The 121356-nt window shown below is 42.7% G+C and overlaps 5 protein-coding genes across 8 annotated transcripts in view; 2 read left to right on the top strand and 3 right to left on the bottom strand.

Annotated features, from left to right (window-relative positions):
* The first annotated feature begins 22958 nt into the window (after positions 1 to 22958).
* Positions 22959 to 53985, top strand: agtr1a (angiotensin II receptor, type 1a). Its single transcript, XM_037546432.1, has 2 exons — positions 22959 to 23025; positions 52681 to 53985. The coding sequence occupies exon 2, from the start codon at positions 52702 to 52704 to the stop codon at positions 53773 to 53775; it is 1074 nt and encodes a 357-aa protein (XP_037402329.1). The 5' UTR covers positions 22959 to 23025; positions 52681 to 52701; the 3' UTR covers positions 53776 to 53985.
* Positions 53986 to 56054: 2069 nt separating this feature from the next.
* gyg1a (glycogenin 1a) lies at positions 56055 to 67118 on the top strand. The gene is made up of 7 exons (XM_017687386.2): positions 56055 to 56209; positions 57322 to 57457; positions 57710 to 57884; positions 57994 to 58156; positions 60731 to 60857; positions 64378 to 64594; positions 66821 to 67118. Exons 1-7 carry the CDS (start codon positions 56203 to 56205, stop codon positions 67010 to 67012), a joined length of 1017 nt encoding a protein of 338 aa, XP_017542875.1. The 5' UTR covers positions 56055 to 56202; the 3' UTR covers positions 67013 to 67118.
* A 2288-nt stretch (positions 67119 to 69406) lies between these two features.
* hltf (helicase-like transcription factor) lies at positions 69407 to 94114 on the bottom strand. 4 transcript variants are annotated; one of them, XM_037546430.1, is made up of 25 exons: positions 94023 to 94114; positions 93459 to 93663; positions 92109 to 92275; positions 90634 to 90767; positions 90455 to 90540; positions 88349 to 88420; positions 87675 to 87866; positions 85625 to 85699; positions 85418 to 85469; positions 84311 to 84368; positions 84060 to 84142; positions 83936 to 83983; positions 83495 to 83599; positions 83041 to 83108; positions 81773 to 81916; positions 81262 to 81400; positions 80773 to 80908; positions 80511 to 80690; positions 76221 to 76339; positions 75397 to 75575; positions 75020 to 75142; positions 74056 to 74168; positions 73712 to 73892; positions 70319 to 70399; positions 69407 to 69864 (listed from the first exon to the last, which is right to left on the bottom strand). In XM_037546430.1, exons 2-25 carry the CDS (start codon positions 93654 to 93656, stop codon positions 69718 to 69720), a joined length of 2880 nt encoding a protein of 959 aa, XP_037402327.1. In that variant the 5' UTR covers positions 93657 to 93663; positions 94023 to 94114; the 3' UTR covers positions 69407 to 69717. The 4 variants fall into 4 exon arrangements, with proteins under 4 accessions (XP_037402327.1, XP_037402325.1, XP_037402326.1 ...); XM_037546428.1 differs by having other exon boundaries at positions 85406 to 85469; XM_037546429.1 differs by having other exon boundaries at positions 85406 to 85469; positions 93459 to 93680; positions 94023 to 94072.
* A 9945-nt stretch (positions 94115 to 104059) lies between these two features.
* Positions 104060 to 109335, bottom strand: slc35g2a (solute carrier family 35 member G2a). The gene is made up of 3 exons (XM_017687380.2): positions 109077 to 109335; positions 107734 to 107959; positions 104060 to 105356 (listed from the first exon to the last, which is right to left on the bottom strand). The coding sequence occupies exons 2-3, from the start codon at positions 107934 to 107936 to the stop codon at positions 104300 to 104302; spliced, it is 1260 nt and encodes a 419-aa protein (XP_017542869.1). The 5' UTR covers positions 107937 to 107959; positions 109077 to 109335; the 3' UTR covers positions 104060 to 104299.
* Positions 109336 to 120192: 10857 nt separating this feature from the next.
* LOC119265780 (extensin-1-like) overlaps positions 120193 to 121356 on the bottom strand; it is a 15209-nt gene continuing 14045 nt past the window's right edge. Inside the window, exon 2 of the mRNA XM_037546769.1 lies at positions 120193 to 121089. Coding sequence (XP_037402666.1) covers positions 120193 to 121089 — 897 coding nt within the window. The remainder of the gene's footprint in view (positions 121090 to 121356) is intronic.

The raw sequence follows: 121356 nt of genomic DNA on the forward strand, positions 1-121356 counted from the left end.
CAATCACACATAATTACAGTCAGATACACAATCCCATAATGTTACAGTCAGATACACAGTCACACAGTTACAGTCAGATGCAAAATCACACACAGTTATAGTCAGAAACACAATCACACACAGTCAGATACACAATCACAGTTACAGTCAGATACACAATAACATACAGTTACAGTCAGATGGACAATCACACACAGTTACAGCCACATACACAATCATATTCAGTTACAGTCAAATACACAATCACACAGTTATAGTCAGATACATAATCACACACAGTTATAGTCAGATACACAATCACACACATTTAAAGTCACATACACAATCACACACAGTTACAGTCACATACCCAGTCACATACAGTTACAGTAAGATACACAATCACACACGGTTACAGTCACATACCCAATCACATACAGTTACAGTCAAATACACAATCACACAGTTATAGTCAGATACATAATCACACACAGTTATATTCAGATACACCATCACACACATTTAAAGTCACATACACAATCACATACACTTACAGTCAGATACACAATCACACACAGTTACAGTCAGATATAAAATCACATACAGTTACAGTCAGATACACAATCCCATAATGTTAGTCAGATACACAATCACACAGTTCCAGTCAGATACACAATCACACACGGTTACAGTCAGATACACAATCCCATAATGTTACAGTCAGATACACAACACACATGGTAACAATCAGATACACAATCACACACTGTTACAGTCACATACAGAATCACACACAGTTACAGTCAGATACACAATCACACAGTTACAGTCACATACACAATCACATACACTTACAGTGAGATACAGAGTCACGCACAGTGAGAGTCAGATACACAATTAAATACAGTTACAGTCAGATACACAATCCCATAATGTTAGTCAGATACACAATCACACACAATTACAATCAGATACATAGTCACACATAGTTACAGTCAGATACACAGTCCCATGAAGTTACAGTCAGATACACAATCACACATGGTTACAATCAGATACACAATCACATACAGTTAGTCAGATACACAATCACACACACTTAGTCAGATACACAATCACACACAGTTACAGTCAGATACACAATCACACATGGTTACAATCAGATACACAATCACATACAGTTAGTCAGATACACAATCACACACAGTCAGATACACAATCACACACAGTTACAGTCAGATACACAATCACACACAGTTACAGTCAAATACACAACCACACAATTATAGTCAGATACATAATCACATACAGGTACAGTAAGATACACAATCACACAGAGTTGCAGTCACATACACAATCACATACACTTACAGTGAGATACACAATCACACAGTTACAGTCAGATACACAATCACATACAGTTACAGTCAGATACACAATCCCATAATGTTAGTCAGATACACAATCACACAGTTACAGTCAGATACACAATCACACACAGTTCCAGTCAGATACACAATCACACATGGTTACAATCAGATACACACACACACAGTTACAGTCAGATACACAATCACACACAATTACAGTCAGATACACAATCACACACGGTTACAGTCAGATACACAATCCCATAATGTTACAGTCAGATACACAACCACATGGTTACAGTCAGATACACAATCACACGGTTACAGTCAGATACACAATCCCTTAATGTTACAGTCAGATACACAATCCCATACAGTTACAGTCAGATACACAATCCCATAATGTTAGTCAGATACACAATCACACAGTTACAGTCAGATACACAATCACACACAGTTCCAGTCAGATACACAATCACACATGGTTACAATCAGATACACACACACACAATTACAGTCAGATACACAATCACACATGGTTACAGTCAGATACACAATCCCATAATGTTACAGTCAGATACACAACCACACGGTTACAGTCAGATACACAATCACACGGTTACAGTCAGATACACAATCCCATAATGTTACAGTCAGATACACAATCACACAGTTACAGTCAGATACACAATCCCACACAGTTACAGTCAGATACACAATCCCATGAAGTTACAGTCAGATACACAATCACGCATGGTTGCAATCAGATACACAATCACACACAGTTACAGTCACATACACAATCACACACAGTTACAGTCACATACACAATCTCACACACAGTTACAGTCATATACACAATCACATACACTTACAGTGAGATACACAGTCACGCACAGTGAGAGTCAGATACACAATCACATACAGATACAGTCAGATACACAATCCCATAATGTTAGTCAGAAACACAATCACAAAGTTACAGTCAGATACACAATCACACACAGTTAGTCAGATACACAATCACACACAATTACAGTCAGATACACAAACCCATAAAGTTACAATCAGATACACAATCCCATAAAGTTACAGTCAGATACACAATCCCATAATTTTACAGTCAGATACACAATCACACACAGTTACAGTCAGATACACAATCCCATGAAGTTACAGTCAGATACACAATCACACACGGTTACAATCAGATACACAATTACACACAGTTACAGCCAGATACACAATCACACACGGTTACAGTCAGATACACAATCATACACAGTTCCAGTCAGATATGCAATCACACACAGTTACAGTGACAAAGTCAGATACATTTAAAGTCAGAAACAGTCATACAGTTTAATACACATGCAGTTACAGTTATAGTTGGAAACACAGATACTGTTATATACTAATACAGTTACAATCAGATACACTTTATTTCACTTACAGCTACAATCAGACACTTACAGTCAGATACTGTCAGAGTCTGAATAAGATCTAATCTGTTGTGATTGATTATCTGTAATATTGTGAGTTGTTATTCTGTATTGGGATCAATGCTGCATAGAAGCTGTTGTAAAGCTGTATAAACACTGAATAAACAACAGTTACATGTGTAATCAGCAGTATTGCTACACTATGCACTACATGTTTGATGCTTATTAAGTTAATATTTCTTTATTTGTTTGTTTATTTCTTTATTTGTTTATGTAATGATGTGTTTTTTTTTAGAAATGTAAGACGCAGGTCATAATGCATGAGTTTATCAGTTCATTGGAATATTATCTTTGCTTTTTGATTTGAAACTTGGTCAGTGGTCAGTGTTTATGACTCATTCCTGTGTTTCTAATCCAGATTGAATTTAAATCTTTTTCTTTTCAAATCATTAACATGAAGCCGGATTATTCCAGATTACAGTGAGAATCTGTTACTGTATAAAATGAGCCATAAACTGTAAAAAGTATTTTCTATGTTTTAATCGCTGTTGCTGATTGGAGGGACTAAACGATTTATTTATTCATTCATTCACTCAATCATTTATTTATTTATTTATTTATTTATTTATTTATTTATTCATTCAACTTCCCAGAGCTTCAGATTTTCATTCAGCTATAAGATGTGTGTGTTTGTTTGTGCTGTCCTGCTGTGGTGAGGTAAAGTGAGCTGAAGGTCTGCAGGAGATGTTTTCCTGGATTACGTCACAGCGCAGCTCATCCGTCTTACTGTAAATGTAATAAAGATTTATTTTAAATGAAATGATCAGTTACATTCCACACACTGAGATAATAAACACTTCAGTTTTAAAGTCTTTGTTTTGTCTTTAATCTTCATCGGAGATGTCTGAGTTGACTGTCAGAGTGAACGCAGTGAAATGCTTTAGTACCAGCAGAAATGCTCTCAGTAAAAGTACAGAAGTAATTGCATTGAATGCACTAAAGTGCTGACAGTACAGAGTTCAGTGTCTGTAAATGCAGACGTGAAAAACTCGACAATAAACCTACGAATATTACTACAATATTTACACCAATATTTTTTTCTGTTGCTGAAGATCTGCAGGAGCTGCTTTAATGGCACTTAAAAGGTGTAAACATCTTTTTTTTCATTACTTAGCCAGATCGCTGAAATTTTGACCATTTTAAAAATAGCTTAAATTTGAATTAGCAGTTTTCAAATATTTAAAACAAACATGTTTAAGACATGCAGTGCATATACAGTGTGAAACATGGAGAATAAATTTTCACTTAGTGCTTCTTCAATCAACATATTTATAGGTCTGATGAAATGTTCTGTATGTAAATTTGCAAGAAATCACTTCTGTGCTGTATTACTTTTGCTGTTGTAATTACTGTCGTGATTATAGCTCATTACTGTGAGTGTACAGCAGAATAACATCACTGTATTGTTGGGTTCATCTTTACTAATATGGTTCACTAAATTGCTGTGAAAGTGCTGCAGCCAGTCGCACAAAACGTACTGTCATTTTACTGTGAACTTCTGTACAGTGCACAAAATACCACAGATGTCTGTGCACTGAAATCCAGCATAAACAGGAGAAAACAACGCCAAGAGAGCTGTATACACAGAATTATACTAAAAACATTGAACATGTGGCTGATAAATAAGAATCTGTGCAGGTTCAGTGTGAATATTATGTAATATGAGTGAAGCTAAATTAGTGCTGTAGTGTGAGCAGAGAGACTGAGCACTTTAAAATATGGTTATAGAATTATACACTAATACGAATAAATGAATGTGCAGATCAGCTGCAGGGGAATGGGTGGAGCTAAACTGCTGTAGCTGAATGGGTGGAGCTAAACTGCTGTAGCTGATTGAAGGAGCTAAACTGCTGTAGCTGAATGGTGGAGCTAACCTGCTGTAGCTGAATGGTGGGGCTAAACTGCTGTAGCTGATTGGTGGAGCTAAACTGCTGTAGCTGAATGGTGGGGCTAAACTGCTGTAGCTGAATGGTAGGGCTAAACTGCTGTAGCTGAATGGTGGGGCTAAACTGCTGTAGCTGAATGGTGGGGTTAAACTACTGTAGCTGAATGGTGGGGCTAAAATGCTGTAGCTGAATGGTGGAGCTAAACTGCTGTAGCTGAATGGTGGGGCTAAACTGCTGTAGCTGATTGGTGGAGCTAAACTGCTGTAGCTGAATGGTGGGGCTAAACTGCTGTAGCTGAATGGTGGGGCTAAACTGCTGTAGTTAAATGGTGGGGCTAAACTGCTGTAGCTGAACGGTGGGGCTAAACTACTGTAGCTGAATGGTGGGGCTAAACTGCTGTAGCTGAATGGTGGAGCTAAACTGCTGTAGCTGAATAGTGGGGCTAAACTGCTGTAGCTGATTGGTGGAGCTAAACTGCTGTAGCTGAATGGGTGGAGCTAAACTGCTGTAGCTGAATGGTGGGGCTAAACTGCTGTAGCTGATTGGTGGAGCTAAACTGCTGTAGCTGGAATGGTGGGGCTAAACTGCTGTAGCTAAATCGTGGGGCTAAACTGCTGTGGCTGAATGGTGGAGCTAATGGTGAGTGACTTAAAGCCTGTCCGTTGCGGATTCGCTCCAGTCGCGAGTAGTAGCCCCTACACACGTCCCCCCAGAATCCGCGAAAACGGACATGTCCAACCGGCGAGGGGGCCGAACCAGACGTCCGGAACGGCTCGTCACACCCGGAGCCGGGGAAGGAGAAAAGGCCGGCCACTCCATGGGGCGTGCCGGGACAGTGCCTGAGGGACCTCCACGCTTCGCGGGCCGCCCAGTCTCCACAGTGCTGCCAGGAGCCAGGTGGGCCGGCTTCAGGCGGTCTACCGAAACGCTCACAGGGACGCCGCCAACCTCAACCTTGAAGTACTTATCCCCAGGAGTCAACACTCGGAAAGGACCATCGTAGACTGGACGGAGGGGGCTCCGGTGTGCGTCGTGCCGGATGAACACAAACTCCGCTGCTCGCAAAGAAGGAGGAAAGCGTGACTCCGGCAGGCCATGTTGGGAGGCCAAAAGCACTGGAGAACTCACGAAGGGCCTGTCGCTGGTGGCTGGCGGACCACGGGGCAGTAGAACTTGGGAGGAAATCCCCGGGAACCCGTAGCACCTGGCCATAAACAAGTTCAGCTGAAGAGGCTTGGAGGTCGTCCTTGGGGGCCCAACGGAGGCCCAGCATGACCCAGGGAAGCCTACCGGCCCAACCGTCATCCTGGAGACTGGCCCGGAGTGCGGCCTTCATAGAGCGGTGGAAACGCTCACACAGCCCGTTTGCCTGGGGATGGTAGGCAGTAGTACGGTGAAGATGCACCCCGAGACCCGCAGCCATGCTGGTCCAGAGGGCTGAAGTGAACTGAGGGCCGCGATCCGAGGAAATGTCTGATGGAACGCCAAACCGCGAGACCCACGTGTCAATGAATGCTCTGGCCACCTCCGAGGACGTCGTGGAAGAAAGCGGCACGGCTTCTGGCCACCTCGTGGTCCTGTCGACTATCGTGAGGAGGTGGGTGAAACCCCGGGACGGTGGCAGCGGACCCACCAGATCCACATGTACGTGGTCGAAATGCCGCTCAGGCACAGGGAACAACGCCAGAGGGGCCTTAACATGCTGATGCACTTTGGCGCGTTGACAGTCCACACAAGCAGTACTCCAGTTGCGAATGTCCTTTTTAAGGCCGTGCCAGACGAATTTGTCTGCCACCAGCCTTTGCGTTGCCCTCCTGCCAGGGTGAGAGAGGCCGTGTATGGTGTCAAAAACCGGTCTGCGCCAGCAGGTGGGAACAATAGGCCTGGGGTGGCCCATGGACACGTCACAGAGGAGCGTCACACCAGTATCACTGAAGGGAACATCCACCAACCGCAAGCCAGTGACCGCAGACCTGTAGGCTTGGACCTCTGGGTCCGACACCTGGTCCGCCGCCATTCGGGAGTAGTCGATGCCGAGGTGTACAGCGTCAACTGCCGCGCGGGAGAGACAGTCGGCCACAGGGTTGTCTTTTCCTGCAACATGCTGAACGTCCGTGGTGAACTCCGAGATGAAGGCCAGCTGACGTTGCTGACGGGAAGACCACGGTTCGGAGGACTTCGCCATGGCAAATGCCAAGGGTTTGTGATCCACGAATGCAACAAATGGACGGCCCTCCAAGAGAAAGCGAAAGTGAAAGTACAGGGCGAGCAGCTCACGGTCAAATGTGCTGTATTTACGCTCAGCGGGGCGGAGCAGGCTACTAAAGAACGCCAGGGGTTGCCAAGCACCATCGACCCACTGTTCATGCACCACGCCACCTGCATAGTCAGATGCATCCGTGGTGATAGCAATGGGTGCATCAGGTGAGGGGTGCGCCAACATAGTCGCACCTGCCAGCGCAGGTTTGGCCGCATTGAAAGCCCGGAGCCGCTCGTTAGTCCAGTCTACTGCGTGTTTGGCCGCTTTGCCTTTGAGGGCTTGAGACTGGCCGCGCTTGGGATGAAACGGTGATAGAAGTTCACCATGCCTAGAAACTCCTACAGAGCTCTAACTGTCAGAGGGCGGGCGAAACACTGAATAGCTTCCACTTTAGTAGGGAGTGGAACGGCGCCGGCACTGGTGACGCGGTGACCAAGGAAATTGATGACCTGAAGCCCGTACTGGCACTTCGACGGGTTGATGATCAAACCGTGCTGATTGAGGCGCTCAAATAGGAGCCTGAGGTGGTGCAGGTGTTCCGACCTGGAGGTGCTGGCAACTAGAATGTCATCCAGTTAAACAAAGAGGAACGGGAGGTCACGCAGGACACTGTCCATGAGGCGCTGGAACGTCTGGGTGGCATTCTTGAGGCCAAATGGCATGTGGAGGAACTCAAACAGGCCAAATGGAGTGATCACCGCCATCTTCGGGATGTCAGCGGGATGCACAGGGACTTGATGGTAGCCACGAACTAGGTCCACCTTGGAAAAGATGACTTTCCCAGCCAGACAGGCAGAAAAATCCTGCACATGAGGAATGGGATAGCGATCCGGAGTGGTGGCATCATTGAGTCGGCGGTAATCACCACATGGGCGCCAGCCTCCGCCCGGCTTCCGGACAATGTGCAGTGGAGAAGCCCAGGGGCTGTTGGACCTTCGCATGATGCCTAGGCGTTCCAATGTGTCAAACTCAGCCTTTGCGACCGTGAGCTTGGCGGGATCCAGGCGCCTAGCGCGAGTGTGGCCCGGCGGACCCGAAGTGGCGATGTGATGTTCGACTCCATGCTTGCTGCCATCTGAGGAGAACGTGGGGTCCGTCAGGCCTGGAAACTCCGCGAGGAGGCGCGAGAAGTCGTCTGAGACAAAAAACGCACCCCTCAGCTTGGAGGAGCCGAAACAGCTGAGTGAGCATGGTAAGGAGCTGAATGTCTCCGGGTTGACAAGGCACACAGGAAATCGGCACCTAGAAGGGGGGTGGAAACCTTTGCCAGCACAAAAGGCCACGTAAATCGCTGCCCGCCAAAGCACAGTGGAATTGACCTCAGCCCATACGTGGGGATGGAGTTACCATTGGCAGCCTCGAGGGCGGGGCCAGCGCGGCCTGACTTCATGTCCAACCCGGAGGCAGGCAGAACGCTCAACTGAGCGCCTGTGTCGCAAAGGAAACAGCGCCCTGACACTGTGTCAGTGAGGAAGAGCAGGCTGCTGGAATGGTCGATGCCTGTAGCTGCTAGCAGGCGTCGGCCCTTGCGTTTCCCGGCTTCCCAAAACTGCAGGGAGGACGACATTTTTTAGCCTTGGCCCCAAAACGTGCATGATAGAAGCAGAAGGCTGGAGGGGGTTGAGGCATGGCTGCACATACCGGGGCGTCAGAGGGGGATGAAGACGCGTATGCCCGCGTGGCCGCAAGACCCTGCTTGGCGGAGAGGATCTTGTCGGCCTCTCTAGCCAAAGCACGAAAGTCTTTAAGTTGAGCCTGCTAAAGCCGCACGAACATCGCCAGGCAGCTGCTGCAAGAAAAGTTCTCTGAATAGAAAACATGGCAGGTGGTCGCCCAGCAGAGACAACATGTGGTCCATGAGTTCGGACGGTTTTGAGTCGCCTAAACCGGGTAGCGAGAGAAGCCTGCGTGCACGCTCTGACTCAGACAACTCAAATGTCTGAAGGAGAAGTGACTTTAACGCTGCATACTTATCGCCTTCGGGGAGAGCCTGGAGGAAACTCAGTACTCTGGAGGCAGTGCTGCTGGTCAGGGAAGCGACGACGTAATAGAACTTCGTCTCGTCCTCCGTGATTCTCCGGATGGCGAACTGAGCCTCAGCTTGCGCGAACCAAATGGCGGCATGCTGCTCCCAAAACTCCGGCAGCTTAAGAGCCACTGCGTGTGTTGTCATGTCGGAAGAGCTTCGGAGACATCCGAAGAGGCGTCGGAGTCACCACTGAAGCGGGTCGTGAAGTAAGGAGGCTCAAGTTAGTGGAGAATCCCGCGGAGGGAAAACTTTAATGCTTCAAGAAAAACGAAACTTAACTCGCTTCCAAAACAACAACTGAAGTACTACCAACTAGTGCCCCCCCCCTCGAGTCTCTTAAAGGGCTAGACCCCGTTGAGTGACTTAAAGCCTGTCCGTTGCGGATTCGCTCCAGTCGCGAGTAGTAGCCCCTACAGCTGAATGGTGGGGCTAAACTGCTGTAGTTGAATGGTGGAGCTAAACTGCTGTAGCTGAATGGTGGAGCTAAACTGCTGTAGCTGAATGGTGGAGCTAAACTGCTGTAGCTGAATGGATGGAGCTAAAAGGCCCTAATTTAGATCATAATGTGACAGAAAAGTAAAATACATGTTTCTGCTCTAATTAAACACTGAATTAAGTTCTTTGACTATAAAATAAAGTGCAGATAAAAACAGGTTGTGTTGTTCAGGTGAAGATGCTTGGTGTGTGATATGGATCTGAGAGCAGGAGTTTTCCACAGAGAAGCTGAGGCTGGTCGAGGTCCCTCAGGCTGCCCGTGTGCTGTGTATGTAAACAGCCTTTACTCGTCCATTAGTGACTCTGATTGGGTTATTGTTCTCTCTTATTCAGTGCAGGTGCTCTTTCCTCCACAGTGACTGATGCGTCTACGTGATAAAACAGACTTCAGTGAATCGGAGCCATCTGCCTCTCTGCCTTCATGCTTTAGAAGTCTAAAGCATCAGAGCCCCCTCCGCCACCTAGAACACTCCTGATTTGAGTGAGCGCTGCTACAGAACTGGCCTTTGAAGAGGCTGTGAAGTAAATGTGTGTTTCAGGTTTTTATAACACACACATGACACTGTTTCAGCACCTCTGCTGATTTTAAAATTCATCTCCCGTCATTAAAGCTCTTAACGAGTCAGAACCCCTGCAGCGCTGACCAGAGCAGGGCCTGTTTGCGTCTGGGTTCCTCTCAGTGGTTCTTCCTCTGAGGGTGTTGTTCTACATTTCTCCATTTGAGTCTGGATTCCTGTAAAGCTTATTTGTGATGATGTCTGTTAAAAAAAGGAAATATAATTCAATCTAAATGGAAAGGATTCATTTTAAACTGCCTGATGGACACGGTTCCATATCAGGATCTTTAAGTTCAGTTTATTGACTGTTTACAGAATGAAGCACCTAAAGATCAGCAGCTGTCTGTTAATGAACACTGCAAGTTCAGAATTTATTCATGTTAATATTCATCAGACTTGTGCTGTTACTAGATCAACATGATTTCGTTTAGCATTACAGTTATTATTCTTATTTATTTATTTACAGTGGTGGGTGATGAATAATGATATAGTGATGAATGATGATGCCGTGATAAATGATGAAATAGTGATGAATGGTCTAGTTATCATGTAATAAAATAGGATGAGATCAGGAGGAGGAGCTCCACAGAAATCCAAGGCTTCCTTTTCTGATGTGTAGAATTTGTGCAAATAAATATCCGGCCTCTACAAAGACCCCTAGTCAGCCCACTCTGACAGTCTGGGTTCTCTAGAAGACATTCCTCCATTTGTGACATCTGTTTTTTGGTCCTCAAGGACGGTTGTGTTGTGCTATGGTTTTTGTTCTAGGCAGTTATGGACCATCTTGCCAGGACCTCAAGACTATTCACTCAAGTTCTCCCACTGGCTGCCTTTTTCACTCCATATCCAGTTTAAGGTTGCCGCCCTGTTCTGCTGCCCATGCTCTCAGATCTCTTGGTGGTCCCCACCTTTTGGGGGCAGATCTTTTAGTCCCCACCAGGCCAGACGATATTGCACTGACTGCATCTTCTCCTAACCACATTGACCATCAGTAAACAATGTTACTCAGGATTACAGGGGGACCTTTCTCTTCCCCACCATTAGGTGGCCTCAGAGAGTTCACTCACACTATTTGTCTGTTTTTTCCAGGCCTGAGCGATAGCGTGATGTAATCAGACATCAGCAACGACTGACTGGTAATGACATAATCGCAGTTATGGGAAAAAGAACTGATACAGAACTAGAGACACAGTTCACTGAATAATGAGAAATAAAATGAGCAAGTAATGTTTAATTTACTGTAACAGTGAAAACAGTGCATTTTTATGGGGCATTAATAATCCTTTAATCTACAGTAGAGTGAATTTCTTCCGCGGCTTTCTCAGAGTGTGACACACCGTCTGAGGAAAGCAGGACTCATCCCTAAAGTTTAAGTGTCCTGATGGTTCCGATGAATGCAAATATAATCCAGAATACAATATAGTGCCACCACTATAACATCTAAACACACCTTTTTTAAATGTGTAAAGCATGTGGACTCGTCTTTGGAACTCATGCATGCTCTGCAGTGTAGAGTTTCTCCACAAAGAGGCGCTGTTAGCATACAAGCTTTTCTGTTTGTCATTTTAAGGGGTGAAACAGCCGTGAACCCAAACCAGCAGGAGCTTGCAAATGAGCTCCAAGTCCTTGCGGCAGGTGATGACCTCTGCTATGGTCTCTGGGTTGGTGGGCCTGGGAGTGCTAGGAATTTCCCAGGAAGTCTTTGTTTCCATATATGTTTATGGGATTGGGATAGTGTAGTGGTTAACACCTCTGCCTTCTACACTGTAGACTGGGGTTCAATCCCCACCTGGGCAAACACCCTACACTATACCAATAAGAGTCCTTGGGCAAGACTCCTAACACCGCCTTGGCCTACTGTCACTATTGGCCCTGCAGTTACCCCTCCTGCCCACAAGAGGTCACTCTCGCCCCAGTTCTAGCACTCACTCATCTGTAATTAGCTCAGTATTTAAGCACGCTGCTCTGAACTCACCTCGCGACGTCTTGTCTTCCCATAGTCATTTCGAAGCGTTTGTCCTTTCTCTGTATTTTTTGTGTATGACCTTGCTTTGTTTGAACCTGACCACAATTTAGGATTTCCCTTTGTTTGTATGCCTCTGGATGATCTTTCTTCTGTGTACCCCGACTACGATTATTGGATTCCCCTCTGTTTGTATGTTTTTGGATTTGTTTAACCTTATCCTCAATAAACCTGCGATTGGATTCTACCCTGGTCTCGCGTTACATAAGACGTCGCCAAAAATGGATCCAGCAGGTTTGGAACAACGGCTGACTTCCCAGGACCAGAAACTGGACGAGTTGGCACAGCTAGTCCAGGGTTTGTTGCAGCGAATTTCCACACCAGCAGCCCCACATGGCCAGGATTCGGATCAAGCTGCGAGTCCCGAACCACGAGGCCATCCTTCGCACTCCTCTGCATTTATAGCTGTACCTGAACGTTATGACGGCTCTCCGGGTATGTGCAATAGTTTTCTAATGCAATGCACTCTCTATATTACTCACAATCCCTCACAGTTTCGCCTTGAGACAGATAAAGTGCATTTTGTTATCTCGTTGCTCACTGGCAGGGCTAAAGAATGGGCCACTGCTCTATGGACAGTAAATAGTGCGATATTACAGTCCGAGAGCCGGTTTCTTTCTCAGTTTAAGGCTGTGTTCGCCCATTCTACCACCGGAAAAGATGTGGGATCTCAAATATGTGACTTAAAACAAGGCACCCGCTCTGCGGCTGACTATGCTCTGGACTTCCGCACGCTCGCGGCGGGCAGTGGCTGGAGTGAACCTGAGCTAAAGACCATGTTCATGAGAGGGTTAAGAGAGGATGTTCAGGCTGAACTGGTATTTCGTGGTCCTGAGCTGACTCTTAATCAGGCTATTGAGGCAGCCATATCTCTCGATTCATTACTCCGCGGAAGAAGGAGGCTTTTGAGGGAGTCCCTTCCTCCTGTTTTTTCGGGAGAATCTTCTCCACGTGAAGCTGAGCCTATGCAATTGGGGAAGACACGGTTAACTCCGGAGGAGAAACAATGCAGGTGCAGAGAGGGCCTGTGTCTGTACTGTGGTCAAGCTGGTCACTTATGCTCATCATGCCCGACTCGTCCTGGTCAAACCAGGGCGGCAGAGGTAAGCGTGTCATTCACTGATATGTTGCTGAATCACATGTCTATAGATGTTACGTGCATACTGGCCGCTGAGACATTTTCTGTATCAGCCCTTGTAGATTCGGGAGCAGCTGGGAATTTCATGGACATTGCTTTGGCGGAACAACTCAAAATCCCCCTCCAACCCATGAACAACCAGCTGAGGATAAAAGCTCTGGATGGTCGTCCCCTGGGCACAGGGATAGTTACCAAACAAACACCTGACATCGACCTCCAGGTTGGACTCTTTCATCGAGAAAAAATATCCTTTTTTCTCATTGACTCTCCCGATCACCCCATTATCTTGGGATATACTTGGTTGGCTAAACATGACCCTGTCATCTCATGGAAACATGGGGAGATTCTCAAATGGAGTAATTATTGCCAGGACCATTGTCTCGACCTGCCATGTCGTGCTAAGACTATTGAAAGCCCAGAGGAACCGGATTTTTCGGTCATCCCGGACTGTTATCACGACATTATGGAGGTATTTAGCAAGGAACGCGCCACCCAACTCCCCCCACACCGTCCCGGCGACTGTTCCATTGAACTGTTACCTAATACTACTCCCCCCCGGGGTCGAGTGTATCCATTGTCAGAACCAGAATCTCAAGCACTTGAGACATATATAGATGAAGCTCTCGCGATGGGCCACATCAGACCCTCCACGTCTCCATTTGCTGCTGGGTTCTTTTTTGTCCAGAAGAAGGACGGTGGTCTCCGTCCTTGTGTGGATTATAGGGGTCTCAAATCTATTTCTGTTAAGAACCCATATCCGTTGCCCTTAGTCCCCTCAGCCCTGGAGAAGTTGAGAGACGCTCAATGGTTCACTAAATTGGACCTCAGGAGCGCCTACAACCTCATACGTATAAAGGAGGGAGACGAATGGAAAACGCCATTTGTCACCACCAGAGGGCACTACGAGTACCTGGTCATGCCCTTTGGTTTATCCGGATCTCCTTCCGTTTTCCAGGCGTTTGTTAATGATGTCCTAAGGGACATGATAGACAGGTGGGTCATAGTTTTTATGGATGATATCCTAGTATACTCGTCCTCCCTCTCTGAGCACATCAGACATGTGAGGTCCGTGTTACAGAGACTGCTTCGCCACAGATTGTTCGTGAAGGCCGAGAAATGCAAGTTCCATGTACAGGAACTCTCTTTTTTGGGATATGACATTAGACCAGGAGGTGTCAGCATGAGTACTGACAAGGTCAAGGCGGTAGTCAATTGGCCACAGCCGAAAACTGTTAAGGATATGCAACGCTTCCTCGGATTTGCCAATTTCTACCGTCGCTTCATCAGAGGCTTCAGTATGGTAGCTGCTCCTCTCACCGCCTTGCTCAAGGGTCAGAAAAAACACCTGCTGTGGACACCTACTGCTGATCTTGTGTTCAAGGCTTTGAAAGAGAGATTCACCACTGCGCCTATTCTGACGCACCCTAACCCAGATCTGCCTTTTGAAGTAGAGGTGGATGCGTCTGATACTGGGGTAGGGGCTGTGTTATCCCAGAGAACTGGAGTGCCACCCAAACTACACCCGTGTGCGTACTTCTCACGTAAATTGAATTCTGCCGAAAGAAACTATGACGTGGGAAACCGGGAGCTCCTGGCCATGAAGTACGCTTTGGAGGAGTGGAGACATTGGCTGGAGGATGCAAGACATCCTTTCTTGATTTTCACGGATCACCGCAATCTGGAATACATAAGGTCGGCTAAGAGACTCAATGCCCGTCAGGCTCGCTGGTCTTTGTTTTTTAATAGGTTTGATTTTTCTGTCACCTACAGGCCTGGCTCCAAGAACGGAAAGGCAGATGCTCTTTCACGCATGTTTTCCGTCAACGAGGACGCCAACCACTGTGAACCTGAGGCTATACTCCCTCACTCTTGTGTCTTAGCACCTGTCAGTTGGGATCTGGAGGGAGAGCTACAATTGGAATATGCCACAGATCCGGTTCCCGCTGAATGTCCCGAAGGTAAAATGTATGTACCCAAGACCATTCGCACTCGTGTACTGACAATTGTTCATGCTTCCCCTAGCGCTGGACACCCTGGCATGAGACGCACCGTGGAGTTGCTTCAACGCAAGTTTTGGTGGCCTACCTCTGAAGAGGATACTCATCGCTTTGTTAAGGACTTTGAGGAATGTGCCAAGAGCAAGACTCCTCGCTCCCCTCCGTCGGGGTTGTTAGTCCCTTTAGAAATCCCTAGACGCCCATGGTCTCATTTGGGGGTAGACTTCATCACTGACCTACCCCCCTCCAATGGTAACACTACTATACTCGTGATTATAGACCGGTTCTCGAAGTCCTGTCGTTTGCTACCCCTTAAGAAACTACCCACAGCCTGGGAGATGGCTGAAACCTTATTCGAAAAGGTATTCAGGTTTTATGGTCTACCCGAGGATATAGTATCCGACAGGGGCACCCAATTTACTTCACATGTATGGCGGGCCTTCTGTAAAGTCCTGGGCATCAACATCAGCCTCAGTTCAGGATACCATCCCCAATCCAACGGGCAAGTGGAACGTTTGAACCAGGAGATCGGACATTTTCTTCGCTCATACTGCTCACGCAATCAACATGACTGGAGCTCGTTTCTCCCTTGGGCGGAATATGCACAGAACTCCCTGATCAGCTCTGCCACAGGTATCACACCTTTTCAATGCGTCCTAGGATAGCAGCCTCCCTTCCTCCCTTTGGATTCTGAGCCTAGTCAGGTACCAGCAGTGGATGAATGGAAGAACAGGAGCCAACAAACATGGGAGGAGGCTCACGTACGATTACAAAGAGCCGTCCGCCGCATGGAAGTACAGGCTAACCGGAGGAGAGGTCCTACTCCAGCCTTCCAGGTTGGACAGAGGGTTTGGCTGTCAACACGTGATCTGAGACTACGACTTCCTTCTAAGAAGTTAAGTCCACGTTTTATAGGTCCCTTCCGTATTATCAAAAGGGTTTCTCCAGTATCTTATCGTTTGGAGTTGCCTTCACACTATAGGATAGCTCCCACTTTTCATGTTTCCCTTCTCAAACCTGTTTCTGCCTCTGCTACTCAGATTTCTGTGCCGGTGGCTGACCCTCCCCCACCTCTGGACATCGACGGAGCCCCAGCCTACTCAGTGCGTACCTTGCTGGACTCTAAACATTGTAGGGGACGACTGCTCTATCTTGTGGACTGGGAGGGCTACGGGCCGGAGGAGAGGTCATGGGTTCCGGCTGTGGACATTCTGAACCAATCCCTTATCGATGACTTCCACAGGGCTCGCCCTGATCGTCCTACCCCCCGTCCTCGTGGTCGTCCTCGTAGAGCAGTTAGGTCGGCTTTGGCCGACCATCGGTGGGGGGTTCTGTCACTATTGGCCCTGCAGTTACCCCTCCTGCCCACAGGAGGTCACTCTCGCCCCAGTTCTAGCACTCACTCACCTGCATCTCATCTGTAATTAGCTCAGTATTTAAGCACGCTGCTCTGAACTCACCTCGCGACGTCTTGTCTTCTCATAGTCATTTCGAAGCGTTTGTCCTTTCTCTGTATTTTTTGTGTATGACCTTGCTTTGTTTGAACCTGACCACGATTTAGGATTTCCCTTTGTTTGTATGCCTCTGGATGATTTTTCTTCTGTGTACCCCGACTACGATTATTGGATTCCCCTCTGTTTGTATGTTTTTGGATTTGTTTAACCTTATCCTCAATAAACCTGCGATTGGATTCTACCCTGGTCTCGCGTTACACCTACCTATGTAAAATGATCAAATTGTAAGTCGCTCTGGATAAGAGTGTCAGCCAAATGCTGTAAATGTTTAAGGAGTTTTTACTGAACATTTGCCAGAGAATTGATAAAGTTCCCTGACTTACACCATGAGGTCTCTGAAGACTTTTTATCCAACTAAAATAGTTCACACCAGTTTGTTTAGCTGTGACTTCATGTTGGATCTTTATGGAACTATTCAGTGAAAAATCTCGTTACCGTTTCCCAGAAACTCCATCAGACAAGACGCTTAAATTTTAAACATCGCTAACAAAGCACTAGAAGTCAATAGTCACCCAAATCGTTTCTGTAAATACATCCCCAGAACTTCTCTCAACTTACACCCAGGCTTTCATTAATGTGGTTCCAATGTTTAGATGTGGTTTAGATCATATTATGCCTTCACCGTGTAGCTGAACACTGTGGAAACTTTAGACCAGGGGTGACCAATCCTATCCACAGAAGACCGGTGTGACTGGATGTTTTCATTCCTACAAAGCAGGGACTCACACAAACAGTCATTTGAAGACTGACCAATTGATTAAAGAAGCAGATTCAGGTGAAAACCCACAGCCACACCGGCCCTTTACAGATAAGACTGGACACTTTGCTTTAGACAAACAGGTGTTTAGCTGAAATCCGCAGAATATTCCTAAATGTATTACGTGTTGCTTGGTGGGAGTAGCTGCCATAAATATATATTAGTGTGAATATTTACCGTCAGAAAGGCAGTGGCTCAATAAGCGTGTCCTCCTGATAGAAAGCATCCTATAAATTATGATTTTGTTTATATTTAGATTATTACTGTCTTGGTTAGGGACATGCTATATCACCCCTCGGTGTGAGTATGAGTGAAAGTGTCTGTCTGCCCTGTGAAGGACTGGCGACCTGTCCAGGGTGTATCCTGCCTTCCGCCCGATGACTGCTGGGATAGGCTCCAGCACCCCCAGAAGGAGAAGTGGCTAAGAAGATTTAGAAGGATAATGCCTTGGGCTTAAATAGACCAGAATATAATCCTCATAAATGTCTAAGATCTGAATACTTTATTGTTTGTAATTATGGGAGTGCAGTGTGAACTAATTTGGTATGAAAGTTAATACGCAAATCAGTCTTTTAAAAGGGAGGGAATTGCATTGTGTTCTGTACCTGTATATTTGGAAATTATTATTATTATTATCTTTTTTTATATGTTTATATATTACTGTACTTACTCAACACACAGACACACTCAAAACTCTCCACTGTGAGATACTGAGAAACACTAAAATAACAATCACCACAATCAGAACTAATTCAAGGAGGACCTTTAAAAAGACTGAACAACTGAAGTAGTTATTTAACTAAACGCTGTATTTTCTCAGGACAGAGGATCATAGATCCACACTGAGCACTGCTCTCCTCAGGGTCTTCCCATGTGTTCCCACCATCAGAGTCAGCAGGCAGAGGGGCTTATCTCCCTGCGGGGGGAGTGGGGGTCAACTCTGAGGGTCTGCTGAGTTATTCTGAGAAGGACCGAATTAGAGACAGTGAGGTGAGAGCCTGTCCTCCATCCAGCTCTGAGCGATGTGCTCATAACTGATAAAGAACCACAGAGCGCACCATCCTTAATACCCCACACTCCCCCAACGCCGACTCTACCGCGCACCATCCTTAATACCCCACACTCCCCCAACGCCGACTCTACCGCGCACCATCCTTAATACCCCACACTCCCCCAACGCTGACTCTACCGCGCACCATCCTTAATACCCCACACTCCCCCAACGCTGACTCTACCGCGCACTATCCTTAATACCCCACACTCCCCCAACGCTGACTCTACCGTGCACCATCCTTAATACCCCACACTCCCCCAACGCTGACTCTACCGCGCACTATCCTTAATACCCCACACTCCCCCAACGCTGACTCTACCGCGCACCATCCTTAATACCCCACACTCCCCCAACGCTGACTCTACCGCGCACCATCCTTAATACCCCACACTCCCCCAACGCTGACTCTACCACGCACCATCCTTAATACCCCACACTCCCCCAACGCTGACTCTACCGCGCACTATCCTTAATACCCCACACTCCCCCAACACTGACTCTGCCGCGCACTATACTTAATATACCACACTCACCCGACACTGACTCTACTGCACACTAACCATCATTAATATACCACACTCACCCGACACTGACTCAACTGCACACTAACCATCATTAATATACCACACTCACCCGACACTGACTCAACTGCACACTAACCATCATTAATATACCACACTCACCCGACACTGACTCAACTGCACACTAACCATCATTAATATACCACACTCACCCGACACTGACTCTACTGCACATTAACCATCATTAATATACCACACTCACCTGACACTGACTCTACTGACTACAAATTTTAGTGCTGTGCAGAGCTGGCAGAAACCAACCCACTGCAGGTGGGAGCAGGACAAAGCATGCATTAGAGAAATCCTGCAAATGAATAAATAGGCCAAATAAAATAGTATATAAATGATAACAGTAAAACAGTTAAAGTGAATTAAGTCATTCTAAAGAGTTGTAATCAACCGATCACGTGAACAACACACAGATTCTCTTTTAGGCCTGGTTCACACTTGCTGTGTCTGCGTGGTGTGAGCGATGTAGAAAGTCTTGCTTTTCATTTTGGTGGTAAACCTTCACCCAGGCGCAGCCCTGAAGCGCCATGGTGTTTAGAGAATAAACCAGGAACTGATTTTTTCATTCACTGCATGAATCACACAGCGAATTACACTGAAATAACCCATGAAAATCCTTGAGAATTAAACAGAAGACTGTATAAAAACTAAAATCTGATTTTTATGTAATTCTTGACAAAATACCAGTTAAACACTCCGTCCTGCAGACAGATTCCTGGTTGGCCTACAGGCTTGAAACTTTTGCCTAATCAGAAGTCAGAATGCTGTCGAGGATAAACGAACATACATTGTACATTTATAAACGATATTTTTGTTGATCAGAGTGACTGATGTTGCCTTTTATCTGTCTGGAAACAGGAACGTCTGTATAACTTTCTCTCAGATCAAACGCTGTATGTATGAAAGGCCAGTGCGTCCGAGCTGTAGTATGAACCAGGCGTTAGAGAGACGGTGGAGTCTTCAGTCTGACGGCCACAGCTGCCCATCAAAACATCACAACTGACCGCTTTGTGGTTTAATTCCTGCTCTTTGTTTAAATGGTGAATTAATGGCTTTTGGTGAAGTTACTCACAGTGAGCCTGATGACAACGACTGACCTGTTATTTCAGCGGAGAGTATCTGTGAATAAACTGTCAGATATCAGATGTCAGTTCACCTTGGGACAAATCCAATCTTCTGCACAAGCGGGATAAAATCTTTGGGAGGGTGGGAGCGGGACTGAAGATCAGTCCTGTGCAGGCCTCTAGCTTCCTGGATAGTCAGTACAGATCTGAGCTTTCCTGAAGAGAATTCAGCCTCGGGTTAAATGAACTGATGACCCGCTGTGAAGGAACACAGAGGGTCTGTGGGAGAGATCAGGACAGCTGATGTTTTCCAGGATGTATTTGACTTTAACCAGGTTAGTCTGAAGTCTCACTCACACGGTAAACTCTGAGGATAGGTTTTCTGCTCAAAGTCCAGAGGGAGGTGAACAGGAGGAGGATGAAACAAGCAAGATGATCTTCAAGAAGATCAGTTTATATCAGCAGTGTTTCATCTCTCTCAGTCATAATGCATTTTAGAGTGAAGTGAATCGCTTCCAGAGCCACCTGTCTGTCTGACTGTGTGAATGTGATTGGCTGACACTCAGGTCATTCTCCCTCCAAACAGCTCAAATGAATAGGGGAAAAATTAAAACACAGCATTTAGCATGACGTCACACGCATGCTGCTAAAAGTTGCAGCACCCCCATCTCGAAGTGCTTTCCCGCATCCCTGCTGTCCGCGGAGACTCTGGTCAGTTTGGGTTTTGGAAGCTGTGTTGACTCAGCTGGTGCCAATTTTGGACTGTTTTATAAAGTAAAATTCCACACAAATGACAGCTCTGGGATTTGGACCAGTATGTGTAACAAAAGCGGAATCTCCGAGTGACAGATTTGGAAATCACTCTCATTCTCACAGTCCAGTCCGGTCCAGTGCAGTCCAGTCTAAACGGAAACATCTCTCTGGAGAGTTTGCAGGATAAATGAAGAGCTCAGACACGCAGGCAGTATAGTAAAGCCACCCATTAAAAACACATTTAGTCCCTTCTGGAGCTCTGAAAGGCAGAGCTGATGTGATGCTGTTTAACCCTTTAAACCCCAGGAGTATTATTAGCAGTAGTATTAGTATTATTAGTAGTATTATTATTAATATTACATCATAAAGTTTTTTTATTCAGGACCCACTGGTGCCTATTGGTCATTTAAGGGTTAATTCTAACTACACTCACACATCACTGATAGGCTAATATCTCTTAATTCATTCCCACGTGAAAGACTGGCTCTTGTCTTCTCTGAGCCATTTGTGATGTAATAGATTGTTGTAATAACGTCTGATTGCAATCATGAACATTAACATTTCCACCTTAAAGGCTGATTGAATCAACCGCCTGTCTGAGACACAGTAAGCAGGCCACTGAGCCGGCGCTCTGACAAACACATCAAAGCCAGAGAGACGTTAATGCTGCAGTTATGGTGAAGTGTGGCTGTTCATTACTGCTGTAATATCTGTATAGTGTGTAGTGAACAGGAGAATAGTGTACTGTGTTCTTCTCTACAGCGTAAACCTTTGAATGTGCAGTGACTGACACTGGCCTCAGTTTGGATCGATCCGGTTCTGAGTTCTTTAGCCCTGAGACTTCACGTCTCCTGCTGAACCTTCAGCACTTCATCACTACCAGCAATGCTCTGAACAGGTTTTCATTAGAGGAAAACTCTGAGAATGAAGCCAGTTCTGCGATCATTCCAGACCAGAGAGAGCAGAGTTGGAATCACTGATACATTAAAGTGAACACCACAGCAAACCTGACAGACTTTAAAGAGTCTTTTCCTTCTCCTTAACTTCACTAATCACATCATTATACCGGAGCATTTTTACAACCTCTTTAGACTTAGAATTCATAAGAATAATAATATACTAAATAACCGCTGTAGCCTGAATGGGTGGGGCTAAACCACTGTAGCTGAATGGTGGGGCTAAACCGCTGTAGCTAAATGGTGGGGCTAAACCGCTGTAGCTAAATGGGTGGGGCTAAACCGCTGTAGCTAAATGGCTGGGGCTAAACCGCTGTAGCTGAATGGGTGGGGCTAAACCGCTGTAGCTGAATGGTGGGGCTAAACCGCTGTAGCCTGAATAGGTGGGGCTAATCCGCTGTAGCTGAATGGGTGGGGCTAAACCGCTGTAGCTGAATGGGTGGGGCTAAACCGCTGTAGCCTGAATGGGTGGGGCTAAACCGCTGTAGCTGAATGGGTGGGGCTAAACTGCTGTAGCTGAATGGTGGGGCTAAACCACTGTAGCTGAATGGGTGGGGCTAAACCGCTGTAGCTGAATGGGTGGGGCTAAACCGCTGTAGCTGAATGGGTGGGGCTAAACCGCTGTAGCTGAATGGTGGAGCTAAACTGCTGTAGCTGAATGGTGGGGCTAAACTGTATTGTATTTCAGCAGCAGGGATCAAATCTCAGACAGACACTCCACCATCAATATACTATACAGTCACAGTACATTACTGATCTTTACGCATCCAAAATATGTGACATGTTAGATAAAAACACCTGAAGTACATTTTAGTGGCCAGTTTGGGAAAAAAAGGAATGTGATAGTGAACGTTGTGACGCTGGTGTTTGTGAGGGACACTGATGTTTCTGAGGAGAACAAAACATCAGAACATCAGAACATGATCCTCATTAAATGTCACAGTCTGAAAAAAGAGGAGAGGTGACTAAGTGCATGATGGGAAATCCTGTCAGCTCCCCTCAGGCTCTCTCTCCCTCTCTTTATAAGGGAGGTCTGAGTGGTCAGCGGTCACTCTGTGATGGGGACGGCGAGTTAGGAGCAGCTCTGCGGATCATCTGAAGGTAAATCTTCAGCTTTATGTGAGTTTTGCTTCCAGAGGAACGCAAATCAGCCTGATCTCTGACCTGCAGCTGCTCTTTATGATCGACTGACTTTAATCATCAGAGCAGTTTGTGGGTTTTTGGCTGTTTTGCTGTGTTTTCCCGGTTTCAGTACTGCTAACAGATGTGTGGAAAACACTTCACATATCACCGCTGTCCAGGAGCTTTCCAGTATCTCCACAACGGTCCCTTTACAGTAGAAGGAAAAATGTTATTGATGTTTAATGTAAGTCAATGTAACGGCTTTTATTCCAGGTGAGTTTGGAGTGTTTCTATTGGTCTATTCATCATGAAGTTGGTGCACAATGTAAAGGGTGAGTTCAAATCATGTAAAATACAGACGGACAAATGTTTTTTAGGCTCTGATGACGTATTTAATATTCTTCTCATTACTGTAAGTGTGAAGGTTGTCGGGGTCTCTGTTCTCTGATGATGATCTTGTTCATGTCAGTATATTCTCAGCGGTGTTGACCTCCTCCCCAGCTGTGGACGGGACAGTTAACAGTTTTAACGATATACTGTGATATGAACTCCAAATAATAATCAAATCGTTTTAATTTAAGTGATTCTGATAACTATGATCAGCATCTTATTAAAATAAGTCATCTGACCAGTAAACAGTGATTTATTTAGGTATTTAGTGTCCAGTAAATACAACAGTAAACAGTCAGTGCAGTTTAACACTCGTCACACTTGACTCTTCACTGCGTTTTAACCTGCAGTGATTCTTAAAACCGGATCGTGTTTGTAAACTGAGGCCATGGAAGTTTTATATCTCCCCATGATCTGCGGAGCTAGGCGGACATTCTCCGTCATTAATAACTCTCGGGGAGGAGGGAAAAGCAGTTTAGAGGATCAGCAAAAACATCTGCAATCAGGCTAATCAGAGAGCAAAGGTCCTCATCGGCCCCCACTTCCTGAACAGCACAGATAAGCTCAGATAAACCCCTTAAAATAGAGCCTCCATCCCAAATACTGGAATACTGGAGCTGAATACAGGGAGATGAATCTGTGATTACTGATCAATTGTTCAGTCACAGAGCTGATTCAGTTGATGCCAACACTGCAGGACATCTTCTGTGATAAGGTCTCACCATTTTAGCTGAAACCTGGTAACATAAGGAATCGTATATGACAGATTTTCTTAGGCAGTACAGCAACAATGGTTGTTTAGTGAGGGTTGTTTAGTGATAATTGTTTACTGAGGGTTGTTTAGTGATGATTGTTTAGTGAGGATTGTTTAGTGATGATTGTTTAGTGAGGGTTGTTTAGTGATGATTGTTTAGCAAGGGTTGTTTAGTGATGATTGTTTAGTGAGGGTTGTTTAGTGATGATTGTTTAGCAAGGGTTGCTTAGTGAGGGTTGGTTAGTGAGGGTTGTTTAGTGATGATTGTTTAGTGAGGGTTGTTTAGTGAAGGTTGTTTAGTGATGATTGTTTAGTGAGGGTTGTTTAGTGATGATTGTTTAGTGATGATTGTTTAGTGAGGGTTGTTTAGTGATGATTGTTTAGTGAGGATTGTTTAGTGAGGGTTGTTTAGTAATGATTGTTTAGCAAGGGTTGTTTAGTGAGGGCTGTTTAGTGAGGGTTGTTTAGTGAGGGTTGTTTAGTGATGATTGTTTAGTGATGATTGTTTAGTGAGGGTTGTTTAGTGATGATTGTTTAGTGAGGATTGTTTAGTGAGGGTTGTTTAGTGATTGTGTAGTGATGATTGTTTAGTGAGGGTTGTTTAGTGATGATTGTTCAGTGAGGGTTGTTTAGTGATGATTGTTTAGTGATGATTGTTTAGTGAGGGTTGTTTAGTGATGATTGTTTAGTGAGGGTTGTTGAGTGATGATTGTTTAGTGAGGTTTGTTTAGTGAGGGTTGTTTAGTGAGTGTTGTTTAGTGATGATTGTTTAGTGAGGGTTGTTTAGTGAGGGTGGTTTAGTGAGGGTTGTTTAGTGATGATTGTTTACTGAGGGTTGTTTAGTGATGATTGTTTAGTGAGGATTGTTTAGTGATGATTGTTTAGTGAGGGTTGTTTAGTGATGATTGTTTAGCGAGGGTTGTTTAGTGATGATTGATTAGTGAGGGTTGTTTAGTGATGATTGTTTAGCAAGGGTTGTTTAGTGAGGGTTGGTTAGTGAGGGTTGTTTAGTGATGATTGTTTAGTGAGGGTTGTTTAGTGATGATTGTTTAGTGAGGGTTGTTTAGTGAGGGTTGTTTAGTAATGATTGTTTAGCAAGGGTTGTTTAGTGAGGGTTGTTTAGTGAGGGTTGTTTAGTGAGGGTTGTTTAGTGATGATTGTTTAGTGAGGGTTGTTTAGTGATGATTGTTTAGTGAGGATTGTTTAGTGAGGGTTGTTTAGTGATTGTTTAGTGATGATTGTTTAGTGAGGGTTGTTTAGTGATGATTGTTTAGTGATGATTGTTTAGTGAGGGTTGTTTAGTGATGATTGTTTAGTGATGATTGTTTAGTGAGGGTTGTTTAGTGATGATTGTTTAGTGAGGGTTGTTGAGTGATGATTGTTTAGTGAGGTTTGTTTAGTGAGGGTTGTTTAGTGAGTGTTGTTTAGTGATGATTGTTTAGTGAGGGTTGTTTAGTGAGGGTGGTTTAGTGAGGGTTGTTTAGTGATGATTGTTTACTGAGGGTTGTTTAGTGATGATTGTTTAGTGAGGATTGTTTAGTGATGATTGTTTAGTGAGGGTTGTTTAGTGATGATTGTTTAGCGAGGGTTGTTTAGTGATGATTGATTAGTGAGGGTTGTTTAGTGATGATTGTTTAGCAAGGGTTGTTTAGTGAGGGTTGGTTAGTGAGGGTTGTTTAGTGATGATTGTTTAGTGAGGGTTGTTTAGTGATGATTGTTTAGTGAGGGTTGTTTAGTGAGGGTTGTTTAGTGATGATTGTTTAGTGAGGGTTGTTTAGTAATGATTGTTTAGCAAGGGTTGTTTAGTGAGGGCTGTTTAGTGAGGGTTGTTTAGTGAGGGTTGTTTAGTGATGATTGTTTAGTGAGGGTTGTTTAGTGAGGGTTGTTTAGTGAGGATTGTTTAGTGAGGGTTGTTTAGTGATTGTTTAGTGATGATTGTTTAGTGAGGGTTGTTTAGTGATGATTGTTTAGTGATGATTGTTTAGTGAGGGTTGTTTAGTGATGATTGTTTAGTGAGGGTTGTTTAGTGATGATTGTTTAGTGAGGGTTGTTGTGTGATGATTGTTTAGTGAGGTTTCTTTAGTGAGGGTTGTTTAGTGAGTGTTGTTTGGTGATGATTGTTTAGTGAGGGTTGTTTAGTGAGGGTGGTTTAGTGAGGGTTGTTTAGTGATGATTGTTTACTGAGGGTTGTTTAGTGCTGATTGTTTAGTGAGGGTTGTTTAGTGAGGGTTGTTTAGTGATGATTGTTTAGTGAGGGTTGTTTAGTGATGATTGTTTAGCAAGGGTTGTTTAGTGAGGGCTGTTTAGTGAGGGTTGTTTAGTGAGGGTTGTTTAGTGATGATTGTTTAGTGATGATTGTTTAGTGAGGGTTGTTTAGTGAGGGTTGTTTAGTGAGGATTGTTTAGTGAGGGTTGTTTAGTGATTGTTTAGTGATGATTGTTTAGTGAGGGTTGTTTAGTGATGATTGTTTAGTGATGATTGTTTAGTGAGGGTTGTTTAGTGATGATTGTTTAGTGAGGGTTGTTTAGTGATGATTGTTTAGTGATGATTGTATAGTGAGGGTTGTTGAGTGATGATTGTTTAGTGAGGGTTGTTGTGTGATGATTGTTTAGTGAGGTTTGTTTAGTGAGGGTTGTTTAGTGAGTGTTGTTTAGTGATGATTGTTTAGTGAGGGTTGTTTAGTGAGGGTGGTTTAGTGAGGGTTGTTTAGTGATGATTGTTTACTGAGGGTTGTTTAGTGATGATTGTTTAGCAAGGGTTGTATAGTGAGGGTTGTTTAGTGAGGGTTGTTTAGTAATGATTGTTTAGCAAGGGTTGTTTAGTGAGGGCTGTTTAGTGAAGATTGTTTAGTGATGATTGTTTAGTGAGGGTTGTTTAGTGATGATTGTTTAGTGAGGGTTGTTTAGTGAGGGTAGTTTAGTGAGGGTTGTTTAGTGATGATTGTTTACTGAGGGTTGTTTAGTGATGATTGTTTAGTGAGGATTGTTTAGTGATGATTGTTTAGTGAGGGTTGTTTAGTGATGATTGTTTAGCAAGGGTTGTTTAGTGATGATTGTTTAGTGAGGGTTGGTTAGTGAGGGTTGTTTAGTGATGATTGTTTAGTGAGGGTTGTTTAGTGATGATTGTTTAGTGATGATTGTTTAGTGAGGGTTGTTTAGTGATGATTGTTTAGTGAGGATTGTTTAGTGAGGGTTGTTTAGTGATGATTGTTTAGTGAGGGTTGTTTAGTAATGATTGTTTAGCAAGGGTTGTTTAGTGAGGGCTGTTTAGTGAGGGTTGTTTAGTGAGGGTTGTTTAGTGATGATTGTTTAGTGATGATTGTTTAGTGAGGGTTGTTTAGTGATGATTGATAGTGAGGATTGTTTAGTGAGGGTTGTTTAGTGATGATTGTTTAGTGAGGGTTGTTTAGTAATGATTGTTTAGCAAGGGTTGTTTAGTGAGGGCTGTTTAGTGAGGGTTGTTTAGTGAGGGTTGTTTAGTGATGATTGTTTAGTGATGATTGTTTAGTGAGGGTTGTTTAGTGATGATTGTTTAGTGAGGATTGTTTAGTGAGGGTTGTTTAGTGATTGTTTAGTGATGATTGTTTAGTGAGGGTTGTTTAGTGATGATTGTTTAGTGATGATTGTTTAGTGAGGGTTGTTTAGTGATGATTGTTTAGTGAGGGTTGTTTAGTGATGATTGTTTAGTGATGATTGTTTAGTGAGGGTTGTTTAGTGATGATTGTTTAGTGATGATTGTTTAGTGAGGTTTGTTTAGTGAGGGTTGTTTAGTGAGTGTTGTTTAGTGATGATTGTTTAGTGAGGGTTGTTTAGTGAGGGTGGTTTAGTGAGGGTTGTTTAGTGATGATTGTTTACTGAGGGTTGTTTAGTGATGATTGTTTAGTGAGGATTGTTTAGTGATGATTGTTTAGTGAGGGTTGTTAAGTGATGATTGTTTAGCAAGGGTTGTTTAGTGAGGGCTGTTTAGTGATGATTGTTTAGTGAGGATTGTTTAGTGAGGGTTGTTTAGTGATGATTGTTTAGCAAGGGTTGTTTAGTGAGGGTTGTTTAGTGAGGGTTGTTTAGTGATGATTGTTTAGCAAGGGTTGTATAGTGAGGGTTGTTTAGTGAGGGTTGTTTAGTAATGATTGTTTAGCAAGGGTTGTTTAGTGAGGGCTGTTTAGTGAAGATTGTTTAGTGATGATTGTTTAGTGAGGGTTGTTTAGTGATGATTGTTTAGTGAGGGTTGTTTAGTGATGATTGTTTAGTGAGGATTGTTTAGTGATGATTGTTTAGTGATGATTGTTTAGTGAGGGTTGTTTAGTGATGATTGTTTAGCAAGGGTTGTTTAGTGAGGGCTGTTTAGTGAGGGTTGTTTAGTGATGATTGCTTAGTGATGATTGTTTAGTGAGGGTTGTTTAGTGAGGGTTGTTTAGTGATGATTGTTTAGTGATGATTGTATAGTAAGGGTTGTTTAGTGATGATTGTTTAGTGAGGGTTGTTTAGTGATGATTGTTTAGTGAGGGTTGTTTAGTGAGGGTTGTTTAGTGATGATTGTTTAGCAAGGGTTGTTTAGTGAGGGTTGTTTAGTGAGGGTTGTTTAGTAATGATTGTTTAGCAAGGGTTGTTTAGTGAGGGCTGTTTAGTGAAGATTGTTTAGTGATGATTGTTTAGTGAGGGTTGTTTAGTGATGATTGTTTAGTGATGATTGTTTAGTGAGGGTTGTTTAGTGATGATTGTTTAGCAAGGGTTGTTTAGTGAGGGTTGATTAGTGATGATTGTTTAGTAAGGGTTGTTTAGTGATGATTGTTTAGTGATGATTGTTTAGTGCTGATTGTTCAGTGAGGGTTGTTTAGTGATGATTGTTTAGCAAGGGTTGTATAGTGAGGGTTGTTTAGTGAGGGTTGTTTAGTGAGGGTGGTTTAGTGAGGGTTGTTTAGTGATGATTGTTTAGTGAGGGTTGTTTAGTGATGATTGTTTAGTGAGGATTGTTTAGTGATGATTGTTTAGTGAGGGTTGTTTAGTGATGATTGTTTAGCGAGGGTTGTTTAGTGATGATTGTTTAGTGAGGGTTGTTTAGTGATGATTGTTTAGCAAGGGTTGTTTAGTGAGGGTTGGTTAGTGAGGGTTGTTTAGTGAGGGTTGTTTAGTGATGATTGTTTAGTGAGGGTTGTTTAGTGAGGGTTGTTTAGTGATGATTGTTTAGTGAGGGTTGTTTAGTAATGATTGTTTAGCAAGGGTTGTTTAGTGAGGGCTGTTTAGTGAGGGTTGTTTAGTGAGGGTTGTTTAGTGATGATTGTTTAGTGATGATTGTTTAGTGAGGGTTGTTTAGTGATGATTGTTTAGTGAGGATTGTTTAGTGAGGGTTGTTTAGTGATTGTTTAGTTGATGATGTTTAGTGAGGGTTGTTTAGTGATGATTGTTTAGTGATGATTGTTTAGTGAGGGTTGTTTAGTGATGATTGTTTAGTGAGGGTTGTTTAGTGATGATTGTTTAGTGATGATTGTATAGTGAGGGTTGTTGAGTGATGATTGTTAGTGAGGGTTGTTGTGTGATGATTGTTTAGTGAGGTTTGTTTAGTGAGGGTTGTTTAGTGAGTGTTGTTTAGTGATGATTGTTTAGTGAGGGTTGTTTAGTGAGGGTGGTTTAGTGAGGGTTGTTTAGTGATGATTGTTTACTGAGGGTTGTTTAGTGATGATTGTTTAGTGAGGATTGTTTAGTGCTGATTGTTCAGTGAGGGTTGTTTAGTGATGATTGTTTAGCAAGGGTTGTATAGTGAGGGTTGTTTAGTGAGGGTTGTTTAGTAATGATTGTTTAGCAAGGGTTGTTTAGTGAGGGCTGTTTAGTGAAGATTGTTTAGTGATGATTGTTTAGTGAGGGTTGTTTAGTGATGATTGTTTAGAGAGGTTGTTTAGTGAGGGTGGTTTAGTGAGGGTTGTTTAGTGATGATTGTTTACTGAGGGTTGTTAGTGATGATTGTTTAGTGAGGATTGTTTAGTGATGATTGTTTAGCGAGGGTTGTTTAGTGATGATTGTTTAGCAAGGGTTGTTTAGTGATGATTGTTTAGTGAGGGTTGGTTAGTGAGGGTTGTTTAGTGATGATTGTTTAGTGATGATTGTTTAGTGAGGGTTGTTTAGTGATGATTGTTTAGTGAGGATTGTTTAGTGAGGGTTGTTTAGTGATGATTGTTTAGTGAGGGTTGTTTAGTAATGATTGTTTAGCAAGGGTTGTTTTAGTGAGGGCTGTTTAGTGAGGTTGTTTAGTGAGGGTTGTTTAGTGATGATTGTTTAGTGATGATTGTTTAGTGAGGGTTGTTTAGTGATGATTGATAGTGAGGATTGTTTAGTGAGGGTTGTTTAGTGATGATTGTATAGTGAGGGTTGTTTAGTAATGATTGTTTAGCAAGGGTTGTTTAGTGAGGGCTGTTTAGTGAGGGTTGTTTAGTGAGGGTTGTTTAGTGATGATTGTTTAGTGATGATTGTTTAGTGAGGGTTGTTTAGTGATGATTGTTTAGTGAGGATTGTTTAGTGAGGGTTGTTTAGTGATTGTTTAGTGATGATTGTTTAGTGAGGGTTGTTTAGTGATGATTGTTTAGTGAGGGTTGTTTAGTGATGATTGTTTAGTGAGGGTTGTTTAGTGATGATTGTATAGTGATGATTGTTTAGTGAGGTATGTTTAGTGATGATTGTTTAGTGAGGGTTGTTGTGTGATGATTGTTTACTGAGGGTTGTTTAGTGATGATTGTTTAGTGAGGATTGTTTAGTGATGATTGTTTAGTGAGGGTTGTTTAGTGATGATTGTTTAGCGAGGGTTGTTTAGTGATGATTGTTTAGTGAGGGTTGTTTAGTGATGATTGTTTAGCAAGGGTTGTTTAGTGAGGGTTGGTTAGTGAGGGTTGTTTAGTGATGATTGTTTAGTGAGGGTTGTTTAGTGATGATTGTTTAGTGAGGGTTGTTTAGTGAGGGTTGTTTAGTGATGATTGTTTAGTGAGGGTTGTTTAGTAATGATTGTTTAGCAAGGGTTGTTTAGTGAGGGCTGTTTAGTGAGGGTTGTTTAGTGAGGGTTGTTTAGTGATGATTGTTTAGTGATGATTGTTTAGTGAGGGTTGTTTAGTGATGATTGTTTAGTGAGGATTGTTTAGTGAGGGTTGTTTAGTGATTGTTTAGTGATGATTGTTTAGTGAGGGTTGTTTAGTGATGATTGTTTAGTGATGATTGTTTAGTGAGGGTTGTTTAGTGATGATTGTTTAGTGATGATTGTTTAGTGATGATTGTATAGTGAGGGTTGTTGAGTGATGATTGTTTAGTGAGGGTTGTTGTGTGATGATTGTTTAGTGAGGTTTGTTTAGTGAGGGTTGTTTAGTGAGTGTTGTTTAGTGATGATTGTTTAGTGAGGGTTGTTTAGTGAGGGTGGTTTAGTGAGGGTTGTTTAGTGATGATTGTTTACTGAGGGTTGTTTAGTGATGATTGTTTAGTGAGGATTGTTTAGTGCTGATTGTTCAGTGAGGGTTGTTTAGTGATGATTGTTTAGCAAGGGTTGTATAGTGAGGGTTGTTTAGTGAGGGTTGTTTAGTGATGATTGTTTAGCAAGGGTTGTTTAGTGAGGGCTGTTTAGTGAAGATTGTTTAGTGATGATTGTTTAGTGAGGGTTGTTTAGTGATGATTGTTTAGTGAGGGTTGTTTAGTGAGGGTGGTTTAGTGAGGGTTGTTTAGTGATGATTGTTTACTGAGGGTTGTTTAGTGATGATTGTTTAGTGAGGATTGTTTAGTGATGATTGTTTAGCGAGGGTTGTTTAGTGATGATTGTTTAGCAAGGGTTGTTTAGTGATGATTGTTTAGTGAGGGTTGGTTAGTGAGGGTTGTTTAGTGATGATTGTTTAGTGATGATTGTTTAGTGAGGGTTGTTTAGTGATGATTGTTTAGTGAGGATTGTTTAGTGATGATTGTTTAGTGAGGGTTGTTTAGTAATGATTGTTTAGCAAGGGTTGTTTAGTGAGGGCTGTTTAGTGAGGGTTGTTTAGTGAGGGTTGTTTAGTGATGATTGTTTAGTGATGATTGTTTAGTGAGGGTTGTTTAGTGATGATTGATAGTGAGGATTGTTTAGTGAGGGTTGTTTAGTGATGATTGTATAGTGAGGGTTGTTTAGTAATGATTGTTTAGCAAGGGTTGTTTAGTGAGGGCTGTTTAGTGAGGGTTGTTTAGTGAGGGTTGTTTAGTGATGATTGTTTAGTGATGATTGTTTAGTGAGGGTTGTTTAGTGATGATTGTTTAGTGAGGATTGTTTAGTGAGGGTTGTTTAGTGATTGTTTAGTGATGATTGTTTAGTGAGGGTTGTTTAGTGATGATTGTTTAGTGATGATTGTTTAGTGAGGGTTGTTTAGTGATGATTGTTTAGTGAGGGTTGTTTAGTGATGATTGTATAGTGATGATTGTTTAGTGAGGTATGTTTAGTGATGATTGTTTAGTGAGGGTTGTTGTGTGATGATTGTTTAGTGAGGTTTGTTTAGTGAGGGTTGTTTAGTGATGATTGTTTAGTGAGGGTTGTTTAGTGAGGGTGGTTTAGTGAGGGTTGTTTAGTGATGATTGTTTACTGAGGGTTGTTTAGTGATGATTGTTTAGTGAGGATTGTTTAGTGATGATTGTTTAGTGAGGGTTGTTAAGTGATGATTGTTTAGCAAGGGTTGTTTAGTGAGGGCTGTTTAGTGATGATTGTTTAGTGAGGATTGTTTAGTGAGGGTTGTTTAGTGATGATTGTTTAGCAAGGGTTGTTTAGTGAGGGTTGTTTAGTGAGGGTTGTTTAGTGATGATTGTTTAGCAAGGGTTGTATAGTGAGGGTTGTTTAGTGAGGGTTGTTTAGTAATGATTGTTTAGCAAGGGTTGTTTAGTGAGGGCTGTTTAGTGAAGATTGTTTAGTGATGATTGTTTAGTGAGGGTTGTTTAGTGATGATTGTTTAGTGAGGGTTGTTTAGTGAGGGTTGTTTACTGAGGGTTGTTTAGTGATGATTGTTTAGTGAGGATTGTTTAGTGATGATTGTTTAGTGATGATTGTTTAGTGAGGGTTGTTTAGTGATGATTGTTTAGCAAGGGTTGTTTAGTGAGGGCTGTTTAGTGAGGGTTGTTTAGTGATGATTGCTTAGTGATGATTGTTTAGTGAGGGTTGTTTAGTGAGGGTTGTTTAGTGATGATTGTTTAGTGATGATGGTATAGTAAGGGTTGTTTAGTGATGATTGTTTAGTGAGGGTTGTTTAGTGATGATTGTTTAGTGAGGGTTGTTTAGTGATGATTGTTTAGCAAGGGTTGTTTAGTGAGGGTTGTTTAGTGAGGGTTGTTTAGTAATGAATGTTTAGCAAGGGTTGTTTAGTGAGGGCTGTTTAGTGAAGATTGTTTAGTGATGATTGTTTAGTGAGGGTTGTTTAGTGATGATTGTTTAGCAAGGGTTGTTTAGTGAGGGTTGATTAGTGATGATTGTTTAGTAAGGGTTGTTTAGTGATGATTGTTTAGTGATGATTGTTTAGTGAGGGTTGTTTAGTGATGATTGTTTAGTGAAGTTTGTTTAGTGATGATTGTTTAGTGATGATTTTTTAGTGAGGGTTGTTTAATGAAGTTTGTTTAGTGATGATTGTTTAGTGAGGGTTGTTTAGTAATGATTGTTTAGCAAGGGTTGTTTAGTGAGGGTTGTTTAGTGAGGGCTGTTTAGTGAGGGTTGTTTAGTGAGGGTTGTTTAGTGATGATTGTTTAGTGATGATTGTTTAGTGAGGGTTGTTTAGTGATGATTGTTTAGTGAGGATTGTTTAGTGAGGGTTGTTTAGTGATTGTTTAGTGATGATTGTTTAGTGAGGGTTGTTTAGTGATGATTGTTTAGTGATGATTGTTTAGTGAGGGTTGTTTAGTGATGATTGTTTAGTGATGATTGTTTAGTGAGGGTTGTTTAGTGATGATTGTTTAGTGAGGGTTGTTGTGTGATGATTGTTTAGTGAGGTTTGTTTAGTGAGGGTTGTTTAGTGAGTGTTGTTTAGTGATGATTGTTTAGTGAGGGTTGTTTAGTGAGGGTGGTTTAGTGAGGGTTGTTTAGTGATGATTGTTTACTGAGGGTTGTTTAGTGATGATTATTTAGTGAGGATTGTTTAGTGATGATTGTTTAGTGAGGGTTGTTAAGTGATGATTGTTTAGCGAGGGTTGTTTAGTGAGGGTTGTTTAGTGAGGGTTGTTTAGTGATGATTGCTTAGTGATGATTGTATAGTGAGGGCTGTTTAGTGATGATTGTTTACTGAGGATTATTTAGTGAGGGTTGTTTAGTGATGATTGTTTAGTGATGATTGTTTAGTGAGGGTTGATTAGTGATGATTGTTTAGTGATGATTGTTTAGTGAGGGTTGTTTAGTGAGGGTTGTTTAGTGATGATTGTTTAGCAAGGGTTGTTTAGCGAGGGTTGTTTAGTAATGATTGTTTAGCAAGGGTTGTTTAGTGAGGGCTGTTTAGTGAAGATTGTTTAGTGATGATTGTTTAGCAAGGGTTGTTTAGTGAGGGCTGTTTAGTGAGGGTTGTTTAGTGAGGGTTGTTTAGTGATGATTGTTTAGTGAGGATTGTTTAGTGAGGGTTGTTTAGTGAGGGTTGTTTAGTGATGATTGTTTAGCAAGGGTTGTTTAGTGAGGGCTGTTTAGTGAGGGTTGTTTAGTGAGGATTGTTTAGTGCTGATTGTTTAGTGAGGGTTGTTTAGTGATGATTGTTTAGTGATGATTGTTTAGTGAGGGTTGTTTAGTGATGATTGTTTAGTGAGGGTTGTTTAGTGAGGGTTGTTTAGTGATGATTGTTTAGCAAGGGTTGTTTAGTGAGGGTTGTTTAGTGAGGGTTGTTTAGTAATGATTGTTTAGCAAGGGTTGTTTAGTGAGGGCTGTTTAGTGAAGATTGTTTAGTGATGATTGTTTAGTGAGGGTTGTTTAGTGATGATTGTTTAGCAAGGGTTGTTTAGTGAGGGTTGATTAGTGATGATTGTTTAGTAAGGGTTGTTTAGTGATGATTGTTTAGTGATGATTGTTTAGTGAGGGTTGTTTAGTGATGATTGTTTAGTGAAGTTTGTTTAGTGATGATTGTTTAGTGATGATTTTTTAGTGAGGGTTGTTTAATGAAGTTTGTTTAGTGATGATTGTTTAGTGAGGGTTGTTTAGTAATGATTGTTTAGCAAGGGTTGTTTAGTGAGGGTTGTTTAGTGAGGGCTGTTTAGTGAGGGTTGTTTAGTGAGGGTTGTTTAGTGATGATTGTTTAGTGATGATTGTTTAGTGAGGGTTATTTAGTGATGATTGTTTAGTGAGGATTGTTTAGTGAGGGTTGTTTAGTGATTGTTTAGTGATGATTGTTTAGTGAGGGTTGTTTAGTGATGATTGTTTAGTGATGATTGTTTAGTGAGGGTTGTTTAGTGATGATTGTTTAGTGATGATTGTTTAGTGAGGGTTGTTTAGTGATGATTGTTTAGTGAGGGTTGTTGTGTGATGATTGTTTAGTGAGGTTTGTTTAGTGAGGGTTGTTTAGTGAGTGTTGTTTAGTGATGATTGTTTAGTGAGGGTTGTTTAGTGAGGGTGGTTTAGTGAGGGTTGTTTAGTGATGATTGTTTACTGAGGGTTGTTTAGTGATGATTGTTTAGTGAGGATTGTTTAGTGATGATTGTTTAGTGAGGGTTGTTAAGTGATGATTGTTTAGCGAGGGTTGTTTAGTGAGGGTTGTTTAGTGAGGGTTGTTTAGTGATGATTGCTTAGTGATGATTGTATAGTGAGGGCTGTTTAGTGATGATTGTTTACTGAGGATTATTTAGTGAGGGTTGTTTAGTGATGATTGTTTAGTGATGATTGTTTAGTGAGGGTTGATTAGTGATGATTGTTTAGTGATGATTGTTTAGTGAGGGTTGTTTAGTGAGGGTTGTTTAGTGATGATTGTTTAGCAAGGGTTGTTTAGCGAGGGTTGTTTAGTAATGATTGTTTAGCAAGGGTTGTTTAGTGAGGGCTGTTTAGTGAAGATTGTTTAGTGATGATTGTTTAGCAAGGGTTGTTTAGTGAGGGCTGTTTAGTGAGGGTTGTTTAGTGAGGGTTGTTTACTGAGGGTTGTTTAGTGATGATTGTTTAGTGAGGATTGTTTAGTGAGGGTTGTTTAGTGAGGGTTGTTTAGTGATGATTGTTTAGCAAGGGTTGTTTAGTGAGGGCTGTTTAGTGAGGGTTGTTTAGTGAGGGTTGTTTACTGAGGGTTGTTTAGTGATGATTGTTTAGTGAGGATTGTTTAGTGATGATTGTTTAGTGAGGGTTGTTTAGTGATGATTGTTTAGCAAGGGTTGTTTAGTGAGGGCTGTTTAGTGAGGGTTGTTTAGTGAGGGTTGTTTAGTGATGATTGCTTAGTGATGATTGTTTAGTGAGGGTTGTTTAGTGAGGGTTGTTTAGTGATGATTGTTTAGTGATGATTGTTTAGTAAGGGTTGTTTAGTGATGATTGTTTAGTGAGGGTTGTTTAGTGATGATTGTTTAGTGAGGGTTGTTTAGTGAGGGTTGTTTAGTAATGATTGTTTAGCAAGGGTTGTTTAGTGAGGGCTGTTTAGTGAAGATTGTTTAGTGATGATTGTTTAGTAAGGGTTGTTTAGTGATGATTGTTTAGTGAGGGTTGTTTAGTGATGATTGTTTAGTGATGATTGTTTAGTGAGGGTTGTTTAGTGATGATTGTTTAGCAAGGGTTGTTTAGTGAGGATTGTTTAGTGATGATTGTTTAGTAAGGGTTGTTTAGTGATGATTGTTTAGTGAGGGTTGTTTAGTGATGATTGTTTAGTGATGATTGTTTACTGAGGGTTGTTTAGTGATGATTGTTTAGCAAGGGTTGTTTAGTGAGGGTTGTTTACTGAGGGCTGTTTAGTGAAGATTGTTTAGTAAGGGTTCTTTAGTGATGATTGTTTAGTGATGATTGTTTAGTGAGGGTTGTTTAGTGATGATTGTTTAGTGAGGGCTGTTTAGTGATGATTGTTTAGTGATGATTGTTTAGTGATGATTGTTTAGCAAGGGTTGTTTAGTGAAGTTTGTTTAGTGATGATTGTTTAGTGATGATTTTTTAGTGAGGGTTGTTTAGTGAAGTTTGTTTAGTGAGGGTTGTTTAGTGATGATTGTTTAGTGAGGGTTGTTTAGTGAAGTTTGTTTAGTGATGATTGTTTAGTGATGGAGCGGCACGGTGGCGTGGTAGGTAGCGCTGTCGCCTCACAGCGAGGAGGGCCTGGGTTCGATTCCCTGGCCGGGCGACCGGGGTCCTCTCTGTGTGGAGTTTGCATGTTCTCCCCGTGTCTGCGTGGGTTTCCTCCGGGTTCTCCGGTTTCCTCCCACAGTCCAAAGACATGCAGTCAGGCCAATTGGATGTGCTAAATTGCCCCTAGGTGTGAGTGTGTGAGTGACTGTCTGTGTCTGTCTGTCTGCCCTGCGATGGACTGGCGTCCCATCCAGGGTGTATCCTGCCTTCCGCCCGAAGACTGCTGGGATAGGCTCCAGCACCCCCCCGCGACCCTGACGGAGAAGCGGCTTAGAAAATGGATGGATGGATGGATATTTAGTGAAGTTTGTTTAGTGAGGGTTGATTAGTGATGATTGTTTAGTGAGGGTTGTTTAGTGAAGTTTGGTTAGTGAGGATTGTTTAGTGAGGATTGTTTAGTGTTGATTGTTTAGTGAGGGTTGTTTAGTGAAGTTTGTTTAGTGATGATTGTTTAGTGAAGTTTGTTTAGTGAGGGTTGATTAGTGATGATTGTTTAGTGAGGGTTGTTTAGTGAAGTTTGTTTAGTGATGATTGTTTAGTGAGGGTTGTTTAGTGAGGGTTGTTTAGTGATGTTTGTTTAGTGATGATTGTTTAGTGATGATTGTTTAGTGATGATTGTTTAGTGAGGGTTGTTTAGTGATGTTTGTTTAGTGATGATTGTTTAGTGAGGGTTGTTTAGTGATGTTTGTTTAGTGATGATTATTTAGTGATGAAGGTTTAGTGAGGGTTGTTTAGTGAAGTTTGTTTAGTGAGGGTTGTTTAGTGATGATTGTTTAGTGATGATTCTTTAGTGAGGGTTGTTTAGTGATGTTTGTTTAGTGATGATTATTTAGTGATGATTGTTTAGTGAGGGTTGTTTAGTGAAGTTTGTTTAGTGAGGGTTGTTTAGTGATGATTTTTTAGTGATGATTGTTTAGTGAGGGTTGTTTAGTGAAGTTTGTTTAGTGATGATTGTTTAGTGAGGGTTGTTTAGTGATGATTGTTTAGTGAAGTTTGTTTAGTGATGATTGTTTAGTGAAGTTTGTTTAGTGAGGGTTGTTTAGTGATGATTGTTTAGTGAGGGTTGTTTAGTGAAGTTTGTTTAGTGATGATTGTTTAGTGATGATTGTTTAGTGAGGGTTGTTTAGTGAAGTTTGTTTAGTGAGGGTTGTTTAGTGAAGTTTGTTTAGTGAGGGTTGTTTAGTGAAGTTTGTGTAGTGAGGATTGTTTAGTGATGATTGTTTAGTGATGACTGTTTAGTGATGATTGTTTAGTGAGGGTTGTTTGTGATGATTGTTTAGTGAGGGTTGTTTAGTGAGGGTTGTTTGTGATGATTGTTTAGTGAGGGTTGTTTAGTGATGATTGTTTTGTGAGGGTTGTTTAGTGAAGTTTGTTTAGTGAAGTTTGTGTAGTGAGGGTTGTTTAGTGATGATTGTTTAGTGAGGGTTGTTTAGTGATGATTGTTTTGTGAGGGTTGTTTAGTGAAGTTTGTTTAGTGATGATTGTTTAGTGAGGGTTGTTTAGTGAAGTTTGTTTAGCGAGGGTTTAGTGAGGGTTAGTTTAGAGATGATTGTTTAGTGAGGGTTGTTTAGTGAAGTTTGTTTAGTGATGATTTTTTAGTGAAGTTTGTTTAGTGAGGGTTGATTAGTGAAGTTTGTTTAGTGATGATTGTTTAGTGATGATTGTTTAGTGAGGGTTGTTTAGTGATGATTGTTTAGTGATGATTGTTTAGTGATGATTGTTTAGTGAGGGTTGTTTAGTGATGATTGTTTAGTGATGATTGTTTAGTGAGGGTTGTTTAGTGAAGTTTGTTTAGTGATGATTGTTTAGTGATGACTGTTTAGTGAGGGTTGTTTAGTGATGATTGTTTAGTGATGATTGTTTAGTGAAGTTTGTTTAGTGATGATTGTTTAGTGAGGGTTGTTTAGTAATGATTGTTTAGTGAGGGTTGTTTACTGAAGTTTGTTTAGTGAGGGTTGTTTAGTGATGATTGTTTAGTGAGGGTTGTTTAGTGAGGGTTGTTTAGTGATGATTGTTTAGTGAGGGTTGTTTAGTGATGATTGTTTTGTGAGGGTTGTTTAGTGAAGTTTGTTTAGTGAAGTTTGTGTAGTGAGGGTTGTTTAGTGATGATTGTTTAGTGAGGGTTGTTTAGTGATGATTGTTTTGTGAGGGTTGTTTAGTGAAGTTTGTTTAGTGATGATTGTTTAGTGAGGGTTGTTTAGTGAAGTTTGTTTAGCGAGGGTTTAGTGAGGGTTAGTTTAGAGATGATTGTTTAGTGAGGGTTGTTTAGTGAAGTTTGTTTAGTGATGATTTTTTAGTGAAGTTTGTTTAGTGAGGGTTGATTAGTGAAGTTTGTTTAGTGATGATTGTTTAGTGATGATTGTTTAGTGAGGGTTGTTTAGTGATGATTGTTTAGTGATGATTGTTTAGTGATGATTGTTTAGTGAGGGTTGTTTAGTGATGATTGTTTAGTGATGATTGTTTAGTGAGGGTTGTTTAGTGAAGTTTGTTTAGTGATGATTGTTTAGTGATGACTGTTTAGTGAGGGTTGTTTAGTGATGATTGTTTAGTGATGATTGTTTAGTGAAGTTTGTTTAGTGATGATTGTTTAGTGAGGGTTGTTTAGTAATGATTGTTTAGTGAGGGTTGTTTACTGAAGTTTGTTTAGTGAGGGTTGTTTAGTGATGATTGTTTAGTGAGGGTTGTTTAGTGAGGGTTGTTTAGTGATGACTTTAGTGAGGGTTGTTTAGTGATGACTGTTTAGTGATTATTGTTTAGTGAGGGTTGTTTAGTGATGATTGTTTAGTGAGGGCTGTTTAGTGATGATTGTTTAGTGATGATTGTTTAGTGATGATTGTTTAGTGAGGGTTGTTTAGTGATGATTGTTTAGTGATGGTTGTTTAGTGAGGGTTGTTAAGTGAAGTTTGTTTAGTGATGATTGTTTAGTGATGATTGTTTAGTGAGGGTTGTTTAGTGATGATTGTTTAGTGATGATTGTTTAGTGAGGGTTGTTTAGTGAAGTTTGTTTAGTGATGATTGTTTAGTGAGGGTGGTTTAGTGATGATTGTTTAGTGAGGGTTGTTTAGTAATGATTGTTTAGTGAGGGTTGTTTAGTGAGGGTTGTTTAGTGATGACTTTAGTGAGGGTTGTTTAGTGATGACTGTTTAGTGATGATTGTTTAGTGAGGGTTGTTTAGTGATGATTGTTTAGTGTGGGCTGTTTAGTGATGATTGTTTAGCAAGGGTTGTTTAGTGAAGGTTGTTTAGTGATGATTGTTTAGCAAGGGTTGTTTAGTGAGGGTTGTTAAGTGGTGATTGTTTAGTGAGGGTTGTTTAGTGATGATTGTTTAGTGATGATTGTTTATTGAGGGTTGTTTAGTGAAGTTTGTTTAGTGGGGGTTGTTTAGTGAAGTTTGTTTAGTGAGGGTTGTTTAGTGATGATTGTTTAGTGAGGGCTGTTTAGTGATGAATGTTTAGCAAGGGTTGTTTATTGAAGGTTGTTTAGTGATGATTGTTTAGCAAGGGTTGTTTAGTGATGATTGTTTAGTGAGGGTTGTTTAGTGATGACTGTTTAGTGATGATTGTTAAGTGAGGGTTGTTTAGTGATGATTGTTTAGTGAGGGCTGTTTAGTGATGATTGTTTAGCAAGGGTTGTTTAGTGAAGGTGGTTTAGTGATGATTGTTTAGCAAGGGTTGTTTAGTGAGGGTTGTTTAGTGAGGGTTGTTTAGTGATGATTGTTTAGTGAGGGTTGTTTAGTGATGATTGTTTAATGAGGGTTGTTTAGTAATGATTGTTTAGTGATGATTGTTTAGTGAGGGCTGTTTACTGATGATTGTTTAGTGAGGGTTGTTTAGTGAGGGTTGTTTAGTGAAGTTTGTTTAGTGAGGGTTGTTTAGTGAAGTTTGTTTAGTGAGGGTTGTTTAGTGCTGATTGTTTAGTGAGGGTTGTTTAGTGATGATTGTTTAGTGAGGGTTGTCTAGTGAAGTTTGTTTAGTGAGGGTTGTTTAGTGATGATTGTTTAGTGAGGGTTGTTTAGTGATGATTGTTTAGTGAGTGTTGTTTAGTGATTATTGTTTAGCGACGGTTGTTTAGTAATGTTTGTTTAGTGAGGGTTGTTTAGTAATGATTGTTTATTGAGGGTTGTTTAGTGATGATTGTTTAGTGAGGGTTGTTTAGTGATGATTGTTTAGTGAGTGTTGTTTAGTGATTATTGTTTAGCGAGGGTAGTTTAGTGATGATTGTTTAGTGAGGGTTGTTTAGTAATGATTGTTTAGCAAGCGTTGTTTAGTGATCAATCTTTAACGAGGGTTATTTAGTGATGATTGTTTAGCGAGGGTCTAGTGAGGGTTAGTTTGGAGATGATTATTTAGTGAGGGTTGTTTAGTGAAGTTTGTTTAGCGAGGGTTGTGTAGTGATGATTGTTTAGCAATGGTTGTTTAGTGATGATTGTTTAGCGAAGTTTTTTTAGTGAGAGTTGTTTAGTGATTGTTTCACAAGGGTTGTTTAGTGAGAGTTGTTTAGTGAGGGTTCTTTAGCGAGGGTTGTTTAACGAAGTTTTTTTAGTGAGGATTGTTTAGTGATTGTGTAGCAAGGGTTATTTAGTGATGATAGTTTAGTGAGGGTTGTTTAGTGATGATTGTTTAGTGAGGGTTGTTTAATGATTGTTTAGCCAGGGTTATTTAGTGATGATTGTTTAGTGACGGTTGTTTAGTGATGATTGTTTAGTGAGGGTTGTTTATTGATTGTTTAGCCAGGGTTATTTAGTGATGATTGTTTAGTGAGGGTTGTTTAGTGAAGTTTGTTTAGCGAGGGTTTAGTGAGGGTTAGTTTAGAGATGATTGTTTAGTGAGGGTTGTTTAACGAGGGTTGTTTAGTAAGGGTTGTTTACTGAGGGTTGTTTAGTGATTGTTTAGCGAGCGGTGTTTAGTGATGACTGATTAGTGAGGGTTGTTTTGTGATGATTGTGTAGCTAGGGTTGTTTACTGATCATTGTTTAACGAGGGTTGTTTAGTGATGATTGTTTAGCAAGTGTTGTTTAGTAAGGGTTGTTTAGTGAGGGTTGTTTAGTGATTGTTTAGCAAGGGGTGTTTAGTGATGATTTTTTAGTGATGATTGTTTAGTGATGATTGTGTAGTGAGGGTTGTTTAGTGATCATTGTTTAGCGAGGGTTGTTTATTGATTATTGTTTAGCAAGGGTTGTTTAGTGATGATTGTTTAGTGAGGGTTGTGTAGTGATGATTGTTCAGTGAGGGTTGTTTAGTGATTGTTTAGTGAGGGTTGTTTAGTGATGATTGTTTAGTGAGGGCTGGTTAGTGATCTTTCTTTAGTGAGGGTTGTTTAGTGAAGTTTGTTTACTGATGATTGTTTAGTGATGATTGTTTAGTGACGGTTGTTTAGTGATGATTGTTTAGTGATGATTGTTTAGTGAGGGTTGTTTAGTGAAGTTTCTTTAGTGAGGGTGTTTTAGTGATGATTGTTTAGTGATGATTGTTTAGTGAGGGTTGTTTAGTGATGATTGTTTAGTGAGGGTTGTTTAGTGAAGTTTATTTAGTGAGGGTTGTTTAGTGAAGTTTGTTTAGTGAGGGTTGTTTAGTGATGATTGTTTAGTGAGGGTTGTTTAGTGATGATTGTTTTGTGAGGGTTGTTTAGTGAAGTTTGTTTAGTGATGATTGTTTAGTGATGATTGTTTTGTGAGGATTGTTTAGTAATGATTGCTTAGTGATGATTGTTTAGTGAGGGTTGTTTTGTGAGGGTTGTTTAGTGATGATTGTTTAGGGAGGGTTGTTTAGTGATGGTTGTTTTGTGAGGGTTGTTTAGTGATGATTGTTTTGTGAGGGTTGTTTAGTGATGGTTGTTTTGTGAGGGTTGTTTAGTGATGGTTGTTTTGTGAGGGTTGTTTAGTGATGATTGTTTTGTGAGGGTTGTTTAGTGAGGGTTGTTTTGTGAGGGTTGTTTAATGATGGTTGTTTTGTGAGGGTTGTTTAGTGAGGGTTGTTTAGTGAAGTTTGTTTAGTGAGGGTTGTTTAATGAAGTTTGTTTAGTGAGGGTTGTTTAGCAAGGGTTGTTTAGTAAGGGTTGTTTAGTGAGGGTTGTTTAGTGATTGTTTAGCAAGGGGTGTTAGCAAGTGATGATTGTTTAGTGATGATTGTTTAGTGATGATTGTGTAGTGAGGGTTGTTTAGTGATCATTGTTTAGCGAGGGTTGTTTTGTGATCATTGTTTAGCAAGGGTTGTTTAGTGATGATTGTTTAGTGAGGGTTGTTTAGTGAAGTTTGTTTAGTGAGGGTTGTTTAATGAAGTTTGTTTAGTGAGGGTTGTTTAGCAAGGGTTGTTTAGTAAGGGTTGTTTAGTGAGGGTTGTTTAGTGATTGTTTAGCAAGGGGTGTTAGCAAGTGATGATTGTTTAGTGATGATTGTTTAGTGATGATTGTGTAGTGAGGGTTGTTTAGTGATCATTGTTTAGCGAGGGTTGTTTTGTGATCATTGTTTAGCAAGGGTTGTTTAGTGATGATTGTTTAGTGAGGGTTGTGTAGTGATGATTGTTCAGTGAGGGTTGTTTAGTGATTGTTTAGTGAGGGTTGTTTAGTGATGATTGTTTAGTGAGGGCTGGTTAATGATCTTTTTTTAGTGAGGGTTGTTCAGTGAGGGTTGTTTAGTGAAGTTTGTTTACTGATGATTGTTTAGTGATTATTGTTTAGTGAGGGTTGTTTAGTGATGATTGTTTAGTGATGATTGTTTAGTGAGGGTTGTTTAGTGAAGTTTGTTTAGTGAGGGTTGTTTAGTGAAGTTTGTTTAGTGAGGGTTGTTTAGTGATGATTGTTTAGTGATGATTGTTTAGTGAGGGTTGTTTAGTGAATTTTGTTTAGTGAGGGTTGTTTAGTGATGATTGTTTAGTGAGGGTTGTTTAGTGATGATTGTTTAGTGAGGGTTGTTTTAGTGATGATTGTTTTGTGAGGGTTGTTTAGTGAAGTTTGTTTAGTGATGATTGTTTTGTGAGGATTGTTTAGTAATGATTGTTTAGTGATGATTGTTTAGTGAGGGTTGTTTAGTGAGGGTTGTTTAGTGAAGTTTGTTTAGTGAGGGTTGTTTAGTGATGATTGTTTAGTGAGGGTTGTTTAGTAAGGGTTGTTTAGTGAGGGTTGTTTAGTGATTGTTTAGCAAGGGGTATTTAGTGATGATTGTTTAGCAAGGGTTGTTTAGTGATGATTGTTTAGTGAGGGTTGTGTAGTGATGATTGTTCAGTGAGGGTTGTTTAGTGATTGTTTAGTGAGGGTTGTTTAGTGATGATTGTTTAGTGAGGGCTGGTTAGTGATCTTTATTTAGTGAGGGTTGTTCAGTGAGGGTTGTTTAGTGAAGTTTGTTTAGTGATGATTGTTTAGTGATGATTGTTTAGTGATGATTGTTTAGTGAGGGTTGTTTAGTGATGATTGTTTAGTGATGATTGCTTAGTGAGGGTTGTTTAGTGAAGTTTGTTTAGTGAGGGTTGTTTAGTGAAGTTTGTTTAGTGAGGGTTGTTTAGTGATGATTGTTTAGTGACGATTGCTTAGTGAGGGTTGTTTAGTGAATTTTGTTTAGTGATGATTGTTTTGTGAGGATTGTTTTGTAATGATTGTTTAGTGATGATTGTTTAGTGATGGTTGTTTTGTGAGGATTGTTTCGTAATGATTGTTTAGTGATGATTGTTTAGTGAGGGTTGTTTAGTGAGGGTTGTTTTGTGATGATTGTTTTGTGAGGGTTGTTTAGTGAAGTTTGTTTAGTGATGATTGTTTTGTGAGGATTGTTTTGTAATGATTGTTTAGTGATGATTGTTTAGTGATGGTTGTTTTGTGAGGATTGTTTCGTAATGATTGTTTAGTGATGATTGTTTAGTGAGGGTTGTTTAGTGATGATTGTTAAGTAAGGGTTGTTTAGTGATGGTTGTTTTGTGAGGGTTGTTTAGTGATAATTGTTTTGTGAGGATTGTTTAGTAATGATTGTTTAGTGAGGGTTGTTTAGTGATGATTGTTTAGTGAGGGTTGTTTAGTGATGATTGTTTTGTGAGGGTTGTTTAGTGAAGTTTGTTTAGTGAGGGTTGTTTACTGGTGATTGTTTAGTGAGGCCCTGCGATGGACTGGCGACCTGTCCAGGGTGTATCCTGCTTTCCGCCCGAAGACTGCTGGGATAGGCTCCAGCACCCCCCCGCGACCCTGACGGAGAAGCGGCTTAGAAAATGGATGGATGGATGGATGTTTAGTGAGGGTTGTTTAGTAATGATTGTTTAGTGAGGGTTGTTTAATGAAGTTTGTTTAGTGAGGGTTGTTTAGTGATGATTGTTTAGCGAGGGCTGTTCAGTGATGATTGTTTAGTGAGGGTTGTTTAGTGATCATTGTTTAGTGAGGGTTGTTTAGTGATCATTGTTTAGTGAGGGTTGTTTAGTGATCATTGTTTAGCGAGGGCTGTTTAGTGATGATTGTTTAGTGAGGGTTGTTTAGTAATGATTGTTTAGTGAGGGTTTTTTAGTAATGATTGTTTAGTGAGGGTTGTTTAGTAATGATTGTTTAGTGAGGGTTGTTTAATGAAGTTTGTTTAGTGAGGGTTGTTTAATGAAGTTTGTTTAGTGAGGGTTGTTTAGTGATGATTGTTTAGTGAGGGTTGTTTAGTGATGGTTGTTTTGGGAGTGTTGTTTAGTGATGATTGTTTAGTGAGGGTTGTTTAATGAACTTTGTTTAGTGAGGGTTGTTTAGTAATGATTGTTTAGTGAGGGCTGTTTAGTGATGATTGTTTAGTGAGTGTTGTTTAGTGATCATTGTTTAGTGAGGGCTTGTTAGTGATGTTTGTTTAGCAAGGGTTGTTTAGTGAAGTTTGTTTAGTGAGGGTTGTTTATTGAAGTTTGTTTAGTGAGGGTTGTTTAGAGAGGGTTGTTTGGCGAAGTTTATGTGAACCAGTCTCATTCTCCCCGTCTCACGCTCAGTAAACAGAGGCCACTGCTGTCCAGCTCACAGCAAACACTAATTTATGTTTTGGCCTTTTCAAGAGGTCAGAAATGCACCCTGGAGTAAAAGTCTGATGTTTTCACAGTGGAAAACGTTACTAACAGTGTCACATTGCACAACAGTTTGAACATCAACAAGTAATTAGCTGAAAACAGTGAAAGTCTCAGAGTTTCTGCTATTCATCAGTGAGCTGTGTTTTTATTCAGAATTCCTTCAGATTGGAATGTTTTCACAAGATCATGGACAGATTTGTATCCCCAAAACATGAAATGCCTAATCTAATGATGATGAAGGAGAACGAGCGAACACGGCCAGTAAAGAGCTGCACTCAGACTTTAATACAGGATAACGCTGTTCTACACTTCACAGGCCAAGAGCAGTTATTATACTGACTAATTTACTGAGGAAATGATAAAGCAATTTCATAAATACGTCCCCAGCCAGTGACTAACTCAGCAGGTGGGCAGATTCTGTGCCAGTTTCAATCAGTTCAACCAGATCCATTTCATCATGTGAATAATTCCTCCACAGAGAGCTCCAGACAGATTTATAACAGTTTGGCCAGAGCTCTAGATTTGAACTTATCTCCAAATGCACAAGTTGATCAGAGATAAATCAACTTATAATATAAATTCAAACTGGTCAATTTTCTACAGTTAACTGAAATAAGGTTACTTGAGGTTGGGACAAAACCTTGTATCTCCATATTTGTTCTTTTATTTGTTCATTTAACTGATTTTGAAAAAGCCATTCAAGCAAATTTCCTGAATTTCTTGGAAATATATCTTCTTGACTTATTAACTTCAATTCAGGTTTTTTCCTTCTGTGAAGTCCCTGTTTTGGAGATGGATGTTTGTCCCAACAGCAGCCACATGTATGTACAGTACAGAGCTGTGGTCAACATCTCTGGTCCTGGAGATCCATCTTCCTGCAGAGGCTAGTTACAACCCCGATTCCAATGAAGTTGGGACGTTGTGTAAAACATAAATAAAAACAGAATGTTCAAACAGATAAACTTTATTGTGTTTTGCAAATATTGACTGATTTTGAATTTGATTCCTGCAACACATTCCACAGAAGTTGGGACAGGGGCAACAAAACACTGGGAAAGTTGAGGAATACTCAAAAAACAACTGTTTGGAACATTCCACAGGTGAACAGGCTAATTGGAAACAGGTGAGTGCCATGATTGGGTATAAAGGGAGCATCCCTGAAAGGCTCAGTTGTTCACAAGCAAGGATGGGGTGAGGTTCACCACTTTGTGAACAACTGCGTGAGCAAATAGTCCAACAGTTTAAGAACAAAGTTTCTCAACATGTAATTGCAAGGAATTTAGGGATTTCATCATCTACAGTCCATAATATCATCAAAAGATTCAGAGAATCTGGAGAAATCTCTGCAAGTAAGTGGCAAGGCAGAAAACCAAACAGAAAACCAGAAAATGCCCGTGACCTTCGATCCCTCAGACGGCACTGCATTAAAAACCGACATCATTCTTTAATGGATATTACCACATGGGCTCAGGAACACTTCAGAAAACTATTGTCAGTGAACACAGTTCATCGCTCCATCTACAAGTGCAAGTTAGAACTCTGCCATGCAAAGCGAAAGCCACATATCAACAACACCCAGAAACGCCGCCGGCTTCTCTGGGTCTGAGCTCATCAGAGATGGACTGACTGAAAAGTGTCCTGTGGTCTGATGAGTCCACATTTCAAATTGTTTTTGGAAATCATGGATGTCGTGTCCTCCGGGCCAAAGAGGAAAAGGACGGTCCGGATTGTTATCAGCGCAAAGTTCAAAGGCCAGCATCTCTGATGGTATGGGGGTGTGTTAGTGCCCATGGCATGGGTAACTTGCACATCTGTGAAGGCACCATTAATGCTGAAAGGTACATACAGGTTTTGGAGCAACATATGCTGCCATCCAAGCAACGTCTTTTTCAGGGACGTCCTGCTTATTTCAGCAAGACAATGGCAAGCCACATTCTGCACATGTTACAACAGCGTGGCCTCGTAGTAAAAGAGTGTGGGTACTAGACTGGACTTTCAGTCTTCCACTGAAAATGTGTGGCGCATTGTGAAGCTCAAAATACGACAACGGGGACTGTTGAACAAAAGCTCGCTCAGCATATCTGGCCTCGCTGATTGAGAATAATAAATATAATCCTAGAGTTCTGTTTAGTGTGATCACAAAAAATCAGGCAGGTACTGAACCAGAAATCCCAGCAACTCTCACCAGTGAAGTTTTTATGGACTTCTTTAATAATAAAATTAAAAATATTAGACAACAAATTCAACCCACAGTATTAAACCCAACTTGGCTGTCATCTGACTTGGCTGATATAAAACAAAACACAGTTGTAGAAAAGGAAACCTTTTACCCACTCCCACAGCTAGAAGTAGAGAAGATTGTCTCTTCTGCAAATTGCACAACCTGCATACTCGATGCAATTCCCTCAAAATTACTCAAAGAAGTACTGCCAGTTATTATAAACCCTATTTTAAGTATAGTAAACACGTCCCTTAGTCTGGACCATGTACCCAAAGCTTTTTAACTAGCAGTTATCAAACCCCTGATCAAGAAACCAAATCTTGATGTCACCGTTTTGTCAAGTTACAGGCCTATTTCTAATTTACCATTTATATCAAAGATCTTAGAAAAAACTGTGGCCCAACAACTTAGTTCATATCTACATAAGAACCATATATATGAAAAATTTCAATCTGGATTCAGGCCACATCACAGCACTGAGACGGCTCTAGTTAAGATAACTAATGATCATCTTGCCTCTGATCAAGGCTACGTATCCCTGTTAGTGCTATTTGACCTCAGCACAGCTTTTGATACAATAGACCACAATATTCTCCTGGAAAGGTTAGAAAACATGGTTGGAGTCACAGGGACAGCCCTATCATGGTTCAAATCTTACCTAACAGAACGTTATCAGTTCGTTAGTGTAAACAATTTATCTTCCAGTTATTCAAAAGTAAGATTTGGAATTCTCCAGGGCTCTATTTTAGGACCTTTATTATTTATTCTATACATGTTACCGTTAGGCACAGTTATAAGTAACCATGGTATTAACTTTCATTGTTACGCAGACGATATGCAACTGTACATATCAGCCAAGCCTGATGACAAATACAGATTAAAGAAAATAGAGGACTATGTGAAATACTGGGTGTTACGGAACTTCCTCCTACTAAACAGTAACAAAACAGAGGTTCTCCTTCTGGGTCCAAAATTAGCAAGAACAGGCCCGTAGCCAGCATTGTGATGGGGGGGGATCTTTTTCCCCCAAAAGTGGACTTCATTTGGCTCTCTACTCCAATGCCCCCTAAATACACGAGCACACTTCAAACCTTTTAATTTAGACATATTTTATTCATTATAAGTTTGTTGTGAGTCTGTTGTTGCTGTCCTTATTTGTTCGTCTGTTGCTCCCCACTGTTAACATAAATTTGATATAAATGTAAGTGTTACTCAAACTTCCTACATCTGTGATGTGACTTCATTGTCTGTCTCTGTTGCTCACCTCAGTTGTCTGTTGCTTTGTTCCATTGTCTCTGTTGCTGCCCTCCATTGTCTGTCTCTGATGTTGCTGTCTTTTATTGCCTATCTCTCTACTGTTGACATAAATAGATAAGAATTACTTCATGAGGTACACTATCGGTATGGTCATTAAAACTTAAACATGAATTAATAATGATATAAATTGAAGTGTTCCGTCTTATTCAAATCTTCCTACAACTGTGCTGGGACTTCATTGTCTCTCTCTGTTGCTCACCTAGGTCTGTTGTTGCTCTCCATCCTCTGTATCTCTGTTGCTGTCTGTCTCTGCTTTTCTTTATTGTCTGTCTATTTTTCCTCTCCATCTTTTGTATCTCGCCTTCTTTATTTTTTTAATTGGGTCTTGCCTTCACTGTCTGTCTGTTTTTCCTCTCCTTTAGGGTCATTTTACGGGAAATCGGACACTTTGGAACTCAACCGACACAGATATTCATCAAACTTTGTGCATTTTTAGTGGCAATGTAGAACCCCAGAACTGCATGTGCATGAATCTGGCACTAATATAAAGGGAGAAATGGACTAAGAATGTTTTAAGTAAGAGGGTAGGGCACTACACATTCAACCTTGATTATGTCAATTTAAATTACAAACAGATGGTTTTGATGCTGTTTGAAAGCTCTTTTCTGGCTCTACAGAGAACACAAACAACATTGAACTCAACAGTTAGGCCCTTTTTAGTGGCAAGGTAGAACTCCAAAACTGCATTTGCATGAATCTGGCACTAATACTTCAGAGGTTGTTCATGACATTGCAGGCTATGTGTGGAAAAGATACTGACCATTTTAAAATAGTGGTTTTTTTTGTTTTTTTTTTATACTCGGCTAACTGTTGAGTTTCACTGCTACTAGCTGTTGATAGCTCACCCTCCAAATGCTGACCCACTGAATAAATACAGCAAAATAATAAATTTAGAAACATTTCCATATTTAACCCCTTTTATACACCTCTATACTGTATTTTATATTTATATAATTATTTATATGTATTTTATTTACTATGGCCTTAGGAGCAACCCTTCGATCCCCCCTGGCTACGGGCCTGAAGAAGTAAATTACCAGATTTAATCTTAAATCTCGCCAACTTTCCAGCCACACCTGGCTCAGCAGCAAAAAATCTTGGCCTCCTAATTGATTCAGATTTATCATTGACTTATAAAGCCCTACATGGGCTCACTCCTGAGTACTTTCAAGACCTTATTTCTCATTTTGAGCCATCACGACCACTCAGATCACAAAGTGCTGGCTTATTAATAGTCCCCAGAATTCAGAATGTTTCAGCTGAGGGAAGAGCTTTTCTTATAAAGCCCCCAAACTCTGGAATGATCTTCCAGAAAATGTTTGGGACTCAGACACAGTCTCAATCTTTAAAGCTAGGCTGAAAACTCACTTGTTCAGTTTAGCTTTTGGTAGTTAATGTCCCCCCTTAGATAAAGGCAGCAGATCTGGGGGTCCATTGACACAGGGAATTATAGTAAACTGAGACGCTGGTGCTGTTGTCCCGCTGCTCGCACGCGGTCACTCAGGTTTGTGGACGGTGGAGTGGAGGGATGCCAAACTGGTTCTCTCCTTTTAGTTAAGCTGTCATAGTCAGATCTGCCGGAGTCGTTAGCCACACTCTGGAAATTTTCACATTCACTGTTTTACGTACAAACAGACAGAATAAAACTAATGCCCTCTCCCTCCTTTTTTTCCGAGTATACAATCGCCCACATGTCCGGCCAGACACTGAAGGACAACTGACTGTCGAGCCCTCCTGCCACCCACTTCAGTCCAGCTGCCCATGCCCCAGCTACCACCACCTGCCTTCGACTAGCTGCCCACCCCACACTGATGTTCTCATAGACTCCTAGCTATTCCTACTACCAATACTACTGCTATTAATATTAGTAGTGTAATCACTTGTAGGTAGTTTGACCAGAGGAGGATGGGTCCCCCCTGGTGAACCTGGTTCCTCCCAAGGTTTCTTCCTCAGTTCTGAGGGAGTTTTTCCTTGCCACTGTTGCCCCTGGCTTGCCCGCCAGGGTTTTTTTTTTCCATTTTTTACATTCTTAAAACTTTGTCTTTTCTGGAATTCTGTGAAGCTGCTTTGTAACATCTGTTGAAAAAAGCGCTATACAAATAAATTTGATGTGATGTGATTTGATTTGATTTGAGCAACTGAAGTTGTACATCAAGCAAGAATGGGAAGGAATTCCACCTACAAAGCTTCAACAATTAGTGTCCTCAGTTCCCAAACGCTTATTGAGTGTTGTTAAAAGGAAAGGTGATGTAACCACTGTAAACATGCCCCTGTCCCAACTTCTTTGGAACGTGTTGCAGGCATCAAATTCAAAATGAGTGAATATTTGCAAAAAACAGTAAAGTTTATCTGTTTGAACATTTAAATATCTTGTCTTTGTAGTGTATTCAATTGAACATAGGTTGAAAAGGATTTGCAAATCATCGTATTCTGTTTTTATTTGTTTTAGACAACGTCCCAACTTCACTGGAATTGGGGTTGTATACGCCATAATCTGCCTCACCTGCTGCAGCTAATTAATCACTTAATCATTAATTCTTGATTGATTGGATCAAGGGCAGTTCAGTCATGTCCTGTAGGCTCAGGGGATCAAACCAGTGACCTTCTGGTCACAGGGCTGGTTCTCTGACCTCCCGTCTGTTCTTTTTAAGCATGTGGAACAAAAGTGATGATGACTGTGATATTAACCGGTTTCTGTCTCGTTGTAGGGAACTTCATGACCGTGAGAGATGGAGAACCTCACAGACGTTCCTGCTAAAGGCCTCGTTCTGACGTGTAACCTGACCAACCACGACTTCATCTTCAACGTCATCCCGCTCGTCTACAGCTGCAACTTCCTTCTGGGCATTGTGGGTAACAGCATGGTGGTGGCAGTCATCTACTACCACCTGAAGCTGAAGACAGTGGCGAATGTCTTCGTGCTGAATTTAGCGCTGTCAGACCTGACGTTCCTCATCACTCTGCCCATGTGGGCCACCTACACAGCTCTGGGCTACGACTGGCCGTTTGGAGACTTCCTCTGTAAGGCAGTGGCGGGTTTAGCCTTCTTCACACTTTACGCCAGCGTTTTTTTCCTCACGGCTCTTAGCATCGACCGATATTTAGCCATTGTCCACCCTGTGGAGTCCCGGCAGTGCCGGACGGTGGCGTATGCCTGGTGCGTGTGCGCTCTGGTTTGGCTCTTTGCCTTTGCCCTCAGCCTCCCAATGACGTACATCCGCAAAACACACTTCATCAAACACGCCAACGTGACCGTGTGCGGCCTGCTGGACACAGAACACAAGAGCTTATTGGCCGCTCTGAGTTTGATGAAGGCTGTTTTCGGCTTCCTGTTGCCCTTAATCATCATCCTCACGTGTTACTCTCTGATTGGCCGAGCCCTGCTAGAGGCAGGGCAAATCCAGAAGAGTTCCAGGACGCAGGGGGATGAAGTTCTGCGGATGCTGGCAGCCGCCGTCCTCTCGTTTTTCCTCTGCTGGGCTCCTCACCAGGTCTTCAACTTCATGGAGGCCTTGCTAATGCTAAAACAGATCAGCGACTGCGCTGTAGTGGCAGTGATCGACACGGCCATGCCCTTCGCCATCTGCATCGCCTTCTTCAACAGCTGCATGAACCCCATCCTGTACGGCTTTGTGGGGAAGAACTTCCGCAGGAGCCTCCTGAAGCTGCTGAGATGTTCCTCCTCCAGCTCCATTCTGAATCATCCCAACCTCAGCACCAAGATGAGCACCCTGTCCTACAGAGCATCCGAAACAGCGCAGAGTGTGGAGAGGAAGAACACAACGCTGCCGCGAGAAAACTGAGTGTCCACGGGAGCTACTAGGCTAACATAGCTAATATGTAGTTAGCATTTAGTTTAGTTAGCGTTTAGCTAAGTGCTAATTTACATGTAACAGTGTGTTTTAAGCTTTACACCAATCAGGCGTAACATCATGACCTCCTCCTTGTTTCTACACTCATTGTCCATCTTATCAGCTCCACTTACTGTATAGCTGCACTTTGTAGTTCTACAGTTACAGACTGTAGTCCATCTGTTTCTCTGATACTCTGTTACCCTGTTCTTCAGTGGTCAGGACCCCCATGGACCTTCACAGAGCAGGTACTATTTGGGTGTGGGATCGTTCTCAGCACTGCAGTAACACTGACGTGGTGGTGATGTGTTAGTGTGTGTTGTGCTGGTGCAAGTGGATCAGACACAGCAGTGCTGCTGGAGTTTTTAAACACTGTCCACTCACTGTCCACTCTATTAGGTACGGCTACCTTGTCGGTCCACCTTGTAGATGTAAAGTCAGAGACGACAGCTCATCTGCTGCTGCACAGTTTGTGTTGGTCATCCTCTAGTCCTTTATCAGTGGTCACAGGACGCTGCTCACAGGACGCTGTTGGCTGGATATCTTTGGTTGGTGGACTATTCTCAGTCCAGCAGCGACACTGAGGTGTTTAAAAACTCCAGCAGCACTGCTGTGACCGATCCACTCGCACCAGCGCAACACACACTAACACACCGCTACCACGTCAGTGTTACTGCAGTGCTGAGAATGACCCACCACCCGAATAGTACCTGCTCTGTGAGGGTCCAGGGGGGTCCTGACCACTGAAGAACAGAGTATCAGAGAAACAGATGGACTACAGTCTGTAACTGTAGAACTACAAGTGCAGCTATACAGTAAGTGGAACTGATAAGATGGACAATGAGGTGGTCAGAACATTATGCCTGACCGGTGTATTAGTTTCATAACTCCAGAGATAAAACTAAAGAAGCGAACTTCAGACCCAGAGCACTGACTGTATATGGGCTAAAGGGGAAACTGGAGCAGAGACAATATCACACAATGGCTGTTTGTTATGATGAAGAGAGTCTGTTATATTCAGGTTAATGTGTCTGTAATAAATGCCTCCTATAATAATAATGTGTGGGATTAAAAGGTGCCTGATGTTAAAGTCCGTTAAAGAGCCCAAACCCTACGCTTTTATTGTGTAGAGCTCCACTTATAACATCTGTGTGTTTAAGTAAAAAAAAAACGTCGTCATGATTGTTTTCTGCTCTTTGTCTATGCCTGACGGTTAGACGGGCTGTTACTGTCACTGTGCCTTTAACTGAGTGTATGTAAATGAGCTCTGCTCTGACTGGCCACTCCTGTAAAAAGCAGTCTGGGCTGAAGCATAACTTCAGCGTGAATGGGCGGGGCTGAACGTACGTAGGTTGAATGGATGGGGTTAAACCTCTGCAAACTGAATGCTCTGGTTTTTATGATGTCACAAAAACATGTTTAAAAGTTTGTTTGATTCTCACATGAACGGTACGCTTTGAATCTTTAACGTGGCTCGTCACACCTTCCTTTCAGAAAATTTCATTTTTCTGTGATATTGGCCCTTTAAAGGCGTAATGACTGAAATTATGAGGACTGATGTCTGTGGTTTGTGATGGCTGCTATACATAAATAAATATTTATATGTGGCAGAAGTCACTTCTGAGGACTCCATAAACCTCTCTTTGTGATTGGTCGTTAGCCAAGACCGACGTTACAGCACTAAAAAAATGTAGTTAAAAATCTAAAACTTTAATGGTGAAGAATAAATAGCACAACCTTTTTAAATTTTATTTTCTACAATTTTACCACCAGCATTACACATAAAAACACTGAATTATACAGAAAACTCGGTGGAGCGCCCCTTCAACACCAAGCAGCGCTTCTCCGAGCTGCCGCGAGGGGGCTCCAAATCACAGCTCGCCATCTGCAGCATTTAAAGCGTAAACACGAGCGCGGGTCGAATTCATATCTTCAGAATAAAAGCCGCTCCATGTTAGAAAGTCGGTTTAATGCTCAGAATAAAATGAAGCAGAATTCCTTTTTTAATCTGACCTCAAGCTCAGCTGCAATTCAGATTCAAGACCTTACATTTATGCTTCAGAATTGTGTAATAAGCTTTAACATATTTAGTGTAATGATTATAATTATTGTAATTCAGACGGACTGTGATGGACTTGGTGGTGGGGGGATGTTGGGAGGTGGGGGTGTTTGTGACTGTAGGTGTGTCCAGTACAGTCAGAGACCACATGACCTCTAAGAGTCATTGCTGCAGCAGTATAAACAGGCTGTAAGCACGCAGACTCTCTCTCTGCCTGTCTGTCTGTCTGTCTGTCTCTCTCTCTCTCTCTCTCTCTCTCTCTCTCGTCCTGCCCTGCGGTGGTGAAGAGCTGCTGCGGTTGGTGTTGGTGTCTCCGGCTCATGGCAGGTAGGAGAAAGAGAGGAAATGGACAGAATAAAAGGAGGGGAGAGGCTTTAAAAGCTGCAGGCTTAGCTCGGCTAGCAAGTTGGCCTCTGCGTCCCCAGCTTCTCTTTCGAATTCTCCGTTCCACCTTAAATGGCGCAGCAGTTAAATGTAACATTTAAGGTGGAACGGAGAATTCGAAGAGGAAGCCGACTTCGCTCGCAGTGTAACTGTCATTGCGCTCTTCCTGTTTATCAGCCGTTTCGGAATTTTTACTGTTAAAGGGGAATTCCACCGATTTTCCAAAATTCCCCCTTAATCCAGTGTGTGAGGTGTAATCAGAGGTTCAGAGCAATTTGGTATGAAATGGTTCAGACGTCTTTACAGTGGTGGTGATAGGAACCAGGCGTCGCCATGACTACAACACAGATATAGACGTTTTATTTACCATCCAGAACCAACAGAGAACCTACACAAGTCTTCTGAGTTTATAGGGAATGCTGATGATGGAAAATCTGGTTTTCTTTGGGGACTATTTTGCCGCACAGCGCCCTGCATGTCTCCCTCCACCATGAATGGAGTTGAAGTTCTCTAAACTATCATAAAACAGCGCCTCAGTCATCAGGCAGTGAATTCAGAACCATTTCATGTAGGAACTTTCTGTGAGGAGTTTTTAGAGGGAGATGTCTGGTTCCTATCATCACCACTGTGAACAGCTCTGACTCAGTAAGTTTATCTAGAACAGAGAACCGCACTGTTTACATTTTTCCCACTTAGTTATGGAGAGAATTTTGTAAAAATTGTTGGAAAAATCATTTTATTAGGGGTAGGTTTGTTCCATTATGCCCCCCGCCCCCATGCCATAATAGTAGTAATAATAATTATAGTAATAATCATAGTCATAAATTACTGTAGCACCCAGCATTAAGTGGATTATTGCCTTAGTGATCTATAATAATTATAATAATTGTGTATGAGACTGTAGTATTTTTCTCCTCTGAGATTTCTGTAGTGTTCTTATATTAATCTGCAATTATGTACTGTTCTGAGAACTAGTGTTATTAATGTATATCCTTATCGGGGGGTGTGTGTGTGTGTGTGTGTGTGTGTGTGTGTGTGTGTGTGTGTGTACTCAGACCAGGCCTTTGTCACTCTTGCCACCAATGATAACTACGCTAAAGGAGCCATGGTTCTGGCTCGGTCCCTAAGGAACCATGGCACGAGCCACAAACTCGCTGCTCTGATCGGGCCGCATGTTTCAGAACCGTCCAGGTAAGGAGAACAAGCCTGACCATCCCTAATAATCATTAAGCATTATCTTAATAATCAATAATCGGTCATATCTGCTGGTGATATTTTACCTTCTGGAGGTGATGTTCTGTAGCTTCAGATGATCTGAGCTCCAAAACCTGCTGTAGCTCTCCTCCTGTTGGACAGAGGGCGTTCAGCATTCAGCTCTCTGACTCACTGAGTTTTCCTGGTTTGTGAAATGCTGATGTGCTACTGGGCGGTGTTGTGTTGTAGAGCGGTGCTACATAAACTGTACGATGAGGTGCGTCTGGTGGACGTGATGGACAGTGGAGATGAAGCTCACCTGGCTCTGATGAAGCGTCCTGACCTCGGGGTCACTTTCACCAAACTGCACTGCTGGACCCTCACACACTACAGCAAGTGTGTGTTCATGGATGCAGACACACTGGTGAGAACAGCTGCATTACATCTGTGGTTTAGCTCCGCCCATTCAGCCTACAGCGGGTTAAGCCCCACCCATTCAGCTACAGTAGTGTTTGTTGTTTGTTCCTTTTCAGGTTGTGTGTAACGTAGATGATCTGTTTGAGCGTGAGGAGCTGTCGGCGGCTCCTGACCCCGGATGGCCCGACTGCTTTAACTCCGGCGTGTTTGTGTTCCGGCCGTCCGTCGAGACGTACGGAAAACTTCTGACGTTCTGCACAGAGAACGGCAGCTTCGATGGTGAGCAGCTCAGATTCATCATGCCATTCATGATTAGATGAGTCGATTTAAGTTTTACTTCAAATCGGTATACGCTCTAACATTCCCATGATCCACTGAGTCGTTTTGACAGACATTATATTACTGGTCAGTGTTATTTTGCTCCACCCACTGGTGCACAGTGACATCATCAAAAAAACAGATGTTTCAGAGGTGGGGCAAAAGTCAGTACGGTTTGATGGAAGATTATAGCAAAACAAGAATTTACTTCTTGTTACAGTGGTAGTGATAGGAACCAGGTGGCGCCATGACTACAACACAGATATAGACGTTTTATTGGCCATTCAGAACCACCAGAGAACCTACGCGAGTCTTCTGAGTTTATAGGGAATGTTGATGGAAAATAGTGGAAAATCTGGAATAATGAGTTTTCTTTGGGGACTACTTTTCCCGGAGCGCCCTGCATGTCTCCCTCCACCATGAATGGACTTTAAGTTCACTAAACTATCATAAAACAGCATCTCAGTCATCAGGCAGTGAATTCAGGACCATTTCATGTAGGAACTTTCTGTGAGGAGCTTTCAACATCTGGTTCCTATCACCACCACTATGAACAGTTCTGACTCGGCAAGTTTATCTAGAACCGAGCGTTTCACACCAAACCACTCTGAATGACTCTGTTCAAACCTTAACCACTGAATTACACAGAGAATTTTGGGAAGTGGGTGAAGTTCCTCTTTAAAGCTTCTCATTCACTTCAGTGAATTAAGTATCTTAATCTTCTGAGGGCCGTCTGGACGCCTTCGTTTCTCAGACTCGGTGGAGTTAAATACGTCTTGATCCTTATCACTGAACGCTCAGCAGGGGGGTTTGTGTTTTTGTGCCCCTGCTGACTCTCCGGGGTTATTTTAGTGGTGGATGTTGAACAGGATTAGACTGGTCACTCCTCCTTCTCCCACTGGGCTTTTATCTCCTCTCCACTGCATGGATCATGCATGATCAGCCTAAACACTCGGTCTCCTTTAAGAGATAACCGCTGGTTTTTAGGCAGCTGGGTGGCAAAGTCATTTCCTCTGAAGAGGAGCTGAGTTTGTTGGTCTAACACAGGAAGTGCAGAAGGTTGAGCAGAGTTTGGCAAGAATATGGCGAAAGTGAAGTGGCACCACGTGATCTGTGTGTTTAGGTTGTAACTCATTTAGTCACACACTAATGTTTTTCTTGTATTTCATCTCTAGACATTTATTAAACCTGCTGCCAGCGCTTTAGTTCCTGACCAGCGTTTATCGCTGCAGTACCTGTTTGTTTTTGTGGTTTTTATCATAAATCTCATTCTCAGACTCACTCTCTGCATCTCAGAGATCAGAGAGATGGATCCACACCCAGTAAAACGGCTGCTTTTAGACTGAGAACTTCAGCTGCCAGCGAGACGTTTATTAAAAGTTCTTTGATTCTTCACCTCTGAAGACCAGTTTACGGACTCTAGGCTCTGTTGGAGCAGCACTAGGGCATCCCCGGGACTGGGTAGCACCAGGTTCGTGAATGTTTGTTTATACCGAGTTTGGGTGTAAAGTCCTTATTTACACTGGTTACTTTCACACTGTCCTTTTACTAAATTTGGTTGTGCCTCAAATCCGTAAGCTGTGTCTCAAACAGTACCAACTAACACGTGCAACAGCAACATGATCAGAACTGGTCCGTAAACCTGCTGCCATGGAAACGCGGCAGCTGCCCTGACTGAATGTCCGGCCTGTAAGAGGACAATGTGAACAGGTTAAACTGAATGAGTTAATTTAGCCACAGAATGTGCAGCTTTCTAACCGCCGGTTTCTGGCTGAGCGACAGCAGGTCAGTTCAGTGCAGCTGCGGAGTCTTTGAGCTGGAGCAGTGCGTGTCCTGTTAAACCAGACTGACCATTAGAGCTGTGAGGAAAATCACACCGTCCAGCGGTTGGAGTCTAGAGTGGGTCTGGGGGTGGTTATGTGCGGGTCTGTGGGGGGTAAAGTCTGAAAAGTCCCGGCTGCTTCACTCCTGTTATCTTCCTGAGTGTATTGTGATGTATGAGGGACTGAAAAAGTCAGGGTCAGAGGTCAAGGTCTGAGTTACAACACCCTCCTGCTCCTGTGGCTGAGAACCAGCAGACCTGTGGGAACATTTTCTGCTTTGCTGGGCGTCCACGTTTACGCTGCTTTTGACCGTGAGACGGTCCTTGTTGGCCCCCCTTATCTGAGCCTTATTTTTGGAGCAAACAGTCTTTGAATGCAGCGACTCTGAGGTTGTGCTGACACAGCTTGTATGATCTCCTTAGAAAAGCACTGACCAATAGAATTAGGAGCAGGTACACGAGTCTAGAGCCTTCTTCATAAAAAGTGAAGTGACCCCTCAGAATAAGATGTCGCTACTATAAACAGATTTGTTAGCATCAAAAATGGCTTCATTTCAAAGTAGAAAAATACATGCACTGCAAGTGGTGATGCGTTGTGGTTGTGATGTGATGCGTTGTGAGGTAATGTGTTACAATGTGTTGTGGTGTTTGTGATGTGATTTTGTTTGTGATGTGTTGTGAGGTGATGTAATGTGCAGTGATGTGTCGTGCAGGTGGGGATCAGGGGGTCCTGAACAGTTTCTTCAGTGACTGGGCCACAGCAGACATCTCCAAACACCTTCCCTTCATCTATAACCTCAGCAGCATCGCCATCTACACCTACCTCCCTGCCTTCAGACAGTGAGTACACGATCCAGGCCTTTAAAATCAGAAACACAGCTGCTTCTGCTCGTTAAGCTCCTCCTGCTTTAATAATCAGCAATGTTATCTCTTTTATTTCAATCTCGTTTTGTGGCGGCTCACGGAGAGATTCTACATCCTGATCCAATTCATCATCACCGCTTTTCTAAAATCTGATTGGCTGAGTTTGGTTCTCCTGTAAAACACTCAGATACACACTCAACCGTGCCCACGTCACATTAACTCTACTACTGAAATGGAGGAAATCCACTGCGCTGTGATTGGACAGTTGTTCTGCTCACAGTCTGAAAGAGAGCTAACGGGCCAAGGGGGCACCAAGATGGAGCTAACGGGCCGGGGGGGGGCCAAGATGGAGCTAACGGGCCGAGGGGGGGCCAAGATGGAGCTAACAGGCCGAGGGGGGGCCAAGATGGAGCTAACGGGCCAAGGGAGAGCTAACAAGCCAAGGGGGAGCTAAGATGGAGCTAACGGGCCAAGGGAGAGCTAACAAGCCAAGGGGGAGCTAAGATGGAGCTAACGGGCCAGGGGGGTGCTAAGATGGAGCTAACGGGCCAAGGGGGAGCTAAGATGGAGCTAACGGGCCAGGGGGGAGCTAAGATGGAGCTAACGGGCCAAGGGGGAGCTAAGATGGAGCTAACGGGCCAAGGGGGAGCTAAGATGGAGCTAACGGGCCAAGGGGGAGCTAAGATGGAGCTAACGGGCCAAGGGGGAGCTAAGATGGAGCTAACGGGCCAGGGGGGAGATAAGATGGAGCTAACATGAGGCCAAATGGGAGCTAAGATGGAGCTAACATGAGGCCAAGGGGGAGCTAAGATGGAGCTAACATGAGGCCAAGGGGGAGCTAAGATGGAGCTAACATGAGGCCAAGGGGGAGCTAAGATGGAGCTAACATGAGGCCAAGGGGGAGCTAAGATGGAGCTAACATGAGGCCAAGGGGGAGCTAAGATGGAGCTAACATGAGGCCAAGGGGGAGCTATGATGGAGCTAACGGGCCAAGGGGGAGCTAAGATGGAGCTAACGGGCCAGGGGGGTGCTAAGATGGAGCTAACGGGCCAGGGGGGTGCTAAGATGGAGCTAACGGGCCAGGGGGGAGCTAAGATGGAGCTAACGGGCCAGGGGGGAGCTAAGATGGAGCTAACGGGCCAAGGGGGAGCTAAGATGGAGCTAACGGGCCAAGGGGGAGCTAAGATGGAGCTAACGGGCCAAGGGGGAGCTAAGATGGAGCTAACGGGCCAGGGGGGAGATAAGATGGAGCTAACATGAGGCCAAATGGGAGCTAAGATGGAGCTAACATGAGGCCAAAGGGGAGCTAAGATGGAGCTAACATGAGGCCAAGGGGGAGCTAAGATGGAGCTAACATGAGGCCAAGGGGGAGCTAAGATGGAGCTAACATGAGGCCAAGGGGGAGCTAAGATGGAGCTAACATGAGGCCAAGGGGGAGCTAAGATGGAGCTAACATGAGGCCAAGGGGGAGCTATGATGGAGCTAACATGAGGCCAAGGGGGAGCTAAGATGGAGCTAACAGGCTAAGGGGGCTTGTTTTTCTCACTCATTGGTTTGACTGGACAAAAGTCCATATTGTTGCTGTTAAAAGCGTGAAAAGCCTGTGAAGCTTGTTTTGTTTTGTTTTCTTTTTGTTTTCCAACAACAAGATTCACAAGCAAAATGTCACGTATCAAAATGAGTGAAAATGAGTTTTTTTCAATGTGTTTCGGGCATTTTGATAAACTTTTCTTGGAGGTTTTATTTTTATTTGAAACCTTTGGGCGCAGACTAAATTCCGAACGAGGGGCTTCAGTTTGTGTTGAAGTGCAGATAAGAACAAAGTTCAAGAAGCTAAAAGACCAGTTTAACTCGGCCACAGTGCCGGACTGCGCACGGTTTAGCGAACAGGCCTGATGTAACCGCCGAGCAGCATTTAAAGGTGATGAGGTCACAGTCCTGTCTGTCCTGCAGCGGTCGGTAACAGGAGCCGAGTTTGGGGAGGTTGGGTTGGGTGGGGGGGCTCTTGTTCTTGGCTTTGACCCCTCGGCACGCACACACCAGCTCCTTTAAATAGCAGCTTTATTCTGGGGTCCTTATGCAGCCGGACTGTCGTTTGACATGTCTGCACATGATCTGTTTTCCGTAGCGGTGGTCACTCTGTCCTGAGACCCTCTGTGAGGGTCTGGTTGTTTTCACTCTACGCTGAATTTCCGACTTTATGACAGGAGCGCAGAGCCCGGTACGGTTCCAGCAGCACCTGCCAGTGCTGTTATATTCTTACCGATTACAGCACCAGGCTGCTTAGTGAAGACTCTCAGATGGTTTTCCAACATTTTGGACGATGTTGGTAGCTGCTCGGGTCTGGGGGGCTGAATCTGGGGGTCTGCTGTTGGAGTGGCCCTAAAATTATTAAATAAATAGTCCTAGTCGTGAAACCCGACCGGCCTAGCTGAGCTCTAAGCTGATGTAAAGTCCTCGATACTCACTCACCTGTGACCCACACACAGCCTGGATTCTGTATTACTGTGGTGACTCAGTAAAAGTCGCATGGTGTTGATGTACTGATCTCTGACTGTTCGACTGGTGAACTGATGAAGCAGCTCCGTCTTCAAACTGTGTTGGAAATATTATATATAAGAAATGAGCACAGCCGAATGCCACAGCCATGCCGTATTTACTCGAGGGAAGCTCAGTGTTTGTGATGAGCCCCGAGCTTCTGAGTCGATAAGGGCAGCGGCAGCTGCTGGTAGTTGGATTATAAACCGGTTTGTGAATCAGCAGCCACACCTGAGCACTGCAGACTGAAATCAACATGTTTAAACATGATATTCTGACTGGGATAGAACCTCATTAACACCCCTGCTCTTTATTTTAGCAGGGACTCGTAATGAACAGACTCTTCAAAAGTAAACAAACGTAATTACTTCCTGTTGTCGTAAGTCGAACCTGAAGATGGTATAAGAACCCAGTTCTGTTTAAACTGAGGAGCTGAGAACTCATTTTCTTACCTAGACCTAATCAGCTGGCTGACCGGCTTAAAGACAGTCGACGGGCTAAAAGGTGACTGGATAAACTTTAGGGTGCCTGACAGGCATTTATAAATATTGTAAGAATAAAGTGTCACTCAAACATCTTATATAACTAAAATGTCTGTTTGTGCCTTAAATATATAAAACACTGTGAAAGTTGTTGTGGCTTCTTCAGAACAGCTGCAAACAATAACAGTGTCTAAATCCCAGTGGCTGTTTGTGATGATTTGGTGAGCAGAGCTACTTCCAGTGGTGTGAAACACAGAAACCTTCTCTCTATTTTCTGAGCTGCATTATTTTATGACCACAACGTTGATGAAAGGAGTGTAACATACAGCAACGGCGCCTGAAAGCTCTTATGCTCTTTCAGCAATTTGACCATAACATGCTCTTAACTACGTTTCTTGGCAGAATTAATAGTTAATCTGGATTATTATTATTAATATATGATGTATTAAACCTCCCCCCCCGCCCCTGTCCTTCAGGTACGGCCACAACGCGAAGGTGGTCCACTTCCTGGGTAAAGTGAAGCCGTGGGATTACGTGTATGACCCCCGCAGCAGGTCACTGAAGGGTCAGACAGTGGACCCGGACCTGCAGCCCAACTACCTGCTGCAGTGGTGGGAGTTATTCTCCTCTTCTGTGGCTCCGCTGATGAAGGAGGAGTACGGAGACCAGCCCTTCCACTCGGGACTGTCTGAGGTACAGCTGCACCACACACACCCACCGAGCACGGAGAGAAACCATTAGAACCACCGTACCGCTCACTGCGCTGTTCTCCTGATCTGTAAAGGAGCCACAGCAGGTTCTTTGGAGCAGTTGAACCACTTTTGGTTCCTTAAAGAACTTAAATCCTTAAATCTGCTTCTTAGACTGTTCCTCAGGGTCTGTATTTCTGTGCTAAATCAGTGTGGACTGACTGGGAACCCTGAGAACCACTGTTTTAAAGAACCATCCGCTGAAAGGTTCTCTGTGGAACCAGAAGTGGTTCATTGTTCCAAAGAAGAGCATGAGGCAGGAGAACGCTACAGTGTGCAGGTCACACTGTAAATAAGCATGTCTGGAGAAACTGTTTTAAAGTTTAGAGAACCACCATGTGATGCGAGGATTTGTGTAGAACCGCAAGTACAGGGTAAGAACAGTTCTTCTTTTAGAGAAGCTTTATTGTAGTAGTGTGAAACACTGACCAGTGCACGAATAACCAGGGTCCTCATTGGTCACTCTTTGAGCAGTTTTATATGGTGAAATTTAACCTGTGAATTAGTGAGTGCTGAAAGCGGGAGCCGATAGAAAATGAGACTTCAGAGCTGTGGTCTCTTCTGTCTGTCTAAAATATATATGGACAAAAGTATTGGGACACCTCCACATCACACCTACAGGAGCTTTTATGAATCCCATTCCAAATCCATAGGCATTAATATGGAGTTGGTCCCCCTTTGCAGCTCTAACCGCTTCCACTCTACTGAGAAGCTTCTACAGAATGTTGGAGAGAGTCTGTGGAATGTCTGTCCATTTCAGCCAGAAGAGCATCTGTGTCCACTGATGTTGGACGAGAGGGTCTGACTCACACTCTCCATTCTAGTTCATCAAGTGTGTGATGGGTTTGAGGTCAGGGCTCCTTGCAGGCCACTGGAGTTCCTCCACACCAAAATCACCCAGTTCGGCCTTTATGGAGCTGCTTTGGTCACTGGGGCTCAGTCACGTTGGAACAGGAAACGTTCTTCCCCAAACTGTTCCCACAAAGTTGGAAGAGAATTGTCCAAAATGTCTTTGTGCTGAAGGATTAAGGATCCCCTTCACTGGAACTAAAGGTTCTAGATCAATCCCTGAAAAACAGCCCCATATAATCATCCCTCCTCCACCAAACTTTACAGCTGGCACAGTGGAGTCAGGTAGGTAATGTTCTCCTGGTATTCACCAAACCCAGACTCATCCATCAGACTGACAGCTGGAGGAGCTGATTCACTCCACAGAACACGGTTTCACTGCTCCAGAGTCCAGCTTTACACCACTCCAGCCGACACTTGGCATTGTGCATTTTGATGTTAGGCTTGTGTTCAGCTGCTCAGCCATAGAAACCCATTTTCTGAAGGTCCTAATGTGCAGTTCTTGTACTGATGCTGCTTCCGTTACTCGCTACATGTTGGATTCCTGGGAAGATATTTAAAAGCTTCTCAGTTTCTCAGAAAAAACTAATTACAATAAATACAAATAGCACTAATACAGTGAAGTGTTTTATGTATGTGTGTCTTTTTAACAAATTTTCAAGCAGTACTGTGTGGGTATTTGTATGCATGTTATGTTGTGTGCAAAAGTTTGGGCACCCTTGGTCAGGTTCCATATTTTGATTTTCTGTGTGTGAATACATGAACACACCCTCTAGAGATACTAATGCACAATTTAATATTCAAATATTGTTTGAAGTGCCAAAACTGTCTGTGTGCGTACATACACACATTTTTGGAAGAAAACCTGATGCCGATGTGGTGTTAGTGTGTGTTGTGCTGGTATGAGTGGATCAGACACAGCAGTGCTGCTGGAGTTTTTAAACACTGTGTCCAGTCACTGTCCACTCTATTAGACACTCCTACCTTGTCATTCCACCTTGTAGATGTAAAGTCAGAGATGACAGCTCATCTGCTGCTGCACAGTTTGTGTTGGTCATCCTCTAGTCCTTCATCAGTGGTCACAGGACGCTGCCCACAGGACCCTGTTGGCAGGATATTTTTGGTAGGTGGACTATTCTCAGTCCAGCAGCAACACTGAGGTGTTTAAAAACTCCTGCAGGTGTGTGTGTGTGTGTGTGTGTGTGTGTGTGTGTGTGTGTGTGTGTGTGTAATATATTACACACACAGTGAAAGCAAACTGGAAAACTGCTATTTGATTAGAGCTGAGGTTCTGCTCTCCTGTCCTTGTTTCTCTCTGTAGAACGGGTTCCATGGTGGAGCTTCTGAGACGAACAGTGGTCCTTCTCCTCTTCCTCCTCCTCCTCCTCCTCTTCTTCCTCCTCAGATGTCCTCTCAGGAGCGGAAGCAGAGGTGGGAGCAAGGTCAGGCTGATTACATGGGATCGGACGCTTTCTCGAACATCGAGAGGAAACTCGACTCCTTCCTGAAGTGAAGAACTCCAGAATGTGCCACAGTTAGTTTTATACCAGCTTCCATTAAAGCATGAAAACACAGTTCTGCTGTTCTCCGCCCGCATTCGACTGGAGCTGCAGCGTTTACTTTCTGTCTTTCTGGTTTGTTGTTGATGTGGATCGTCTCCCGGTGAACAGATCTGAACCCCAGAATATTTTTATACCTGTTTAGAACCAACTATGCAGCTCCCCCTCAGAACCCTCACTGTGACCCGGCCGTCTGGACAGCTTCACCGCGTTAATTAAGCCTTGTGCTGGATTAAATTCATGGTTTAATCTAGAACCGGGTTTAATGTGTGTGTGGAACAGCAGTCAGGCTACAGCTCCATTCAGCAATGTGTTCAGAAATTTTAGAATTTACTGACTTTACCATAAAGACCAACTGACACACCAGTTTATACACATTAAACAACAGTTAGACCTAAACTTACACTTTAATTATGTGCAGTGGCTGTCAGTATGATCTGATAATACTAAGAGTAGAGGCTTATTAGTTGTTATAATAATAATAATTATTACATACAGGAAAACCTTTTTATCCAGCTTTCTGTCTCACTCCTCCAAAACTCAAACAGCTGTAAACACTGAAAACCCAGATGTCACTGCAGCATTAAAGAGCCCATATCATAGTAAAGTTTAGCTCCACCCATTCAGCCTACTGCAGTTTGGCTCCACCCATTCAGCCTACAGCAGTTTAGCCCCTCCCATTCAGCCTACAGCAGTTTAGCCCCTCCCATTCAGCCTACAGCAGTTTGCCTCCACCCAGTCAGCCTACAGCAGTTTAGCCCCTCCTATTCAGCCTATAGCAGTTTTGTTATTGTTAGGAGTGTTTCAGCCTGGACTGCTTCTTGAATGAAGTTCAATACAGGGCTGCCAATCAGATTGCAGCTTATTTACATGCATCAGTCTTGAAGGCACAGTAACAGTATCTTTCTAAAAGAGAGAGATGTGTAGAAATCTGACTGCTTTTATGTACATAAAACCACAGAGCGGTTATAAGTGGACTAAGAAGGAGAATGTAGTGTATGGGCCCTTTAACTCCACTGAATTATTCGGTCTTGTTTACGCAGCTTTGCTTTGCTTTCCTTTGTAAACTATAACAGCTTTAAAGCAGCGGCTGTCGGCCCTGATCCTCAGCAGAAACAGGGCAGTCGGTCAGAGAACACGGCACCAAACCAAACCTCTCTGTCTTAATGTGATATGGTTGTTAGTCGACGCACTCCGCTCTGCTTTATCAGCTGCCTTATCGCTGGGCTCCGTTTACGGCCTGCAGGTCTGATGTCTTCAATCACATGTGGTTTAAAGAGCCTCCAGTTACTGTTCAACTCCCACCCCAATGCTTATTATAGCAGATCAGCTCCAATCTTTAACCCTGAGGTGCATCTGTACAGCTCAGCATTCCTCTGCATACCTTAAGGCTTTTTGAATGAACCAGTCAGAACAGTGCTCACTTCCACAAATCAGTCTTAAAAACAGCAACTTAAACAGCTGTTTAAGAGTCACACAACAGTGGCCCTTTAAGGATCATGACTGTTTTCTTTCGTTATTTATATCCGATACACAGCGGCTCGTTCAGCTCCTCCCTGTAAAGCTGCCGTCAGCGATCTTGTGAGTGAGGGTCAGGAGAGCATGAGCAGGTAAATGCTGAGCTGTTCAGTGCAGGGTCTGTTAAACTGGACACTGATGATCACTCCCTGTAGATGAGATGAAGGAAAAGAGCAGAAATCACAGATCACTCCCAGTAAAGCGAGTGGGGACCAGTTAGCCTCCTCTCCTCTACGCCGCGCTAATGGACCTGCTGGCTTTCGCGTAGCACAGTTTTAGCACGTTTTTAGGCCTTTAACCGAGTGACGTGTGGATAATGTCTCAGTACTGTAACGATGTGTGTGTCAATCTGCCCTGAACACCTGCAACATCTGTAATAAAAAAAAGCAATACCACATCTGTTCTTCCTACTGTGTAAAAGCTTTACTGAAACACCCGCAGTCTCTCTCACATACAAAAACAGGAACCTGGTAAAGGAGAACGCCACCCACTTCCCAGAATTTCTGGATAACTATGTGGTTAAGATGTAATCAGAACTGTTCATAGTGGTGGTGATAGGAACCATACGTCCCCCTCTAAAAGCTCCTCACAGAAAGTTCCTACATGAAGTGGTTCTGAATTCACTGCCTGAGGACTGAGACGCTGTTTTATGGTAGTTTAGAGAACTTCAACTCCATTCATGGTGGAGGGAGACATGCAGGGCGCTGTGCGGCAAAATAGTCCCCAAAGAAAACTGATTATTCCAGATTTTTTATCATCAACATTCCATATAATCTCAGAAGACTCGTGTAGGTTTTCTGGTGGTTCTGGATGGTAAATAAAATGTCTATATCTGACGCCTGGTTCCCATCACCACCACTGTAAAGACGTCTGAACCGCTTCACACCAAACTGCTCTGAATCTCTCTGATTACACCTCACACACTGAATTATGGGGGAATTTTGGAAAATCAGTGGTGTTTCCCTGTAACACAACACTGATTTATGGTCCACAGTGTGTATGATAGACTGCGTTTGGAATGTGTGATAAACGTCAATAACAAACAGAAAATCAACCAAACATAAACTATCACACATTAAAACAAACAGAAACAGTGAGGTGGTGGTCCGCTCTCAGCACGGACCCTTGATCAGCAGAGCAGTTAGATCTCCATGAGCGAGCGGATCTCCTCTATTCTCGCCCGCTTCCTCTCCTCAGCACTCCTCGCTCCTAAAACCTTCTCCACCAGCTCCTGCTTCTTCTTCTGGATCTTCACAATGTTCTCCTCCACGGAGTCCTTCACCACAAACTGAAATGCAGCAGAACAGAGAACCGCACTAACCTCAACACCCACAGACATAATTACATCACAGTCATATCGGATTAGGTCACAGTCATATCAGACAGATAATTACCGTAAATAAACGATCAGAATCGGACGGATAATTACTGTAAAGATTTCATCATAGTAAAATCAGCATCAGACAGATAATTATCGTAAGTAAATAATCAGAATCGGACAGATACCCTAAATAAACAATTGGAATCAGACAGATAAGTACCGTAAATAAATAAGACGGATCAGCATCAGACAGATAATTACTGTAAATAAATGATCAGTATCAGATAATTACTGATGTAGGGTGTAACGAGACACAATGTCGCCCCCCCCCCCCCGTAGACCAGTCAGAACACACTGGCTGGCATATTAAACGCAGCTGTCGGAGGTGAGAGGGTTCATCTCGCTCTCTGAGGTGTCTCACCTTGGTGATGACGACGTCTCTGCTCTGTCCAAGTCTGTGACAGCGGTCAACACACTGGTCCTCTGCAGCAGGGTTCCACGCCTGCAGATACAAAGAATCAGATACACTGAGAACGTGAGAGTGAGAGAGCAGAAGGTCACAATCTCAAGTAAGGGGGGGTTGTGGGATAAGAGTGAAGCTAATTTAATCATCCTTACTGAGAAATTACGCTCCGAAATAAACAGAACATCAGATAATTAATGTTCATTAACACAGAACAGAATCTTCACACACACTTCAGCGCCTGCACTATATATATACACTACACTGTACTATACAGACAGCACTTCTTACTATACACGCTGTACTATACAGACAGCACTATACTTACTATACACGCTGTACTATACAGACAACACTACTTACTATACACGCTGTACTATACAGACAACACTACTTACTATACACGCTGTACTATACAGACAACACTATACTTACTATACACGCTGTACTATACAGACAGCACTACTTACTATACACGCTGTACTATACAGACAGCACTACTTACTATACACGCTGTACTATACAGACAACACTACTTACTATACACGCTGTACTATACAGACAGCACTACTTACTATACACGCTGTACTATACAGACAGCACTACTTACTATACACGCTGTACTATACAGACAGCACTACTTACTATACACGCTGTACTATACAGACAACACTATACTTACTATACACGCTGTACTATACAGACAACACTACTTACTATACACGCTGTACTATACAGACAACACTATACTTACTATACACGCTGTACTATACAGACAACACTACTTACTATACACGCTGTACTATACAGACAACACTACTTACTATACACGCTGTACTATACAGACAACACTATACTTACTATACACGCTGTACTATACAGACAACACTACTTACTATACACGCTGTACTATACAGACAGCACTACTTACTATACACGCTGTACTATACAGACAACACTATACTTACTATACACGCTGTACTATACAGACAACACTACTTACTATACACGCTGTACTATACAGACAACACTATACTTACTATACACGCTGTACTATACAGACAGCACTACTTACTATACACGCTGTACTATACAGACAACACTACTTACTATACACGCTGTACTATACAGACAGCACTACTTACTATACACGCTGTACTATACAGACAACACTATACTTACTATACACGCTGTACTATACAGACAGCACTACTTACTATACACGCTGTACTATACAGACAACACTACTTACTATACACGCTGTACTATACAGACAGCACTACTTACTATACACGCTGTACTATACAGACAGCACTACTTACTATACACGCTGTACTATACAGACAATGCTATGCTTACTATACACACTGTACTATGCTTACTACACACACTGTACGACACAGACAACACTATACTTACTATACACGCTGTACTATACAGACAACACTATACTTACTATACACGCTGTACTATACAGACAACACTACTTACTATACACGCTGTACTATACAGACAGCACTACTTACTATACACGCTGTACTATACAGACAGCACTACTTACTATACACGCTGTACTATACAGACAACACTATACTTACTATACACGCTGTACTATACAGACAACACTACTTACTATACACGCTGTACTATACAGACAGCACTACTTACTATACACGCTGTACTATACAGACAGCACTACTTACTATACACGCTGTACTATACAGACAACACTATACTTACCATACACGCTGTACTATACAGACAACACTACTTACTATACACGCTGTACTATACAGACAACACTACTTACTATACACGCTGTACTATACAGACAACACTATACTTACTATACACGCTGTACTATACAGACAACACTACTTACTATACACGCTGTACTATACAGACAGCACTACTTACTATACACGCTGTACTATACAGACAACACTATACTTACTATACACGCTGTACTATACAGACAACACTACTTACTATACACGCTGTACTATACAGACAACACTATACTTACTATACACGCTGTACTATACAGACAGCACTACTTACTATACACGCTGTACTATACAGACAACACTACTTACTATACACGCTGTACTATACAGACAGCACTACTTACTATACACGCTGTACTATACAGACAACACTATACTTACTATACACGCTGTACTATACAGACAGCACTACTTACTATACACGCTGTACTATACAGACAACACTACTTACTATACACGCTGTACTATACAGACAGCACTACTTACTATACACGCTGTACTATACAGACAATGCTATGCTTACTATACACACTGTACTATGCTTACTACACACACTGTACGACACAGACAACACTATACTTACTATACACGCTGTACTATACAGACAACACTATACTTACTATACACGCTGTACTATACAGACAACACTACTTACTATACACGCTGTATTATACAGACAGCACTACTTACTATACACACTATACTATACAGACAATGCTATGCTTACTATACACACTGTACTATGCTTACTACACACGCTGTACTATACAGACAACACTATACTTACTATACACGCTGTACTATACAGACAACACTACTTACTATACACACTATACTATACAGACAATGCTATGCTTACTATGCACACTGTACTATGCTTACTACACACACTGTACGACACAGACAACACTATACTTACTATACACGCTGTACTATACAGACAACACTATACTTACTATACACGCTGTACTATAGACAGCACTACTTACTATACACGCTGTACTATACAGACAACACTACTTACTATACACGCTGTACTATACAGACAACACTACTTACTATACACGCTGTATTATACAGACAGCACTACTTACTATACACACTATACTATACAGACAATGCTATGCTTACTATACACACTGTACTATGCTTACTACACACGCTGTACTATACAGACAACACTATACTTACTATACACGCTGTACTATAAAGACAGCACTACTTACTATACACGCTGTACTATACAGACAGCACTATACTTACTATACACGCTGTACTATACAGACAGCACTATACTTACCATATACACTGTACTATACAGATAACACTATGCTTACTATACACACTGTATTACACAGACAACACTACTTACTGTATATACTGTACTATGCTTACTATACACTCTACAGTCATGAATGTGCTGTTATTGTTTGTGTATTGTTTAATTTCTAGTATGCACTTTTAGACTGAATGAATTGTGGATATTAAGCACGCTGAGTGCTGCCACCTGGTGTTGAAGCTGTGAATTACACCCCAATCTAAAATGCTGCTATGGGTCACTCACCGGCTCCATGAGGAAGACTCGGGAGGCGGCAGCCAGGTTAAGTCCCACCCCTCCAGCTTTAAGTGACAGCAGCATTACAGTGGGGCTTCCTGGAGAAGTGTCCTGCAGCTCGCTCACGGCTTTCACTCTGGCTTTCTGACACATAGAGCCGTCCAGCCTGGTGAAGGAGAACCCACAATCCCTGCACAGATCCCCAACAGGTGCGGCTGAACTCTGACGTACTGGCATACATATATGACTCTGATAGTATGTTATTAAACACTAACACACACTGTAATATCTGTACTAGATCAGCAGAGCTCCAGTGGAGGCATTTCACTGTGAGGGCTGTACAGGAGTCCTACCGTAAAGGCACTTCTAAAAGGTTCAGGAACTTGGTGAACTGAGAGACCACCAGGCTCTTGATGGTGGGATCTTCACTGCGGAGTTTTAGCAGGTTTTTCATCAGAGCGTCTACCTGATAAACAAACAGTTTCATTCATTCACACAGCAGGAACACAATAACAATCCTGATAAAGTATCAGTAGTGGAGTATACGAGGAGGGAACGTGCAGAATTGCGCCTCCTGCTGGCTGCATTTGAATTTTTTTTCACAGGGAAACACCTATTCCAAATATATCATGCACTGCTGGTTATATCATAATCATAAGATTAATATCGTACTGCACGTTACGACATAACATTAACAGATAACAATAATGTTAACCGTGATGTTAGCAATGATAATGAAAACATTATCAGTGATAATGTTGCCTGTGAACATGTAAGTAATGTTGTGACTAATAACGGTACTAATGTTATCAGTGATAATGTTATAAATGTTATGTAATTTTATTAGCTATAATCTTATCAGTAATATCATTGATATCAGTGATAATATTGTCATCACTAATGTTATCAGTGAGGATGTTATCATTGATAGTGATGTTATTGATGTTATCAGTGATAATGTCATCACTAATGTTATCAGTGAGGATGTTATCATTGATAGTGATGTTATTAATTATATCAGTGAGAGTGTTATCACTAATGTTATCAGTGAGGATGTTATCATTGATAGTGATGTTATTGATGTTATCAGTGATAATGTCATCACTAATGTTATCAGTGAGAATGTTATCATTGACAGTGATGTTATTAATGATGTTGTCAGTGATAATGTAATCAGTAATAATGTTATCAGTGGTAATGTTCTTGTTATCAGAGATAATGTTTTCATTTATAATGTTATGATGATGCTGTGTTGTCTTTGCTGTCTTTTATGCGTTGTAAAGCTGTTCTGAGTGGTAAGAGTGACTGTGAGGTTACTTTAGAGCCGGAGCGCCACGTTTCCTTTCCTTCTGCGATTCCACTGTCATCCTCTTCTCCAGGAAACTCCACCAGCTCTGTGGACTTAATATCAGCTCGGCACAGAGGACACCTCGCCCCTCCCTAACACACACACCAGACACACACACACAGAATGGTGATCACACTTTATCACGCTTCCTTCCTAACATCCCTCATTAGCTTCTGTAATTAACATACAAACTGAACCCGTTGTTTTTTGGCAGCCTTGTAGCTCTGGTGCTAAACTCCATACACTGGTGTGATGAGCTCTGTCTCAGCAGGCGCATATTTGTAATAATTTTGCTATGCTGTGAATCAGAATGACCAGAGGGACAGGAAAGTGTTTGTGTACTGACCGTTTGGGACTGGATGACCTCACAGATGCAGGGTTTACAGAAGACGTGAGCGCAGTGTGTGATGACGGGCTGCCTCAGAGAATCCAAACACACCGAACACTCCTCATCTGACCCCGAGCTCAGAACCAGCCGGACCTTACTGAGCAGACGCTCGCGTAGTTCATCAGGAGAGACGGTCTCTGCAGGAGAACCAGAACATCAGAACCTCAACATGGAGCCACGTCCACCTTAATGATCAGCTAATGAAGGGGCCTTTAATGCTGCCCAACGTCTCAGCTCTCAGAGCCTCAGTTCTCTCACTGCTGACCACACACGCTGATTCAACACACACAACCAGCCGACAAAGAGCTGACCAGAGTTGAATAGAGTCAACCAGAGCTGAGCACAGCTGACCAGAGCCACCTAGAGCTGACAGGAGACCAGAGCCGACTAGACTTGACCAGAGCCACCTAGAGCTGACAGGAGACCAGAGCTGACTAGAGCTGAACAGAGCACTGACCAGAGCTGACTAGACCTGACCATAGCTGAGTAGACCTGACCAGAGTTGACCAGAGCTGACCAGAGCTAACTAGACCTGACCAGAGCCACCTAGAGCTGACAGGAGACCAGAGCTGACTAGACCTGACTAGAGCTGAACAGAGCTGTGGCCACAGCTGTTTAGACCTGACCAGAGCAGACTAGACCTGACCATAGCTGACCAGAGTTGATTAGAGCTGACCAGAGCTGACCAGAGTTGAATAAAGCTGACCAGAGCCACCTAGATCCGATCAGAGACCAGAGCTGAGCTGAACCGATGTGCTGCAGTGTGTGTGGTGTTTGCTGACCTGTTCCAGCCGGTGCTTGTTTCCCCACCAGGTCACAGTGACAGCAGCTCAGCCTCAGACGCACCAGAATAGCCAGCACGTCAGCGTAGTTCCTCATCACACTGTCCTCCCTCACGTACCTGCAGCAGCACAGCGCAGACTCACTGATAAAGCAGCTGCTCTCCTCTTGTAGTGTATTACGCTCCTTAACTGCAGTGAAGTGCTGGTTAAACCATGTGTGCCCCCTACACCACCACCCGACCTGACCCCACTCCGGGGCGAAGCTTTAAGTATTTGCTGTTGATTAATGCCAGAGCTCTGTAGCCCTCATTATAACACTATTATACACTGTTATTCACCTCCACTGGGACAAACCCTTTTCATCTGATCATAAATAAATACACCTTCTGTTTTACTACATTTGCTGTGATGTGAATACATGGACTGCACCACAGCTCGTGATATATAATGTAATTATGTTATAGCAGATGTCCAAATATATACATATCGCTGTTGTCGGAACAAAACTGAAATTTTACAGGAGAAGAAAAACACTTTCTTTACTTTTAATGCAAGTCAACCAGAATTCCCCCTTCTTCAAGAAATTCAGACAATATAAAGAGGAACAGGACTTTTTATATTATGTCAAAAACTGAAAAATGACGAGGTTTTGTCCCAACAGCAGCAATATATTTTATATATATATATATATATATATATATATATATATACACACACACACATCACATTTATCACACATACCATATATCATATAAATTATATATGTATGTCCTATGAATGACGTATAAAGTACCAATGAGTGTCTATACCAGAGGTCACTAACAAGCAGTCCAGCCCAGACACTGTCCTATGTGGACCTGGACCTGTAACCAATGAAGTATGGAGAATTATTTAATTTTGATGGGGTGGTCCTTTTTTAATCGGCGTAGCTTTTCTAGTCATTATGGTGCCAGTTTAGCGGCTGGAGACTCACAGACCAATGTAAAGGGTGAATCATCTGTCCTTGTAAAAGTAAAGTACAGTTTTCCACAAGGCTCTGTTTTAGGACCTATATTATTCACAATATATATGCTACCATTAGGCACCATTATCAGTAAACACGGTATAAATTTCCACTGCTATGCCGATGACACTTGGTTATATATATCAAGCAAACCGGATGATAAAATTAAACTTAGCAAGATTGAGGACTGTATAAAAGATATAAAAGACATAAAAGACTGGATGTCAAGTAACTTTCTGCTACTTAACTCAGATAAAACAGAGGTTCTGCTTCTTGGTCCAAAAGCAGCTAGAAACAAACTGTCTAACTTAACACTTAAACGTAACAATATCTCAGTTGCATCAAGCTTATCTGTTAAAAATCTTGGTGTCATAATAGACACTGATCTGTCCTTCGACGCACATATAACTAATATTACTAGAACAGCTTTCCTGCATCTTTGGAATATCGCTAAATTAAGAAATGCATTATCCCTACAGGAAGCAGAAAAGCTAGTCCATGCATTTATTACTTCAACGCTAGATTACTGTAATGCCCTGTTGTCGGGATGTCCCAGCAAAAGCCTCAACAAGCTTCAGCTGGTCTAGAACGCTGCAGCCAGAATCTCACAAGATCCAGAAAGTTCGACCATATCAGCCCAGTTTTATCAACACTGCACTGGTTACCAGTTAAATTTCGCATTGATTATAAAATTCTATTACTGACCTATAAAGCTCTAAACGGACTCGCCCCTCAGTACCTGAGTGAGCTTCTCTCCTACTATGAACCATCACGCCTACTTAGATCGCAAGGTGCTGGCTTACTACTGAATTCATAAAGTTACATCAGGGGGGAGCCTCAGTTTTTAAGTCTAGGCTAAAAACTTACTTGTATAGTTAAGCCTTTGGTGACTAGTCTTCCCTGTCAGATCTCAGAGTCTCTGCTGCTCTGTTAACACTGTAATCTGTGGTCAGCCACTCTTTACAGAACTGACTGCGTTTTTTTCTTTCCTTTCTTTGCTGAGCTGAATAGCTGCCCATCTTGTACATCTGATGCTGTTGTCTCTTCTGCCTTGATTGGGTGCCACTGCTCACCAGCCTTCTGGACCAGCTTGACCACCACTGAGCTTCTTGCTTTACAACTCTGTGCAATCCTCACCCTCAGATGCTGCTGCTGCTGCATAATCATAAATTAATCAAGTTAATCACTGCTTTTCTTTTTCCCACTTTGAACTATAATACTTTATGCTAATAATGTTTGCTATCTGGTGTCGACCGTAGGAGGATGGGTCTTGGTTCCTCTCAAAGTTTCTTCCTCTTTTAGGGAGTTTTTCCTTGCCTCCATCGCTGCTGGCTTGCTCATTGGGGCTTGGACCCGGATTTTCTTTTCTTTTCTCTCTGTAATACTGATTGTTCTGGAAAGCTGCTTTGTGACAACATCGGTTGTAAAAAGCACTATATAAATAAATTTTGCTTGCTTGCATGTGCTGTAAATATCACACGTGATGCTACTCAGCTAATCAGATCTGTGCATTACGATGAGCACTGAGAGGAGGGATGAGGCGAGAAACAGCAGTCAGAGAAGAAAGTGAGGGTTATTTCACATGACGTGACCTAAAAAGAGAAAACTGACAGTAAACGTTGTTCACATCTGACTGAACTGGACTTTATTTGATCTGATATTCAGTTGTCGACTGTATAAGATGCTGATATTCCTACTCGGCTACTTCTGTAAACAGTATATGGCACTGAGTCATGATGTAAGACATTATGATGTTCTGGACCTTTGTTTGAGGGAATTTTCTCTAATGGGACCTTATTTGAATTTTAATTAAAGACCTCTGGGCTACACCACAGCCATTTTCCTAACTTTCCTAGAATTCCTGCATAATTTGTGGTTTAGATGTAAACAGAGCAGTTCAGAGCGGTTCTCTGTTCTAGATAAACTTACCAAGTCAGAACTGTTCACAGTGGTGGTGATAGGAACCAGACGCCCCCCTCTAAAAGCTCCTCACAGAAAGTTCCTACAGGAAATGGTTCTGAATTCACTGCCTGATGACTGAGACGCTGTTTTATGATAGTTTAGAGAACTTCAACTCCATTCATGGTGGAGGGCAGAAGTGAACGAAGTACACAAATCATGTACTTGAGTTAAAGTAGAGATACCCAAGGTAAAATATTACTCCAGTAAAAGTAGAAGTTCCTCCCTTTAGACCTCCACTTGAGTAAAAGTACTAAAGTATTTACCTTCAAATGTACTTAAGTATCAATAGTAAAAGTACTAAAAGAGTAATTCTGGCTCTGATGTCCTGTTATCATTTTTATAACAAGACTCGCTTCATGAACTCATTTCAGGTGAAAGTCCTCCAGCGTCTCTCTTGGTAAACCAGTCTTTTAATAGAACGTCATTAATTAGTGACGCTGACGTCTATTAAAATGATCATAAGCACAAAACACTGAAGGTAAACAGTTTCCATCAGGCAGAACCGAGTGGCTCTGAAATCACTTTTACAAACAAGCAAAGTTTCAGTTTAAGATTACTTTGTAACTTAGTTACAATAAAAACTGGCTTTAAACTCAGGATCACAGATGAGCTCCTTTACTATGTTGATCTGTAGGCGTCTGTTCATAAACATAAACCAGCCCAGACTAATTTACTATAAAATGAAATAGTGTTTGTAGAAATTCAGAATATGTGGACATATTTCTATATTGTGCTCTATTTACACAAAGTTAGGTTAGTTCATCATTTATGTTGAACAGACTCTCCCAAAATGTTACGCTGCTGCGCTGACGTTGAACCGTGTGCTGCACTGGGTCGGTATGACCAACAGGTCAAAACCAGCTCTAAACAAAGTGACCGCTGGGCCCTGATTGGTGCTCTGGCTTTGCGCTTCTTTCTTTTTGACATGTTACGTTTTTATACACACAGAAACCAAAAGGAACGACAGATTTCTCAAAATGTAGTGGAGGAAAAAGTCGGATATTAGACTCTGAAATGTGGAGTGAAAGGAAAAAGTCGCCCAGAATGGAGAAACTTCAGTACAGATACTGAAAAAATACGTAAGTACAGAAACTAATTACATTTACTTAGTTACTGTCCACCACTGGTGGAGGGATACATGCCTGGCACAGTGTGGCAAAAGACCCCAAAGTCCCCAAAGAAAACATATTATTCCAGATTTTCCACTATTTCCCATCATCAACATTCCATATAAACTCAGAAGACTCATGTAAGTTCTCTGGTGGTTCTGGATGGTACATATGTGCTGTTGATGTTTATAAGTCTGAGAGATGATGTGTGTCAACCTGCTGATGATGCTCCTCCCCTCTGCCTTCTCCCGCTCGTACTCCTCCCTCTCCTCCAGAGACAGCACCACCTGCTGGACGTACACCTTCTTCTCTGGCAGCTCTAAGAGAGCTCGTCCGTCCACTCTGCTGGTCTTCGTGCGGCGCAGAGTGATGGTCTTCACCAGACCCTGAAGGTTCCTCACGGTCCAAGAACATGGTAATTAATAAAATCAATGGTTATTAAAACCGTTATTAGAACGTCTCTGTGTCAGTGTCTTACTTCAGCCCGTCTCTGTCCCCCATCATCACCGGCCTCTGGATGACCCGCGTCCACCACTCCCGGACATCAAACGGCTTCAGCTTCAGGAAGCAGATCAGCATCCACAGGTCCTTCAGAGAGTTCTGAATGGGGGTTCCTGAGGAGCACAGAGAGAACCCACATCCAGAACCAGCTCTTTTCTCAACGGATTAAAAATGTCTTTATATGTTTTGAAAAGTACAGAGTTTATGAATAAATAAACGCTGTTTCAGTGTGTTTGATCTGGCGTAACATGGCGGTTTGATCTGGCGCAACTCTGCTGTTTGATGCGGCACGACTCCTTGGGTTGATCTGCCATTAAAGAGCCCATTTCACAGCAAACTAACTCAATTAAAAAGCCCGTATCACAGAAAACTAACTTCACTAAAGAGCCTATACTACAGAAACTGGAATAGGAGAAGGTTTACAGTTATACACAGTATATACAGACGAAAGAAGTTTGTATCTCACCGCTCAGGATCCACCTCCGCTCAGCATTCAGCTCCAGGACCGCTTTACTCTGCTGAGCGTTCGGGTTCCTGATCACATGACCTTCGTCCAGCACCACCCGCAGCCACCTCATTCTGTGTAGAGCGCTGCGCTCTGTGTTCTACAACGCAGAGCGGTCAGAGACACAGGGGTTAATAACGAAGTAAACAGAGCTAATGGAGTTAATATAATAAAATGAATACAGCTGATAGAATAAATAAAGCTATCAGTCAATAAGAGTTACAGGATGAATACATCATACACATTTGGAAGAAATATACAGTGTAGAGTGAATAAGAGTTTGCGCACAGACACTCACACAGTTTCTTTGTAAATCAAGTTCACAGAGTGTTTTAGAACATAATCAAAATATGAATCAGTACAAAAAACTATAACAGCACAGAAAATACTAAATCAGAAAATATTAAATCAGATTAAATGACAATATTAAATAATAATGTAAATGAATCATGACGTATAGAGAGGAACTCACAGCATAATCTGAGGACAGAACGCTGTAGGTGGTCAGAACAACGTCTTGTTTAGACAAGAAGCTGACCTCACGGCGCCGGTCTGGACCGTAATACAGATAAACGTTCAGCTTCACGTCCTCACGCACATGCAGCTCAAACTGATCCTGCAGCACAGAACACAGAGCCGGTTACAGAGCCCGTATCACAGAACACTGACCCGGTTACAGAGCCCGTATCACAGAACACTGACCCGGTTACAGAACCTGTATCACAGAGCATCAACCCGGTTACAGAGCCTGTATCACAGAACACAGAGCCGGTTACAGAGCCCGTATCACAGAACACTGACCCGGTTACAGAGCCCGTATCACAGAACATCAACCCGGTTACAGAGCCTGTATCACAGAACACAGAGCCGGTTACAGAGCACGTATCACAGAACACCGACCCGGTTACAAAACACTGACCGTTACAGAGCCCGTATCACAGAACACTGACCTGGTTACAGAGCCCAATTAAAGAGTGTGTATCACAGGACACTGACCCGGCTACAGAGCCCATATCACAGAATACTGACCCGGCTACAGAGCCCATATCACAGAATACTGACCCAGTTACAGAGCCCGTACCACAGAACACTGACTCGGTTACAGAGCCCGTATCACAGAACACTGACCCGGTTACAGAGCCCATATCACAGAACACTGACCCAACTAAAGAGCCTGTATCACAGAACACTGACCCAATTAAAGAGCTGGTTACAGACCCCATAACACAGAACACTGACCCAGTTACAGAGCCCATAACACAGAACACTGACCCAATTTAAGAGCCTGTATCACAGAACAAAGACCCAATTAAAGACCTCATAACACAGAACACTGACCCGGTTACAGAGCCCGTTCCACAGAACACTGACCCGGTTACAGAGCCCGTACCACAGAACACCAACCTGGTTACAGAGCCCGTATCACAGAACACCGACCCGATTACGGAGCCTGTATCACAGAACACTGACCCAATTAAAGAGCTCATATCACAGAACACTGACCCAATTAAAGAGCTCATAACACAGAACACTGTTCCAATTAAAGAGCACTTTTCTGTGATATGGGCTCTTTAATTGGGTGGGTGCTCTGTTGTATACTAACCTGAGTTAAAGAGCAAGTCATTTCGGTAGCCAAATACTTGAGTACCTGTACTAAGTATAAAAGCTGTTAGAGGACATCAGAAAAACTACAGTAAAAATGCACACCATGGGGGCTTGAATGTCTGTGTTCGTACATACCATCCAGTTGCTGAGCACAGACAGAGGGCACACGATCAGCGTCGGTCTGACTAAATGATTATCAGCACCTGCAATAAACAGAACATTACAGTATGAACCATAAGCATAGCGGCTCCCCCTGCAGGCAGGCTTACTCAACCACAGCTGCTAAAAATACCACTGTAGGCTGAAGATGCGGGGCTAAACTGCTGTAGCTGAATGGGCGGGGCTAAACTGCTGTAGCTGAATGGGCGGGGCTAAACTGCTGTAGCTGAATGGGTAGGGCTAAACTGCTGTAGCTGAATGGGTAGGGCTAAACCGCTGTAGCTGAATGGGCGTGGCTAAACTGCTGTGGGCTGAATTAACATACTCAAATGGTCACCTTCACTACCCACACAGAGGCTATAAGTGGAGCTCAGTAACAGAGCAGGAGAGGAATGTGGGCTCTGGGCTCTTTAATGAAGGGGTGCTTTACCGCTGCTCTTAGCGGAGATCTTCTTTCTGCTGCTCTTGGAGGAAGAGGAACAGCCGGACTCCAACGCAGAACCAAAACCCACATCATACAGAACCACAGCGCTCCCTACAGGACAGAGGACACAATCTCACATTCAGAACATTCAGGAAATCTCTGATCAAACAGCTGTTCTTAGTGATTTAACTACAAAATAAATAATATAATACCATAATAACATAACAGTTTATAACATTTTATCCTCCACTGTATATTATTAATGAATAACAATTATTAATATGACAAATGATCAAAATTTTGAACTATGGTATAAATATAAAACTTTGTCTGAACAATTTTTCTAAATAATAATAATAATAATAATAATAATCATCAAGTAAAGTGCTGTGATGTTGGAGATCTACTGCACTAATTCAGAAACTGTGTTCTAGAAGAGGCTCTGACGTTTGTGTTTGCTGTCTGAGGTTCTCTGCGTCTGCATAGCGCCGCCCTCTGAAAAACACAACAGAAGCAGTGAAACCTGAGGAACACAGAGCGTCCGGAATAAACGGGGTGAATGAAACGGAACCTTTTTTACTGCGAGGAGCCGACTGAGAGACGAACACAACGTCATCATCATCATCATCAGCGCAGCTGGACTTGGCATGAGGTCTGAAACACAAAACAACAGCAATCATCATCACATTCACAGCGTTATGATCATCATATACAGCACTCAAACGAGTCTCTGACCTCAGACTGATATCAGACTCGGAGGAACACGGAGAACGCTGACTCTAGGACTCTGTGAATGTGGTACCGCGTCTCTGTGTAACTGACCTTTTTAAACTGGACGTCTGAGTTCGTCTCTCTGGATCTGTGTTGTGTCCAGACCTAACTGTAAACCCAGACAATGGCATAATCAAAGAAGGTCAATAAATAATGTAAATAATATAAACAGTACAGATACAAACAAACATGCAGAGTCAGATCTGGCACGTTTTACTGTCTGACTGGCTGAGAATTAAACGGGGGTAAAACGCTGAGAGGAGTACATACAGTCTCGTGCAAAAGTTTGTGCGCCCCAATCAAATTCCACATTGTTGTGTTTTTATTTACACTCAGAAAATCAACATCCTGTACAGAGACTCGCTGAAATATGAGATTTTTGCTAATATTAGCTCAGTTTCTTACACTGAGCTTAACATAGTGAGAAAAAAAAACATACCAAAATATAAAATGTGCTATAAATTTTGCACAGGCCTTACTTTATATTTATTTTCGCCCAGTGTGTTAAACTCAGCTAATAAACAGAGGTTGTGCAGCAATTAATCTCTGTCACTTATGGACGAGTCACTTATTTACACTCCGGGGATCAACAACAGCAAGGGATTTGATCGGGGGCACAAACTTTTGCACATGACTGCATCGCAGAAAAGCTTGTTTCCTGTAGGAACTAACGAGAATATAAAAACAGAACGATTGCCTTCACAATATTGACAGAATTCGCACAAACGCTGCATGTTTTCTGAGACCTCAGTGCAGCTCTGAGACTCTTAAAAGCACTTTCTCCACTTTCATAACCTCAGCTTATAAAAAACCTGTATTTATTAAACTTAACACTCTCATTCCTAACAACACCCTGAAGAATATTATGGGTCTGTCACATTGTTTATTAATCCTAATGAACTATGACACAAAACACTTTAATTCTTTCCCCTAGCTGCCGGATTTCTGGTGTATAATATATGCAAATGTATGCGTAATTAAGTAGATGAGGTGTCGTTTGCATATATAAATGTATCAAGATATAAAAAACACATTTAAAAATGACTCTACTCACCTGCACAGTCTCGCCTTAATGCTGCCACATTAGCTAACATGGTAATAACAGCTGTAACAATTACAGTGTCTAAGAGAAGAAACAGGTGGAACCTTTTGGAGAACCTTTAGGGATTGCTTTGGATGTGGACGGCCCAGCGTCAGAACGTTCTCCTCCCTAAAACAGCATTCAACACAGAAATGACCAACACGGTCAACACCTACAGCTTCATTCTCCACTGTAAAACTGAGCTGAGCTGCTCTTTAACTACCAGCAGATCTTTAAAGTACACAGAACAGTACTAGATATCTCCCACTCTGCAGCCTCCTTACCCAGTTCTGCAGACGTAGAGGTTTCCCATCGTGGAAGTTGGAGAGTATCAGTGCGATGGTGGTCAGAGTTTTACCCTGAAATAAGAAAGAACAAAACGTAACGAAGAGATTTGACCAAAACAATAATTCAGTGTTAAGTGCCGCTGCCGCTGTTTTTAATTATGCTAATGCACTTTATAAAACGGACAGTTCTGGTCCTAAAATCTGATTGGCTGAGTCGCGCTGGAAGCCGCTGTAATTACACAATATGCACACACCTACGACGCTTCACAGCGACTGAACCATGTATCACTGTGCCACCTCACGAAAAACCCTTGTGCTGTTAATGGATAATCTTTGACGTTCCTGCTGCTCGCATGGAGCACCAAGTGCACTGATGAAGTAAGAACCTGTTTTCTGTTTAAACTGAGTGGCTGGCGACTTATGTTCTTATCTAGAACCAGGCTGGTCAGCTAAACTAACAGGCTAAAAGAGCCAACAGCCTAAACAGCTAAACATCATAGTGGGAGCATTTCTGATAGAAGCTTGACGAATCCCTCCCTCTAATTGGTGGAGGGACTTTGGTATCTCTGGGGTTTCGGAGGACTCATCGGAGGGCTCGACCCAAGATGGGACCAATTCAAAGGCCTTGCCTGGTTGACCTGGGCAACCTAGCTGTGTTAACGAAGGGTCATCTGGGCAGGGGGTAAGTATTTGGGGCAGTCATGGACTGGAGGTTAGGGAACTGGCCCTATGACCGGAAGGTCGCCGGGTCGATCGTCAGTGCCGACAGTCCATGACTGAGGTGTCCTTGAGCAAGACACCTAACCCCCAATTGCTCCCCAGGCGCAATGGACAGGGCTGCCCACCGATCCGGGCAAGTGTGCTCACTGCCCCCTAGTGTGTGTGTATTCACTAGTGTGTATGTGGTGTTTCACTTCATGTATGAGCTAAATGCGGAGGTGGAATTTTACCATTTGTGGGATTTAAAAAGTATCACTTAACTTAATTATTAACATCACAGGCATGAATTAAAGCTCTTACAGTCTTATTTACTGTAAACCTGCAGTATAAAAGTCTAATAATGTCACTTAAATTGATTACGCGCTTTAAATGTCCATGTCTCAGTCAGAAGCCACGTCAGACCCAGGCTGAATCCAAACGGCTCCGTACTCCCTAAACAGTGTTCTAGCTATGAAAGATTAGCAATTCTAGCCTCTCCAGCCAAACAGCGCATCATATATGGAGTGTGCACGTGTCCGAGTCCCAAATCACTGTTTCTTAGCTGTATTTCGCTCTGTTGGGCTGCAGGATCCAGTGTTTAAACTCCTGCGTAGTGCACTATGTAGGGAGCAGAGAGCCGTTCTTCTCTGTGAGAAGAGGAGCTGCTGGATTGGAGCTAAATAAGACTGACGGTGGTGATTTAGTGACTAAAAAGTACTAATAAAGCGAAAGTTTCTGCATTTATCAGTGCTGTGACATCACATGTTCACTGTTACATGACAAAAAGTTAAGAAACTCATGAAATTATTTGCAACCAAATTTTCTCCTCATTCATGGTTGCTTAGCAACGATACCAAACTCTAAAGGAAATACATTTCTTGGCAGAATATTTGTTTAAAATTATAATTATCAGAAAAATTGAGTGTTTTAATGTAGTTTATGTTGGCTGCCCTTTTATAAAAGCAATAGACCACTTGAGGCTGTGTTACTGTAATGTAATCCCAGGGAAGAGTGTTTCACTCCGTGCCTAACAACACATTCCCTGTGATATAATCACCGTAATGCATGGCCTCCTATAGCTTATTGCTTTATTATTCCCCCTTAAACGGTAAATTCTGTAACTGCCGTACCGTTTAAGGTAGAACTGAAAACCCAAACAGGAACCTGGGGAACTCGAATCGAACTTCACCAGCACATCACAGCGTGTGATAACTGACGTACACAATTAGCACCATGCTAACTGATGGGCGTAAGCTTCCATTACTAGCTAGCTACATTAGCCTTCAGCGCTAAAGCTAAAGACATCGATCACGCTTTTAGAAGCACGTATTTGCTCAATGGTGCCCACCAAGCCCATATCGTCAGCCAGAATGCCCCCCAGGACGCTCGATGGTCTCTCTTTCACAGCAAAGTTGGTCAGAACGTTGAAGTACAGTCCACTCTTCTGCTCCCAGAACGGAGGGAGGGCAGTGTTGTTTTCTCTGGAGGTCATCCAGCACAGCGCCTGCTTCTGGTGGCGGAGAAGAGGAGTCCGCACCGCCTGGGTAAACAGCACAGATACAGCAGTTTAGCCCCACCCATTCAGCAACAGCAGTTTAGCCCCACCCATTTAGCTACAGCAGTTTAGCTCCACCCATCCAGCTACAGCAGTTTAGCCCCACCCATTCAGCTACAGCAGTTTAGCTCCACCCATTTAGCTACAGCAGTTTAGCCCCACCCATTCAGCTACAGCAGTTTAGCCCCACCCATTCAGCTACAGCAGTTTAGCCCCACCCATTCAGCTACAGCAGTTTAGCCCCACCCATTCAGCTACAGCAGTTTAGCCCCACCCATTCAGCTACAGCAGTTTAGCCCCACCCATTCAGCTACAGCAGTTAAGCCCCACTCATTCAGCTACAGCAGTTTAGCTTCACCCATTCAGCTACAGCAGTTTAGCCCCACTCATTCAGCTACAGCAGTTTAGCTTCACCCATTCAGCTACAGCAGTTTAGCCCCACCCATTAAGCTACAGTCGCCACTGACCTCTGCAGCCTCCATCTCTTGAGTTCTGTCCACCAACATGTCTTCAAACAGCTTATCAAAAGCATTTTTCAGCTGTTAGAAAGCAGAAAAGTAGAAAAGACATTACACTGTCAGAATCATCAACACTGTCAGAGTCAGAGGCATTAACACTGTCAGAGCCATAACACTGTCAGAGGCATCAACACTATCAGAGTCAGAGCCATCAACACTGTTAGAGCCATCAACACTGTCAGAGTCAGAGGCATTAACACTGTCAGAGTCAGAGCCATTAACGCTGCCAGAGCCATTAACGCTGTCAGAGCTAGAGCCATTACACTGTCAGAGACATTAACACTGTCAGAGTCATTAACATGGTCAGAGTCATTAACACTGTCAGAGTCATTAACATGGTCAGTGTCATTAACACTGTCAGAGCTAGAGCCATTACACTGTCAGAGTCATTAATGCTGTCAGAGCCATGAACGCTGTCAGAGCCATTAACACTGTCAGAGTCATTACACTGTCAGAGCCACTGGCATCAACATGGTCAGAGCCATTGGCATTAACACTGTCAGAGGCATCAACAATGTCAGAGGCATTAACACTGTCAGAGGCATTAACACTGTCAGAGGCATCAACACTGTCAGAGGCATCAACACTGTCAGAGGCATCAACACTGTCAGATTCATTACACTGTCAGAGCCACTGGCATCAACATGGTCAGAGCCATTGGCATTAACACTGTCAGAGGCATCAACACTGTCAGAGGCATCAACACTGTCAGAGGCATCAACACTGTCCGAGCCACTGGCATCAACATGGTCAGAGCCATTGGCATCAACACTGTCAGAGTCTTTGGCATTAACACTGTCAGAGTCTTTGGCATTAACACTGTCAGAGTCATTACTCTGTCAGAGCCATTGGCATCAAAACTGTCAGAGGCATCAAACACTGTAGAGGCATCAACACTGTCAGAGGCATTACACTGTCAGAGGCATCAACACTGTCAGAGTCATTACACTGTCAGAGTCTTTGGCATTAACACTGTCAGAGTCTTTGGCATTAACACTGTCAGAGTCATTACTCTGTCAGAGCCATTGGCATCAAAACTGTCAGAGGCATCAAACACTGTCAGAGGCATTACACTGTCAGAGGCATCAACACTGTCAGAGGCATCAACACTGTCAGAGGCATCAAACACTGTCAGAGGCATTACACTGTCAGAGTCATTACACTGTCCGAGCCACTGGCATCAACATGGTCAGAGCCATTGGCATCAACACTGTCAGAGTCTTTGGCATTAACACTGTCAGAGTCATTACTCTGTCAGAGCCATTGGCATCAAAACTGTCAGAGGCATCAAACACTGTCAGAGGCATTACACTGTCAGAGGCATTACACTGTCAGAGGCATCAACACTGTCAGAGGCATCAACACTGTCAGAGGCATTACACTGTCAGAGGCATCACACTGTCAGAGGCATTGACATTAACACTGTCAGAGGCATCAATACTGTCAGAGTCATTACACTGTCAGAGCCATTGGCATTAACACTGGCAGAGTCATTACACTGTCAGAGCCATTGGCATTAACACTGGCAGAGTCATTACACTGTCAGAGCCATTGGCATTAACACTGGCAGAGTCATTACACTGTCAGAGCCATTAACACCATCAGAGGCATTAACGCTGTCAGAGGCATTAATGCTGTCAGAGGCATTAATGTATCTGAAAGCAGAACTTTATTCAAAGAATATATTCTTATAATATAATATTATATATTCTTATATTATCTTAAATATAACGTAGCTTTCCTGCCGGTAACTAAACCGCCATCTGTGTTTGTCAGTTTTCATTTTTTGACATATTTTACAAACACAAACTGCTTTTTATTTTGTGTCAAAAATTCATGATGAACAGAAATGGCCCAAAATTAGAATAAAACCTTTTTTTCATTGGCTTCCATTAAAAGACGAGGTTTTATTTTTGGTAACGGACCATTTTTATTGATCCATTCATCATGCAACGTTTACATTGTGAGTAAAAGGTGTAAACAATAAAAACCAGAGTTTCTAAGTTTTAAAACGACTGAATTCTAGTTAAGGCGTTGCTGGTGGATCTGACTGACCTGCTTCTCTGTTAGAGCGATCGGAGGAATCTCAGAGGACGATCCGGCAAATCCGCGCCGCTCCCAGGACGCTACAGATGAGCTCCCTATAAAACCACCTCTCAGTGTTTAGATCACCAAATCAGAGCAAGCCATAAGTATTCGGATAGTGAGAGTTTGTGCTGAGAGGATCAGCTCACCTTTAGCTGAGCTGCCGAGTTTGTATCCATGACGTTTCATCTGCGAGTGAACAGCTTCTCGGTTCTCCTCTTTACCCCAGAATGTCAGTTCCACGGGCATCGAGAACTTATAATTCTGTCCGAAAGGCACGACTCTGCAGAGAAACAGACGAACACAGTAAACACAGACTTTACTGGACAGACATTCACTCTAATACGGCTAATATATCATAGCATGTGGCCATCAAACTGTCAGTTAACCGACAGCATTGTGTATATTCTAAGGGCCTGACTGATGAGAACAGCTCTGTGGCTGATACAACACCAAATATAACTGCATGAGGTGATATGACCGTGACTATATCGCCCAGCTGGCCTGGGAGCGCCTCGGAATCCCCCTTGGAGAGCTAGTGGAAGTGGCTGGGGAAAGGGAGGTCTGGGCCTCATTGCTTAGGATGCTGCCCCCGCAACCCGAACCCCGGAGAAGCGGAAGATAATGGATGGAGGTGATATGACATGATGTTTCTATTAGATTTCAGTGTTAGACTCCAGCAGTTGCAGTTAAACAGAGCTTTACTGGCTGATATGATATTCAGTTGAGTGTTTTCACTTCTGAACTCATAACCAGCAGAAACTCAAATAACATTAATAATGTTTTTTATTCATTTCTAATTTATTTCTGTTTATCTCCTCATATTTGCCTGATCAGTTTTCTAGATTAAAAACATTGTGTGTGTGTTGTAACGTTCCTCTCCTGCTGAAGGTCAGGTGCGATTGCACTGGGTGGGTCCGTTTATCGGCCTTTGATCCCAAGATCGTTGGTTTGAATATCGGAGGACTATAGACGAGCAATACAGATCAATCAGTAGATGATATTGTGAGTCTGTGAGCTGCTAATATCTGTCAATTTTACTGAGTAACCAATGCACAGGACGGGCCCTGTTATTTACCTTAAAGGGGAAGTCCACCAATATTTCAAAATTACCCCATGACTCAGTGTGTGAGGTGGACTCAGAGATTTAGGGTTTGGTATGAAACGGTTCAGACATCTTTACAGTGGTTGTGATAGGAACCAGGCATCACCATGACTACAACACAGAGATAGACATTTTATTTACCATCTAGAACCACCACAGAACGTACAAGAGCCTTCTGAGTTGATATGGAATGTTGATGATGGAAAATAGTGGAAAATCTGGAATAATCAGTTTTCTTTGGGGACTATTTTGCCGCACAGCGCCCTGCATGTATCCCTCCACCATGAATGGAGTTGAAGTTCTCTAAACTATCATAAAACAGCGTCTCAGTCATCAGGCAGTGAATTCAGAACCAGTTCATGTAGGAACTTTCTGTGAGGAGCTTTTAGAGGGGGACGTCAGGTTCCTATCACCACCACTGTGAACAGCTCTGACTCGGTAAGTCGCTCTCAGAACGCTTCCCTCATAAGTGAATCGATAACTGTAATCACAGCACCGCTGAGCCGTGGGGTCTCCTACCCTTCCACCTTCGCCAGTTTCCTGTCCATTATGTGGGCCATTGCGGCGGCCAGCTCCTTCTTAATGTGTCCCACCTGGACGCCGTATACGTTCGTCACCTTCACTGCGTTCCTGTCGTATGGGTTCTGCGGCTCCCTCACCAGAGACACCATCTCGCCCCTGTTCACCTGGAGGGCAAACGCAGCAGAAGCAGCTTTACTGTGCAAGTTTGTCAAACACATGGCTGTTCTGAGCGAATCAGATTTCAGCCAGCATTTAACAGCCTTAGAACTGGCCAATCACCATGAAACTTGGTAAGTACACCAATCAGGCATAATGTTCTGACCACCTCCTTGTTTCTACACTCACTGTCCACTTTATCAGCTATTTAGTTCCACTCTGTAGTTCTACAGTTACAAACTGTAGTCCATCTGTTTCTCTGATACTTTGTTACCCTGTTCTTCAGTGGTCAGGACCCCCATGGACCCCCACAGAGCAGATACTATTTGGGTGGTGGGTCATTCTCAGCACTGCAGTAACACTGATGTGGTGGCGATGTGTTTGTGTGTGTTGTGCTGGTCTGAGTGGATCGGTCACAGCAGTGCTGCTGGAGTTTTTAAACACCTCAGTGTCGCTGCTGGACTGAGAATAGTCCACCAACCAAAGATATCCAGCCAGCGTCCTGTGAGCAGCATCCTGTGACCACTGATGAAGGACTAGAGGACGACCAGCCCAAACTGTGCAGCAGCAGATGAGGTGTCGTCTCTGACTTTACATCTGCAAGGTGGACCGACAAGGTAGGAGTGTCTAATAGAGTGAACAGTGAGTGGACACAGTGTTTGAAGACTCCGGCAGCACTGCTGTGTCTGATCCACTCGCACCAGCACAACACACACTAACACACCACCACCACCCAAATAACAATAATTTCAAACTAGTCCTATAATTTTCAAGCAAAAGAAAACTTGGGAGTCTATTAGCAAATAATTATCAAAACAAAAATGGACTTTTTTACTGCAGGGTGTCTGCATCATGTCAATGAATCCATTTGGGCAGAATTTTTTATGACTCCATTATCTGCGTTTTAAAGTAACTGGCAACCAAATTTGCCAAATCTCAATCTCAGTTTTTCACATAATATCACTGTGTGTAAATTCCATGATCACTGGACCAAAAGAAATTACCTAAAATGACTTGGGAAAAATTCTGGTTCTGTTGACTTCCATTAAAAGTAGAGCATGTTTTTACCTTCTCCTGTAAAGTTACAATTTTGGAGATACAAGGTTTGTATTTTGTGGGTGTTTGTTTCAAGCTATTATTATTATTATTATTATATTTTACTTTATATTAATAGACAGCAGTGAGTCCTACCACTCCAGTGTAGTAACGCAGACCCACTATAGTCCCCTGAATGGACCCGATCAGAAGGTTCTCCTCCTGATCCTGATCCTGGTCTGAACCTCCTCCAGCAGAACTGCTGCTCTGAGAGAGGGACTCGGACTGATCCACATCCAGGAAATCAAACAGGGAAACTCCACCAAACCTCCTCCTCACAGCTGGAGACTGCATGATGGAGCTGGAAACACACTTTTACTGCATGGGTATAATTACAGTATTACAGATTTAGCTTCGTAGTGGACGGAAAGCATGAAAATTGGGCTGTTTTAGTCCAAATTCTGCACAAATATAAGTCTCAGAACATAAATAACAAATATACAAAACAAGATCTTAAACTAAGGCTTTTTATTTCGGCCACTTTTTCGAATTTTCCGTTCCACCTTAAATGGTGCAGCAGTTACATTAGAGCGCACCATTTAAGGTGGAACGGAAAATTCGAAAATGTCGCCGAAATAAAAAGCCAATTTCGCTCTCAAAGCTGCATAAAGAAGCTATTTCCATGCTCTTCCATCGTCTCGAATCAGAAATTAGACTCACTTTTTATTTTTATTTAAATGCTTCGTGTTTTCCCTCCGCAGGTACTTAGCTTAGCGCAGCCGCTTCCTCTCTGCGCGGTTACCTGCTGTATGAGGCTCCGCTGCGCCCTCCGCTGCTCGGAGACGGGAGAGCACCGAACGGACCCCTGATAAAGGGCAACTCAACCAATTTCCCAAACGTTCCACATAATTAAATGGCTAAGATGTAAACAGAGTCGTTCAGAGCGGTTTGGTGCGAAACCCTCCGTTCCTGAAAAGCGAACCGAGTCAGAACTGCTCAGAGTGGTGGTGATAGGAACCAGACGTCCACCTCTTTGCCAAGCTGCGCAGGTGCTTCCTTACCATTGTCCTGTTTTCACTCTGACAAAACCGTGATGACGTAATTCTATCATGTTTTACTGAATCTGTTTTCACCTTTTCTTTGGTGGCGTGGTTTGGAAATTTGTCTTTAAGGAACAGGAATTTTCTAAGTGGAACAGTCGAGTGGTCTAGTAGGCTGATAGAGGCCTTGTGCACTAGACAGAGAAGGAGGATAACCGATTCACTATTAAATGATGACCCCCCTCCCTCTCAATTCAGAATATTCAGCCTCTTCAATCAGGGCGGAGGGGCATAGTCCAGAAGTGTATAACAAGAACAGCTCTGCTCCAACAGCTGTCATCCAGATGAAGCTGTGGTAATATTGCAAAGAGGACTAGAACCTTCAGTACCTTTATCTATGTTTGTCAGTAGCTTGGTGTGTGTGAAATGCATGTTGACATGGATGCTGACTTGTCTACTTGTCCAAAGTACAACCAGAGTACAAGCAACAACAAGCAGGGCTGTGATGGGCAGCGTGGAGGCAGCAGTGAGAGGCTGGCCGTTCTTGGGGCTCAAGCAAGGAGGCACAAGGCCAAGTCAAGCTTAGCTGATCTGATAGTGGGCTAAAGAAAAGACTGTTTAAAAGTTTAAAGCTGAGCAGAAACTTCAGAAAGGCCTTTGAGAGACAGTTGATGGATTGTCTTCGCCCCTGGGCGTCCTGGACAACAGCAGCGCCCACAGTCCTCACGATGGATTCATCCAGCTCCTACAGAGTCAACCACTGCTAGTGCCTGGCCTGTACACCCCCACCCCCCCACCCCCGCCTCGTCCATGTGACCTCTGGCCTGAGCAATGACCCCTGCACCAATGCCCATCAACACCAAGCATGAAATGACTCCAAGACCAGCTCAAGGCTCAAATGGCAGCCCAGCTTTGTCGTCTGTGCTACACGGAACCGACCAGCAGAGAGTTTTCTCTGTTGAGAATGACTGTAATCAGGGCTTTATCATAGTGTAGAGATGGAGGCAGATGATCCGCTGTGGCGACCCCTAAAGGGAGCAGCCGAAAGAAGAAGAAGAAGTGTCGTATCAGTGTATGATGGGCGTTTGTCTGGCTGCTCCAGATTCTGACTCTCTCTCCACAGAGGCGCTGGTGCTTCAACGTCAGTAAATGTCTTTTCTATCAGCTGTTCTCCTGTTCTCCTCTCTGTTCTGGTGAGGTTCTGCGCTTTTCCTCACAGTAACTGAGATCTTCCTCGTCTCCTCTCCTGTAAAGTCTCTGTTCTAGTGCAGTTCTGTGCTCTTCCTCACAGTAACTGAGCTCTTCCTCGTCTCCTCTCCTGTAAAGTCTCTGTTCTAGCGCGGTTCTGCGCTCTTCCTCACAGTAACTGAGATCTTCCTCGTCTCCTCTACAGTAGAGTCTCTGTTCTAGTGCAGTTCTGTGCTCTTCCTCACAGTAACTGAGATCTTCCTCGTCTCCTCTTCTGTCTTCAGTGTGTGGACTCTAGGGAAACTGGGCGGTTCTCAGGTTTTTAGATCTGCTGCAGCTCATTGGAAAGTGTTTCAGAGGAATCCGGGCAGAGTTATGGTTTCTAGACTATGAAGGACCCACTGGGTGAACCAGTCTGCTACAGTGCCACCCTGAGGCAGAGCAGTGCTGCAGCTCTAGTTAGTTAAGACCACCAGAGAGAGAAGCTGATTGTGGGAGAAGCAGATAAACAATCAGCTTCACTGAATCTGGATTTGAGGGTCTGTTTGTCCCAAACAGACAACATAACTTATTTTCAAGGCCCCCTGGAATTTGAATCTTGAGACATTCAGGAGGTCCTAATTAGGGAGTCCCAGATCCAGGACCCCTGTATTTGAGATCATGCATGTAATTAGTTCTTGTAGAAAAATAAATGCCTGCCTCTAGGCTACATGACAGCACAGTAAAATGCTGTAGTCATTTCTTTGGCACGTCTTTGAAAGGCAGTCACACACTGCATTTCTGATCTCCTGATCCCTCCTCCCTTCACCCACCTGCCCAGCGTTTTCATCATGTCCAGTTCATCAGCTTCGTCATCTTCTTTGTTCATCTTCATCATCTTCTCTCTCACTGAATTGTTCCCTGCGAGTCTCAGGAAGCTTGTGCACTACGCAGCAGCTGACAGGGGTAATGTGTGCCTCATTCTGTTTCAGGAGGGACCTTCAACACCCAGAATCGTCACTCCTTTTCCACTCAATCCAACTCACTGATTTTCCTTCCTTCCTTTCTTTAGTCATACTCTCAGCTGTTTATTTTCTAAAACAAAAAATGAATGATAATCATATTTGCTCACTATCCAGGTGTTAAAATGAGTCTCGGGTTAGGCCGTGAAACAGTGGTGTGGTGCGAGTTTATTTATTTGTAGCTCTTTTTACAGAGTCCCCATGATGAGCTTTACATAAAAAAGGTCTGATGTTCATCTTAGCTTTTAGCCAAAATTCATATGTCAGCTTCAGCAGTTTATGACTTACATTACCCTCCCCTTGTCTGATGATTGGTTTACAACTTATGAGGTCTGATCTGATTGGTTTACAAATTACGAGGTCTGATCTGATTGGCTTACAACTTAGGGGGTTTGATCTGATTGGTTTACCACTTACGAGGTCTGGTCTGATTATTCTAACTCATACTTAGCTCTGGCTTTAGTGCCCTCTAGTGGTGCACTTCCGTTTTTGGGCTCTGAGTCACTGTTTAGAGCAGCACATGGGGAATCATGCAAGCATCAGTTAACATCCAGTCTTTCTTGTCTTTGTTCAGGCATTATCTGTAAGTAACCTGTTGAACCTATTTGCACACCGTTTATGCTTTATCTTTAGTGGATGTTGTATTTTAGAACAGTATTTAGTTGGTGAAGTCATGCTAGTTGGTCAATACTTGCTTCCCTGTTCCGGTGTTTATATGGGTCTCAACAGGAATTATTTGTGCATTGATGCTGATTACTGGAATCAATTCCTATTTTCTGTTTTCCCAGTTTTACATCGCTTTCAGTAAAATTGCTAAAAGGCACCATGTGTCTCGGCCTCTTTTTGGAAGAGTGTTTACCTGTCTGCATAGCTGTGTACGCAAACACATATTGAAGGCAGAACACTGATTGAACAACTCACGAGGTCTGATCTGATTGGTTTACAACTCACGAGGTCTGATCCGATTGGTTTACAACTCACGAGGTCTGATCTCTTTTGAGAAAAAAGTCATATTTTGAGAACTAGTCTTTTTTTTTCTCAAAGTCTATTATTTCTATCTTTTTTAATGTAACGGGGAGCGAGGACACAGACACATATGCGGAAATAAGCAATGTTTATTATGGGCAAATCCAGGGTCATAGTCTAAATGGTCCAGGGTCACAGAGCCAACACGGATTGATTGGGGAGCAGACATGACAGAAACCAGAATCAAACAGAACAAACAGCACAACCAGAACAAACAACAATACATAGACCAGTACAAAGACTAGTGACCAGACATGGGAAAACACAGACTTTAAATACATGAGGAACAGACGGGAACACAGGTGGAAACAATCGGGGTGGAGTCACGAAATGAGGGGGCTGGACTAAAAAAACCAAAACAAAGAACACACGTGTTAAACCAAAACACAACACATACACATGGACAGGACTGGGAGGGGCCAACCGTGACAGTACCCCCTTCCAAAAAAAAACAAAACCAAACAGACACAAGGGATCAAAAGCAGAACCAAACTAGACAAGGACAGAACCCAGGACAGGACACGGGACAGGCACAGACACAGAAACCGGAACCAGGAGCAGGAGAACGCGGAACAGGAACCATGGGCACAGGAGCAGAAACGTGAGAACAAGGGACAGAAGACAGAACGACAGAACAAGGAACAGAAGACAAAGGCACAGAAGCAGAAATGGGAGCGGAAGCCAAAGGCGCAGAAGCAGAAGACACAACACCAGACACAGGAACATACGAAACAGGAACCGAATGAGGACAAAACATGGATGGAGGACAAGGAGGCACACCACAAAACGACGCCGAACGAGAGATGACCGAAGGCACAACAGGACGAGGAAAACAAGAACGGACCACGAAAAAGACAGGGGAACAGGAACCAAAACAGACACAGGCACAGAAACGGACACACAGACAGAAACCGGGACAGAAACGAAAGGAGACACAGAAACAGGCACAGACACAACAGATGGAAACAAGACAAAACCAGGAACAGAGCAGGGCAAAAACGAAGGAATAGAAACAGGAAACACAGAAGCAGACATAGAAGAAACAGGAGACCCACGGGCAACAGGAGGCACAGGAACAGGCAAGGGAAGGATGGGCGGGACAGGCAAGCCTGCAACAACGTCCATGGGGACAGGCGAACCTGCAACGACATCCACGGGGGCAGGCTGCAGGCCCGGAGGTGCGGCGACTGGTGGCGGGTCTGGAGGGGTGGGAGTGCCGCGGGGTGCGGCCAGGGGATTAGAAACACAGCGGGGTGCGGTCATGGGATCTTCGGGCTGGGGACCGCTGCTCCAACCTGGAGGAACAGGCAGAAACAGAACACACTTGGCCGTTCCCAAGGTTCACTCGAGCGATGGGTAGCTCGAAATGACACTTGCGAACAAGCCGAGTACCATAGTAAGGGTTTTCTGAATGCTCCTTCCTTCTAGTCTCGTCTTGTGCTGCAGATCGCTCCTCTCTGCAGTGTTGCTCAAGACAGGCAGACCCAAGGCGCTTACCAGAGTGCTCGCCGTCTGGACACAAGGCAGGAAGGTCCTTCACCTTCTCACTGGCTTGGTGGCGTTGGGATGCGGGTAACTCGGGCTGCGTGGAAACAGCCAGAGTTTCGTCCCAACGGAACAGCCACATGCCAGTGTTTCGCTTATCCGCCGTGTCCATTGCCGGCTGGTCTTTCTCTAACGGGGAGCGAGGAGGCGGACGCATATGCGGAGATAAGCGACGTTTATTAAGGGCAAATCCAGGGTCATAGTCTAAATGGTCCAGGGTCATAGAGCCAACACGGATTGATCGGGGGCAGGCATGATAGAAACCAGAATCAAAGAGAACAAACAGCACAACCAGAACAAATAACAATACATAGACCAGTACAAAGACTAGTGGCCAGAACTGGAAAAAGGAACAGGCAGGAACACAGGTGGAAACAATCAGTGGGCCACCGTAAAATGGCCCACTGGTGTTTCCTGCAGTGCGCTGGAATTTTCTGCAGTCCCTGGTGGACTGTGGAGGTATTACAGCTCCAGGTACAGGATCTGATCTGCTCATTGTTTACTGAGATTTCCACACAACAGGTCTTCTTTATTTTACATTTACTTGAATTTACTTTAATTTGACATTTATTTGATTGACCTTAATTATTTTGGCTTTATTTATTTTGTTGTAAATTGGTTTTGAATATTATTTTAATAGCAATATAAGTAAAGCATGTTAATGTAGGAGTTCATCTTAAAATCATTGTAATTAAAATGGCAGCAGATGTTAAAATGAATTTACACAATGCAGCAACTGAGGCTCACACACAGCACACATACGCATACAGATGGTAAAGTTATGTCTAAGAATATTTCAAATTGGGTTTGATGTGATGTCTGATTGAAACCGAACATTTGAAGTGTGTGAGACATTCAGGTGACGTTCTTTAGACTTTTATTCTGCAGTTTTCAGTGAATCATATCGTGAGTGCTTCAGTTCAAGCCTGTGATATTAATGATGGAGCTGTTTAGCATGTTTGCTGTCTTTTAGCCTGTTAGCTAGCTGACCAGCCTAGTCCTAGATAAGAAAATACCTTTTCAGCTCCTCAGTTTAAACAGAACTGGGTTCTTCACTCAGTGCTCTGTGCGTTCAGTGTGCTACCATGTGACCTTATGGTGAATAATGAACTCCTGGTTCAGTAAGTTGTTACTGACAGATATATTAACACTTAATAACACACACACACACACACACACACACACACACACACACACACAGACATATATGCTGGACTGTTTTATTCTGATAACATCAACACACACACACACACACACACACACACACAGACATATATGCTGGACTGTTTTATTCTGATAACATCAACACACACATTTACACATTAAACTCTATAAAATCAATTTAGCATTTTAAATCAGATAAAACACATTAAAAACCTGTATTAACATTAAAGCAGAATGACTTCGTTTCCCAACAGCATCAGCAGAATCAGCTAATCATCTGTTTCTATCAGTGTGTGACAGTTAAAACTAGTTTTGGGAGATCTGTGTCCTAAACTTCGATTTACGGCCTTACGGACCTTACAGACCTGCAGTCTTACAGACGTTACAGACCCGCAGACTTACAGGCGTTACAGACCCGCAGACTTACAGGCGTTACAGACCTGCAGACTTACATACGTTACAGACCTTACAGACCTGCAGACGTTCAGATCTGCAGACTTACAGCCTAACAGACCTGCAGACTTACAGATGTTACAGACCTGCAGGCTTACAGATGTTACAGACCTGCAGGCTTACAGATGTTACAGACCTTACAGACCTGCAGACATACAGACCTGCAGACTTACAGACCTGCAGACGTCCAGCCTTACAGACCTGCAGACTTACAGCCTTACAGATCTGCAGACTTACAGACATTACAGACCCACAGACCTTAGAGACCTGCAGCCTTACAGCCTTACAGACCTGCAGACTTACAGACCTTACAGCCTTACAGACCAGCAGGCTTACAGACCTACAGTGCTGATTCTGCAGCACTGTAAAACCAGTGTAATCTCTCATATAAACTCCATATAATAACAATAATAATAATAATAATAATAATAATAATACTCACTTAAACAAAATCATTCATTAATCTGCGGTGGAAAATCGCAATGGAATGAATGAACCTCAAAACATCACAAACCAGCATCAAAGTAGGTCTGAGAAGCCACCAGCAGAGGGGGGCATCACCTCACTGCAGAAATATGCAGCAGACTCTCCACTCTGAAGGTCATTTAAAGGTCAAAGTTGACCTGCGCAGTTCAGACTTCGGGTTAAAGCCGGTTTGTTTGGGCTGGTGGAGCTGCTGAAAGCTCAGTGCCAACCTTATCAACAGTTTGAACTAGAGTTTAATGTAAATTTGAACAGTACTTATGATATTAATTAATAATTAATGAGCTTTGCTTGCACTTAATTTCTTTGAAGTAGGTGTATTTCACTGATATGTAAATGAGGCAGGCAGTGTAGCTCTCTTTCAGACCGAGACTAAATGAGTTAAAGATGAAACTGAATTATTTATAAAACTGAACCATCCACTTATGACCAGCGCAAGAGCTGAAAACATAATGATCTTAAATGTAAATAAAATTAATCCTGTTTTTTAATCTCACAGAAAACAGTGCTGGGCAAACAAGAAGCTATAAGAACATCACTTTATCAACAACACAGTGCAAAATAAATGAGTAAAGATTAATCTCTTTCTCTCTGACATTCAGGTTTAAACTCTACAGGAGCTGGATTAGTTTCACCTGCGCAGTTTCTGTAGGTCAAGAGTGATTTGCTGTGATTTTAATCCAGTATGAATCTGCAGTGTGTAGTTTTACGGTCTGACGGTAATAATTGTGAAGGGATTTTAATCCAGTATGAATCTGCAGTGTGTAGTTTTACGGACTGACGGTAATAATTGTGGAGAGATTTTAATCCAGTATGAATCTGCAGTGTGTGTAGTTTTACAGTCTGACGGTAATAATTGTGGAGAGATTTTAATCCAGTATGAATCTGCAGTGAGTGTAGTTTTACAGTCTGACGGTAATAATTGTGGAGTGATTTTAATCCAGTATGAATCTGCAGTGTGTGTAGTTTTATTGTCTGAATCGTAATAATTGTGGAGCGATTTTAATCCAGTATGAATCTGCAGTGTGTAGTTTTACAGACTGACGGTAATAATTGTGGAGTGATTTTAATCCAGTATGAATCTGCAGTGTGTGTAGTTTTATTGTCTGAATCGTAATAATTGTGGAGCGATTTTAATCCAGTATGAATCTGCAGCGTGTAGTTTTACGGTCTGATGGTAATAATTGTGGAGCGATTTTAATCCAGTATGAATCTGCAGCGTGTAGTTTTACGGTCTGATGGTAATAATTGTGGAGCGATTTTAATCCAGTATGAATCTGCAGCGTGTAGTTTTACGGTCTGATGGTAATAATTGTGGAGCGATTTTAATCCAGTATGAATCTGCAGCGTGTAGTTTTACGATCTGACGATAATAATTGTGGAGTGATTTTAATCCAGTATGAATCAGCAGTGTGTGTAGTTTTACGGTCTGATGGTAATAATTGTGGAGCGATTTTAATCCAGTATGAATCTGCAGCGTGTAGTTTTACGGTCTGATGGTAATAATTGTGGAGCGATTTTAATCCAGTATGAATCTGCAGTGTGTGTGTAGTTTTACGGTCTGATGGTAATAATTGTGGAGCGATTTTAATCCAGTATGAATCTGCAGTGTGTGTAGTTTTACAGTCTGACGGTAAAAATTGTGGAGCGATTTTAATCCAGTATGAATCTGCAGCGTGTAGTTTTACAGTCTGACGGTAATAATTGTGGAGCGATTTTAATCCAGTATGAATCTGCAGTGTGTGTAGTTTTACAGTCTGACGGTAAAAATTGTGGAGCGATTTTAATCCAGTATGAATCTGCAGTGTGTGTGTAGTTTTACGGTCTGATGGTAATAATTGTGGAGAGATTTTAATCCAGTATGAATCTGCAGTGTGTGTAGTTTTACAGTCTGACGGTAAAAATTGTGGAGAGATTTTAATCCAGTATGAATCTGCAGTGTGTGTAGTTTTACAGTCTGACGGTAATAATTGTGGAGTGATTTTAATCCAGTATGAATCTGCAGTGTGTGTAGTTTTATTGTCTGAATCGTAATAATTGTGGAGCGATTTTAATCCAGTATGAATCTGCAGTGTGTAGTTTTACAGACTGACGGTAATAATTGTGGAGTGATTTTAATCCAGTATGAATCTGCAGTGTGTGTAGTTTTATTGTCTGAATCGTAATAATTGTGGAGCGATTTTAATCCAGTATGAATCTGCAGCGTGTAGTTTTACGGTCTGATGGTAATAATTGTGGAGCGATTTTAATCCAGTATGAATCTGCAGCGTGTAGTTTTACGGTCTGATGGTAATAATTGTGGAGCGATTTTAATCCAGTATGAATCTGCAGCGTGTAGTTTTACGGTCTGATGGTAATAATTGTGGAGCGATTTTAATCCAGTATGAATCTGCAGCGTGTAGTTTTACGATCTGACGATAATAATTGTGGAGTGATTTTAATCCAGTATGAATCAGCAGTGTGTGTAGTTTTACGGTCTGATGGTAATAATTGTGGAGCGATTTTAATCCAGTATGAATCTGCAGCGTGTAGTTTTACGGTCTGATGGTAATAATTGTGGAGCGATTTTAATCCAGTATGAATCTGCAGTGTGTGTGTAGTTTTACGGTCTGATGGTAATAATTGTGGAGCGATTTTAATCCAGTATGAATCTGCAGTGTGTGTAGTTGTACAGTCTGACGGTAAAAATTGTGGAGCGATTTTAATCCAGTATGAATCTGCAGCGTGTAGTTTTACGGTCTGATGGTAATAATTGTGGAGCGATTTTAATCCAGTATGAATCTGCAGTGTGTGTGTAGTTTTACGGTCTGATGGTAATAATTGTGGAGCGATTTTAATCCAGTATGAATCTGCAGTGTGTGTAGTTTTACAGTCTGACGGTAAAAATTGTGGAGCGATTTTAATCCAGTATGAATCTGCAGCGTGTGTAGTTTTACAGGTTGACAGTAATAATTGTGGAGTGATTTTAATCCAGTATGAATCCAGTTTGTTTCTTACTACCTGTCCAAGTATAACTAATTCAGCTCCAACAGGGCTTCAGTCTTTAGTTTACAGCTTGGCATTTTGACAAAGTGGACTGAAAATAAACAAACAAAAATCACTTAATAGGCGAGTCGAGGATTTCCTCGTATTCCTGCCTCCGGCTCTTCCCGACCCAGAACAGCTTTACTGCCGCGAGCATGATGACGCTAACAATGATGATGAAGCCTCCAATGACATCATAGATGGACGGTGCCATGTGCAGAACAAGCAGCTGCAGCAGAGCTGCCACTACGATCTCCAGGTGCTGGACGGTACTGACCAGCGCGGGGTGCAGGCGGTTCAGCGCGTAATAAACACCGAGGAAAGCGATGGTGGAGCAGAGGCAGATGCTAAGGAGGTACGCCCAGGTCTCTCCGTCCAGAGGGATTATGGGCTCTTGCAGGACGAACATGGTGCAGGCACCCCACAGCGTCCCCGTCCAGCCGAACGTAAAAAGGGCCGTCCACATGCTAACTTTCTCTTTAATTGACCTGTAGATTATCATCGAGAGGGCAGCGGTCAAGCCAGCCATGACTGTCATGGTGTAGCCAAAAGCCTCCTTCCAGAACCCGAGTCTGTACTCGCTGATGATGTTGGGCACCATGACCAGGCAAAGTCCGAAAACGCTGCTGACCACAGTGACCATATCGATCAGCCCCAGCCGTTCATCTATTAGCAGAAAGGCTAAAATGGCGCTGAACACCGTAGTCGTCGCCCGCCACATGATGGTGCCATTGCTCGGCGGGACGATGGCGAAGGACGTGTAAGCGCAGGTGATGGAGATGACGTTGCACACGCCATAGAAGAAGAGCCGCAGCCGGTAGCCGCTGGGCCCGAACGGCGCCTCCTGGTGGTAGTAAACGACGGCCACAGACAGCACCTGTATGACGGAGCGGATGAAGAGCAGCTCCAGGGAGGGAACTCTGGAGCGGTCGGCAGCCAGACGGGTCAGCAGCGCCACACAGCCATGCGCTAACGCTGCTATGAACAGAGCGCCCCACGTTAGCCGCGAGGAGAACACACACGCCTCGCCGAAACTCTGCAGCTGGCCTCCGACCCCTCCGCTGACCTTCTGATCCGCACAGGGTTTGGACTGCCCGTCCAGAGAGCCGAGAAGCGTCCTGCAGGGTTTACTGTGGATCAAGATAACAATAATAATTATAATAGGTTTAATTTCTATCGCACATTTCCTTTTAGACACGTAATGACAAACGATTCCAAAGCTAATTTAGCACAATTATAATTACCAACAGTCAATCAATCAATCAATCAATCAATCAATCAATCAATCTTTATTTAAACTGGACCCTGATATGGAATGTAGCTGAGCCTTAGAACAGAGAACAAAGGACGGAAATCTGAAACACTGACCTTAAAAGGTACAATTTAAAAACATATCAAAAGACAACATTAAAGTGTAAACTAAAATAAAAATAATACAAGTACTAAAAATATCACGTTAAATTATGTAACATTATCCAACAGTTGGCTCCACCCATACTCTCTGATTGGTTAGAAAGTGTTCTACTTCTGAAAGCAACACATTTTCATGAATTTAATTTTGTGCCAAAACTTTCAGATAAATGAATAAAATCCACAAGCAAAATATTAAGCATGAAAATGTCCAAATTTTTAATTTTTTTAAAAGATTACTGCTAATTTTTACTCATTTTGATATAATAGTATTTCTCATTTTAGCCCTTTTTTCTTTTTTTTTCAGTTTGCTGATTTTGCAGATAAAAGTTTTGCTTCTGAAATCACCCTTTTGGTTTTGGTTCTTTTGGTTCTAAATCTTTCTTTTGGCTTTAAATATTTCTTTTGGTTTTAAATCTTTGTTTTGGTTAAAAAGTCTTGGTTCTAAATCTTTCTTTTGGTTCAAAAATCTTTCTTTTGGTTCTAAATCTTTCTTTTGGTTCTAAAATCTTTCTTTTGGTTCTAAATCTTTCTTTTGGTTCAAAAATCTTTCTTTTGGTTCTAAACTTTTCTTTTGGTTTTAAAATCTTTCTTTTGGTTCTAAATCTTTCTTTTGGTTCAAAAGTCTTTCTTTTGGTTCTAAATCTTTCTTTTCATTCTAAGTCTTTCTTTTGGTTAAAAAGTCTTTCTTTTGGTTCAAAAATCTTTCTTTTGGTTCAAAAATGTTTCTGTTGGTTCTAAATCTTTCTTTTGGTTCTAAATTTTTCTTTTGGTTAAAAAGTATTTCTATTGGTTCAAAAATCTTTCTTTTGGTTAAAAAGTCTTTCTTTTGGTTCTAAATCTTTCTTTTGGTTCTGACTTCTGGTACTTCTTAACAGGGGGCGGGTCTTAGACAAAGATTTGTTGTTACACATATTTTGAACATTTCGATAGCTTGCTTGTGGATTTTACTGTTTCATTTGAAATTTTTGGCACAAAATTATCTCCATACTTTTTTGTCACCATCACTCACCACAGGTTGCTAAGCAACAACAACAGTCCCTTTACTCAAAGCTGTTGGAACTACTTTTTTTTTTGATGGAAGAAACCGCCAATATTTAACGCTCCACTGTGTAAGATGTGAGGATTTGGCCCTCTCTGGTGGAGATGTGTAACTACATGCGGAAAATTTGTACTGTGGGTTGTTCTTCGGTCCTGATGTGATGAATCTGAATGAAAGAGAATTTAAGGGACGTGTCTCTGAGGATGAGTGTGAATGACCTACTACAGTCATCACATCTCCATCAGCATGACCACTCATGCATATAACAATAACATCTTTTACTCATGGATTTTAGGTTTGTTATTGCTAATTTAGACAAATCAATAAGCCACTATAAACCGGGCAGGGCAGCACTGTACACTAAACTACACACAGTACACACAAATACACTCAAATCTCACACAGTCGTGTTCTCTGAGCGTGATTAAGCAAACACATCCTCTACAGAGACTCACTTCTGCACATTTTAATACATGATTACTGTTTATTTGCTGAATTTAACATATTGGACAATAAATAAAACTTTAAGAATAGCCTGTGCAAAAGTTTAGGCACATTTAGTTGCTTTTCCAGTGTGTTAAACTCAGCAAATAAATAGAAATTGTATATAAAAATGTGCAGTAGTGTGTTTTCTGTAGAGGATGTGTTCACTTATTAATACTCAAAAACATCACCGTGTGAGATTTGAGTTATTAGTTTAAATTACTTTATTATTTATAAAGCATATCATAAGTGACTTATTAGAAGCAATATTAGAGCATTTCTGTTGGTCCATTCATCATTAAATTTTACACAGAGTAAAGGAGCTGCTGAGCTCAAAATATACTAGAAAATGGAGATACTTGCTTTTCTTTCAGCCAAAATTAGAAATTGTGCAGTAAGATTATCCGGAAAATGCCGGAATGAGTCTCTGTAGAGGATGTGTAACTTATTTACACCCAGAAAATCAAGACCACATGGAATCTGACTGGGAGTGCTCAAACTTTTGCACAGGACTGTACAGGGGAACAGTAGAGACAGTATAAAACGCAGTAATGTGAGAAAAGTGGACGCACCTGGTGGGTCCACCAGAGGTCAGTCTCTTCCTGTCTGATGTCTCCTCCACGAAGGAGCTGAAGTCCTCGAAGCTGGGGGCGTCGTCGTAGCCCTCATCTCCAGGCTGGGGGAAGTGGGTGGCGTATTTCACAGTCACCGTATTTGGGTGGATTTTCACTTTTTTCTTGGGCCCCAGCAGGTGTTTAGTGGGAGAATCATCCATTTTTATTCCTCCAGCTGTTAAACCTGTAATAAACACAGAAAGAGCCGGATATCAGCATCACAGCCACATACTGTCCAGCACATTTAACACTGTCCAGAACATTTAACACTGTCCAGCACATTTAACACTGACCAGCAGCTCTGCTACACTGCGGTACGAGGAGTGATGAACTCAAAGTATTCTATGTAAAATGGGTGGGGTTTATCCATCTTGGTACATCCTTTCAGAGTAAAGTGGGTGGGGTTTATCCATCTGGGAGCTTCCTGTCAGAGTAAAGTGGGTGGGGTTTATCTATCTGGGTGCTTCCTATCAGAGTAAAGTGGGTGGGGTTTATTAATCTCAGCACCTCCTATTAGAATAAAATGGGTGGGGTTTATTAATCTGGGTACCTCCTATTAGAGTAAAGTGGGTGGGGCTTATGCATATGGAATAAGAACATGTTACATTTGTTTGAAAATAGAATCAGTATTTAAACCAATTTGTGGAGAAATCATCTGAAATCCGACTGCATCCAGTAGTTTTGCTTCATTCTGCATCTGGATATGAAATCAGGCCTATTTTAAGGATATTTTGGGGGGGGAACAGAAGCAAAGAGACGCGCATGTGTCCCAGTCAGCCAGCTCGTCAGTGCTCAGTGTAGTAGCCTGTAGTAAACCCACTCCATTCATCCTCATGATTCACCCTGGGTGACGTCACAGCGCTCGTAAGGACACGTGACCGCGTGAACAGGTGAGAAACTGCAGGCTGGAGCCGACGGAACACAAGGACACCGTCCACTGGCCGGTCCAGTCTGGCGGTGATTGGCCCTTTAACGCTAATCCGGAGCGCAGCTGTGCGCGCTACTGGAAATGAGCTCGCTTTAGGGGGTCAATTAGTGACCGTTTGTCCTTCAGCTGGACAAGAACGGAGTCACGAGACAATGATTACGTCTGTAAACGCATTAATAAACGGAAACACAGACATACAAGCCAAAAAATCAGACTGAAGTTGGCTTCTTTTTCCAATTGTCCGGTCCACCTTAAATGGTGCAGCAGGTACACTATATAATGTAACTGCTACACCATTTAAGGTGGAACGGACAGTTCCAATAAGGCGAGGTTAAGAAACCAAAAAACATGCAGATGTTGACTCATCTCTCACCTGCCCTCCGTCCACTCCTCCGTGCTCGCGCTGTATCGCTCTCTCTCTATCTCTCTCGCTCTCTCTCTCTCTCTCTCTCTCTCTGCCTTATTTCATCTTTTACACGCCTTCACTTCTTCTCCTCGGCGCTGTGCGGGTTTAAAGCTCCCATCATGCAGAGCAAACACGGTCCCAAACCCCGGCGTGCGCGGCCAGACGAGTGCGAGAGACTAAGAGGATGAGTGAGTGAATAAATGAATAAATGAGAGAGAGAGACGCGCACTGGACGGGAGGGGCTGCTCTGCGCATGCGCGCTCCGCGCCGGATCCAACTGATGGCTAAAGATGATGTTCATCATTAAAGCTTAGCAGCGCGAATGAGAAGGCTTTTCAGTCGACTATGGAACACTTGCTGTGAAGATTTGATGGTATTCAGCCACAATAGTAGGAGGTAAACCGCTTTTGGTAATATATACACTGTAGTGCAGTGAAACACCTGGGAGGCTGTGATTTCCACTTATTTCCATTTATTAGACACCAGCGCTGAGAGGCACATGCAGAAGCGCTGAACTGATGGAGGAGGTCATCTCCAGCCACAGGCTTCAGCCTGACGATGACAAACCCCCCCCCCCCAAAAAAACTCACTAATAGGCCCTTTTCACGACTGGGAAGTGTGTAAACAGTAAACGCTGGTAAAACAAGCTCCCCTCCCTTCTTTCGGACAGTAACCAACCTCAGAAATGCAGCATTCGCATCACTTCAGCACCACAGAGAGGAGAGTCACTTTATCCCTGAGTGTGTTTACATGCACTCAATAATCTGATAACTGCAGAAAATCAGATTTTTTTATTAAACCAGTCAACACGTTTACATGCACTTTATTAGATGATGGGAAACAGGGATGACAGTAATCAGTTTTCTGCTCTACAACCAAAAAATAAACTCACAGAAGAAGATGCAACGTAAAAGTAATGTAAAACTCAAACTTCATGCTGTGGCTTTTTTTAAACATTGCGCCGCTTTACCTAAAAATATAAACATCATTATCTAGAAGATGAAGAAAATTAAAATCCTTTATTTCCTGTTTGGCTTCAGTGTCGCTCCAACAGGGTTGTGCTGTCTGATCTTGCGCAGACTAAGAAATCAGAAAGAAATCAGAGTAATAGTTTACGGCACTGAGAAATCTGATTACTGAGCTGAAATCCAGCCTCTTTATCAGATAAGTCTAGATCAGAGTCTGGTGTTTACATGACCATTTGAATAATCAGATAATTGCAGAAATTTTTGGATTGGATTTTTGAGTGCATGTAAACACACACTTGTTGTCATAGTTGCCAAGACTGAAATTCCAGGATGAGTCTAGAACTGTTGGACAACCAAACACACAACAATGTGGGAGTCCTGACTAAATAAAGGATATAAATGCTGTGTGGAAAAACTAAGCCAACAGTAAATTAGTTTGCAAAAAGCTAAACACACACACACCAGCAGGGGGTGCACTGGGGCATCAGGATCCATAGAGCCACTGTAGATGTTTTTTAATTTGCGTTTATAATCGCTCCAGCTGGTTTCCTGATATGTTTAACCACTAAAAAGTCGTGAGGCTGAAGTCACTTCTTGTTCCAATTTTCCCATTCCACCTTAAATAGTGCAGCAGTTACATTGTGGTGGCTCTGGCACCATTTAAGGTGGAACCACTGGCTCCAGTGAACGAATGTCTGCTCCCCACTGAGCACTCGCTCTCTCAGATACCGACTGCTTTAGAGGGAAATTAAAACTGTTCCTCTGAAAGCGGCTGAAGTAGCAACCTTAAACCACAAGCTGCATTCGGTGTAACATTAGCGTCAGTCAGCAGTGCTGAAATACAGACACAGTGGTTCTTTTAGTTCCTATAACAGTTTATTCCTTTATTAATCACACAAACCTGTTTCCCTTTGTAAAATATCTAAGCTCTGAACATTTCACTGTTTTCTGTATTTCTGACTCTCCACACTAACTCTACACTCATTTACTCACAGCCATGAACACACAGGTTCATGTTGATACTGAATGTGTGGTGATCCTCAGCTTAGAGTGTCCTCAGTCATTATTGATGATGTTCTGTAGGCACCTGCTGGTTTGGTGTTTCCTGATTTGTCCTCTACGTGTCTCATCAATCACACACACTGATTTACACTGTTAAAACGATAGTTTCGCAATAAAAAATCAGATTCCTCCAGATTTACCCCAGTCCCACCGAGTGTAGCCGACCATTCTCTACGTTTTCTATTATAAAACCACGGTGAGCTGTTTATTTACTGCAGCTGTTTCTCCATAACTTTACAGAGAAGGAACATTCGCATGGATGCCTCCAGCACTCACTGGAGTGGTGTGAGGTGGTTGGTATGCGGATCAGCACCTCCAATTCTGAGTCCGTGGTCTTAGCCCGGAAAAGGATGGGATGCCCACTCCAGGTAAGGGGAAAGGACTTGCCCTAGGTAGAGGAGTTTAAGTATTCCTGTTCACGAGTGATGGGAAGAGAGATGGTGAGATCGGCCGCAGGCTGGGACAGGCAGCAGCAGTAATGCGGTCACTGTACAGGACTGTAGTGGTGAAGAGGGAGCTGAGCCATAAGGCGAAGCTCTCTGTTTACTGGTCGGTCTACATCCTGACCCTTACCTATGGTCATGAACTTTGGGTAATGACCGAAAGAACGAGATTGCGAATACAAGCAGCAGAAATGAGTCTCTTCGCAGGGTGGCAGGCTACACTCTATTTGATAGGGTGAGGAGCTCGGCCACCCAGGAGGAGCTTGGAGTGTAGCCAATATTTCTCCGCATTGAGAGGAGCCAGCTGAGGTGGTTTGGTCATCTGATCCAGATGCCCCTGGATGCCTCCCGGTGGGGGTGTACGAGACACGGCCTACTGATCATCCTAGGACCGCTGGAATGATCATATCTCCAAGTTGGCCTGGGAGCGGCTTGGGGTCCCTGGGAATGAGCTGGAGGAAGTTGCGGGGACAGGCTCGTCTGGGATTCTCTGCTCTCTCATCTGCTACCGTGACCCTATCTAGACTGAGCGGTTAACGATGATAATGATGCTGTTTGTTACTGAAACAAGAAGTAATGCTGGATCTGGTTTCTGGTGGTCTGTTCTTCAGGAGACGTTCCCACAGAATGAAGAACAGCTGGAGCTCCAGATACTGCAAACAGAAAGAAAGAAAGAAAGAAAGAAAGAAAGAAAGAAAGAAAGAAAGAAAGAAAGAAAGAAAGAAAGAAAGAGGTGCTGTGTCAGGATGCTGAAGGAACGGCATGGCCAGGTTTCCATGGTAACTGAGCTGAGAGCTGACCCCTCTACACAAGAAATGTATTTGAATTGTTAAGAAAACTGGGAAAAATAAATAAATAAAGGGAGTGTGAAATTATGGGATACAGTTAAAGGGAAATCCAAGATTATACATTATAATCTGTAAATTATAAATCTATAGTTCCAGTATGAGTGTGAGATTATAGAATACATTTAAGGGCAAAGTCTGACATACATTATAATATGTAAATTGCAGTTCTATAGTTCAATTATGAATCTTAGATTATGTAAATTATGTAGATTATATAACATCTGAGGCTTTAGATCTACAGTTATAATGAAAGTCCATAGATTACAGTTCAAAAAGAAAGTTTAAAATTATATATTAGAGTTAGAGAAGGTCTGAGATTACAGATTAAGTTAACAAGAAAGTCTGAGATTATAGATTAAGTTAACAATAAAGTCTGAGATTATAGATTAAAATTAAAGAGAAAGTCTGAGATTATAGATTAAAATTAAAGGGAAAGTCAGAGATTATATATTACAGTTAAGGGAAAGTCTGAGATTATAGATCACAGTTAAAAATGATGAGATTGTAGATTACAGTTAAAGGGAAAGTCTAAAATCAGAGGTGGACAAAGTACACAAATCATGTACTTGAGTTAAAGTAGATACCCAAGGTAAAATATTCCTCCAGTAAAAGTAGAAGTTCCTCCCTTTAGACCTCCACTTGAGTAAAAGTACTAAAGTATTTACCTTCAAATGTACTTAAGTATCAAAAGTAAAAGTACTAAAAGAGTAATTCTGGCTCTGATGTCCTGTTATCATTTTTATAACAAGACTCGCTTCATGAACTCATTTCAGGTGAAAGTCCTCCAGCGTCTCTCTTGGTAAACCAGTCTTTTAATAGGACGTCATTAATTAGTGACGCTGACGTCTATTAAAATGATCAGAAGCACAAAACACTGAAGGTAAACAGTTTCCATCAGGGAGAACCGAGTGGCTCTGAAATCACTTTTTACACACAAGCAAAGTTTCAGTTTCAGATTTATTTACAACTTAGTTCCAAGTTTAAGTTTAATAAAAACTGGCTTTAAACTCAGGATCACAGATGAGCTCCTTTACTATGTTGATCTGTAGGCCTCTGTTCATAAACATAAACCAGCCCAGACTAATTTACTATAACATGAAATGGTGTTTGTAGAAATTCAGAAAAAAGCCGCGTCAGTCTCGACTGCATATGTGGACATATTTCTATATTGTGCTCTATTTACACAAAGTTAGGTTAGTTCATCATTTATGTTGAACAGACTCTCCCAAAGTTTTACGCTGCTGCGCTGACGTTGAACTGTGTGCTGCACTGGGTCGATATGACCAACAGGTCAAAACCAGCTCTAAACAAAGTGACCGCTGGGCCCTGATTGGTGCTCTGGCTTTGCGCTTCTTTCATTTTGACATGTTACGTTTTTATACACACAGAAACCAAAAGGAACGACAGATTTCTCAAAATGTAGTGGAGGAAAAAGTCGGATATTAGACTCTGAAATGTAGTGGAGTGAAAGTAAAAAGTCGCCAAAAATGGAAAAACTTCAGTACAGATACACCAAAAAATACTTAAGTACAGAGACAAATTACATTTACTCAGTTACTGTCCACCACTGTCTGAGATAATAGATTGCAGTTTAAGGGAAGGTCTGAGATTATAGACCACAGTTAAAGCGAAAGTCTGTGATTATAGATCACAGTTAAAGAGAATGTGTGAGATTATAGATCACAGTTTAAGGGAAGGTCTGAGATTATAGAATACAGTTAAAGGGAAAGTCTAAGATTATAGATCACAGTTAAAGGGAAAGTCTGAGATTATAGATCACAGTTAAAAAAGTCTAAGATTGTAGATTACAGTTAAAGAGAATGTCTGAGATTATAGATCACAGTTTAAGGGAAGGTCTGAGATTATACATCACCATTAAAAAGTCTGAGATTGTAGATTACAATTAAAGTGAATGTCTGAGATGATAGATTGCAGTTTAAGGGAAGGTCTGCGATTATAGATTGCAGTTAAAGGGAAAATCAGAGATTATAGTTTGCAGTTTAAGGAAAAATCAGAGATTATAGATTGCAGTTAAAGGGAAAGTCAGATTATAGATGGCAGTTAAAGGGAAAATGAGTTTATAGATTGCAGTTTAAGGGAAAGTCAGATTATAGATTGCAGTTAAAGGGAAAATGAGTTTATAGATTGCAGTTTAAGGGAAAGTCAGATTATATATTGCAGTTAAACGGAAAATCAGATTATAGATCGCAGTTTAAGGGAAGGTCTGAGATTACAGGATATAGTCTGTTAAATCTGACTTGAATTAAATCCTAATGAGTCACATAATAAAGATAACAGATAAAGTCAGCAATAGTGTGTAATATTGTATGACTGTAGAAATCATCAGTATCTCTCACATGTTCTAATGGTTCCTTCATTTGATCTGTCCAGCATCATCCACTGTGTGATGTCACTGATCAGAATTAAATCATTCTGGAGCAGGTCCACTAATGCCCCCCCCCCCCCACGCACACACTCAGTAAGCAGAGCTGCTTTGATGCCACAGAGTTGTGTTCAGTGCTCTGTGTTGTAAAGCAGTGTTGAAGTTATTATGGAACATTAATCCATTAAAAGTGACTAATTGCCTCTCTGAAACTGCCCTGGGGATTACAGAAATCTCACTGATCATTACTGCTGCCTACAGCAGTTTAGCCCCACCCACCCAGACTGAAGTGTTTCAGCCTGGACTGCTCTTTGAATGAGGCACAATACTGTCCAGCCAATCAAAATAGAGCTCTGGCTGTTTTTGGTAGATTAAACCACACTGACACTGTAAACGAATTAAACAGTAGACTATGGGCCCTTTAATCGCGGAGACTGATATTGTTGGTGATTATTATTGTTTGTAATAATGATGTGATGAATGTGTGAAAGCTTTCTGCATTCTTTACTTATGTTTATATAGAGCTCAACTGTGTGGATTGGTGTCCTTAGCACGGAAACCGTTGCTCAGGGCGACAGCATCAGCCCAGCTGCGTCCACCAGAGCTCAGAGCTCAGAGTGGACCTGATAATCAGTTCAGCTGAATCAGCCTCAGCCAGTTAGTCTTCTAATAGACTTGATTATGTGCTTTCTGACACTGTGTGACGTAAAGGTCTGTAGACAGAGCTCAGCTGTGCGTCTGTGCCTCCTAACAACCACCTGGAAGGGCTGTTAGACCCCAATCAGATAAACAGCACTTAAAGCTTTGATCTCTGAGAGAGAGGAGAAAATCAAGCTGCTTCAGATCTGAAAACATCCACAGGCATGACAGGCATACAGATAAACAGACAGACAGACAGATAGACAGACAGACAGATAGATACACAGACAGATAGATAGATAGATAGATAGATAGATAGATAGATAGATAGATAGATAGATAGATAGATAGATAGATAGATAGATAAACAAACACAAACAGACAGATGAACAGACAGACAGACAGACAGATAGATAGATAGATAGATAGATAGATAGATAGATAGATAGATAGATAGATAGATAGATAGATAGATAGATAGATAAACAAACACAAACAGACAGATGGACAGACAGATGAACAGACAGACAGACAGACAGACAGACAGACAGACAGACAGATAGATAGATAGATAGATAGATAGATAGATAGATAGATAGATAGATAGATAGATAGATAGATAGATAGACAGACGGACATCCAGGCTGATCAGCTCCATCAGGCCTAAAGGAGGAGATGAGGTTCTTCAGTGGTTTATACTGTGCAGCTCTGAGCTGCTGACGCCGTAATGATGCGCTAACTCTTGCTCAGGATGCGCCGGCCCCTCCGCTGCCTGAGGAAGAGCAGAGTGATTACCCTCCTCCATCCCCTGATGGAGTTCCAGCCTGAGGCACCCACCAGAGAGCAGCTGCTCAGAGTTGCTGACCTGCTGAGAGGCTTCCTGTTTGCTCAGAGTAAATAATAAAACCTCTGCGCAGCTTCAGCCTGAATACACACATCATTCTTCAGACGAGCTTTAAGGCCACATCACGGAAAACTGATCACCGCTGACAGATAAACGCTGTTAAAGCTTCCCTACAATCCGTACAGGAGAGCTCCTATAGAGCACTCTTATAAACATGGTTTTTATATATATATATATATACATATATATATATATATATATATATATATATATATATATATATATATATATATATATATATGCCACTACTACTAATACTACAACCATCACCACCACCACTACTACTACTACTAATACTACAACCATCACCACCACCACTACTACTACTACTACTAATACTACAAGCACTACTACTACCACTTCCACTACTACTAATACTACTTCCACCACCACCGCTACTACCACTACTACTAATACTACTACCATTACCACCATCACTACTAAAACTACTACTAATAATAATATTACAACCACTACTACTACCGCCACTACTTCCACTACTACTACTAATACTACAACCACTACTACTACTACCACTACCACTACTACTAATGCTACTAACACCATCACCACCAACACCACTACTACTACTACTACCCCTACTACTTGTAATATTAATACTACTACCACTACTACTAATACTGCAACCACTACTACTACCACTACTACTAATATTACTTCCACCACCACCACTACTACTACCATTACTATTACTAATACTACAACCACTACTACTACTACCATTACCACTACTACTACTAATATTGCTACTACTACTACTACTACTACTGCTACTACTACCACTACTGCTAATACTACTACAAATACTACAACCACTACTACTACTACCACCACTACCACTACTACTAATATTATAACCACCACTACTAATACTACTACCACTACCACCATCACTACTAAAACTACTACTACTACTAATACTACAACCACTACTACTACCACTACCACTACTACTAATATTACTTCCACCACCACCACTATTACTACCACCACTACTACCACTACTATTACTAATACTACAACCACTACTACTACTACCATTACCACTACTATTACTAATACTACAACCACTACTACTACTACTACCATTACCACTACTATTACTAATACTACAACCACTACTACTACTACCATTACCACTACTACTACTGATATTGCTACTACTACTACTACTACTGCTACTACTACCACTACTGCTAATACTACTACAAATACTACAACCACTACTACTACTACCACCACTACCACTACTACTAATATTATAACCACCACTACTAATACTACTACCACTACCACCATCACTACTAAAACTACTACTACTACTAATACTACAACCACTACTACTACCACTACCACTACTACTAATATTACTTCCACCACCACCACTATTACTACCACCACTACTACCACTACTATTACTAATACTACAACCACTACTACTACTACCATTACCACTACTATTACTAATACTACAACCACTACTACTACTACTACCATTACCACTACTATTACTAATACTGCTACCACTATTACTACTGCTGCTACTACTACTCCTACTGCTACTCATACTAATACTACTACCACTAATACTAATACTACTACTAATGCTAATAATAATAATAATAATAATCATAACAACCATCTTCATTTGTAATGCACCTTGCATATAAGAAATGCAGTATGCAGAATGCTTTTCAGTCATTTGTTTCTCATGAGAATGAACATAAAAACAAGGACAGAAAATAAGATAGAAAATATCAATGACAAGAATACCAGAAAATATGGAGAATCAAATGGCAGTTTTTCAGCTGAGAGTCTTACGAGGCTGATGATTTTCGCCGAGGGTAGGTATTTCTGATCAGGCAGGGTGTCTCGAGTCTGAACAGTATGAGTTGCTGACTCAAGCCGCTGAAGAGTTAACATAACAGCAGGAAATGATTAGCAGTGAGCGACAGAGGTGCCAAACGGTAGAGCGTTCCCAAAAACCATGACAGCTCGCTTCAAATCATCTAATCAGCAGGTCCATATTCGATATGACCTGAGTCGTGGTTTCTTAGATGCCCAGAATTCTGAATGAATGAAGTGGATTTTTTAAAACTCTGTCTAAGTTTCATTCGGTTTGACATCAAGGTCACAGACTGCATCGCCGGTCAGTCAGGGTTCACTGCAGTGGCCCTAAATCCTTAAAGAGCCTTGCTCCAGAGTACAGTCTGGAGATTCCGCAGTTCCTCAATGAACAAAGTGTTTCCGGAATATAAAACTTTTCCAAATATGACCTTCAACTCCAGCTAAACCAGGAACACTGCAGACCTCACAGTCACTCAGCCTGTCAGACAGACCTTTACTGATGGACTCTCCACCAGAGAGAAAGAAGGGGAGAGAGAGAGAGAGAGAGAGAGAGAGAGAGAGAGAGAGAGAGAGAGAGAGGGGGGGGGGGGGAGAGAAAGAGAACAGAGAGAGAGACAGACAGAGAGAGAAAGAGAGAGAGAGAGAGAGAGAGAGAGAGAGAGAAGGAGAGAGGGCGAGAAAGCAGAGAGAAAGAGAGAAACAGAGGTAGACAGAGAGAGCAGAGAGAGAGAGAGGGAGAGAAAGACAGAGAGAGAGCAGAGAGAGAGAGAGAGAGGTAGACAGAGAGAGCAGAGAGAGAGAGAGGGAGAGAAAGACAGAGAGAGAGCAGAGAGAGAAGGAGACAGAGAGAGAGACAGTGAGAGCGAAGAGAGTGAGAGAGAGCAGAGAAAGAGGGAGACAGAGAGAGAGACAGAAAGTGCAGAGAGAGAGAGAGTCAGAGAGAGCAGAGAGAGAGAGAGAGAGGTAGACAGAGAGAGCAGAGAGTGAGAGAGATAGAGACAGCGACAGAAAGAGAGAGAGAGACAGAGAGAGCAGAGAGAAAGAGAGAATGAGAGAGACAGTGAGAGCAGAGAGATATAGAGAGAGAGACAGAGGGCGACAGAGAGAGAGAGACAGAGAGAGATCAGAGAGAGGGAGAGAGAAAGAGAGAGATCAGAGAGAGAGAGACAGAGAGAGGGAGAGAGAGAGAGAGAGAGAGACAGAGGGAGACAGAGAGAGAACAGAGAGAACAGAGAGAGAAGAGAAAGCAGAGAGAGAGAGAGAGAACAGAGAGAAAGAACAGAGAGCAGAGAGAGAGAAAGAGAGAGAGAGACAGAGAGAGCAGAGAGAAAGAGAGAATGAGAGAGACAGTGAGAGCAGAGAGATAGAGAGAGAGAGACAGAGGGAGACAGAGAGAGATCAGAGAGAGGGAGAGAGAAAGAGAGAGATCAGAGAGAGAGAGACAGAGAGAGGGAGAGAGAGAGAGAGACAGAGGGAGACAGAGAGAGAACAGAGAGAACAGAGAGAGAAGAGAAAGCAGAGAGAACAGAGAGAAAGAACAGAGAGCAGAGAGAGAGATAGAGAGAGAGACAGAGGGAGACAGAGAGAGAGAGACAGAGAGTGCAGAGAGAGAGAGAAAGAGAGTCAGAGAGAAAGAGAAACAGGGAGACAGAGAGAGCAGAGAGTAAGAGAGATAGAGACAGAGACAGAGAGAGGGAGAGAACAGAGAGAGAGAACAGAGAGCAGAAAGAGATAGAGAGAGTGAGAGAGCAGGGAGAGAGAGAGCGAGCGAGCAGAGAGAGAAAGAAAGAGAGAGAGAGAACAGAGAGAGGGAGAGAAATCAGAGAGAGAATAGAGAGAGGGAGAGAGAGAAAGAGACTCTCTGTCTGACTCGCACTGGTCGGCTTGATGTTCTGTTTGTACAGGAAATGCACAGTGATGTCAGCAATGCTGCTGACTGGGCTGAAGAGTGGGAGGGGCCCGCCTATTTAAGTCATAACTCTTCTGTTAGTGGTGGGGTGGCTGTAATGGCGAGGGGGTCTGTAGCGGTGGGGTGGCTGAAGTGGCTGAAGTAGCAGGGTAGCTGTAGTGGCGGGGTGGCTGTAGTGACGGGGTGGCGGGGTGGCTGTAGTGGCGGGGTGGCTGTAGTGACGAGGTGGCAGGGGTGGCTGTAGTGGCGGGGTGGCTGTAATGACGGGGTGGCGGGGTGGCTGTAGTGGCGGGGTGGCTGTAGTGACGGGGTGGCTGAAGCGGTGGGGTGGCTGTAGTGGCGGGGTGGCTGTAGTGACGGGGTGGCGGGGTGGCTGTAGTGACGGGGTGGCTGTAGTGGCGGGGTGGCTGTAGTGACGGGGTGGCTGAAGCGGCGGGGTGGCTGTAGTGGCGGGGTGGCTGTAGTGACGGGGTGGCGGGGTGGCTGTAGTGACGAGGTGGCTGTAGTGGCGGGGTGGCAGGGTGGCTGTAGTAGCGGGGTGGCTGTAGTGACGGGGTGGCTGAAGCGGCGGGGTGGCTGTAGTGGCGGGGTGGCTGAAGCGGCGGGGTGGCTGTAGTGGCGGGGTGGCTGTAGTGACGGGGTGGCGGGGTGGCTGTAGTGACGAGGTGGCTGTAGTGGCGGGGTGGCAGGGTGGCTGTAGTGGCGGGGTGGCTGTAGTGATGGGGTGGCTGAAGCGGCGGGGTGGCGGGGTGGCTGTAGTGACGGGGTGGCTGTAGTGGCGGGGTGGCGGGGTGGCTGTAGTGATGGGGTGGCTGTAGTGACGGGGTGGCGGGGTGGCTGTAGTGACGAGGTGGCTGTAGTGACGGGGTGGCTGTAGTGGCGGGGTGGCGGGGTGGCTGTAGTGATGGGGTGGCTGTAGTGACGGGGTGGCGGGGTGGCTGTAGTGACGAGGTGGCTGTAGTGGCGGGGTAGCTGTTCTTTTATCAGACAGTTTTACTCCTTGTTCTTATTCAGTGGATGAAATGTTACAGAGCAGACTTTTAAAGGTGACAGCGTGTTTTGAAAATGATGTTTTCGTATCTGTCTCTGGGAAAGCTGCATAAGGCTCTCCAGGGCATGCAGAATGGTCGGGTACCAGGCACTTACAGTCTCCCTGTTGAATTTCACAAAGTGTTTTGGTCAGTATTGAGGCAGGACATGCTGGGTGTTCTCCAGAACAGCA

This window comes from Pygocentrus nattereri, chromosome 17 (assembly GCF_015220715.1).
Source record: "Pygocentrus nattereri isolate fPygNat1 chromosome 17, fPygNat1.pri, whole genome shotgun sequence".
In the NCBI taxonomy this organism is placed as follows: Eukaryota; Metazoa; Chordata; class Actinopteri; order Characiformes; family Serrasalmidae; genus Pygocentrus; species Pygocentrus nattereri.

What these genes read in the sequence shown, in the direction of transcription:
- slc35g2a (XM_017687380.2), bottom strand. Translation starts at nt 107,936, where the DNA reads ATGGATGATTCTCCCACTAAACACCTGCTGGGGCCCAAGAAAAAAGTG. An exon ending in ACCTCTGGTGGACCCACCAG is followed by an intron (nt 105,357 to 107,733) that starts GTGCGTCCACTT and finishes CTTGATCCACAG; the next exon opens with TAAACCCTGCAGGACGCTTC.
- agtr1a (XM_037546432.1), top strand. Translation starts at nt 52,702, where the DNA reads ATGGAGAACCTCACAGACGTTCCTGCTAAAGGCCTCGTTCTGACGTGT.
- hltf (XM_037546428.1), bottom strand. Translation starts at nt 93,656, where the DNA reads ATGCAGTCTCCAGCTGTGAGGAGGAGGTTTGGTGGAGTTTCCCTGTTT. An exon ending in CAGACGTCCAGTTTAAAAAG is followed by an intron (nt 84,143 to 84,310) that starts GTCAGTTACACA and finishes TTTGTGTTTCAG; the next exon opens with ACCTCATGCCAAGTCCAGCT. An exon ending in GATCTCCGCTAAGAGCAGCG is followed by an intron (nt 83,109 to 83,494) that starts GTAAAGCACCCC and finishes TGTTTATTGCAG; the next exon opens with GTGCTGATAATCATTTAGTC.
- gyg1a (XM_017687386.2), top strand. An exon ending in TACCTCCCTGCCTTCAGACA is followed by an intron (nt 60,858 to 64,377) that starts GTGAGTACACGA and finishes CCTGTCCTTCAG; the next exon opens with GTACGGCCACAACGCGAAGG. An exon ending in TCCACTCGGGACTGTCTGAG is followed by an intron (nt 64,595 to 66,820) that starts GTACAGCTGCAC and finishes TTCTCTCTGTAG; the next exon opens with AACGGGTTCCATGGTGGAGC.